This window comes from Grus americana, chromosome 3, assembly GCF_028858705.1.
Source record: "Grus americana isolate bGruAme1 chromosome 3, bGruAme1.mat, whole genome shotgun sequence".
Classification (NCBI taxonomy): Eukaryota; Metazoa; Chordata; class Aves; order Gruiformes; family Gruidae; genus Grus; species Grus americana.
This window is the reverse complement of record NC_072854.1, coordinates 65463493-65607671: the sequence shown is the minus strand read 5'-3', so window position 1 is coordinate 65607671 and position 144179 is coordinate 65463493. Positions and strand designations below refer to the sequence as shown.

At 39.1% G+C, this 144179-nt stretch overlaps 2 long non-coding RNA genes across 2 annotated transcripts; both read right to left on the bottom strand.

Annotated features, from left to right (window-relative positions):
* Nucleotides 1-24778: 24778 nt before the first annotated feature.
* Nucleotides 24779-39179, bottom strand: LOC129205141 (uncharacterized). Its single transcript, XR_008576631.1, has 5 exons — nt 38603-39179; nt 37253-37319; nt 34312-34451; nt 28596-28830; nt 24779-25529 (listed from the first exon to the last, which is right to left on the bottom strand). It is a non-coding gene; the product is annotated as an uncharacterized LOC129205141 (long non-coding RNA).
* A 2875-nt stretch (nt 39180-42054) lies between these two features.
* On the bottom strand, nt 42055-130991 carry LOC129205142 (uncharacterized). Its single transcript, XR_008576632.1, has 3 exons — nt 130886-130991; nt 44882-44966; nt 42055-43119 (listed from the first exon to the last, which is right to left on the bottom strand). It is a non-coding gene; the product is annotated as an uncharacterized LOC129205142 (long non-coding RNA).
* Between the last annotated feature and the right edge of the window lie 13188 nt (nt 130992-144179).

The window sequence follows — 144179 nt, the reverse complement described above, 5'->3', positions numbered from 1 at the left end:
CCTCTCTTCATGGCCTGATTGTTCCCAAGGGTTGCTGGCAATTGGATAGTGCTGTGGCATTGGTCGCTAAAGGCTATAAAGGACAAGGACACCATACCTCACTTCAAGGTCCTGAGCTGCAAATCACAGTATGGCAGAGGTAATCTGGAGGCAAATATGAACAAGGAGCTCCTGGGCAAAGTCAAACAAAAAAAGGAAGCCTACAGAGGGTGGAAGCAAGGGCAGGTAGCCTGGGAAGAATACAGAGAAACTGTCCGAGCAGCCAGGGATCAGGTTAGGAAAGCCAAAGCCCTGGTAGAAATTAGTCTGGCCAGGGATGTCAAGGACAACAAGAAAAGCTTCTATAGGTATGTTAGTGATAAAAGGAGGACGAGGGAAAATGTGGGTCCCCTCCGGAATGAAATGGGTGACCTGGTTACCCATGATATGGAGAACGCTGAGGTACTCAACGACTTCTTTACCTCAGTCTTCACTGGCAAGTGCTTGAGCCACACTGCCCAGGTCACAGGAGGCAGGGAGAATGCAGAACCGCCCACTGTAGGAGAAGATCAGGTTCGAGAATATCTAAGGCACCTGAAGGTGCACAGGTCCATGGGACCTGATGAGTTGCATCCGCAGGTCTTGAGGGAACTGATGCATGAAGTGACCAGGCCACTCTCCATTATATTTGAGAAGTCGTGGCAGTCCGGCAAAGTTCCACCGACTGGAAGAGGGGAAACATAACCCCCATTTTTAAGAAGGGAAAAAAGGAAGACCCAGGAAACTACAGGCCAGTCAGTCTCACTTCCATGCCTGGCACGATTATGGAGCAGACCCTCCCGGAGACTATGCTCAGGCACATGGAAAATAAGGAGGTGATTGGTGACAGCCAACACGGCTTCACTAAGGGCAAATCATGCCTGACAAATTTGGTGGTCTTCTATGATGGGGTTACAGCATTGATGGACAAAGGAAGAGCAACTGACATCATCTACCTGGACTTGTGCAAGGCATTTGACACTGTCCCACACAACATCCTTGTCTCTAAATTGGAGAGACATGGATTCAATGGATGGACCACTCAGTGGATAAGGAATTGGCTGGATGGTCGCACTCAAAGAGTTGTGGTCAACGGCTCAATGTCCAAGTGGAGAACAGTGACGAGTGGCATTCCTCAGGGGTCAGTTCTGGGACCGGCACTGTTTAACATCTTTGTCAGTGACGTGGACAATGGGATCGAGTGCACCCTCAGCAAGTTTGCTGACAACACCAAGCTGTGTGGTGTGGTCGACACGCTGGAGGGAAGGGATGCCATCCAGAGGGACCTTGACAGGCTGCAGAGGTGGGCCCGTGGGAACCGCATGAAGTTCAAGAAGGCCAAGTGCAAGGTCCTGCACGTGGGTTGGGACAATCCCAAGCACGACTATAGGCTGGGCAAGGAATGGATTGAAAGCAGCCCCGAGGAGAAGGACTTGGGAGTATTGATTGATAGGAAGCTCGACATGAGCCGGCAGTGTGCGCTTGCAGCCCAGAAAGCCAACTATGTCCTGGGCTGCATCAAAAGAGGTGTGACCAGCAGGCCAAGGGAGGTGATCCTGCCCCTCTACTCCACTCTTGTGAGACCCCACCTGGAGTACTGCTTCCAGCTCTGGGGGCCCCAGTACAAGAGAGACATGGAGCTGTTGGAGCGAGTCCAGAGGAGGCCACAAAGCTGATCAGAGGGCTGGAGCACCTCTCCTATGAGGACAGGCTGAGAGTTGGGATTGTTCAGCCTGGAGAAGAGAAGGCTTCAGGGAGATCTAATTGCGGCTTACCAGTATCTGAAGGGAGCCTACAGGAAAGCTGGAGAGGGACTGTTTATCAGGGAGTGTAGTGACAGGACAAGGGGTGATGGGTTTAAGCTGAAGGAGGGTCGATTTAGATTAGATGTTAAAAAGAAATTCTTTACTGTGAGGGTGGTGAGGCACTGGAGCAGGTTGCCCAGAGAGGTTGTGGATGCCCCCTCCCTGGCAGTGTTCAAGGCCAGGCTGGATGGGGCTCTGGGCAACGTGGTCTAGTGGAGGGTGTCCCTGCCCATGGCAGGGGGGTTGGAACTAGATGATCTTTAAGGTCCCTTCCAACCCTAACCATTCTATGCTTCTATGATTCTATGAAATATCACTGTGTGCTCCTCCTTGTTGAAGTCTTCTCCTATTAGCTGCCAAAAGATTGGAGATTGGGCCCAGCTGACCTTTGATCTGAGTTGATATCACTTTTCTGCCTCTCACTCCTTGCAAACCCTTCAGATACATCCTAACATCCTTCCTTCTGCACTGTCTTTTTTTGGAAGCCTGGCTTCATGGTACGTAGGGAAAGGGATCTACTAAATTATCCTCCCACTTTTGCACAGCTGCTCCATGTCTAGTTCCCAATGACCCCAAATGGGAGACAATGTGTGGCAAAAAATTCCCTTGAGGAATTTAGGTGGAGTCTAACATCAGTATAATACTTCGTCTTAAAACAAAAGACTCCATAACCTGAATGTTACAGATCATCCTCCTCACAGCTCCCCTTCACAGAGGGATTACAGTTTAGTGGCTATGAGATCACTATGTATCGCAGCACTGTTTTTAAGAAAAACCTGTCATCTACTGCTCCATCTAATAAAGACAAGAGATTCTGCAACGCTGCACATCAAAAGATACAGCCTGATGTTTCTTATGAGTCATGAGTCAATGAATTATGTAGCTTGCTTTCTCTTAAGCATGTAATTTGATCTCCAGGCATGAGCAACAGTTTTTGTATTTCAATCAGTAAACAATTGCTCTTTAAAAACATTCCAACTGATGTTTATTTGTACAATCTGTCCTTCAACAGAGCCTTAGTTTGATGAAGTAAAAGATGTAAGTCTAATAGCAAAGTGTCTAAAAACTGACAAAACATTACATTTGATCATGTGTGATGAGTGCACTAAGGAAGTATGTAGTTTGTAAAGCTGATGCAGCATCTCATTGAAACGACTGTGTCTTAAACATTGCTTCTTTCTGAACTAACCAGTTGCTATCACTGCAGTGAGAATTTTCTTTTTTTAAATTACAGGGATCAGATTTCCAACAAAAAACATGAGTAATGTATAGTCTGAATGAAATAAAAATGAAACATTTTTGTTCAGTTTAAGAGTGGTTACTGTGGATACCTCTTTCCCTCGGGAAGAATGCAATGGGGTGCTTGATTTCATTAGACATGTCAAACATGGAATCGATATCAGTGCTGAGACCTTGACTGGTGGGCAGGCTGGGTGGGCACTTTTAGAGTAAGCAAACAATATGTTCTTTCTTGATTAGAACAACTTTGTGGCAATTAAGTAGGGTACAAAATAAAATAAGTTGTTACTTAAAGGTAACAACTGCAGTGATGGACAACTTTGGACATCCATTTTTCAGATGAGAAAAACCAAGAGGTTCCCACTTACCCTTCCAGTGGACTAACACTGTCCTTTATAAAATAAGAATACCATTATAAACATAGGTATTTAAATAAACAATAGAAATTGTCTTATAATTTGTGAGGTAAGAAATTTTTTGAACTGTCTTCACAGAGCTGCACATCACTTGGCAGAATTCATCCAAACCACAGGAATATGCTATTGCAGTGTAGCTTTTTAGATGCTCTCTGCAGGAAACAGCACCTAAGGATTGCACTGGCCAGAAAGGTATCTCAAAGCAAACTATTTCAAAGCACCATGTCCTTCTGAAGATTTAGTTCCTTAAGTATAAATCAATGCAAAACCCTGGCTTTTTATAAAGGTTAAAAAAAAGAAGTGACCCCATCTCCATCTTCCATAATGAGAAAATAGTTTTTTGCCAACACCGCTATTTTTTTCTCCCAGTTCATGTTCATTTCTTTTACTGACTAAAACTGGAAGGAGTGTGCCTGGTTTTGTGCAAATATGGCAGGAATGCTTATTTTGGTAGTTTTTTTTTAATATTATCTCCTAGCTTATGGCTTTGTATATTATTATGATAGCTATTCCCAGTGACAGAACAGTGGTAGATTTAGTACATCTATATCTCGTTCTGGATGTCCACAGTACAGTACATTACCAATACCCTTATATATCATAGCTCCTTTAGTGCCACAGTCTTACAGACAAATCACTGCTATGACCATAGACCTTATGGATACAGCTGTGCAATTTTGACAGGTCCCTAAATCACTAACTAGATTCTGATACACAGTGACAAATATTTCATCCCCTAAAAAGTTTCTTTATAGTCAATTGGACAACTCATGAAAAAAAAAAAAAAAAGATACCCATGCTCCATATTTATTAGTCAGCTACCTGTTCATTTTGTTTTCTTGTTCTGGCCCATCTTTATGTTTGTTCTTATCTCTGATACTGATCTCTTTTGCTTTTCATGTGATCTTTCTCCCACAGTCATGATACCTCAATAAAATAATAATGTTTTATCATTGATTACTAAGGATGGGTTTTCAGGGATTTTTTAATTCCTTGGGTCAGACTGTGCTTTGAGACCTGTATGGTGCAAGAGACCCTTAAGCCAGCTACAAGACTCAGAGGCAAATTTCTTCTGTCAGCTGAGGAAGACAAACCAAGGTTTGTACAGCCTGCAGCAAAAGGGGTCCTAATCTGCCTCAGACCTTTAATGATTCTTTAAAACCAAGAATAATAGTAGAGAAAGTTTACAATAGACAGAGACTAGTCCAGTGGATGTGGATGTAGCTCAAATACGCAGTAACTCCATAAATAAGTAATCAAGGAAGAAGAGATACATTGCCTTTCATCTCTAAATTGCTGTTTCAAATCCGGACCCAGTGTCTAAAATGTTAATTTGAGCCTATGACATCTATTCTGCGGCCAATGTGAAGTGAATTCCTGGTCCCTGGCCAGTTTCTAATGGACAGGTGGCAACTACCCAAGAAAAGAGGACAACCACAATTGGCACCCCGGTGGGGAGTCATAGCAGTGGGACAAAGACTGAATTGGTTGAAAGAAAGAGTGATCTCCTCACCCCCTCCAGACAGCTCAGCTAAAGCAGGCCTGAAACAAATGGGCAAAGCACCGTGGGAGAAGATTGTATTATGATTGTCCTGCCTTCCTTTTTCTTTGTGAATAAAACAGGAGACTTGTTTTTCCAAGGCTGTCAATCTCACACCTTTCACAATTTGAGAAATAAAGAGAGAAATGTTGCTCTGTCCCCCCTTACCAAGTCTCCCCGCTGTGACAGTGAGTGTTGCCAGTCACACGCTTGAGCTCTAGATCAAAACCAGGTGGCACAGCAAACTGTATTTAAACTTTGACCCTCAGTTCCACTCTGTTGCACAGCTTTTGCTTGGAAAAAGAAAATAAAGAAAAAAAAAAAAGGTTTTGCTAGCAACAAATGCTTTTCACTTGCCAAAGAACTCATTAAATAGATATTCTACCCCAACCTCAAATATTTCTGTAGTGTGACCCTCCTCCCAGCGCACCAATTCTAAAAGGAATTCGATAACGAATTTGTCTTCCAGATTCCAATATTGCATTTTCTTTCCTCTTTCCTTTTAGAATAACAACAGAAAAAAAATCATAAAGGACAAGGAAAAAGAAATTGATAAATCTGTCTAGCTACTATGAGGAAACAAAATGACTGCTGTGCAATGTCACAGCTAGTAATGCCTCAGATTCAACTGAAACAGCATTGAAAAATAGCCAAACAGGAATGTTTCATGTCTGACTTCATAGGTCACCCACCCCATGCTATGTGTTCTTTCTGTGAATCTCTCAGCTAAGTACTTCCAGCTAAAGTAGTTCAAATACACAGAATGAGAAAAATCAACAAAGAACAAGACACAATGAGCAGTCTAGAAATACCACTTAGCTGGTGCATTGTAACAGGCACCACTGGATTAGTAGCAACATGGCAAACAACTCATTGCAATTTGAGAGTTTGTCTTACGACAGGAGTACCTTTCAGATTTATCATTCTAGTTTCAAATGTGCTATCAGATATGTACATGATCAGAGCACAGTTGATGTTCATTTGAGTTCAGAAAATCCCCGGACTCTGCGCTTCCGGCAAAATGCTACCTTGAAGTAGCTTAATAGCAACTAGAGGCCATGAATAAGCACAAGACATTGGAAAATATATTCAATGAAAGGAACCGTCTCAAGACTTTATTCTAAAATGTAGAAAACAGAGGCATGGAAATTGGAAAGTCTGCCTATCTTCCTCCACTAAAATAATAGCAACTGCTCAACTTGACACTATTTTGGATAACATATTTCCATTTAAAAATATATATATATATACTAAGAGTATCTACCACACCTAGAATTACCACTAGTGAAATGAGGTAAGGAAGAACTGCATTCTACATGTATGTTTGCATGCTTGTATACAGTTACATCTCCAAAACTGCAAAAGCTACACAGCAGGAATAATCAACCCTACAAAAGCTTTGCAATAGTTGGGACTTAAAAGGTTTTCTGCGTTAACTGAGGATTAGTTCTTTTTAAAACATGTGACAACAGAAAACTACTTCAAGTTGGTTAAGACATTCAGAACAAAGCAAAGGCTCTGATTTCATATTATTGTTGCACTATTTAATTAGTTATGTTGTTGGTAGACTTTTAATGTTTACCTGATTTCTGTCACCTTTCTGGTTTAAGAAAGCACAGTAAAATGCCAGTCTATAACTTTACAACAAGGATCAAGCACTTACACTGGTGTAAGTCCCCACACCGGATTCTTTTTTACCCTGCAAATCCAAATAACTCCATGACTTCAGGGAACTTACTTATCCATGACAATAGTGTAAAAACTATCAGAATCTAGGCCACCAGTTCTATTCGTTACAGTTGAGAGGCTGACCCAAGCACACTGGGATTTAAAAAACAGTATCACTTCAGTAAAGCAGTGAAGAGCTCAGAACAATTCCTTCAGATCACTGGCTTTATTGGTTTGTTTTTTTTTTTATACTTCCTTGCATTGCATCTGGTCTTATCTTTCTCATACTGCCTTTGCTCACAAAGGTTAGTCGGTGCTGGTTTACCTTGGCCTGGTTTACCCTACTTGTTTTCCCATGTTCAATTCCATGCCATTCAGTCTCTGACTCATTTGTACACGACTAAGGAATGTCTTAATAATTTTTTGCTCAGTAGTGTATATGGAAATAATTGTTTTCTGTTTTACTTCTCACTAGTTACTTTTTCATTTTTTAGCCTGGTTTTCTAACAAAATAAGGCTTGCTTGTCACACTTGCCTGTCCGCTGAGCCCCTTCTAATAACTTTGTAATCTATCAGATCTGAAAGAGAGGTTGGAATCTGAGAGATAAGTTAGTATGTAAATTGTGAGGAAAAGTCAAAAATCAGGTGCAGGAAAGCCCAGAATTATTGCCCCTGCCAAAGGGCGGGCAGGCAGGCAGGCAGGCAGGCAGACCCGCGCAGCAGCAGGGAGCACACCTGCAGCACCAGGTTACCCACCACAAATACAGTCGGTTGCTCAGGGGAGGGTACCACAGGGAAAAGAAGAGTAATTATGAAGCTGCCACTGTGTATTTAAAGAATTAGGGAACAAATCCACAGGAACCAGGGTCTCATTACTTCCTCTTCTCAGGAACTACGTGTTTTAGAGTTTCAAATCTTTATAAACATACGTCACCCAGAACCACACCATTCTGTCCCACCTGAGAAATCAAAACCCTGTTCTCCCTTTTATAAGCAATCTTCCCTTTACAACACAAGCACTCCAAAAGCATTCCTGTACAATTTCTGTAAATAACTTAATCAGAAAAGAACTTTATTTAAAAGTGCATATTTCAGGTTTTTCTTGTTCATACTGTTGGCTTGTTTTACAAACACAGCTCAAGTAATCTTACTTTTCAGTTTCCACATCAACACTGATTTGCAACCAAGAACATTATTTTTCAAAGGGGAGAATCAGATATTCTGAGACATTCCAGGCTGTATTTGTAAGTCCCTATCTCCAAAGATCTGAGTGAAGTTGAGCTGCATTACAAAGTATTTGTATTACAAAGAGAAAGATATCAGGCCTTCCTTTTTATTGAGACATCTCCAGAGTTAATTTTTTTCTCTTTTGAGCATCTGGTAATACATGGGAAGGCACAGCACTGGTTGTGTGCCACAGGTATGAGTCTCTGCTCCCTCTCACAGCTGTTGCTTGCTTTTGAAAATTTTCAAGCAGTTTTCCAGTCCTTCTCAGCCCTGAACCTTGGATACTCTAATAAACTCCAGATAGCAATTGATTATCTGGGGCAAGGCTACTGATTTGTGGTTAAAAAGTTCCCTAAAACCCTTTTGCTTCTCTTCCTGTTGACTTTTTTCCTGTTGATGTTTTCCCTGTATTTGGCCTATATAACTTTCTAGATGCAGAATTAAAATTCACATATCTCAGGCATTTTAAGTTAATGTGAATATAGATTATAAAACTCTCAAGCAGTAACCCCAAATTGTTAGCAAACATTTCAATTTTATTAAAGAAACTCAGAAGATACGTGATGTGCCATTTGACAACATTGAAAAAGTTTACTGTAAGTCAAATGCGTTTGTCAACTATGTGATTTCTGATACATGAAGCAGCATCGCATTATCAGAATAAATCCATTTTACCCACTCTTCTCTCTGAGATGTCTCATCGAAGCAAAACAATTTTTATGGCTCAATTTTCTCCACTGGACTATACTACTAAAAACCCAGATAGGGGTGTAGAAGGGGCAATATTAGTTTTCTTGTGCAGAAATGTGAGAATTTTGCCACTTATTTAGGGCTGGAAGTTTACATTTCAGAATACAGGAGATGTAGGAATGAGTATTATCCTTATGGTTGACCATATGTGAGTTTTCTGTTATATCTATCTATATCTAAATATATCTTATCAGCAATATACTGTTTTTGTTTTGAGTTACAACTACACACAAGAACATCTGTCGTACTGATGATGTTGTTACAAAGTCTTTAAAGACTATAAGGATCCAGACCCAAACAGAGTTATTTTGAGGATAGCTAGAGTGAGGGAATATGAAGAAACATGATATTAAATATAAAGGCTAGTATGCTCCATGTTTTTCCTCTTTTCTTTTGGGAAAATGATCAGGAAGCTTATGTCAGTATCATAATATTCCTGATAGCACAACACAACTGTGGCAGGTGGGCAATGCCATTTTTGAGACTCTTTGAACTTTTTAATAAAACACTAGTGAAAGACCTGCCCATTCATTAGAGAATAGCTAATAACTCACTAGTTTGGAAATTAAGCTGGGACTGGAAAGACTCTGTTCTCCATGTTCACAAGTGTTTCTACATCACTGACATCAGGATTACCCTGACCAGCAAAGGTGCCTCATCAAGAGGATTCCTCTTAAGCTTTCTTTGAAAGAATACACGTGATCTAGCAACCCCCAGCTGTAAATGTCTGGTTTAGATTTCAGTCTGTAGGGATAAGCTTATATAACTCCCTGAATGACTCACCAGCCCAGACGAAAGTACTCTGCACGATCACTTTAAAGTAGCATTTGGAACACTGTCTATTACCATAAGCATTTATCTGTTTTATTATTTATGTAAACTAGTGCTTTTGACAAATGAGTAAATTTGACACATGCTTGCAGGAAAAAATACCAAATCAACCTTTAAATTGTCTCATTTAGGAAAGCATTTATATTCTGGGAAATGCTCCTTATGTATCCTTAGTAGAGACTTTCCATCATATCTTTTAGCAATTTTGTCATTAATATGCTCACTAATACATTAATGGAAGTCTATTGTTCACTGTGTTTCATCTTTTCATATTAATTCCGTATTTTATCATTTGTATTCACTTTGGTGAACACTCCTTTTGATCTGCATCTTATCACATTAATGATTTCGCTACAAACAACATTGTATTATGAGACTTCAATATTCTGTTAGCATATTTAAATACTAATAATTCAAAGTTGATCAAACCACACGGCAAAAAGAAGGTCAATAAATGAGCAGTCATAATGCAGGGTTTGCAAAGCTATTAGAAAAATATGGAACTCATTAATGACCATCATATCAGATACCTTTAAAGATTAATAATGACATGAGAATCTAGAAGTAGATAGATAGTTAATTAACGATTAGTCCATAATTTGTGACTAAACATATTTCCAACAACAAATTATTAAATAGATAGGGAAATGGACACTGCTTTTTTGCCCTCATATTATTTATTTTCACCTATATCTCTTTCACCATCTCCGTTCTTTTAATTCACAGTGTGCCTGTATTAGTTAGTCCATATTTTTTAGGCTGTTCCTCACATTTCCGCTCTTGCACATCTTTTCATTTCAAACACAGACTCAGTTCTGCTGCTGTCTGTGGTAAATGTGCAAAATTGAGAAAGCTGAGGTGAATTTGAAACTAGGCAAAACGAGCTTTCTTTCATGCCTACTGTATGCAGTACTGGGATAATTATTTTTAGAAATGAGATTATACTGTTCAACTTAGAATATGTCCATGATAATCTACCTTTTTTTGTGCGTGGTGTATAAGATAAATGCAAGCCAAAGAGATTGTGCTTCAGTTGGGACTTTTTTAAAATGTGGGCAGCTAAGAATTCTGAAACTCTGCTTTATCCTGAGGCTGAGCTTTTAAATTCTATTTTATTTTATTTATTTAAATGCAGATTTTGAGGTAAAGGTTTTGTAGGGAAATGAACAGTGCAGCATTAACCGTTGTTCAAATTACACAGCACACAAACATGCTCTGGAGTTTTGGTGAGTAAATAATTGGAGAAACAGAAATAATTATATTTCTTAAGACAGTTAAAAGGGGGCTACAACCTTTCAAGGATCCAAACACAAATAAATGTTTCTGTTGGGAAAACAAAGTGGGGTTTTGGTTGTTAGATTCACATCTGTTCAGTTCAGAATTGTCTTCTCAAAGAGAAGGGTCAGTTTTTAGTGATAAAGCAAACACAGAGTGATCCTTTCAACTTTAAAGCTGCTCTTGCTAATGTCATAGACCAGAATTTCAAGACATTAGAGCCACTCTGATTAACGGCTGCTCAAGCCTCAGGCTACCTGATGTTAGACTACCCTGTACAAAACCTTTACCAGTTTTTGCTGGGTCTCATTTTAAATGCTTTTAAATGCCTCTTGCACTCTCAAGGCAATTTGGGTTTGTTCTACGGTAAGAGTGTTTGCAGCCAGGCCTCTGAACCTGCAAACTATTTTGTGTAGCTTGACCTTTCCATCTGCACTGAGCCCTTCTGACTCCGGCAGCAACCGCCTCCAGTGTCAGAGGCTGCCTACATGCAGCAGCTTGCAAGATCAGAACCATCATCATGCAGGAGATCCAAAAGTACATAAAAAGCACAAAAAATACACAGATGTGAAATCACCACTGGTTAGATGGATCCTCAGAAACAGAAGCACTACCTGCTCTGGTGTGTACTTACCTATAGCTCCAACTAAGGTTTCAACCCTGGAACCTGGCACTGACTGTAAATGGTCACAGAAGTATTTCTTCTGCAAGGGAAGAAACGACCGTTGCTCACAAAAAAAAAGTTTTCTGCAAGCATTCCTGAACATGTTCAAAATACTGCAGAATTTTCCATATTTTCACACACTTCATGATATGAGTGAAAATTCTTCCTGAGCGTGTTCCTGAGCTAATGGTCTTGGTCCAACACAATATCATGGACAATTACCGCTAATTCACAAGTGGCAGCTAATCTTCCACTTCACAAACACTATCTCTATTCAAGTCAACAGACTTGAAATACAACTGTGCTGGAAGAAAGTATTTCGAAGTTCCATAATTTCACCCTTGACACCCTTATATCTACACCCATCCAAAGGTTCCTGCTTCTCTATCCATCAGGTATAAGGTTCCCAACTTCACTGCTTCACTCTCAAGCACATTCATCATCAGCCTCCATCTGTCTTTCATCTCTCATTTGGTCTCAGGAGGTCAATTTAACATCTGTCTGCCCTACAATAGTATGTAATTATTGTATTTTCCAACAAGTATATTTGTATTTTCTTTGGTGCTAGCCTACCTGCTTTGCAGAGATCTTCCTCATCATCATCATCATCATCCATGAACCATCTCCTTGGTCTGTAAGTCATTGCTTAACATTCTTCTGCCACAACAGCTTTGAAACAAACAAACAAACAAACAAACAAATAAAACCCCTTTACAGTAGGTATGCAGGGGCTGTACTTAAACTCCCGACTGATTTTGTCCCACCAGATATGTTCAGAAGGGTGATTCGAGCCTGTGTAAACGTATTTAAGTTTGCTTTAAACTGGCTTTGCACATACCATTGGCTCCTTGGACGCCCGTTCCCTGTGTATCCCAGTTTAATCCTTTCTCATCCTTATTAGATGTGCTCAAGGAACACAGACTATGTTTTCGGTTTCGTGCTTGTACAGTAGATCCCACACGCTGGGGACACAAAGGGCTCCTCATTCCTGACACATTTCTAGACAATGTTCTCTTTTAAATTGAAAAACAAGAAAAAACAAAAAAAACCCCCAACAACAACCAAACAAACACTCCAGAAAAGTCAAAACTTAATAAACCAATTCTAAAATCTTCCCTGAGGTGTCAGAAATCCAAATCAATCCAGCCCATTGAGATTGCTGACTTGTTGCATACAAGCAGGACATGCCAGGCTAGTCCACTAGTCTTACTCCAGCAAAAAGTCCTGCAGATGTAATGTCCTGTTAGTAAAATGAATACGTAATCTAACCTCGATGCAATGTTGTAACGCGCTACTGTCAAGCACAGGGGGGTTTGGGGGTTTTTGTTTGTTTGTTTTTTCCCCATGGAAGACTGATGTTCGAAAGTGTTCTAATAATTATCCCGAGTTGTCCCAGTTCTTCGTCAGCAGTGTTGGGAAATAAATTACTTTTAATAACATGAAAAAACCATAATAGGACATGCAAGCATATATTTACGTTCTGCTCTCCAGTAAATTTTATGGAGAGCCTGGAGGCTGAATCATCAGCACTTTTTATTTTCTTTCCTTGCCTTACCTTTTTTGTCAAATGTCATAATGCTTTTAATGCTGGGAACAAATGTACAAACATGCAAGAAAATTAAATAAAGGATTAAAATTTCACTCAGGCCATTCTCTAATATATTTTATTTTGACAACTCACTTCCTTTATTCCTATTGCTTATTCAGTCACCTCAGTTCTCATTTTAGTTTGAATGCATTTTCAGCTTAGCGGGATACTAAATGTTTCTGCTTGCATGTTTTTTCTGCCTTTCCAAAGACTTAATTGAACTCTTATTTTCAGTACCACACACTTGCCAGGTTTCTCACATAGCACAAACATTTTTAAACTGTCCAATCAGGCTTACTTTTGACTTGAATCTAATTACTAATGTTGGACCTGGCCTTGCTTTGGTCCTTATTCACTCTTTGAAGTTACTCATTTCAGAGCATTTAAAATTCATACAATTAACTTGTTCAAGGAACTTAGACGCTTGGTTATTATTAGGCTTTTATTTCTTTTCTTTTTTTTTTTCCCCAGCAAATCCATGCAAGTAGTCCAGCCCCATCTATTTGTATAATCTATTGAGCTGGACGATCTATTTATGACATAATGGAAAAGCAGGCGAGAGTGATGGGAGCTGTGCACTTGGCAGTAGCTCTTGCAATCAATATTCCAGTCACGAACAAACTGTCAAAAATTAAGGATGCACAGAACTGTATTATTTTATCATGGGCTGGGTTATTTTCAAAGGAATCTGGGGGACTTACAGGCCCAGCTCTCATTAAATTCTAATGGGAACTGGGAGTCAAACTCTATTGAGCTGCCTTCAAAAAAATCACAGCAGTGGTGAATAATTTTATGAGGTCACCCAATCAAAATAAATTCCATCATGATCTCTACACACAATTAAACAACTTCTTGGGCTTAATACTTCTCTTTTAAAAGGATTAAGAAAACCAAAATAAATTGTATTTTTGTAGGATTTCAAATTATGTTTTCCTAGCAATAGCCTGGCTTCTTTTTTTCCTTTTAGAGGCAAATTATTTTTCATGTCATACTTTGTCTTCACTGTGCCTTAATCTCATGAGAAAGTGATGAAAAATGCAACTGCTGATACAGGCCCCAACACTTGCAGGGGGGTCGGGGGGGGGGTCAGGGGAGGAAGAAGATGTGCAGTACATATTCTGAGACTTTCACATTCTACAGGTAATCCTGGTAAAGCAAAGAAGTGTGATCAAATTTAGTTTTAGATTAAACAGCAGGGATCAATAGTTCTCCAGCATTAACAAACTTTCATCTCTTCATATCACCCACCAATGTTTTCTTCAATAATGTATTCATATATTTAATTTTGTGCAAATTTTTACCAGACCCCTGACTACATGCTGGGCTTCTGTATAATTTAAATGGTGAAATAAGGAAACCAGAAGCAGCAAATTGTCATGAAATGGAGCATTTTCCCTGCCCTTGCAGCTGTCCTGTGAGTGACTGTCATCAAGGTGGCCTGCTGGATCAGTGTTAATGTATTTCCTCACATAGGCAGGAGCACTTCTTCCCAGCTTCTTCCTCTTACCTCATGACTCTACAGTCATTACAGTCATTACAGAAATGTGGATCTTCACTCATGCCAAAAGGTCACTTTCACAGTGACTGTGGGCAAATTTGTAAATTACGTACATGGTGATGGGGGATTCTGTCTTTCTGGGTCAGATTTTTTTTAATAAGGTAAGTAAACTGCTCATTCATCCTAATCTGAAGGACCACCCTGTTCTTTTCTCATCCTTGCAAATACAGAATTCAGCAAATCCACAGGAGGGGACTGCAAATCCAAGTTCACTGATGAGTTCAGTAATGCTGTTCTTGCCAAAATCATGCGTCACTTGAGTTGATCCACCTTGTATTATCATACAACCCTTTTGGGAAAAACTGGGTGTGTTCACTGATCCACATTCCTGCATCATCCTTCATGTAATGTCATAAAATGTTCGCGTTTTTAAAATAAGTGACTTGCCTGTGGACCAGACTATGCAGCTGAGATTTTTCTCCTGTCATTTGCTTTATCTGACGTCAAGGTATGTAAAAGGGGGAAAAAAAAAAATCAATGAGAAGATGAGGACCATAATTACCAGTAAAAGTTGATTAATAACAGTCTCTATTTCCTCTCTCCTTTCCCCTTCTCCAAACATTCAATGGCGGTACCAGATACAGTAATTAGAAAACTCGGTGCAAGTGAGGCAATTTTCTTTTACAATGAAACCTTTGCTTTTACTGCTCCATGAAAGCAAGACAAGGTCTATTAAAATGACATTAAAAGATGAGCTGCCGGACTGAATTAGAAAATAGGTTTTAGACAATCCAAGGAAGAAAGTAGGGAATGAGTTATGATTAAAATATTGATATGATGAATAAGGACATAGAAAAATGGAATGAGGAGCCTTTTAGTCAAACTAAGTTTTTCTCCACTCCTTTCAATTTTTCACCACTTCAGAAGTTTTCAGAAAATATATGAACATATTTATAGACATACAGTTATGCATGTATGCATACATGCACAGACACACACACACACATGTCCTCAGCTGATGTGAAACAGCCTTTTTTCTAATATCTTTTTCCTGTGATAAAGTAATGGCTACTGTTTAGCTAAAAAACTTGTATACAATCCTTCACTCAGAACCCAGATTTCTCAGAACACGATTTTATTTGATGTTAATACAGACAGCAGTTCCAAGAAAATATATCTGTATTCCCTGTCTGACTACTCTATTGTCTTGTTAGATTTCACTTTTATTATCAATAATCATTCTACAATTTTCTTAATTTTATCACAAGGTATTTGTTTTCTTATGAGTGAATGTTTGTGAAGCTTATGATCTTATTACAATCAATACCAATAACATGCAGCAATAAAGGCAACTGAGTTCCAGAAAAAAGTCCACGGTAAAAAAATACATATTTTTAACCACTTAAAAAATTTCCTTTTTCTCGTATTTTCCCCTCCACTTAGAACATTTTTAAAGGTTACTGGAGCTACTGTTTTTCACACAGTCTTTGAAACTCCAGAGTACCTTCCATCAGCACCTATGAGGAAGGCCATACATTTTCAATCTGTTGAAAATAATTGTGTGGAAAAACCCATTCTGTTGCTTCCAGACACAATCCAATCAGTGTAATGGTTTTCAAGAAAGAAGGAACTATATTCACATTTCATTCATGTAAAGAATGAGATAATAGAAGACTTTCATGGTAGATGAGCACCCTGCAGGTACTGCAGTTTGCTACAGCATACATAAGGCCTTGTTGGGTTCATTGCATAAGGAAAAAAATCTCTCTTAAATTGTACTTTCCCCCCAGGCTTCAAATACATATTTTTTTAATGGACTGAAGCAGGAACTGGAGGGATTTTGTACCCCAGTATGACTTTTGCTTTTGAATGGCAGCTCTGATGTTCTGGGAGAACTTGCCATAATTCTTGTCTGTCTTTAATGAGGTAAAATTGACCCAAACAGCAGATACCAGATACCCTCACCATCCAACTTCTTAGATTATTATTTCCCAATCACACAAAGAAAAGCCCTAAAACAAAAACAGCCAAGGAAATGAACATCTTGTTTCTTTTTGGTATTCTCTGTGCCTGCTACCTTTGTGTGGTTTTCAGTTTTAATTGAAATTCAGCGACAGCAGAGTTCAAATGCGGAGTGGATGTCAGCCAGTGTACTGCAGCAGCAGCGCTGCCGGAGAGGTGCGGTTGTTTGACAAAGAAGAATGTTCCTCTGCTTTTCATAGCACACCATTGTTATCGGTTTCCTTTTTATTGTAGTGGGAAAGATAGCCGCCACTTTCGTGTTCAAACACTGTGCCCACGACAATCCTTCCTCAGCTGCTCGTACCTCTCCAAACCACGTTCCTCCTGAGCCGAGACTGCTCGCCTTCACTCCGCGCACAGATGTGACTGATTTGAGAAAGCAGGCTTTAACAAAGACATATCATTAAATTTAAAAATGGAGGGGAACTGTAGAGCTGGAGACGTTCAAACATGCCAGAGAAGTGAGTTTTGAACAGCGGTGACTAGAATTTGCTCTAATTTGACTTGTTTGACCTTACCTGTGTTAAGCAATTGATCTTAATTCAAGAGATGCTAATGTTTAACTGATATATAATCTATATACACATATAAATGAGCAATAGAAAAAGTATGCAGGAGAAAACAAGTTCTTGAGGAAAAGCCTTGCGTGGTTCACCATTATTAAAAAGCATGAAAGACCTCTTCTTAACAAGGTTTATTAGCTTTTACATGCAATTTGTGTATTTAATTTTAAACTGTCTAGTCTCATATTTTGGATCAGTTCTAAACAGTGCTCAAGACAGATTATAGATCTGTTGTATTTGCAAAGCACTGTTTTTATCACAGAAATAAAGAATTGTATTATTTATTTGCTTTATTAATATAACATTGTCACTGGCAGAGTTTATATTACTCTTCATCAAACCTTTCTAGAAAAATAAAGTTTGTGGTACAACTGCATCTGTAATACGGGATTTGTACGTCTACAGTTGGCAGTCAGCAATCATGCCTGTTCACATACCTGTGTGATATGACCCAGTTTAACACATATTTGCAATTTCATATGGGCCACATCAGTTCACTTAGAGATTTCTCGTGAAGAGGAAAATTCCTGCATGATTTAGCAAAGCTCGCAAGTTCACGCACCCCTCCTCAAATCTAAAAGATACTGAAAGAAACCAGAGAAATATTTATGTTGTAGGTAACTCTCCTAAGTTTACGTGACATATTACTAGTTCGTGAAAGCTCTTTAATTCATATAATGCTTATATTTTTTGCTAATGCTAGTCTTACAGAGGTAATTTGCACTAGGTTCGTTTTATTGCATTGGATACATTTTTGTGGAGGCTAGGTGCTAACTATGCAGTTGAATTTAGAATGGAAAACACAAAATTTCACACTGAGGATGAATAATTCAGTTTTTAAGTTGCTAGCAAGATAAGAATAAGTGGATTGCTGTCAAATGATCTTTATCTTATTTGCCAAGATAAAGCACAGTCCCAAAGCCATAAACAGATTGTAAAGGAGACATTTCCTTCTTACCCTTTCTTTCACACTTTCAAAGATCTTTGCAAATCTGTCCAACTAAATTAGAGCACTGTTTTCCTCTTTCTAAGCTGGTACTTCTTAAACAAGAAAAGTCTCAGTTAATGTATCAATATCTAGAAATGCTTACATGCCCTTCCTTTTAAAACTGTACATACATTTAATTAGTGCATGCATATATCTGCATGCCCCAACATCAATTTTACCACATATTTAAAAAAAAAAAAGTTACAACAGAAAAACAGCTGCACATTTTTACATTTCTGACATATAAAGGTCCATCCAAAATATTCTACCCCTTGGATTTATAAGCTGTTTAAGTTTAGGTAGCTTCACCTCTGACCATAGCTACTACAGTATTGTTCTCATTAATGACAAGAAGAAAGATAACGTCTTCACCCTTTTCTGTCTCCATTTACTTCCCAAAAGTCCCTCTTCCAGAAATGACATCCTGTTGAAATATAGGCCCATCAGCCTCTTCTTCCTCTCTACATATCTTTTTGAGCATCGCCCCAGAGGGCAAAAGAAAAAAGTGTTCTGACCAAATTGGGAACACATTTCCAAGCCGAACAGTAGTTCCCACTAGCAACAACTTTGGACTCATACCACACCTCAGCTCACATAAATCAACATAAAATGTCTTTGAAACTGCAATAATTTGCACTTGCAGAAGATTTGGCCCTCAGACCAGAAGCTCAGCATGAAAGAATTTATATGTCCCTTCTTAATTATGCCAGACAAATGGTGTGTTTCTTTAATAAGGAGAGAAAGGCAGCTTCCAGAAGTGACCTGCATTTGGTGTGATGAAGTCCTACTTATACACTGCCAGGATCATCTGACTAACTTTTTCTTTTCTCTCTCTTCTCTTCTCTTTTTTTCTTTTCTTTTCTCTTTTCTCTTCTGTTCTCTTAGCTGTTTGTTCTTAATCATGTATTTAAATCTAACTGTAAAGACTTAGCAGGTTCTAGTTGAGGTTTTCTGCTAAAGCTGTACTCGGACAATATGATTCTTCAGGGAAAAAATAAAGTCAAATCAAGCAAAAACAACCTAGATGATAGTATTTAGACTTAAGACCCTTCACTCATTTTCTTCATTTTGCCTTAAATCTATCCTTTTAATAATTTACTTAAAATTATCTGTATTTTAAGGAATAGTCTTCAACTTCTCTCTTTCAGATTTCCTTAAAAAAGGAAATAGGGAACTTGTCCAAATTTCTCCTGGAAAGTCTCATACTGATATAGGCAAAGCATATTAGAATAAGCAATGATTTTCTGAATGAAAAAAAAAATATTTAGGAGTCTAATACTAAATATACACAGGGAGTTTGTCAGCTATCTACAATTTTAAGTAATATTGCCTGACACTGAATTGTCCGACACAGAGATGTAATGTCCTGAACAGTAGTGCAGTCCCTTAACACCTCAGTAGCTGCCCATACAATTGTGTAGGCACCTCATTGTTCACTGGTGCCGGTGTGTTTCTTCTGGGCTTTTATCACACTCCCAGGTGCTCCTCAGTATACATCCAGCAGGATGTTGAGCTACCTTCGTTGATCCTCCTTGGGCTCCAGGGCAGCCTGGTATTCACAAAGGACATCTGCCTGGGCAGGACCTCCCAAAGTGAGACCCAGGCACGAGGCTGCCAGGTGATTGGATTAGGAATGAGCAAGAGGGGACTCAGGCCATGTCCCATCAGAGGGTGGGGACCCTGGGGAGTGCAATGGCACTTACCCACTGCCCATGCCAAGGATAGCCTTTCCAGCCTCTGATTTTTCATCTGAAGGTCTTACCTCGTCCACAGTACTGAGGGGCCTCTTTACTCCCCTCTTAGGAATTTCTTACCCTCTGAGGTAGCTGCTGGCCAAAGCCATTTGTTCCTGTGAATGCCATCTTTAGGTGTCCAATGTTTGCATTTACAGGGAACTTGGAGCTGACAGACTTCATATTCAAGAGGCCCTGGTATGACTCAGGACCAGCCGGGAGAAGCTTGTTTTACTATGGTACTTTGAGATAAGCCTTCAGGTATCTTGCCTCTGAGTGACTACTGAACCCATCTCTCAACATTCAAATGAAGAGTCACCAGGCAAAGAGGATAACTAACAATCAATTCCCATTACTTACTTTGTCTGTCTTTGGGGAATTTTTTTTTTTTTTTTTGAAAAAAATACCCAAATACAAGGCAGGACTTGTACATTTCCCAGGGAAATATATTCCATTCTCACAGTTCTGTTCTTCTTATGAAGTAATACATGTAGCAAAACAACTGTGACTGAGGAGCAAAACCAAAATGCCTCATTGTTTTTTCAATATTTTTTATGTTTTTATTTAAATAGTAAAATGGCTAAATCAGTACATCTTTTAGTGAATTTAAATTATCGTGTGCATAAAAGAATGGCACATATCTCTATCGTTACTGTTTCTGAGAGATAATCACTTATCATTGGATCACAAGTTCCTTTGGGGTTTGTGAGAGGGAGGGAAATGAATTTTCTTGGTATTCAGCAACTTAAACAGCATATAAAATGTCATCTGTCTTTCCCATTGCAGTCTAGTACCTGAAGAGGGGGTATGTTTATGAAGAAGTCACCCTGAATTTGTTGCCTCGCCCATCTGATAGACCCTAGATGTACTAAATTCCCAAGTATTGTCTGCTTACATAGTGTGAAACATGGCCCTGTCCCAGCGGGATACTTAGGGTAAACACCAGTGAGTGGCTGGGACGAGAAACAAGGATCTGCACAAAGAGCTGCATGAGCCCCAGCAGCCTGCTCCACAGACCGCACAGGAGTAAAGGCAAGCAGCACAAACTCCTGACTTCGGCGCCTCCTGCTAGAACATCCAAATGGTGACATTGAACTGACTTGTGTTTCTGCAAGGGTGAAATTCAAATTCTGGCTTGTCTGGAAGAGTTGTGAACTTTGTGTCAATTAATGCATAGGAGAGTTTATTGTGCCTAATTAATGCATTAATTAATATTTTGCCTGTGCTTAGAAACATGTTCCTAGAGTGGAAAACAGGAAAACTTCATAAGAGATGAGGGAAGTATTCTACAGGAAGATGAGAGGTTCTGAAAGGTACGGGTTTCAAAGAGCTATTGTTGCCTAAAAGAAAAAGTGAAAAATGTTGCATTTGGATGTGTTCCACTTACTCATTTCTTCCCCTTACTTTGTACTGTTTGGGCTATTTACATGAAAACATCATCTTTGTTCCTTAAGAGTTCATCTGCTGCTTGTTCCCTGCCTAAAGTCAAAATAATGTTATGTTTGTGAGATTTTAATCACCTCTACTGCAAACAATTATGAAATTATAAACAGAAGATTATGACTTCAAGTGGGAACTAAGTGGCAGGAGCTGATGAACTCTTAAAAGCAAAGATCCTGTTATCATGCAAATGCTTCCAGTAATGAAGAAAATGAAGCAAAAGTCACGTAAAAAGTCTAAATATGAGCATCTGAATCATAGACAGCAGTGGGTCTTTCAGACAGGATGATGGTAGTTGAAATGATTTCATAATAAACTTATAAAGCCATACTAGCAATTATTATTTCATTATATATCCATTTTTGCATCTGTAATATTTCTTTTTCATCAGCGGGATTTTGTTTTGAAAAGCAGAATCCTACTAGAACCTACCGTTTTATAAACAGAATCTCATCATTTTTTGTAGATAGCACATGTTTTCACACCTCTTATTTGTTAATGGCAGTTCCATCCGAGAAAAGCAAGGCATGCATGGTTTATACTACAGCTTCCCTCTCCTTCCAGTTGAACAGTGCTGAGGAAGTCAGGAGTAAGCCCAAAATATTCATCTTCAAGGATACCAACAGAAGAAGCCAGCAAGCCTACATGTGTGCCAATGCCCACAGAGCAGCAGCACAGGCGTTCTCCAAACAAGCCCTTCTCCTCAGGTGTGCGCATGGCCGGCAGAGGGAACGGCGCTCCCCCAGACTTGCTCTTTTATCTCCAAGGCAGGACGTATGGAGAAAACATTTGACACCAACCTGCCTTCTCAAAGAGTTACAGTGATGCACCGTCAAATGCGCAACCACTGCTCTGTATTTCACTGCTTGTCCTTCCCGGGAATAATTGCAAGTGTTCTGCTTAGCAGGTTTCATTGATATCACTTGCTCCTGATTGACGTTGGCTTAGCAATGCTGGTCAGCTGAGCAACGGCACTGCTCAGAGAGACCTGCTGTTCTCATGCAGGCTGTGGATTTGGATTGCCCTGAGAATCCCTGGCAAATCCTGACACATCCACTTAAGCAGCTGTTTGTTCCCAGTCTGCTCTTTGAACTGCACTCAGCCTTTGTAATAAGTAGCTGGATATTTCTGGCTGTCACTGAATTCTATGTACTGCTTAGGGACCTCTGCACAAGATTCCTCTAAACTTGCGTTATATATATTTTGTTTTATTTCTGACAGATAAGCAGGTGGCCTGAAAGACCATTTTAGATATTACAGTCACCGCTGGCACAAGAATGGGAGGACATTAATGGCTGGAGATACCTCCAAGGCCACTGGGTCTGGTAGAGGTGATCTGGTCCAGCAAAGGTGGTTCACCTGAGGACTGAGGTGTAGCCCAGTCTCCAGGGTGCAGAACTGGTCATAGCAAAGGTGAAGCCCCTGAGAAAAGCCTAAGTTAATATCAACTCTTTACGCAGTCAGATAGTGTTTTGACCACAGAAGCCCTGGTATATGTATAATTGCCTGAAAGTTAAAGTGCCTGTAAAGCAGGATGGAGGTGAGATTAAGGATATGGTAGACATTACTCACATCATGATTTTTTATGATGGCATGGTAATCGGGTGAAAATGGAGGTTTCTGCAGAATTGCACTTTGAGAAAATGGCTGTTATTTGTTCGATGATGGGGTTTCAATACATTTTCTTTGCCAACTGAAGCTTCAGTTACTCTAAAAATGTAATTGCATGCCATGCTGTTGTGGTTTAACCCCAGCCAGCAACTAAGCACCATGCAGCCACCGGTTTATTCAAGTTATATTTTTTTAAGTAAATTTCTAGCTTTGTGGTGCAAAGAAAATCTTGAATATATTACTCAGGTCCACTTTGAAAGTGCCTAAATCAGAAATCTAATAGAATAAAATTACATTTCAAAATCTCGTGGAAAGGAAGGAGGACATTTATCTCCAAAGTTTATTTCAGTGCTAGGTTGCTGAGACTGAAAGCTGTGGAACTTCAGTCACATTTACACAATAATTTGAAGGTTTTTGTGGAATTTCACCATACTCTTTCCTATATAGAGTGTTGAATATCATATTCAATGCCTTCAATTTGATACATTTAATAGATTTTAACTAATCCAAACCAAGATCTTCAAAGGGCATGTATTTGCAAGCACATGCAATTATGTCACGTAAAGCCTTAGTTCAGCTATAGAAGCATTTTGATATCTGTATCTTATTGTGCTTTCTCAGAAGACTACATGCCAACAAGAAATTTCATGCCATCATTTACATCTTATATATTCTTTGTGTAAAGCTTCTTTGCAAAACTCACAGAGCTAAATGAAGAAACCATTCCAGTTTTGGTCATAATCAGGACAATGCTTTTGATATTCTTGTTGCTCAACCTTGTAATTTAATGGTAAGTCTCACAGGTTTAGATTAAGTCAATAGATCATATTAGAAAATCAGCTTTAAAAGAAAAAAACTTTCCTGACCACCATTGCTCGATACAAAAAATTGTACTCTGAGGGTACAGAAATCAGAAAGTTAAATAAAATGTATTATTATTTAATAGCCTAACCATTTCTAAGTCAGCAGCACAAATTTAGGGACCAATCTCAATGTGATGCATTAATTTTACACTTAACAATACTTACTAAAGACATGGTTTTTTTCTGTTTAAATGTAGTGTTAGGGTTTTTTAAAGATCAGCAAAATTCCTCTTATTTTTCCTGAAATATGGCAGTGTAAAACACACACACACACATTTTACCTGCTCTCAAAGTTTCTTTTCCTAGTGCTCTCTGTAGAAATAATTGAAGGTAGAATGTATATACCTTTTGTATAAAGACATTTATACTTTCAATGAGTTTCCTATTTAAGATTCTAAAAGAGATAACACATAGACAACTGCTTCTAAATACAGTGATTGTGGCACCTTTGGGATGCTAGCATTTCCTACCCACTCCTGGCCTTTTTTACCATTACTGCTTCATTTTCTCTTCTAAGGCCATACAGTGTACCAGCTGTGTTTTTAATAATTTTGCTAGGTTTGCAATACCAGCGTGATATTTTAATGAAGATTCAAGGAGTAAAGAGGCAGCAGGCCAACCATTTTCACTGATACACTTAGCAAAGTGAGATATACAACAATGGAATTGTTTTTTTGTTTTCATCTCAGTCTTTGTTGGATGCTGTTGCAACCTGCAAATGCTACATTCTAATTGTACAGCGATAGACTTCTATCATTCTCTTCTACAGGAAACAACCAGTGTGCTGTAACAGACATACTTCTCTATTATCCCTGTTTAGTGTCTCCAGCCAAAAAGCAACAACAGCAGTTCATCCTTGGTCAGGTCCCAGTTGGGACTATGTAATTACCATTGTGGTGGATCAGAGGCAATTAATTTTATTCCTCTTGCTTTAAAAAGCAGCAATCAAAAGAGGGGGATGGCGAGGCTTTTAATGCCAGAATACAGTCCAACGCAGAGGTTACACAATTAAAATACGAAAATGTCAAGCAACAGAAAAGTTAAAATAGCACTACCTCAGCTGGCTTACAGCAGCAGAGCACTATGGGGAACTATGCCAGTTTATACTTTCTAAAGATCTGTTGCAGGTTTCCAGCAGTTCAGACATTGCTATTACTAAACCATATTTTGTATTAAAGTCATCACAAAGTGCAGTCTTTTCTACTACAACGAGCTTTGTTGCTTGATTGTTCTTATTCAAATCTCAGACTGGGAGATGATGATGTAGCATTCTTGGATAAGTGTGAGTCACCATGGCTATCGCTCCTCAAGGTGCTTATTTACACAGGTCCCCAATAACAATGATTTCACTCTAAAAAAAGCCAAAGACGACTTTTGAGTAGCAAGATCAACCTGTAAGAGGTTTGTCCAACTTGTTTCCAGGCTCATATTGCATTTCATTTTCAAAAGAAGATATCAACCACAGTAATAAATGCTGTCTGACACCACACCCCTCATTCGCCATATGTATTAGCCATAAAATAATTTGGACAATATGTAAGCTACATCCTTTCAAATGTCCACTGAACTTCATACAGCAAAAACATGCTGCTCATGAAGAGGAGGTAATAGTCATAGAGGGCATCTGTTGCTTGTGATGCACATTAAGATGGTTGAGTAAGCTGTCAGCAATAACCATCAAATTTTTGTCTGTCCTCAGTGAATTCCCAGCAGAGAAATAAAGCTTCCTTGAAAGCCAGTCAACAGGTTTCCTTGTTCTCTTTCAAAAACAATGTCCAGAAAAGAATGTTCTGTATGGGTAAGAGAATGGTAGGTTTGTCAGATGCGTTTCAAAGGAAGAGACATTCTAAAATATGTAACAGAAGCTATCTTAGAACTCATAAACTGTGTTCTAACATCCTTTCAAACAATGAACTCTTTAATCTGACAGGAAAAGTATATGCTAGTTCTGACCCACTATGGTGCTCTTGAAAAAAAGACTGCAATAAAAATGATGTACGTGCTTTGCTAAATGATCCATTTCTATTCAGATAACAAACATCTTAACATCTAAAAATGTTATCTCTTTTGAAACTGAATGGCCTTGTCAATAGGCTCTTGCACGGGTGAATTGACTCAGGCTATTTCAGAGAAGGTTTATGGGGGGACTCCAGATAAATATATAGAAAATATGAGACAGGATTAGATTACATTCTGTCTGCTATATCACACAGCTAATCCATTTATTTATTTTTTCCTAATTTTTATTTTAAGTCTTTGCTTTTTTTTTTTTTTTTTTTTAAATTGAATGTGGTTTTTAATATTACCAGAAAGCCTGCCAGGTGAAAACATGGATACTTATTCTCTAGTATTTCAGACTTCAGGGTTTTTTAACCTCTGGTGTTGGGAGTCATGCACTTGCCTTAGTACCAGATATCACCTAGACAAGGAAAATAATTAAATGCATATCGGTCAGCTATCCTTCAGTGATTCACTTGAAGGCCCTTACTTCATGTCTTCCCCTGTAATGGAGGCCACAGCAAGCCACGTTAGTAGGGGTAGCACAGAATTGTCATTGTCTCATTTTGGGAAGCGAAGTGCCACACTGGCAGCAGAAGGCTGGAATAAGAGAGGAGTTACACCTGCCCTGTTGTGGTCAGGGAATGTGTCCCCCAGCCAGGGTCAGCAGGAGGAACAAGACACCCTCCACACTCATAATCTTGTGTCCATTTGCTGTGCAATCCAGCACTCACCTGTCATATGGTCCAGGACCAGGGCTAGCCCCAGTAGATGACACTGCATGTGGGGAAGGCCTTTTCTTAAACCCCAGCATGTAGTCTTATTTCATGAGGCAGTGCATCAACTCAGACATCAAGACTTCAGAAAATCAGGAGCACTGTAAGAACAGTTGTGCTCACAATCTTAGGTTTAAGTTATGAGGTGTAATATTAGACGTGCAATATAAGTGGAAAGGTTAAGTTGGATGGAAAATCAAGGCCTTAAATTCATTAGTGGTACTCCACTCACTACATCTGTTTTACATTGGCATAACACCACTAGACTTTTTCATTAGAGCATTTTCCTATACATCAGAGCAGAGAGGAACATATTCTAAGTACACTTTCAGACCCAGGGCCAAGGGCAGGGGGAAGGGTTTAGGAGCCACGCAGCGTACAAGAACAACCATCAGAAAGTGCTGCCTGGTATGAATGCTAACTTTTCAATGCTTTTGTCAGGAAAGGCTAATACACGTTTAAAACAAACACACTGGATTACAGAAAACAGAGGTTAAACTTATAGCTCTTACACACACAAATCCATTATCAAAGCACACATTAACCTGAGCAATTGTTTGCTTAATAAGCAGGAATGAAATGGAGGTGGATTGAGGTAGATTGTTTTGCCCTGCATTACTCATGTATCTCTGGGTAAACAACTTTATTTTTCAGGAATAACCTCAGTTTAGATTCTGTTTTCTGTGGTACACCAAGAGTTTGCACTCCAACCTGTTTGTGTCATTTGTGCAGTATACCTCTAAGGATCTCGGTGGAAATATCGAGGAACCAAAGGCACAAATGCATTTGTAATAATATGCAATCTCAATTCCTAGCTATTTGTTTAATTTTTTTCTCAAGAAAATGCTTCAGGTGTTCTGTCCATCACAGTCTGCCTCTCTGTTCCTAGAGCAGCATAGTCAGTACTGACAGTCTGGCTAAATACCAGCCTACCAGGAGGGGAACCTGCTTAATTGCCTGGATTCAGGCTTCATAAAACAGCTTTCACACCTTAAGCTGGACTACTTCGCATCTGTGGCTGTCAGGTTTCTGGCTTGCAAATGAAGAAATCAGCTGCTCCTGTTCCTTAAAGAATACCCAAGGGTACCAAACCTCATGCATAAAGTCAAAACATACAATCTGATTTCCATACAGAATAACATTTTGTTAATAAGAACTTCTCTAAATTACTGTACCTACCTTTTTTCTATTTTTTTTTTCCTTACACAGAAGATACCATAATATGGTGCTGAGCCGGAATTAAACCAGACTTCTAGTTAAAATTTAGATCATGCCACTTTTGTACCCAACCTGACTGTAATCTCAACTGTGTCATCTGGGTCCATTCAGATGTTTTATTAACTCCATTTTGAGTGACATGTTTGAGTCATTTTATTTTTTTTAATAAACAAAAGGTATTATGAAAAGCCTGCCTCATGACAACATATACTCCAAAACCAATGAACCAACCAAAAATCCTGCCTTCCTAACCTAAGCATCAGCTCAGTTGAGAGGTGTGGGAAAGGGCAGTATTGTTGCCTTATAAGGAACAGATCATTTTATCCGCACACAACTCCCCTCTTAAAACGCAGACTTGAGTCAAGGTAAACCAATTTCTTTACAGTAAACATGAATGTTAAATAACTACAAAGCTCCGGTTTTTAGAAAGGAAAGTGGATGCTCATAAATGCCTCATAAAAGAAGTTTGTTGGCATCAGATGTTCTATTAAAAAAAACCCAAACCTGCATGGCCTACTTTACCTTTCCCCATACAAATTATTTTTTGAATAAAGGACTGTGTACACTCTTCTGCATTTAGAAGATACTACTGTATTAAAGGAACATTAAGGATGGCAAGTTAATCCCTTAAATAATAAAAAATGCTAGAAATCAGGTTTTTTCTACTTTAGATTGTAAATCAAAGTCCATCACTGTGGGAGCTGAATATCTCCCATACAAAATCAATATCAATAGCAAAATCCTCACAGATTTTATAGCATTTTCATACTTATCTGCTTTGACATCAGAATTTTCCCTGTACATTATTAATTCAACTGTGCTGTTTATGTGTATTAGTGATACAATCTTTAATTAGGTAATTACCCAGTATTTTTCAACACGATGCACAAAATGACTGGTTCTTTCTTCATAAGCAGCTAATCAATATTTCTTCTTATCCTCCCATTTATTGTGTAGTTCTGACCTTATTTATTCCAGAGTCTCTTCACTCAGCAGAATAATATTTATTTATCAATAGGCTTCTTTGTGATACTGCTGTCACCACAGTAGGACTCAAAGGTAAATAATTCATCTTTGCAGTATCCTCAGTAGATAAAACCTTTGGAGAATTAAGACATAGGGAACAATTGATCTCTGACAGGATCTGAAAGTCTTTTTCTCCTGACCATCCTTCTAGCCCATGCTTTTGGACTTCGATCAAAACCACAGAATGGGAAAGAAGAAGCTGAGGAGTGGCACATGTCTAGGTCCCATTCAACGTGGAAGCCATGCCTCTGGACCTGGCAGCTGGAAAGGTGTTTTGGGGGTTCCACAGTGCAAACTTGATCAGAGACAAAAGGTCTGGCATTTGCCCTGATTTTATGTGCACAAATGGAGGAACAGATTTCTGTAGCTTTTCCTAATTTTTTAGCATTTCACCAAAGCAGCTCAGCAGGACAATAGCTCAGATTAAAAGGGAAAGATAAAAAGTGTAAAGGGATTCACTCTCTTGGAAGACGGAAAATGCAGCTTGAGCCTGTGCAGATCTTCCTCTTGTAGGCAACAGATCGAGCCCCTTGATTATCACATAAAAGAAATACAACATAACCATCATCGCTGTTTGAAGAGAAGAAGTTCTGTCCTCCGAAACCAAAGGCAATTTAAGGAAACCACAGTAAAATAAATAGTAGATAAGTACATGCCAAACTGAGCTCCAGAATATCAAAAGTGGAAGCTATGAGGAAACCTGTGGTGCTATATAACCTTAAGTTGCTATGTTTTAAAATGTTCAATTGTTTATGAAATTGAAGGACAGAAATTAATAAAATTAGTAAAAAGACATTTAATTGGTTTTCTATTCAGCGGAGCCCCTTGTGAAACAGATGAGACCCAAGTATGTATGTATGTCCTTCTTTCTACTGTTGACATGAAAAGCAGAATGCCTTGAGATAAGAGCAACAGGTAGTGGGAGCATACATTTTCCTCGTCTGCCTCTATAAAGTTCCAGATTGTCTTCACATCCTTTCACACAGCTTTGGGAAGATAGAGTTCTTGGTCTCATGTCCTGAATACTAGGCATTTCTTTGTCACTCAAAGCAACAGGAAAAATAAAAGGTATTAATTAGACCTTCACAGAGAATTTCAATACCTTCCTGACATTGAGTTTGAAAATTTGAAATGTACATGGAAAGAAGTTTGAAATGTTTTCTAAAATATGTACTGTCTCCTACTACTCATATTTCACGTTGCTTTTTTTAATTTGGAAGTTTAAGCACAGACATTTCAGTAGGTGAAGGTCAGTTTTTTATGTGCCTCATTTACTTTGCAGTGCCAATTCTAAATGGTCAGCAATAACTTTTATTCAATAGGCAACAACTAAAAACCTGGGGGAAGTAAAATACCCACTAAAGTTCACAGAGGAATCTAGACCTTACTTTAACAGCTCTAGCCACTGTGTCATTCTTCTAGTATGAAAAACTTAGCTTCCCACTTACACACCAAGAAGTGCATCTTATTGATTTTCCACAGGAGAAGTAGAAGGAAATGAAGGTCTAGAAGGAAAATAAATTCTATATGACCATGTATGCTGCACATGGTACCTCCAGTTTTCAGACAATTGGCTTCTATAGATCACCGTCTCCACAGCATGTTAAGCATGCAGCTTTCAGCTACAGGTATAAATAGAGGGGTTAGAAGCAATGAAGCTACAGTTTATGCACAAGTTATCTTTAGATTAGTGGGAAATCAACAAACTGTACATTTCAATTCTTCTGCCCTGAATATACTTTGGTCCAAAAACAAACCATTAGAAGTCAGGTTTCTTTTTCTTTATTCTCACAACTTGACAGACTGAAGAAAATGAAAGACAGAAAATGTCTGTCTTTTTTCCCTTCCTCTTTTTCTTTTTCAATTTCTTCTATAAAAGGAAAAAATGAAAGCCCAATAAATATAGCTGAGGGAATGATGCCCGAGTTGTTGCTACACTGCACATATTCTTATAGCCTTCTAAATCGTAAAATGTTAACAGCAAAACTAAATCTTGACATGTTGATAGCTAAAACCATACTGCAATATGGCACATCAATTGCCTGTTATGTTTTTGAGGACCAAAAAATATTCTCTTCTGTACCATTAACATAAATCAAACTGGTTAAATCACTTTAATACTCCAGGTGCCTTTTTTTTTTCCTCAGATGGCACAATGGTTGATGTCAGTGCTAGTGGCAGAGGGGGGAGCAAAGAAGAGGGGGAAGGGAAATCAGATAGACTGTAGATTTGCAGAAGGGTTCTGTACACAAATCAAGCTCAATAAGCTTGTCAAATGAACATTTCACATTAAACAAAATAATAACCTGTCATATGATTTTAAACAGCTTTTTTTTCCCTTTTTTTTTTTCCCCCAGGTTTCAGAAGAGCAATGCAGGGCTGTAAGTACAGTACCACAGCTGCATTTCTCAAACTCAGAGCAAACATTTGAAAGCTTCCATACCCTTGGTTCTTGCCAGATGTTGATTCTGACAGGAGAAAAAGCACCAAGTTTTTCCAAAACTTCAGCATGGGTGATTACTGCTAGTGCAAAACAATCAATTAAATATAAATAAAATCTCTAGTTCTACAGCTCTGGAAAATTACTGTGCGCAAGTAACATTTCCTAACCCAGCAGAAAGATATCAATTAAAATAAAATAAATAGAAAAAACCCACAACACACCCAATTGACATTTGACTGCTTTGGATGTTTGGAGGGCTAAATCTCATGCCTTAAGTAACCAAGTTAGGACCTCAGCATCCTCTCTGCTAACCACCAGTAACTGATTTCTCTCAAAGCAGCTCTATCCAATCTCTAATAAATATTTAAGTTTATGATGATGGCAAAAGCTCATACTGGAATTCCTCTACTCAGAGAAGGAATGGGGCTCATAAAATCTCAGGGTTCATTCAAGGTAATCTGTCTATGAACTTGTTTTTTCATAAGAAGTTCTGTTTCATGAGCTGCCTCAATTTCAGACCACTAAACTGTAATTAATGGTAATGGAGTGACTAGACCTCATTTGCCTGATGAGTGCACAGTCCACCTGATGCCCATTCTTATACTAGGGTTTGCTGCTGTGTTCAAACATGATTATACGGGTTAGTGGCTGAGAGATCTGGGTTCATTTCTGCCTTTGTTTATATATAATCTTGAATTTTGCTTTAGCATCTGTGCCTCACTTACTCCTGACTGTACAGAAAAGGTGAAAAAAAAAAGAAAAAAACCCACCTCAAACCCCGAACTACTCAAATCACTTCAAGTTTTGTGCATAGGGGAGTCCTAGCTATATGTACAGTGCATTAGCCAATTCATTCTCCGGTATAATTAGGTTGCTTGTAGCTAATTCTCTTTGTATCATGATGTATTACAAAACTGTTATTAAAGACCATATTTCTGAATGCCTTTAAGAAATTAGGTTCTGGTTCTGTTCATACTGAATTTGATGGCAAATTTCCCATTAAATTCATTGGTTCAGGATCACAGCTTAATGAGCGTAATTCTTTGAGTCTGCTCTTGGTATAACAAAGAGTTTTCATTATACCGTAGTCTTTGTTCATTGCAATATTCAGGATATAGTCAATATATCATTAAAGGAAACTCATTAAATGTGTAACTACATTCAGAGTGACTCAGATTATGATTTTAGTATAAGAGATACTATAACAGAAACAGTGTATATTTATACATGAAGGAGAACTCAGATACAGAACTAGTTGTTGAAAGAGTACCTCGAGTCCTCAATCTCTCTTGTCTATAAATTGCATTCATAATTGACAGCTCATTAACAACTCATTATGGATACTGAATATTGCACAAACAGACGCAGTGCAGCAAAGGAGACAAAAACTGAATTCATGAAAGGGAAAACAGGGGGATATTTTTCAATTGAAGAGTATGACTTCATTAATGGCATTTGGGTTCTTTTTTCTGCATTTGAATTGCCACAAACAGATCTAGTGATAACTACCACTTCTCAGTACCTGAAGAAAAATGCGTATGCTATATGTAGACAATAGACCAGCTGTATAACCATGCAGTGCCTGCTTTCCACAGACTACAAGATTTAGGAATTACAAATTAGTAAAATTCTACTGAAATGGATATAAAGCAAATAATAGGAATTCAGTAACTCTTTCTGTATCATCTGTGGAATGAGCACAGCAGCCTTCATAGTGCAGCCTAGGAAATACTACCGCTTCCTTACACCGACAGTCCTCAGAAAGTTACAGTGACACTCAACACATTGGCATTTGACCTGCATCTTTATTCAATCACCTATCATCAACTGCATTTTAATTATTCTGTTTCATGGGAAGGTCAGTGCCAAAGGAAAATTGTTATTTTTCATGTCCATGAGATTACATATAGACTGATAGCTCCAGGGAAGGAGGCTAACACATCTTCCCCATGTTCTAGCATCGTTTCAAAGGTGTTGGTACTGCAGATACACCGGCAGCCTTGGATTACACAGCTCCACAGTCATTTATCAGTACAATAGGATCAATGACTCCTGCCAGACAGTAGCACCGATACTTCAGATTATTTAAGTTAAGAAATCTATCATTCTTCTCAGTAATATAAGTAACAGGAAAGTATGAAGCAGTCAAAGCAGGCCCCTCTAAAAAAATCCAAACATCAGCACAGAAAATACTGTGAAGACTAAGGGTTCTATTCCTATCTACAAGCAAAGGAATTAGAAATTTATAAGAATTCTGCATGTTCAGTGTCTTAGAGATTATGACAACATCTATACTGTACAAGGAAAATGGAGAGCTGATACATTTCTTTTTTCCTTCCTTCAAGGGAAAGCCCAAAGCTCAGTTGTGTTATACTCTGTGTGTGGAGGTTCTGTCCACACACGGCTCTGCAGGAAGTACTGCCTGAAGACATCTGGGCATGCAGAAATGACAATCTTGAGTGTCAGTTTTGCTCTGTGAATTTCTGATTGAATTTATCCTCTTGAAAGAAGATTCTCCTAGATTGAAGAACTTCCTTGATTTTCCCTCTGCCAGAACCCTTTGTTGACTGCAGGAAAGAGCAAAAAGTCATAACTGAACACTGTCGAACCAAAACTGGAACAACGAATACCTGTCCACAGGCTTCTAAAAGGCTTTTTTGCCTCTTAAGTAAAAGATGTAATGTGCATTCTCTAAAGCATGTGCCAAGACAAGTGAAAGAGGATCCTAGGAGAACTTGACAGACCTAAATTTGTCAGGAAAGCATTTAAATCATTACTTTCAGCATTGTTACGTAGAAAGACAAGTGAAGCTGAAGATCCCTCTGCACAGCTATCTGTTCAAATCCATTTAATTTCAAGAACGAAATATTTGTTTAAATGCGTAAATATTGTTTCACACCGAGACTTTGAGATCTTTCAGATAAGAAGGAAGATTTCACTTTATACTTTTACCAATCTTATATCCATGAATTGTGCATGTAGTGACAAAATTAACTTAAGGATTAACATAGTAAAAGACAGAGAGACTCAGAGCTGCAAGACAGGAAGATGAGCTAAAGGTGATGTCATCTGTATTTCATTTATTTAAAATTATGTAATAACATTACTTACAATGTCAGTCTTCAGATGTGTGACTGGCACTCAGACAATGGGAGTTAGACAGCCAGCATCACTGAAAGCGTCCTCTGGTGATGACTCAGGTACCTTTATGACAGCTCCAAAACAATGAATGGTTGTACGTGTTTATATGCCTATTACAACAAAACTCACATTACATTGCAGTCCCATGTCATAGCATTAACAGATAATGAATCACAGGTGGAAAACTGTGGAAGACCATATATGGTATGATTTTGTTGATGATAGGATGCACATGAACAAACATTTTTTTTTAAATGTGGGGAAGGCAAAAAAAAAACCCTACCAAGCAACTTTATGTACAATGCTTAAAGTTCATTTTTTTAATGAACCCTGCGTGTCACATTCTAATTGGTGTGAAAATGGAGAACAGTCAGTGGGAACTAAAGCTTTGATGAATGTGTCAGTCTGGCCATACAGTGAATTGGAAAAGTTTTGATTTTTCCCTGCCAAGGTTTTCAACAGTAGATATTTATGAAAAATGTGGATATGGATCTGGAATTGTCAATTGAACATCATTTAAAATTTTGAATCACCCCAAAAGACCATGAGAATGTGTGCACTTCTTGCTGGAAATATTTATTGGTGAGATTCCCTGAAAAGTGAAACAGCAAAAACTGGTGTTGATATTTTTTAATAAAATGAGACCATTCATTTCCTTTACCTTAACACCCCAAAATTCCTCTGCTCACTCTAAAAACTCTTTGCAAGCAGATCACTGCACAGACATTCATATTTTTTCCAGCTAAGATTAGGTCAGCATTTCTGTTCTAAATTGCTATCTTCAGTGATAACCAAAGCTAATAAGTCATTCTTATATATGCATTCCAGGCTGAAGTTTAGAAAAATAATTTCAGTCTAAAATTAAAACAGGTCTTTTATCAAGTTTGTTTAAGTATTTTGTATTTTCAATGGGTAGTTTTTTGTTTGTTTTTTTTTGCCAATGCCTGCTGCAATGTACATGAAATCAACAGGGACAGACAAGACAACCCAGGTACTGTGTATTCTGAATGGAAATTGCCCATTTGTCTCTGCCTTTCCAAAGCTTTGCCAGTCAAGAATACCCAAAGATAATCCTTTTTGATCAGTGGTAAAACAAGTATCTCTTCAAAGTCTTTACATCTAGTGTAGTGGCTTTTTCTGGAAGACAGGTTATTGAAAATTGTGTAGTCATTACCAGGTGACATTAAATGGCCTTGTTACACACTAGGTCAGATTAATTATTCCTTCTGGCTTTAGAAATCTAATCAACACAGGAATGAGGGGTGAATGTTAAGTATGTATTTTGATTTATGATTTCTATGTTTATAGAGTGTTCATAGCCCTATATTACAGTAGAAACTGAAATTCCTTCATATTTTGGATAAGTTGTGGACCTTGAGAGACCAAATATCAGAAGTTCTACCTCTGCCTCTAACTGTCACACTGTTTTGTAATAATATAAAAAACCACACTATCTTATGGGGAAAACAAGAAAATATTGTCCAGACACTTGTTCTAGATTTTGTTTTAAACACGCGTAACTTTTTTTTTTAATTACAAAAGAAAAGTCAACTTCTGATTCAGTTAGATTCAGTTCAACAGTGTGTTGGGTTTGTGTGGCAAGGTTTTGGTAGTGGGGGGGCTACAGGGGTGGCTTCTCTGAGAAGTTGCTAGAAGCTCCCCCTGTGTCTGATAGAGCCAATGCCAGCCGGCTCTAAGACAGGCCCGCCGCTGGCCAAGGCCAAGCCAATCAGCGCCTCTGTGATAACATATTTGAGAAGAAGAAAAACACTTAGAGAGAGCTTTTGCAGCCGGAGAGAGGAGTGAGAAGATGTGAGAAACTCTGCAGACACCAAGGTCAGTGAAGAAGGAGGGGGAGGAGGTGCTCCAGGCGCCGGAGCAGAGATCCCCCTGCAGCCCGTGGTGAAGACCATGGTGAAGCAGGCCGTCCCCCTGCAGCCCATGGAGGAAGGATGAGGGGGTGTAGTAGAGATTCCACCTGCAGCCCGTGGAGGACCCCACGCCGGAGCAGGTGGAGGCACCTGAAGGAGGCTGTGGCCCCGTGGGAAGCCCACGCTGGAGCAAGTTCCTGGCCGGACCGGTGGACCCGTGCAGAGGGAAGCCCACGCCAGGGCAGGTTTGCTGGCAGGACTTGTGACCCCGTGGGGGACCCCACACTGGAGCAGTTTGCTCCTGAAGGTCTGCACCCCGTGAGAGGGACTCCATGCTGGAGCAGGGGAACGATGAGAGGAGTCCTCCCCCTGAGGATGAAGAAGCAGCAGAAACACCATGTGATGAACTGACCATAACCCCCATTCCCCGTCCCCCTGTGCCGCTGAGGGGGGAGGAGGTTGAAGCCGGGAGTGAAGTCGAGCCCGGGAAGATGAGAGGGGTGGTGGGAGGTGTTTTAAGAGTTGATTTTATTTTCTCATTCCTCTACTCTGTTTTGCCTAGTAATAAATTAGATGAATTCCCTCTCCAAGTTCGGTCTGTTTTGCTCATGACAACAATTAGTGAGTGATCTCTCCCTGTCCTTATCTCGACCTACAAGCATTTCGTTATGCCTTTTCTCCCCTGTCTAGTGAATGAGGGGAGTGAGAGAGTGGCTCTGGTGGGCACCTGGCCCCCAGCCAGGGTAACCCACCACAAATAGTTGTATCTTTAGGTTTAAGACTCTACTCTGAACTCTCTTAGATCAGTAGAACGCTTTTCTGTTGGTGATTTAAAAAAAAGTTCAGGTTTCAACTGGTGTATCAAAAAGCAGAACGTGACACACTATTTCATGGGGCACTTTTTGTGACAGAGGGAGAGTGTCCAAGCAGAGGGAGTGTCTCCAAAACACCCTGTGTCTGACCAGTGATCTTGTAAATTAGCAGAGTGCAGCTCAGTCATCACAACTGCATCAAGACACACAGATAGTATCACACCATACCTTATAACATGTCAGAAGAAAATTTTTTAAAGATGATCTGCTTCATCCCAAGAAATAGTCAATTAAACTGCAGAAATGAGATATGAAACTAAGTCAATGATGTATCAAAACCTATAAGGAAATATGACACTATGCATCAAAATGTGAAGCTGTGATTACTTTCTGCAGCTATGCTCTTTGATAAAACTGCAGGTAAGTAATTCACTGTTGACTGTTAAAATACTTTATCATATTTACTAGCACAGCTGGGCAGATATATGTAGCAGGCATGTGGGAATGGAAAAGAAGGAGAAAAGAATACTGTTCAGAATATTTTAACTGTTCAAGTCATTTATTGAAAAAAAAATGGTTTCAGAATTCAAAAAAAGCCCCTTCTCTTCCCCCACCGCTGAAGGAGGAAGAGGTTTGGCCTCTCTCACTTCTGTATCACTGCAAAATTGACATGTCCATTCAGCTGAGTTTAAGCCACAAGACCTACACTCTGACAATATCTGTCCTCACAGGCAGATTTACCTGCTCTGAACAAGCCATCACTTTGACGACCACCTCTCCCACAAGCCCCTGCTGACAAGCATATCCTTTACTAGCCTACAGAAAGAGGTATTTTTTTAATTAACCACCCTACAACTACCAGAAAACTACATTCCTTCAAGGACTGAATTGATTTGGTAGATCATCCCTTCTCTACCTTGTGGTACTACAAATAGACAAATCAGTGAAATTACCAAAGGTATCCAATTGAAAATACAAATGAAACGGGGCGGGGGGAAAGTAGAAAACTCAACATTCAGCCTTTCTGATCTCATCAGTGGAAGTAACTCCACAGAAAACAGTTCATATATTATTTACCTTGCATGTCTCTTCATTCCACCTCCCTCAGATACAAACACACCACAAAGAGATGTGATAATTTTAGAAATATTCTGATTTTTTTTTAAATCAATCATTTCTTTATTTGGTAAGAGGAATCAGAAGTTTCCTTGGCAGTAATTATTTGACAGGATGCCCTTCTACTGGCAAATAAAAATGGAGAGAGACATTCCTTCCAAAACACAGAATGTCTACTAGATATTTTTAAGGAAATTACTTTTGATCATCAGCCTATACAATGACAGAAGAGCTTTATACGATTACTTTTATAAATTTATGAAGGCCTCTATTCTAAAATAACATAATTGTTGCATTTTATTACTATATTGCAATGAAGAGTCAGTGGTCTTTATAGGAACACATTAACAGAAAAGCAGGTGATGACATTTGTTAAAACGCACTTAGAATAGTTAGAGGATTTCCTCTGAATCAGTTTTGATTCACTTGAGGAAATCAGCTCTTCAGGATACAAATAAGTACCTGTATTAGGAGTCTTGCAGAAGACAGTGTATTCAGGGAGTTAGAGATCTTCAGCCAGCCACATCTGCTATAGGCCAGGTTCTTTTCAGTGGTGCCCAGCGACAGGACAAGGGGCAAGGGGCACAAACTGGAACACGGGAAGTTCCATCTCAACATGAGGAAAAACTTGCTATCTATATTTCTTTTCCTACTGTCTACCTTATTCAACTTGCTGTTCTGCCTTTCTTACTGATACCCGGAAAGAACTCTGCTCTTCCTCATCCTGAAAGAACAGTACCTCCAGAGTTTCAAAATAAGATTATAAAACCCAAAACTAGCAAATTAACAGCCAGTTCTCAAATCTTTGTGATAAGCCTCCAAGTTTGCAAGAAGACATTCAGAAACATCTTTGATGACCTTTCTAGGCAGCCTAGAAAGCGTATGAGTTAACTACAAGATGCTAACTGGTCCCTTGGAAAAGACTATGATTAAACATTGAAAGAAAAGAGGAAGAAAAAAGGGTTGTCTTGAATTCATTATTTCAACTCATGACATAGGCTAAATGAGGGAGAGCACAGGCAGGTAACTTCCCAGATGATATCTTCTAGCACTGCAGTTAAAGGACAAAAAAAATAAAACAATGTCAGAGGAACACTGGACAGAAAATGTCTTCTTTCAACATATTTATTTCACAATGTCATGCCATGACTGAGATTTACCACAACAAGGAAGCGTCAAATGTGAGGTGTGCAAAGATCCTTTCTTTGCTATTCTAAAGTAGTTTTAGAATGGAAAAGCCCAAGGATAGACTAATACATCAGCAGCAGAGTTTGATGATGAAAAAAAGGGGAGAGGGGAAGAGAAACTGTACTTTTCCAATTATTTATTTGCCATTGAATTTTTTGAAATTGTCCAAATTCAGGTTAATTGCAAAAACGAGGGGGGGGGGGGGGGGGAGCTACTATATTTATTTTGTCTAATCCAGAAGCAAAAAACGGCAAGTTCAGATAAAATATTGGACTCACTAGATTATCTCTGTATGAGGACAAATGAAATGAGCAGAGCCCTGTATTGTGGCAAATGTGTAGATTAGTGATACAGGAAGAGAGTAGCCACACATTGTGACCCAGGACTGCAAAGCTTCAAGTTCAAAGGTATTAGCTGCCTAACTCCTATTTAAAGCAAGGTTAAGTGATTAAACACTTCAAGGATTTCAGCTTGAGAGTCCAAAAGGAAAGCAACATCTATTTGAGGGGATAATAGATACATTTACTTCTGAAAGCAGTCCCACTTATTTTGACTCAGCCAAGTCTCAGACATGTGGGTCTAAATAACGATTGGGCTTCTCAATTCAGGACTAAACCAACAATTTTCATGCTGCAGGAGTGTGAGCTGCTTGATAGCTACAGACAGGTATACTAAATGTTCATCAGGCCTTACACCTTCCTTTGAGATGAACATGGGCCAAAGTTTTTGCAGTAAGCTGAGGCCTAACTTTGCTAATATGCTTTTTTTCTAACATATATTATTGTATGCTAGGAAAAAAAAAAAAAGAAAAAAAAGGCAGATTTTGCATTTAGCTGCAAATTTTCCAAACTTTCAGAGTATAAAGGTTCAAGACCCTTGTTCCAAAATCACAGTTATGTTTAGGAAAGTGTCTTTTGCTCCCTGACAGAGAGCTATGAGTCTCAGGAATTCATGATGATGGACAGTACTTCACAGTCTTCAGAAAAGGATGTTCAAACAGCTAGCTTTGTATGGGCTCTGGCATCAGATCAGAACTCGGACCTGCCCCAGGTGCCACAGATGGTTTCCAGAGAAACCTCCATGTGTTCTTTTGTCTGAAGAAACACTGAACACCAGTGAGATGTCTGGAAAAGAGTCTTCAATTCCTATGCCCGTACACAGCCAGGTGCATAATACAAGACACCATTACAGATCTTTTAATTTAGTGAAGGATCACCCTAGAAATACCTGCATGCACATGCATGTGAGCTTGTCTTGAATTCCCTCCATCTCCAGTGGCTTTTGGATTTAGTAGATGATTTGTTACTCCCAGAACTACTTACTTTTTTTTGGCTCTTCCATGGCATTGTTTGTATTGCAAAGTCTGTGGCCCTTGTGGCCCTTCCTCTGTTGAGGTGGTAGGATGTTAATTCTAGACAGATCATAGATCATTTCCCTTCTGAAGCTGTTAAATATTTTTTCAGATTAAACATTAATCATGAACTCTGAAACTTATTTCAAGGGAAAAATATTTTTCCTGTTTTTCACACCTCACTTGCTCCCTTCAATGGAAAGGAAAATCTGCTATCTGGCATATCAGTCCTGGAATAAGAGATACACTGATGAATCTGCAACATTAAATATGAATTTCTATCCCTGTAGGTTCCAGTTTAAACATTTACTTACAGTGCATTTATCAAGAAAATAGTCCATTTCTAGTTTCAGTGGAACAAACTGTATAACCCAAAGTTAACAAAATAAGATCAAATTTTCATTCTATAATAGTAAAAAAATAGAGGTCCCTTTGAACTACAAATATGAAAGTAAGACTGGGGTGAAGCAGTTTGCCTTTTCTTTCCCATAATATTCTGTCTGTGGCCTTCCAGCAGACAACTAATGATAACCTGAAACAATTTTGCTGCTAGATTTTCTAATGCCTCATACATGTTAATGAGGGCTCAGCATACCTTCTTGTTCTTTCTGTTTATTGACACAAAAAAGATTCCCCTACCTCTCATTTCAAATGATGGCATCTATCTCGATCTGTTAAAAAAGGTGATTTGAAACCTTTCTGGGCCACACACCCACCCCTGCCTTCAGGGCCGGTGTCTGATTTCAGGAGCGTTCCATTAATTGGGAACATGTAATCGATACTGGCTAGTAGGTGTTTACAGGTCATGCTTCAGAGAAAATTGCAAGGAAGATAATATCCTTAAACAAATATAAAAATTTCATTTTTTAAGGCCATTGCAAATTACATTTCTTCAAATATTTTTAAACCATGTGAGCAGAAATCCAGCTATTCAGAACAAAACTTAACCCCATACAGTAACATATCTACCAAATATTCCTTTTCAAGCACGGAGCTGAGATGTGCTAGCTCTGGATCATTTGCTGTGCACATCAACTGTTGGCAGGAAGCCAAAGATGCTAGCGTTTTACACTTTTTTAAGTAAATGTTTGTTCTTTTTTAGATTGCTTAAATTAGAGGAAAGGATTTCCAGTAGAGAATATTCTGCTTTCTTAAACTGAAAGAATTGTAAGATTAGTTGCAACGACAGATAAGCTATACTGAAGTGCCTTTTCATACCTCTCAAGTACACTTTCCTGAGAAGAGGTTTGTTACCTTCAACTTTCTGTGGATAGAGCCATATGGTCCCACCACTCTCAGACTGGAAATCCTGGCGGCAATATCTCATTTACTACTCATGTTCAACTGACAGACCCAACTGTGTTTGTCATCAATATGCCTTTTCTTCCAAGAGCCTATGACAGCAGATGAATTGAAGTGACCCCAAGCCAGCTTCTCCAAAACAAAGCATTATTCACTCAAACACAGAGAGAAGGGCTTAAACAAACAAAAGACCCTTACCTCAGCTTTCATCTTTCCATCTGAGCCTCAGTAAATTCAGCTTTATCCTGCTACTTCCATCTCTAGCCTAGGTGGGGGTAGGTGAGACAGTTTGTTTTGTTTCAGCGCGCTTACGTGCCCCTCAGACTCAGTCATCATCTCCCCCCTGTGCAGCTGCTGACAGCCCACTTAACCTCCCTTTCCCTTGAATCAGCATCTGAAAAGTTTTAGTGTCCTGCTTGGGCCTGGAAAGGGTAAACTTGCCCACCAATTTGGTACCTAGCAGAGGTGATTTCCTATTCAGAGCTTTCCTATTAGTTCCCACAAGGACCTTGGACATTTTCCTCAGACTCTGTCATTATTTTCTTTCATGTGGGTTTCCCCTTGCAGTCAGGCAAGACAGTAACAATTAGGGAAAGTGAGGTGCATATGGTATTTGTTAAAAATATGCATAGCTCCCATGTGATCCAAAGCAGTAGAAAGCAGACTTTAGTAGAGGTGACAGCCTCATTCTTTGTCACAGTTTCAGGGTTTAATTGGTCACAAGAAAATTTTATTTCTTGCTCTTCAATGTCTTAAAATATATCTATTTAGTAGGTTATTTGATATACTGACACTACTGATTCACCCTACAATATAGATACGTTTTCTGTTAATTCAGCAGTAATAACTGTAACTAATAGATTTTAAGTAAGCAAATTTTCCATAAAGTAAACAGCAAAATGTTTCTAAAAGTAAGTAGAGCTGGACTGCTTTTGAGATACATGGTACCTTGACTCTCTCCAGGGCAAGTAGAGATGGAACTCATCCCTACGTACCCACGTCTCTGAACTTCAGGACCTCTCCACTCTCCTTCATGCTGTAAGCATTATACACAATAAGCTTCACCTGCAGTAGTTTCCTGAGAGAAGTACCAGGATCCTCATGTGAGCACTGTTTTACAATGTGCTGGGGAAGGTACCTGGAAATGCAATATGGAGAATGAAGTCTATTAAGTGGATGATGGACAAGACTATCAATTATAGTATGATCCATTTTATACCCAGCATTTCTTACTCTGTTCAGAGAAATAAGGGTAGGTGGCTTAACACAGTGAGCTTTGGTGTTACTTACATTACAGGTTTTTGCTATTCAGACAAGGAGGGGGGACCTTGTTATCTTCCCAGATCTAAAATATCATCCCTTTCTGTACATTTGCTGGCCTGTGTGGAAGTGCTAAATTAAAGTGGGTCACAGCTAGCAAAGGCCTAGAACTGTCCAGTTGTGCAAGCTTTCCATTTCCTTGCTTTTGTGCAGTTTTATCAGATATGCGGTGACTTTGGCTTCTATAAAGCCAATCTGAGCACGTAGTAAACTGTTTAGAAAATACACATCATTCAAAGAATTTGAAAAGCAACTAATTACTTAATGCATGGCAAGCTGCAGTTACTTTTATCATATACACATAGTTACTAAATTCAGTCGTGAAATGTGTTCAAAAGCTAATTTGAAGCAGACCTTTCTCACTGCACTGTATTGTTAGGTTACCACATGCCACTACACAAGCTTTCTCCCACTCTAGAACCGCTTTCAGATACAAAAGAGATCACAGCTCCTGGGAGCACAGTGGCCTTCCGGAGAGGAGCCTTAGTGACTCATTAAGATCCCGTCCACATGTCCTGTGAGAGAAGGGGGCAGAGCAGCAGGAACCACCCCTGCAAGCCCCAGAGCTGGCTGACAAGGAATCTTGTTTGCAGGTATTCAGTTAGGAATGTGGCTGCCTTAAAGAGATATATTCTGTCCAAAACTCCCATCAGAGACTGATGCACTGAAAGCTGCTCAGGAATTCAATAACGAGTACATTATAGCTGCCCTCCTTTGTAATACTTTGGCACAATCTGCAGATATGACTGGTGCTGACATGCAGTGCACCATCCTCATCTGAGCAGCTTACTCCGTTGAAGATGGAGCGCTGCATGATAACAGCAGTCTCCCCCAATAATGCTTCTGAATGAAAGCGACCACAGGGCATATTATTACATTATTTGGGCAGCTTTGGTGTCATGCTTTGGTCATTTTGTTCTATCTCCAATTATTAAGCAGAAAGGTTCCTGATGTTTGATGTTCAGTGAGAGGAAGGAAAAGCATTCCACAAGCTTACATTCGTTAATTCTACTTTATAATGGATAAAGCTTAGCTGTATGATTGCAAAATTAGGTAAATTCCAAACATTTAACAACAACAAAAAAACGTTCTTAGCACTGTAGTTTAACATCCAGGCACTTGCATTGGGACAGTAGGCTAAACTAATTTGTGCCATTTGATGTAAGGTTTTTCAAAACCCGTATGTAGTATTTGTTTAATTTTCCAATCAGTCTTTGCCAGGAGAAACAGACAATCTGGTAACTGGAAGCAGATCTGACAGTGACTCAAAGCCTAAACTGTGAAGGCAAAAATACTTCCTACGGTTAAACAAAATATTATTGCTGTTACTATACAATGCACATCAATTAGTGACAGTCCCTATCCCAGTGCAGTAAGAACTGTCGTGGCTATTGCACCCAGGCTAAAACCCGATTCCTAGAGATTGAATAAAAATAAAAACTAAAACCTGCTAATTTTTTATTAGAATTTGGATGTCTGCTTTTAAAGTATTTGGAAATAGTATGGTGTTATAAGCATTATGAGTATGAAGAAGGTGATGTGGAATAGATCATTCAACTGAAAATCAGATCAAGACTTACTGCAGTTTGCAAGCAGTTACTACCCCTTCCATTTAAGGCCAGACATTCCAAGCAAGCTATTCAGATGTATTTTTCTGCATAAATTCTGGAAGACAAAACAAAAAAAAAAATCACAAAAAACCTATTTATACTGTATTTTCATCTTGCCAAACCTGAAAGACTGAGAAATTTCACAACAGTCTGTTCAAACCTGTCCATGAGATAATGTTTATTTTCTAAACATACTTGAATTTCCTTAAGTGTCTTGACTTATAGATTGTTATCCCGAGGCTATATCTACACCATTAAATCGAACAGTGCCAGAGCCCATTCCCTGGCCCTGCGGTCAATGGCATAGTCTGGACCCTTCCATTCTGTAGCTTCCTACCAGGAATGGTCCACGCTCTCTGCTAATTCCCAACACTGTCCCCAGAAGTTACTTCAGAGAGTACAAGCTGGCTGAACTCCGAATCCAAACGGGTTTTTCGTAGCAATGTCTCTGTGCAGAATATTTTCTTCCAGTGCCTGGTCCCAAGTCCTAATACCTTTTAGTGTAATGCAATAAGCCTAGCCTGAAAGTCTGGGGTTTGTTTTGTTTTGCTGCTGGTTGCACATTTAACCCAATCTCTTGTTCTTTAAATAGGAAAAAGACTCATTAACCCTGTTAGATGTTTTCCTTTATGAAGACTATGAGTTTGGTGTAACAGCTGGGTCTGAGCTGATCTGTAAGAGGACACTTTGGTACATCATGAGCATTAAATTCCTCAGCTATCCATATTAATTAGCTTGAAGGGACACTGATCCTTTCCCTAAAGAGCCAGTGGAAAAATTTAAAACACAATCCCTCTCCTGGGGAATTTGCCAGTGCCTGAGCTGTGCATAAAGCATGCACGACACCACCATCATCACGACCATGTTACAGCTCAGCAGCAGTAGCTATCTAAGCTGGTGTTCAGAAATCCCCAGCCACATGTGACCCCATTTCCTGGGCTGCACTGCTGCCATGATAGCACCTGCACACATCACAGAAGAGATGCCAGTCTCAGCAAAGTGGAAACCCTCACTAATGCAGTGTGCCCCCATGAGCACACTCACAGTCTTGGGTAGAGATCAGCCCGGACAGGTCAGTGCAGCAGCTTAATCCATCTCCCACTCTTAGGGATCGGGTGTTGGGTTCCAGCTCAGTCACTGCCAGGTGAACACCAACGGGCATGATCAAAGATCGGGCCTGAGATAACAGCAAACAATGACAGAACATTTCTTATCAGGTGTACCTGCCCGTCTGTCTCTGCTGTAACCAGCTTTTGTCAGCATAGCCTGCTCTGCCTCACCCTTCACAACTATGGGACCGACAAGCCTCCAGCTCAGGTTCAAATAGTCACCACTTCTGCTCTGCCAGTCTGCACCAGCACCTGAAAGACAGTGTTAGTGAGGATACAAAACAGCTCCTGAGCAGCATGAAACAGACTGTTCTCACACTTTTATGTCTTCCTGCTTCCTCTACGGTCCAGCCATTATCCTCTACAAAATCCCAGGCCAATTTAAACCAACCCACCTCTCTTCCACAAGCCTTCCTAAGCTCCTCCATAGCTTCTGTCAAGTATTGCACTTGAAGTCTGCTTCCCAGAATGGACCAGCAGGAAAACTCAGGTACTGGGCTCTTAGACATCTTACAGAGTTGTGTTGGAAGCAGATGGAGGGAAATATCTGGCATAGGTCACAGGACAAGAATTTCTGTCTTTATACTCTCTTTATACATAATCATCTTTACATGTTGAGATTTGGTGAAGCCCTTGCTTTCAGCTTCCTGAAAAGCCCATTAAGAGTCACAGTGCTGCAAGGGTGCTTATTGCTTTGTGAGCTGGTATATCAAAGAGCTCATGAAGTGGTCTCAATCATCTAGCACTGACACTTCGTCATGGCATGTCCAGCTTCAGCAGAGATGGACTTGCCTGGGGTTAACATCTTCTAAAGAAATGTGACATCTTTGCATTGCTAGTTCACTGTAGAGGATTAGCAGGTCAAACTGCCGGTGGTAAATCAGTATGGGTGAAAAGCAGTGAAAATACACATACATATGGATTTGCAATTAAGTTTTTCTGCCCACCATGTAACCAATATAACTAAAGGGAAATGGAGACTGTAACAATGTAATCATAGTCATAAATTGGAGTGTCAGTCTTAAGATGTCAGTGATAAGATATGAATGCAGTAACGCAAACTTTAGCAGAGCTCAAGTAAATGACACAATAGTCTCTTCTGGATTTAAAATCTATGACTATTAATGAAAACGAACATATCTGCTGTTTCATCATCTATCTTCTAAAACGTATAAACAACATGTAATAACTAATGGCCAAGTTCATTCTGGAAAGTTTATGCAGCTCACATGAAAACAGAAATAAGGCCATCCATTCAAAAGCAGAACTTGCATTTGTTCACCCATATCAACAATGCATTGGTAACTTATAATGTTTTTTAATATGTAATAACCACGTATTTGCTTTTGGAAAAAAAAAAAAGTGAAAGAAGCTTAAAAGTGATAAAATAATTGTAAGAGATTTCCTTAGTAAGCGAGGAAACAAGCATAGCTAAGACCTTGCAAGGGAGCATCAAGAGAGGGAAGGGAAGGGAAGGGAAGGGAAGGGAAGGGAAGGGAAGGGAAGGGAAGGGAAGGGAAGGGAAGGGAAGGGAAGGGAAGGGAAGGGAAGGGAAGGGAAGGGAAGGGAAGGGAAGGGAAGGGAAGGGAAGGGAAGGGAAGGGAAGGGAAGGGAAGGGAAGGGAAGGGAAGGGAAGGGAAGGGAAGGGAAGGGAAGGGAAGGGAGCAGCCCCTGCACAGGGAGGGCCAAGCCCTCGCCAGCCAGGCACAGTCCCACAGCAGCAAAGCAAGGCAAGCAGGGCAGGGTGGTGGCAGCAGCAGCTCATGCTGACTGTCCAGTGATCTTCTGGCAAAAGCAAGTAACACCTTGAGTCCAAGGTTAATCCAGGAAATGCAAACAACAGTGCTGAGCACAAGCAGAGCCACATCAGCCTTACAAGTGCTCTCAGGGCCCTGGCAGGGAGACATTTTATGTTAAAATATTCTAATTTTAATCTAATGCAATCTGAAATGGGAAAGGCTTTGACTTCCCTAAGTGTTTGTGATAAAGATTTCAGTTTGGTTTCATGATTGTAACAATTTGTTAGGATTAAGGAACTGTGATTTCCACATTGGTTGTTCCTCACATGGACCAATGGATTCCGTGCATGTGTTTTGCAGCTGACTAACAGCTGACTGAGACCAAAATATTGTAAAGCTTTCCCTAGATAGCAGTGAGTCCAGACTGACTTGTATTTTGCATATATTTGCAGTGTTCCTGCCAATTGCGAACAAGATACTTTGAAACACCCATGATAAAGTATGTCACAATGCACTACTTGTTATCATTGATTAAATGCTCCCGGTGCCGTCCAATATGGCCCTTATATGGCTCATTCAGTTGCTTATCCAGGATACGAGCAAGATGGAATCATAACTATTTGCCAAATGAAATGTGAAGAAGAGAATGTCAGCGGTTTTAAAGGTGCACAAATATGTCAATATCAATAATAATAATAATACTTTTTCAAAAAGACTATGCATGGTGAATAAAAGAGAGAGTTCAAGTTTATTGCTGAGCTGAACTGTCACCTGATAACTGTAAACTTTCATCATAACTGGCCTAAATATGGTACCTCTTTGAAACACATCACAAGCCTGGTTGGAGATATTTCTAGTTTATTTCCTTTTTAACTGTCAGTCTGCAGCAAAAGCTGAAAGAACCATCCCCTAAAGTCTTTTTCTTTTACTACTAGATACATAAAGGACAAGTAGCCTGAGGCTTAATATTTTTCAAGCTTTTAAATATTTTTTTTTCTCAGTTTAGAATGAGTGTGTGTCATTTCTGTGGCAATTCAGAAGCAAATGGTCCTGAATTCAAACTGTGACTTTCCAGATTAAATCTGCCGGTTAAAAATTTGTTGGGATGAAATGGAATTCATTTGCAGTAGACGACAACCCAAATTGACAGAAGTAAGGATTCATTGACACGGGAAAAACAAATTCCAGGGATCCAAAAATCCCAAACATGGCAATGTGTCAAATGAAATATCTTTATTCACAGCCCATACACCTGACTGTTTTGTTCAGTGACAAAGTATCGAAGGGATTATCCAAAAAGCAATCAGACAGCTGGGCCGTTCCATTTCTAAATGCTAGTTTCCCTTTTTAAAAAACACCATCGGTCAGCAGACAGAGAACAGAAACACGGTGCCAAGAACCGAACAATCAGTAAGGGCCAGCTATAATGCATGGCCAGTTCCTTCTCAAATTCATGGCTTTATTTCTGCGGTCAGTGTTTCGAGCACCAGTCATGAATTAATAAATATCAACGGCTCCAGCTTCCTCACAACACAGATCTTCCTGCAGTATTTAATTGAGTAAGAAGACATGGTAGGGAACACATAATGGTTTCCTGTAACTGGACATGAGCAAGGACAACTGTCTTCATCTGTTAATTAAATGTTAGAGCACAGTGAATAATTCAACATGAAGTATTTGTTTGACAGGTCTATTCTTTCACTGATTACCTTCTTGAGAACAGTTATGTCCTCCTCAAATTCATTTTGTTTCAAAAGGTGGAATGACCATGAATAATTCAGCCCGGTCATTCATTACTTTGCTACTGAAATATGGATTATCTTTTTTTCAGGTTTATTTGTTGGCTTAAGGCGAATGGAATAAGTATGCAAACTCTTCCCATATAAAGGTTTTTAAGCATGAAAATTTTAGATACAAATGTCATGAGACATATCAAGCATAGGAATTTAAGATCATCTCTGCCATTAAATGCATCTCTCTGGAACTGAAAACTTGGAAATCAGGGAGGCTACTAAAAATTTACCATCAACTTAGAAAAATCACCCATATATCACAAGAATTATACCTTACAGTATACAAAATTCTGAAAATTGCCAAAATTATTAAGTATTTTCTCATTTTTTAGAGCCTGTGTACCTGCTCATTTGACATCCCCTGCTGGATATGCGGTTTTCCCTTGCTGTTTTGATGGAACTGACACCATGCAGTGCCACGGGAGGAAAGTAAATAGCATGTTTTAAAAATGGGTTTTTGCGAATGTAATAAAAAAAAAAAAAAAAGTCAGGACAGGTCAAGTACTTCTTAATTTGCTCAGTTAAGCATATCGCTGTGAGGATAGCTATTCTAATAATATCATAGCTACTGTTGTAACCCACACCACTTCAGGCTAAATTACATGGCTGAACCTCAGAAAAACATAATACAGCTAAAAGTTATCAGTGGTTTATCACGCTGATCCTACCAGCTGAAAGTATATTGAGATATGTGCTCATGAAATCTTAAAGCAAAGTGTTATTTGTATTTCCATATTGACCAGTGTGATGCTCACTGATACACACTAATTGTGCTGCTGAAGGTTAAAAATTACGTATAAGCAGCCAATCTGCTTCTGTCAGCACTTACCTTAAACTGTAAGGTTCATAAAAGTCTAAGGTCATTAAATCAGATGTAGGGTAATGAAGGAGGGGACCATAGTCTATTCTGCAGTGACAAATCAAGAGAGAATATTTGAATAAGACTGCATCCAAAGGCTTCAAGAAAAGATATAATTAGAAGTGGTGAAATGAACGTAAATATTGTATACAATCTCCTGGCTGACAACAGCAGGAGCCAGCAGGAAACATCTTAATCTAATAGAGTCCTACCCCTCTGCTTGAAAAGCAGATGGGGGCTAATAAAAAGATTTCTCAAAACTTCAACATGGACTGCTATTACGCATTTCAAGGTATTTATTACAGCAGCACCTGCTAGTGCCATCAGAGTTAGAAGGAATGTCAGCCTTTCCTAGCTTAAGGCCCTGCTCACAGGGCTTTTATAATGACAATAAAAACAGGTTGAAGGCTCAAACTTGGCAAACAAGGATGTCAGAGAGAGATTTTCTAAAGCACAAAGGGCATTCAGACATGGGTAGGTTTTGGTCAGAGTTGCACACATAACTGCCCTCTTTACATTTTCAGATTTCTGTCTCAGCTGCTTTTCTCTCATGCATTTCTAGGATACTTTGGTTCACTGAGAGCAGAATATTAATTAAAAAAAAAACCCTCACAAGTAAGCAAGCAAGAAGAAATAAATTTTTTTCACCTTCTTGTTTCTTCCATAACCTCACATTGTTTGTATTTTTAAGTCTTAGTGTTTTCTTCACCTTCCCGTTTCTAGAATGAGAGTTGAAGAAAGATGTGAGCAAAGATCAGTTTGAAAAATGGGGAAAAGGTGTTGGCTAAAAAGTGCTCTGGTGACTTAGAAATCAGTCAGTAGATGGGCAGTGACTCATAGTGAGTAAATGGTACTTGCATTAATTGCATGGGCACACACAGCATAGCAATGAAAGTACTGTAAAGGCTGATGTTTAAAGCAGAACCAAAAATCTGTGAGGAAAGAAACATGTGATCTGTGAAGGTAGAAGCTAGGAGCTGGTGCAAACTGGAGTGCTCTGTGACTCTGCTCTATATTTCCTTAGCACAGAAATGTGCAATGGAACATGGATGCAGGTGCAAACCTGGGAACTGGAAAACACTCTCCTGTCCCACAACACAGATTTAATCTTAATTTTCTGTTGATATATATAAGCAAGAACAATTCTAATATTTAAATATAATACTGAAAGTATTTCACTTTCTTTGCTGACATAGATTTATAGCTTCAAATAAAACAGAGTGAAATTTCATACAAAGGGACAACTTTGAGGGTCTTTTATATGTAAAACTACTTCTTGGTACATGTTCATCATCCTAAAAGATAGTTTTAGTCTCTCTCCATTTGTGAAATACTAATATTTACATACGTCAATGATATTTTTCATGCAGAACCAGTGATCAGCTTCACCAGAGCCCAGATACAATTTGGAAGCTTTGTTGGGAACTGGTTTGTGGCCAATACCTACTCTTGTCTTCCACAAAAGAATTTAGAGAAAAGAAAGATGTGATTAGAGCTCAGTGCTTTGGGGCATTTTGCCATATATATGGCATTAAAGGAGTTCAGTAACAACTAAATGAGACTATTCAGATATTTCTTTCTTGATGTAAGAAGCATACTCATATATTTACTACTGGTAAAATATGAATGCTTAGAGGCTTTCTAGTGTGGGGACTGAGATACACAGCAGTATAAGATTTTACGACCTAAATAAAGTAGACAGATAATGGGTGAAAAAGACTGGAGAGGGACAAAAAGGTGTCTCCTGGAGAGGGATTTTGAATGTGCAGGTCTTTACAAGCAGGTTTGTAGCTTCCCCTAGGTACTTGCTTGACTGTCACCGGCTGGAGCAGCTGCTCAGTGCCTGGCCTGATGTCTCTGAAAAGTGCCTAGGCATGAGCCTCCCTGCTTCTTCTGTGTGATCCAGAAAAGGACACCTGGGAGAAAGCTTTGACAGGCAGTAGCCTTCCCACAGAATTACACAAGGGAATGACAGCAGAGACAGTACTATCAGCTGAGCTGTCTCCGGTCCTCCTATTTAAAAGCAACTAGAAGAAAAGAGCATCTTGCAACTGAAGAAGACCTAAGTGTAATAGGTATTTCTGAAACAGAGCTGTCTGTCCCAAGTCAGAAGAAATAAAAGTAGCTTATTTCTACTATGTGCAAATGAGAAATTATATTTGAGACAGGCTGAGAATTGGATTGAATGTGGATTTAAAAGTAGTCTGGGAACAGGAATGGGGAGCAGATAGTGTTCGAACAGATAAGGATTGGAATGACGGGACAGAATAATTCATGTTTAGAAAGCACTGACAAGCTAGTCCGTTCTTGCTGGAGCAGCTCTCATCTCGGTCTGTATGCAGCAGGAGGGGTCTATGTCTCCTCATTCCTCTACTGTCAGACAATATGACAGTAGAAACCTGCCAGAAAAAGAAAAAAAAAAAAAAAAAAAAGGAAAAAAAAGCACAACTTATCTTTTAGTTTGGGGGATGAACTGAAGCTATATATTGGACAGACCCTCTCCTTGTTCATCAACAATGTCAAAGACAAAGATGTCAAATGCCAGTACAAAAGCTAATAGGATTATAAAACCTTTCTTCTATATCAGGAGAAAAGAAGCAGAAGTTGAGATAAAAGAGAATAAACCCTTTAAAACTGTAACAATGGGTGACCATAACTACTTTTATATAAACCGTCCATACACCATGTCATAAATGAGGTATGGAAAAGCACTTTTTTGGTTTTATATGAGTTGAATAGTTCTGGCAGCTTTAGCAAATGCAAGCAGAAAACCTCATCCTAAGTAACACCTAAGGAATTTGATTAAAATCTGAATTGAACATTAAGTACAGAGACCAAGCTGTAACTTGCTACACTGTAGTACAGAGTGGGTGCTACCAAATCAGGAAAGGTGCATATACTTTCCCCCTTTTCCATCTTCATTAAATATGTTTTCTTAGCCCTGAAGTCAATTTCTGGGTCTCTCTAAATAATTCAGCCTGTGTGTATGCCCATGTTTCTCCTTCACAAGTAGGATTTCATTTTGTAGATCCCATGGTAATTACTCACAGGAAGAGATTTGAAGGATAAATTTCCAGTTGAGGTTACCAAGTGTCTTCCCAAAATGACAGCATGAAATAGAAAACAATTTTGCTCAACAAAACAGACTAACAGATGACTCCTGAATGGCAGCAGAGCAAGCTTCAGGGACATTTAAGAGGCAAGAGCAAGCAAGTAGAGGGAACTGATTTCTGATGGGGATGGTGGAAGAGGTTTCACAATCATGTGGGTTTTTGAGAAAATGAAAATCCATAGCCAGAACTAGTGCTGGACCTCTCCAGAGATCTGAGCGGAAGTAAATTCTATGGGTACAAAAGGCTGTTTCTTTTGTCTGCACTGGCAATTTGTTTTTCTGCAACCATGTGTCTTCAACCAGGGACCATTCCTGCTGGAGAGGAGACCTTTGATAATTTGTGTCTGGTCTAATTCAGGTGGGAGGATGTAACTGTGGTGTGCTAGTAGCTAAGACACCTGCAAAAAAGTCTTTGTTCTCCATGGCTGCATCCTGCTTAAGCTCTTGAAGGCTATTAAGAGTGCTTGAAAACAATGATTTATGAGTCATACAGATATGACCACCTAGCACAGTGAAGTTCAAAAAACTCCCTCCCAGCTCAGAAACTAAAACTGTCTCAGTCTGTATTGTCTTCTTTTCTTTTCTTTTTTGCTTTTTTTAAACTTGCACAGGAATGTCTTCTCATGTCACAACTGCTAAGAGGAAAACAAAATCTTCAAAGTCAATGAAGCTAAAACTGATATCCAAATTATATTTAATATAGTGGGACTCAAAACAAATGAAGAATGCCTTCAGCCCTGAACAAAGGCCAGTGCAAAATGAAAATCACCCGATGAAAGAATAAAGTTATCCATTCTTAATGCAGCAAAAGTTGGTGATTCAACCGCCGGAATAGCACAAAGCAAAATAGAAAGCATTTGTAGATAAGAGAACAGAACCTAATGGATATTTTCAGTAAGCCTAAAAGCTCTGTTACCACTATAGTGCAAAGATAATGGTTTCTACCTCTACAATTCCTTGCAATGATTGTTTTGCCAATATATAGTATAAAAGAAACAAAGACTAATAATTGCTTGTCAGCACTGACGAAGCATGACAGGCATCAACCATGGGAAGGGGGAATGCCACTTCACTGCTGTATCCAATAGTAACAGACCGCATACAGTTCATACTGTTCACCTATGAAATTGGCTCAGGACTGTAAAGGAAAGGACATCTGAAGGTCAGCTTAAACAAGCTGTTTATGTCTCTCTAGTTAAAATACATTCAGGGACTCTCAATCACTGAGATAATTTAAAATTGCACAGAATGGTGTTGCAAATCATACAATAGATAGATCTAGGCTCTGTTCACAGATCAGGTCCAAATAAAGTTCAGAGAAGCTGCAACAGAAATATTTTTTCCAGGAAAAACGTTCCACCACAGAGAGGTATCTAAATATAGGCTAATTACATAAAATGATATGCAGCATACAGATTCAAATTGTGGAGCGGAGGCATAGAAGGAAGAAGTCGCCAGATGAAACCTCATTATAAAAAAGCGTGCACAGTGAAAGATAAATCATAGTTTATGAAGATCCTTTGTTAACTAAATGAAATCATAGCAAAGTCGAAAAAGAAATGCTGATAATGTTATTACCCATTTTCCTAGATATCATTTGAATCAAGACTCTCAAGTATAGTTTCTTAAGGATCAATTTCTTTTGGAATTCACAAAGGCCTGTTTCTGGAGGTTTTTTTAGTATGTTTGTATTTCCATAATAATAAGGTTCTTAACCTTTTCAAATCTGTTTGAGTAAAACTTCCAAAAGGCATCAGTGGTCTTAGGAACCCCACCTGGAGTACCTTACAAAAGTTAGATTGTGACAGTCTGAGGCTTAGTTAGATTCTGAAATTCAGGAGTCAATTAGTACCCTAGTCCTCAAGATCCTCTCACTTTTTCAATAATGGTCCACCCTAAGAAGGGGCAAAGCAACCTCTCATACATTAAACCATATAGGAGACCAGTAATCCAAGTTCTAACTGGATGCTTAGGCCATAATGTTAATTACCAGTTTGATTTATGTATGAAAAAAAATACATATCAAATTTAAAAGCTGGTTTAAAAATATATACAAACACATTGATTTTGGGAGAATTAAAAACATTCTTGTTGTTCGTCACAATTTTTTTGAGGTTAATTGTCTTGTCACTCATTTGACTCTGCAGACTCATTTTACTGCAAAAATTCTGGGTTTTTCTCCTGCAATAAGAGCAAATATTTCCTTGAGGAAATATGACAAAAGTTCAATAAATTTATCAGAGGTAGGACTCCTCCACTTTTTTATTGCAAAAAATGTGTTTACCGATGGAAATAGTAGAACGTACTGCTGAATACAATTCATAATAAGGTTACAGAAAACAAACAGAGGTTTTACATAGCACTGTTTCTGGGAAGAAAGAGAAAAAGCCACACAACTTTATATTTAAATTCCACAGCAAGGAAGTCTGCAGCTAATCAGCTTTATTCCCCTGGTAAGTATTTTACTACAGACCATGGAATTGCTCTAGAGAGGTTCACAGATGCAGAGACTAGATATGTCAGGGGAACAACACTAGACTACCAAGCCTTCCACCTCTAAATCGACAGCAGAATGCAACACAAGGAAGAACTAGATGATATTCTGAAAGCACTGTAATGTTTTCTTTACTTCACCACTAGACTCCATAAAAATATTTTGAAAGGAATCTTTTAATCTGGGTTAGTGTTAGTGATGCTTGAATACTTTTCTGTGTATCAAAAGACCAGTCATCTCTAGTACTTCATGACAGCTTCAGACTCACAGATGTAAGAGACATAGAAGATGAAATATCACCCCAGAAAATTTCCCTCCCATCAAGATTTGAGACAAATTAATGGATTAGTGTAGAGAAATTTACATCAGGTTTTGTTAAACAACAGAGCATCAATAGATGTCTTCAGTCCCCAAGGCTATCAAGTCAACAGCTTTCATCATTTTAATACCTTCCAAAAAAACTCCTAGGACAGAGTACATCCTCAGGAAATCTAGATTCATACAAATCAATGAAAAATAAATCAATGAGCCAAAAATCATCATAAGCTACCAAGAGAGCAGCACTATCTGAACGCATACAAGAATAAATCTTCAATACTTTATGTCATACAAACCTTCTGGTGAGTAGAGCTCTTTAACTGCTATCTAACTAGAAAGGTTTCTTTTAAGATGTACATATATTTGTTTTCTGACACGGGGTAGTCTGCTTATAATCAATGTTTAACTTCTCTGGGATTTTCCTCTTAGAATAGTACTTTGAAAATATGTGTCCTTCACTATAAAGTGTTATATCCAACAAGCAGTAGTTTGGATTCATTTAATTAGGTGATTCTGCCAAACAGAGATGTAGGTATGCCTTTCAGTTTTTTCTTACTTATTCCTGTGTACTACCTCATTTTGTGGATAAGGATGAGTGGATGTTAACATTAAAGGAAAAGAAAATAGTAACACTATATTCCCATTCTTACTGCCGGTCACAATGTCCTTCTAAAATGCAGATTTTTTTTCTTTGTTGCCATAATCTCCATAACAGATATAATGCAGACAGAATAATTACAGTGTAAGATGAGGAAAGTGTGTCCTTTTTGGTTAACATCTTGATGGGGCACATTTCCTTCCTCTTATTTTTGAGCAATATATGTAGCTCTATCACATTCACTGCAGGCAGTTCCCGGAGGATTTTCAAGAGAATTCCTCCTCCTGTAAATAGGCCAATTCTCTTGCGAGTATGTATTCTAGAGAAGAGTGAATATATAAAACTTGAAGGTGGCTGTTACCGTGCTCTGGCGGCACCTTGCACTTCACACCTTGTCTACAGTAAGGATGTTTTAGGGGAAATTTCACACCTAGACTAGAAAACCTATTTTGACTTCTGTCAGCATTTTAGCACCATATTGATTAGACCTGCATACACAGTTCTCGAAACACTGACAGAATATGGTGGTACAGATACCTTCTACATCCAATCAGTGAAATCAAATTAACATTAGGAAGAAGAAATTCCTGTTTCCAAAATATCCTAACTGAAAAAAGATTACCAGAACTCCTCTGTAATTGTGGACTATATACCTATACAGTCATTTGTGCAGTTTAATATTACTGAAGGATGTAACCCTTTGCTGTGATTCTAATGTAAAGGTAGTGCATTATAAAGCAATTCAGTGAGCACTGACCTCGGTATTTTTTCTGAAGTTAGGATCAGTTTGGGGGATTGTGCAGTGCAATGAGGAAGAAGACGACTACAAGGGGAATTAAAAAAAAAAAAAAAGCAGATAAGAATGGATGACATTTTTACATTTTTGGTAGAATATTTTAGTGGACAATTTACAACTTCTTACCATTCCTGCATGCATTTATTAATATGATTCCATATCATTTTGTTTGTATCACCACTCTCAAAAGTACTACCAGGAATGAAAAGGTTTCAGTGAGATGCCACAGTCATATGGATTTGACTTACGCCCTTCGTTTTTCAGGAGGCTCAGATGCTCATCTGAAGCACTCCTGCTGTGGTCCACAGGCTTTGCTATCTTCTATGGTCATGGCTCAAATTATCCACTGATTCTGCAGGTGTCTTGTCAGTATGAATCAACACTATTATAAGGAAAGGTTGTTGCTGTCCATAAGTCTTAAAATGCTTTATCTGGTTATATCAAACATTAGCACCATTGCAGTTATTGCAGCACAAACTCCAGGCTTGTCCAGTACTGTGGGAAATTACTGAAGCAGAGAGAAATCCTGTGCTGCTATGATTAAATTCCTATCAATCAGGTATACCTACATATAGTTTAGTCATACCTCGCGTTGCAGTCTACAATCCAGTTTCAATGTTACTTGTTGAGGGTACTCTGAAAACATCCTCTCCAATGGCTTTGGCCCCTTGAGACACCCTTCCTGACACCTTCTCACAAATGGGCAGAAAGCAAGCATTAGTGATATGACATGTACTTGCTAAATCTTCCCATTAGAGGACAGCAACCAGTACTTCAAGCTGCATCATAAGATGCTGCAGTAGATTTGAACTCTAGAGGGTAAATAAGCTTCCCGCTATGCCAAGCGTTCACAGCAGTGGCAGCAGCAGGGGTATCCTGGAGGCAGAAGCAGAGTCCCAAGGGTTACTCTTCTGAACGGCGCACCACGAGCCCAGAGGCAGCCACAGCAACTCCATCCCACCCATGGGAGTCCACAGTAGATGGCTTCACATGATCCTCTTTTTGAGGTTTATACCTGCATAAGGCAAGATGTTTTTTGAACAACTTTGAATGTGGATGAGCCCAGAGACTGAATCCAGTCAGTATGTAAAAGGACACTTTTTAATGGAACTTTTATAGCAAGGCACAAATCAAGGCCTGTGATACTGAAGATTTGCGGGATATTATTGTCAGCAATATTATTGATAGGCTTTGGGAGGACACGCTAAGGGTTCAAGGTTAGATTTCTATCAGGCAAAGTCGTCACCAATATAAATTGCATTCAAGTCAGGATTAATATCTGACATTCTTTATCTAAAAAAGCCACTCACTAGCTGTATATTTACACTGCATGCTGCACATCAGTGGGAGCTTATTGTGGGCACAAATGAGCTGATTCTGTCTGTGTCCAGAACTGGGGGAGGAGAGAGAGGAGAAAGAAAAAAAAAAAAAGAAACCCAACCCTTAAGTGACCCATGTCAGTGCATTACCCATCACGTGCTAATAATCTCAGCTCCTCAACAGCTTTCATTAGCTCAGCACCTTATTAATTACCTCATGTATCCTTTTTCCTTTCAACTCAGAGCACAGATAGGTTAACTTTGCACCTAACCACATTGTATATAGTGTAAGCACTGTGTAGGAGGACCCTATAGCAAAGATTATCTGCCATCCCCCATGTGGAACAGATTGTGCTCATGAAAAAACAAAGGGTTTAAGGACACGAGCATCCCCTAACTCAAGTGGTGGAAGGGAAATAAGAATGTGCTGGGAGGGACGGAGGGCAGCAGCTGTAGAGTCATTGATTGATTGGTGTGGGAGGGGCTCCCATACAAAACTGACATTGATCTATCTTTTAATCTAACAGCACAACAACAAATCTTAAAGCAATCAATTTTAATGGTATTAATAGTCCCATTCAAATTATTCACTTTCTACCTTAATTTAGGAGGCTGGCTTCATATTTCCTTGGCAGATTTGTCAAAGAAGTATTGCTCTTTCTTTGAGAGCAGCTTTCCTTATTGCTGCATTTCTTTAGCATGCTTGCTTCTTTAAAGAGTGTTACAATTTCCTCCCAGGACTGAATAATTAATAATTCATTCATTTGCTGCTTGTTGTGATAATCTTTCTTCCTTGTATAAATCATTTCCATTTTGGCTTGTTTTTCCTTTTGGCAAACCACAACCAGCCTCAACATATCTTAATCCAACACAAGCTCTGATCAGTTTAGATAATCTTTGTCATTCTTGAGTCAAGGCTGGGCACAGGTCAGGACTCTTCATTCTAGTAATTGCCCTCGCTTCATCTATAATTTGTTCTCTTGAATAAACCATCAGCTCAGCATAAGTCTCTTTTTTTTTTTTTTTTTTTTTTTATTCATTTCAGGGCTCATCCAGTGGCTGTGGGAATCAATGGAAGATTTTAGTCTGGGAACAATAAGCACTGAGCAAAATTTTTATCACTTTCCAGTGTATTGAACTGGGTGAGAGGAGCAAATGGAGCAGGGCTAGGATGAACCGCTTCAAGACAGAAAGCAATAACTTGAGCAGCAAGCTCACAGAGCTCATAGCCCTGCAAGCATATGATCATCTTCCACGGCTGCTTAAGTCTCTGGAATAAGTAAATAAATAATAAATAGATGAACAGAAGCCAAATTGCAGTATTCCTGTAACCAATAGCCATGGAGTGATGCAGTAATATTATTTTCCATTTTAATTTGTTTCTAAGTAAAATACGAACATAAATACATGTAAACACCATATGTAAAAACCATACATCCCTACTATTAAGGGACTACATTTTCATTTAAGGGAATATGGTTAAGGGAATGCAATTAAGTAAATACATCTTCAGTTTCAAAGAAACTCCTAATTTCAGAAAATTCAAACACTTTGAGAATAGACATCTCTGCTGGAGTTGGAAGACTGAGTTTTCTTTCTCTCTTTATTCGCATAGTCTTCCATAAGGATTTGCTACTGACCACAAGACCTTCTGGAGTACCCTGCTGAAGCCAGGTGTGATTGTCTAGGGTACACCATTAAGTGCTCATGCAGTGTCCTGAATCATATCCTTAAAACCAGATTAAATTAATCTTACCCTTACAGACTGGACCTGAATAGAGTGAACTGCAGTAGTCATGAAATGAGGAAGTAACTAATTTCCCTAAAACCAGTATAAGATCTCTGCTCTGTGTGTCCTTCAGTTTTTCAAAAGACATCCCTTACTCATATTGATAAGGAGATTTCAACCACAGATGTCATATACATGTCCTGTCATTACTTATGTGTAATTTGGTAGCACAAGGAAGCTCTCATCATGATCCTGGATTCTTGTGTTACACTTAGTAAAACAAGACAAAGGGAGCATTTCCCAAAGACCTTAAAATGTAAACACAAGTTCCTCCCAGCAGTCTGTTGGATCAGCAGTGTTTTTCTTTTATCAGTTTTTGTTCAGAAAAGACAAGGAGAGAGAGCTGAGACAGCTCATATTAAGCTGGGAGAGAAACAGAACATGGACGAGGTAAAAAAATGCAAGGAGAAGAGGGACAGAAGAGAAAAGCTTAGGAGGAGATAAAAAGGGTAAATGAAAAGGGAAATATAGACACCCATCCCCTGATAGGAAAGAACAGAAGAAATCATTTTATAATGAAGCCATCCCCAAGGAAAACAGAAGAGAAGATTTTCCTTGAGACTGCCAGGAAAGAAAAAAAAAAATAAAATTCTTTCTCCCTTTAAGATGTTGTGGTGAGAGAAGTGCCTCTGCCATAATTTAGTTAATGTATGAGAATGGAAATAAGCCTATCAGAAAATCATCAGTAGCACAGAGATCTTATGGAAAATCATTGCAGAACTCACTCTGAAAGAAGATGCACTTCATGGTAGAGCGTAATTATATGACAGTTTCATTGCAAATTATATGACAGTTGCCATTAATAAAAATGAAACACAACATAGAATATCTTAGCATTTATCCCACAGTCTGATATTTTTAATGTTTGCTTTTGAAATCCAGGTATAGTGTATCCGACTGCACACTTAACACCATAGTAAAAAAACCTGTAACAAAAGTTTACTATACCAGTGATGAATTAGCCATGCATAATCACAGTGCTGAGTAATTAATGCATTTTTAGAGCCCAGATTACAGTGTACAACTATATATCACACAAATGTGAGATACAAAGACAAATTACAGTGCCATTGCAGTGTATCTATAGGATATTGAATGTGACTGTAAAGTATCAGCCAGCCAAAAAGAGGTACGTGTTGTGACTCCCCAACACTGTGTTGGAGAGTGCAGTGTTCAAATCCACCTCATTAGTCCCAAGAAATTGAAAAATAAGTGCATAACAAACTTATCTCGAAGAAGAAACGAGGATACTTAGAGGAACAAAACTCAGTCCATCGAGTCTTGGAGAAAGAGTCAAAGATGTCAAGACAACTGTGAAGTATTGACTATGACCCTCTTATGCAATACCTCGAAGGCAGCATGTGCCCTTGGAGATGGTAAAGAAGAAGATGAGAATTGTCTTGCTGATGGTTTATGGAGGGATGTTATAGGAAAGAGTCAAATAATTCAAAGGAAGACAACCCAAAAGAGTAAACCCAGACCTGGCTGTGGTCTGCACCTCTGTGTCTGGAAAGCAACATCAGTTGTGTGTGAAAGGCAATGAGTGGCAGTGCCATCCATTTGTGCGAGGCATTGTGCTCTCACCATCTCTTAGTCTTTTTCCCCGATTCTTTCTCTTTTTTAATGTTGGAAGCCAGATTGATTGGGATATTAATATATTACTCTTTCCTCTGTAGGGATCTCTTCAGTGTGTAACATCATTGCCAAAACTTCAGAAGTGCTAAAAAAATCAACAAATATGAACAATCCTAGCAGAGGTCCTCATAAACCCCAACTATATATCCTTCAGATTTATAATCTTCAAATTCTCATACTCATTAATTCAGACAAAATACAGAACATGGCTTCACATCCTCTCCATGCTGCTAGTCCCATCCGGCCAGAGACTGAGACTACTTGGAATCAGGAACACTACAGAAGCAAATGTATGTGGTGGCCACAAACCTTCATGCTGCTCAGTAGTTATATCATGTCAGTCATTGTTTCCCAAGATAAGGATTTTTCATTAATTTGTCTTGAAAATTAAAGTGTGAACTGTCATTGTATGACTTTCCTGACTATATAAGAAAACAAACCTGAGCACCAAAAAGGCTGTATGATAACAGCTCTACAATGACACAACAAGCAGAGAGAGAGAGAGAGAGAGAGACTTGGTCATCAAATGGAAAGGCTGTGCTTTCTTAGATACCATGGAATCACAGAATCATAGAATGGTTTGGGTTGGAAGGGACCTTAAAGACCATCTAGTTCCAACCCCCCTGCCATGGGCTGGGACACCTTCCACTAGACCAGGTTACCCAAAGCCCCATCCAACCTGGCCTTGAACACTTCCCGGGACAGGGCAGCCACAACTTCTCTGGGCAACCTGTTCCAGTGCCTCACTACCCTCGTAGTGAAGAATTTCTTCCTAATATCTAATCTAAATCTACCCTCCTTCAGGTTAAAGCCATTACACCTTGTCCTATCACTCCATGTCCTTGTAAACAGTCCCTCTCCAGATTTCTAGTAGGGCCCCTTCAGGTACTGGAAGGCTGCTATAAATAGGTTGCATGAACCATGTTAAAATGTCTAACCTTGCAATCTCTCCCTCTTTCTCTTCCCCTCCTCTTCCAGCTAAAGGTAAGTGTCTTTTCCATTAATTTCCATCAATATCTGATAATTATGCCTTCTTATTCATGTGTTATTAATACCTGTGAGTCCCGGACATGGACTAAGAACTTGTGGTTACAGGCAATGCACACATAGATCAGAAAGGTACTCCTACTCTACCTTTTATTCTACACAACTTTGGCAAGCAATTTACTAGACAATAAACTAAAGTCAGCTTTTCTATGAGTGCAGTGATTGGTATATTTTGGCTGAGAAACTGGAATTGTTGTAGGCTGAGTCTGAAAATCATTTCTATAATATTGATTCAAGTGGGCAGTTAAGTCCATCAGGGCAAGACAGAAGAATGCTTTATGACCCTTTTCTTAATAGGGAGAAAAAGATAGCTGCAAATTTTCAAAATACTTCGCCTGACATCTCCTACATTTCCATTCTGCCTAGTGCTAGGGATGCAGTCCTGGAAACAATGAGCCGTTCGCAAGAGCCATCCTTTCCCATGAGAGCAAACAAATGGCTCCAGGAACAGGAAGTGGATGGGAAGAACTATGTAAGTGGTAGGGTCTGCAGCCCTTACATCCTGCTAGCGGAAGTCCAGATTTTTCAGATACAAGACAAAATTTTCAAGTTTTCATGCACAATAGGCTGTTTTCCTTTGAAATTCAGAATTAGTTAACAAGCAGGGCATTATATAAGAGAAGGACTGTTAATTTTTCCCCTAGAAATCTGGTAATGCTGGGAAAACATACCCTCTTAACAAAGCCTGCAGAGCTGTGGGCAGCTATGGTAGACCATGAACACTCTAAAGTAAGATATGACCTTACCCCTCCTCACCCTCTGCCTGCACCGAGGACAGCCATCACTCTCAGATCACTCTGCTTCTGCATGTCTCTTGCAGCCTTTGACATTTTATTTGGACACTGAGATAAGTCTGTAACAGGAGACCAGTGGAAGCAGCAGCACCACAGAGCCATTTCCCTCCCTCCACCTCCAGTTTCTCATCCTCTCCCAGCAGTGCACAAACAAGTAACGTGGCTGCAGCCTTTTAACAGCTTGGGATCGGGTTCACGCTGTCATTCAGGACACTGCACTAGGTTGATTTGTGTTTATCTGAGCCACTGAAGCAGTCAAATCTGAGACCAATATTCTCTTGGTATAACAGAAGTTAATTGGAGCATTTCAGGCTTTTTCTGGGGCTATCTTTAGACTGATCTGCCATAGGAGGGAGTCCAGTGAAAAATATAAATGTTAAAATAGAACAAGCAAGACTTATGCCCATCTGATGCTGCAAACCCTCCATTAGTGGTATTTAAGATCTAGCCAGTCTTAGAGTTCAGAAGGTGAAAACTTCCTCAAGAAGGATCAAGCTGCTATTTTCTGAGGGTAGAACAAAAATTGTAAACCACAGTGGAAAGACATGGAAAAGTAGAGGTATCTCTTTTTGTAAGGTTACAATAATTCAGATGTTTCCTAACAACAGGCATTATGAGTTTCTTCATTATTTGAAAATGGGGTATTTGGTCATTTTCCTTTAAAAAACAAAGAAAGAAGATCACATCAAAATGTCAAACAAAAAATAAGTTCAAATATTTTCAGACGCCTCAACTTATTTCTTTTACCTGGAATCCAAGTTTCTTTTCAAGTATTCAACAAACCCTTAATGTCGACAACATTTTCATATGATTTTAAACATTAATTTGTCTTTCTTACTCTTTGTCTTTTGGTTTCTGAGACTTTGAGATATACTGAGTCACGTTTGTAGTTTCCTCTCCAGCCAAAAGGCTGGAATCCTATGGTTTTTTGAAGATTTTGTTCTGAAGCTGGGTTTCTGACATAATTTCATAGCTCCAGGAGGCCATCCTCTATACTAATAAATGAAATACATAATGCAGTTGCAATATTGTCTATTTTTTCTTAATCTGAATATAACAGCTGGTGAAAGAAAATCTAAACAACTGTAAACAAAAAAAGTTTCACAGATGAAAGATTCTGCTTTCATCAAAAAACACACATATGTTTCCAGACAAAGATTTTCTTTTGAAAATTTGTTTTTCATTTCATCTGAAAATGCTACGGAAACCTTTAATTGATGGGAAAGTTAAGAATTCTTCTGATATGTTTTTCCCCCACTGCTTAATCACCTTCTCTGCATAAAGATTCTTACTCTATTTCTCATTTGCAATTATCTGACTTCAGCTTCCAGCTATTATACTTTGTAATGCCTTTGTCTTCTAGATTAAAGAACACTTCAGTAGCCAGGGTTTTCTCCCTGTGAAGTTACTCCTATCCACACTATAATCAAGTCACCTCTCAATCTTCTTTTACTTTAACGGAGTGTGAGGGATGAAAGACCTGACAGACTATGAACTCTGGAGGGGTACTGGAATGGGAAACCCAGTTTTCATTATGGGACCTGTCGTTCACCCGCAGGCAAAACAGCTTATCTACCCCCATGTTTTCTTTCTTACAGATTTTTCTTGGTTGTTTAAATTGCACAGTCTTTGGGTGTGTCTGTAGTGTAACAGATTAGCAACCTTTTTCAGATCTTTATTAGTGCAATAAAAAGCAGCTAAACCACAGTACAAAAGGGTCTGTCCATTGTAGCTCATTTACATTTATTTAGCTGGTAACTGTTCTTACACTGTTCTCTAAAGTTTTTCTTTGCTTGTTTGTTTTCTAGTTGAAACATTGATTGACTTAGAAGACATGAGGATCCCTCTTTAGATCACTGCTGACCTGATTTCAGAAAATTTACGATCTAGTTAATATAAGAATATGAAGTTTTTCCAACCTATCAATTCCAAATTCCAAGAGAAAATCAATGGAAAAACAGTTTCAAATATATCTTTGTGTGCGTTTTGTGAATGCCCAGATTACTAATGTAGAAAGTTCTGTTCTTTTGGAATATTAGTAGCTCCATTTTAATTAAGCATAGGCAAGAGGTCTCTATCCTATAAGAAAAAGCATAATTATAATATTAGCAAAAATGTGTATTTTATACATTGCTCTTGTACATATTTCTGCAGTAGTTAAAGGCCTTAGATGACCGACAGAAAAGTAAGAGGCATCATTTAATGATATCTGAATTCTGCTCCATAATGCTTATTGGTTTTGATGTAGGTTCAGTTAATTAAACTTGGAGTAAAGGGTAAAGAGTTAATCAAACCCAGGGCAAAGTGAAAGATTTTTGAAGGTATGTGTGTCCAGAGGCATAACTGCAATCAAGACAGAACAATTCTGAGAATACTTCAAAAAAACAAAATAGCATGGTAGGCTGCAATAGGTAACTCATGATAGATGATTTGTGGTAGATAACATCTCCCTCTGGCCACACAATTCTGCCTGCATACTATGGACATCATCAGTGCCAGCTGAACTTTGCTTTAGCAAAGAGACCAAACCAATGGAATAAGAACACAGTCTACTAGTTTCATCAAAGTGTTTACTTCTTATTGGGTTCTGCTAACATGACTGAAAGGAATACTAAAAAGTCCCTGCTTGTGCACACCAAAGAAAGACTGATGAGGCATAATAAATAATTAATTCATATTGTTATTTTCTTGACTGACTTCACATGGAAACATTGGAGGAAAAAAAAAATGAAATTCAAAATTCAGGGACCTTTGAAACACCACAAAGGTTCTTTATCTTCATGCTAGACCACCTTAGATATGACAGCAATTAATTTTAGTATAAGCTATAATGTTGAAATGTACCTTTTTAAAGCAAAAGCCATTTATGAAAACTGTGGAATCAGAATGAAATCAATGTTTAGAGAATTACATGAATGTACTAAGCTATACACTTCCATGATCTTCGGTAAATTACTTTTCACTCATCCCAAGAAAAAATAGGACTAGGGGTTATTCTATGTTCCAGTCCACTCTGGGGACTCCTCTGAAATTAATGAAACTGAATATTAAGACTTAGTCCGGGGAAAGAGCAAGATGAAGTGCTGTAGATGAGAGAAACAGGCTGATCAGGACATCGTGAGGAAGTTTGCTTTCAGTAGTTGTGTAAGCCGAGTTTACTTCCCACCTTTGTATAGCTAATTCCACTCCAACCTAACAAATATAGAGAAAGACAAGGAAAAAGATCTGAGATGAAGGTGGTGACATGTTCATTAAAGTGACACTGCATCTCATTTTAAAATAAGTGTTGGGGTCGTCATGGGTCACCTTAATGCTAGCAACTTATTTACACTGTCAGTCTGACCCTCTGGGCAAAGTAAAGCAGGTGGGCTGAGATTTCCTCACTAAACCCATCCCGAAGTCAAACTCCTGTAACTATGTAAGACATGAGCTGATTCCTTAATGCAGATCAAAGACTGCCAGGTCTTATGATAAAACTGAAAAGATGGCCCATGTTGGTACCTGCCCGAGACTGTTGACTCTGCCATACCCAGGGATAACTCCTGGTGGCATAAGCCCAACATCCCTGTTAGTCTCTGGGCTAAGCTCTGCCCTTATATTTTATGCTGGCATATTATGTACAAGCCTCAACCTTCTCTGGCCTTAATTTCAATATGGAGGCCATTTCCATAGCCAGAGATCATAAAGTGGCCACAGGTCATGCTGGCTGATCCTGCTGGTTGATCCTGCTCTAGCCCGCGTCCCAATTTGGCCCAGCATCTTCTTGCACCATCTGTTGTGTATGTATATGTCATATAGATAGGTATAGGAATAAGTACACAAATTCACACCCACTATATATATATTTTTATAGGTGCATACACATCGTATACGTGCATACAAGTACACACCAGTATACACACGAAATATATAAATACATACATACATATATATACACACACATATATGTTTAGTTAGGCCAGTAACAAATACCATTGTTAAACTATGTTCTATAAAAACAGGTGATATCTGCCTATGTCAATGCTAATTTCTGCTACATTCATGGCTCAGACAGATAAACTCCTAGCCCACCACCCAAAACAGTCTTATAGTGGTCCCTCCTGGTACAGTAATCTGTGCAGGTTTCTCCTGCACACTAGATTTCTACAAGAGGAAAAAAATTACATGTGCAAGGGCTCCTGGCAGGTTGGTTTGAGTTTTGTTTTTACAATCAGCAAATCTGATGTGATTTTGAAAGTAACTAAAATGTTCATTATGTATCAAGGACATAGAAAGGCTCTTTAACTGGTGCCCTGGATGGCTTAAAATTGTACTGGCGCCTTCCTGCCTGCTTCAGTATCTTAAACTAGGCATGAATCACAAGTAAATTGCCCAGTCTAATCAAATTCTACCTGAATATATGTTACATAGAGTTGCAGAAGATGTGCTATATCTTGAAAAATGGAAATATTTCAAGGTCTAATCAGATCACTATAAGTGGAAAAGCAGTGATCACTAACACCAAATGAAATTATATTGTGGAAAGTACAGAACGGGTTATTAGATAAAGGCCGAGTGATCACTAGTATAAATTATTGATCACTACTTCCAAATTCCACTGTATGACTGACATCTCCTCCAGTGTTTCTAAGCATGGGTCAATTGTTATGTGACTAACATCTCCTAACCTTATACTTTCAAAGTACATGCCAAGATTTCTAAGAAAGAATCAGTGTAATAGATAAAGCCTGATTCATCACTGTTTAACTCCAGTTTTGCCAATGTATGGAATATAATTGAGCTCAATGGCAAATAAGAAGGGTAAGTGCATAAAGTTATAATGATCATTAATACAAATGACAGATAACTACCTTAAATTCCAGTACGACTGTTCCTGAGCTGCAGGATCAAGCTGAAGGCGATGGCTGCAGAAGCAGCAGATAGAGAAAGCGCGATGTGATTTCAAAGAGCATCTGTAGTCAGGAACTGAGAGATCAGACTCCTTAATGGAGTCTAAATCTTCGTTCACTGTCATAGGTACCCGGAGAGCTAAAACAGGAGGGTAAAGGGTGTGCATGTCTGTGTTAGTGTATAGGGAAGACAGGGATAAGAAATGAGGATATTAGCAACAGTGGGATGAGAAATCCCCTTGTTATGAAGGGTAACATCCTTCCTGTTTCTTGGAAGGCTTTCAGAGGCAGTCAAGAAAGACACAGTTTACTCAGAGCAGAGAAAAACCCAAAGCACACAATTTCCAGATATTTGGAAATACAGAATCCAAGCCCAGCAGCCGGTGGAGGTTTACCAGTGCCACAGAAATAAGTACTGACATCGCCGAGCAGATACGTAAAAGGAAGAGAAAAACCACAGACTGACTCACAGTCACTGGACTGATTTGCCTTCAGAGAATCACTGAAAATCTGTATATTTCACTTACACTGCAATTTATACTTCATGCTGCCTACTCTTCTGAGCCAGGTGCACACACCAGGGTTTTGGCTCACTTAACACTTCTCTTCATTGTGATTTTGAAGACTCTCCTCCTGACTAATTCATCATATTTCTGTGAAACATTTAAAAAAAAAATGCAAATTTCTTATGCAGCAAATTTGGTCTCTCTCTGGGGTGTATGGGCTTGACCATTTTTGTATGGAAAGTAGAAAGGGAGTGGAAAGGAATATGGGCAAAAAGAGGGGAAAAGCCAGTTACTCTGAACAGCTTAGTTTCGGTCAAAACTAAGTTCAAGTACCGTGAACAGCACAGAGGATGTCTTTTGGTTTTCATACAGAAGTGTGCTCCTCAAAGATATCCAGCTCAATTTTCAAATAAAAAAGCTTTCAATAGAACTGTAATATTTGGAGTTCATTTTCTGCTGAACATCATGGAGTGTATGTCACACATGTTATTTAGGACAAAAGTATAATTTTCATTTGAGCCCTTAGTCTGAATGTTCATATCTGTTATATTTGATTTGGGATTTTTGGAGTGAAACAAAAATTGACATTGAAACAGGAGTTATTGCACACTAACAGCACACATTTTTCACAATATTTTTGCCAAACCAAGTTGCTGGATCAATTGAAACCAACAGCACTGGTCTGGGAACTTGCTACCAATTCAGATTTGATAGGAAGGAAATCAATAGTGCTGTTGAAATTAATAGTGCCATTCAAAAGAATACGACCTGTTAACTAACCAACATTTAAATAATCACTCCTGGGCTCAATATAAAATTTCCATGGCTTTAAACAGTAGTTTGAGCAAATCCTTCTTCATTAGCAGGTCAGATTTGTTAGATATGGTTTATTGATTTCCAAATCAATGAAGGATGGTTTTGAAAATGCAGCAGGGACTATTTATTAAAAGCTCTAGCTTAAACTCACAGAAGAGGGAACCAAGGTAGCTAAAGATAAAACCTCTAGTATATAAAACACTCAGGTCAGTAAGGAAGGGCAGCAATTTTGTAAGTACATTTTGCTTCCCTGCACCCAACTGATCATCCTACTACATGAGCAAGAGTCCTGCTATGTAGCAGGAAGTCAGAAGGAACATATGAGAGCATATCTACAGACGCAGCCAAGAATGCTTTTAAAATTCTTTAAAATCAAGAGCAAAGAATTAAGCCTGTAGAAATCTAATTGATCCCATGAGAAGAAATAATAATGTCGAGAAAAATACACTTCAAAACAGTTCATCACCACTCAAAAGTAAACAGATTTATATTTATTATTCTTAAAATTCTTTTTGCAGTGTTGGTTCTAGATCAAGGCAAAGAGCTTCACTCAATTTTTAAATGAATTTCCCATTGTGTTCACCTTCTCAGCAATCCGATTCTTCTGGCACAAATGTGGAAGTGAATTTCAAGTAAGCATACACAGAAATGGGATTTTCAATTCACCCATGCAAATATTCACCCTGGCAGAGCATGCATGGTCATTCAATCCAGAAATAGAAATTATATGTGAGTTTCCGACCAGCTACAACTAAGCAACACAATATAAACTTTGGCTGTTTGCATATCAACTACTCACAGAAAATGGTTTATGATTAATGCCTTCAGGCAATAAATATTGAAAAATGGCAAACGGAGTCCACTCAAAGAAACAAGGAGTCCTGACCTGAACACAGCTATTTCAGAGAACACAAAAAAAATATGCAGTTATGTAAATGATTGACTTCAAATCATTTCTGTGAGGAAGACAATTTGTTTCTGTTTCAGATATGGTGATTCCAAGTGCAAAATTAAATCTGTCCAGTTATCCAAAAAATAAAACCAAGTTAGCTTTGTGTTTAGTGACTGTTCATTTACTTATTAAACTGTACATGGGAATGTTTTGTGGTACTTAGCCACAGCATAATAAACTATAGAGAAGCAATGGAGCATGAATTTCCAGACATACATAAATGCTAAGTGCTACACTGTCTTTAAGGTATATATTGTCTGTTCTTTTGCATTTGATCTTAATTTCAATATTTTTTTTAATGTATATATATGCTCTACTGTAACACAATAACATTGTGCATTTTTTTCATGTGTTTCTTTAAATTTTACAGTAAGGAGAAAACTACAGTGTATATGGACTCTAAGAAGATTGGCTGTACTGCCTTTCAGGAAGTCAGGCCATACAGACGTATTATCGGCAGGTTATTTTCTGCTGTTTGACAGTAACAGCCACATTGTGGGATTTTTTTTTTCTTTTTATTCAGACATTTGGAATTGTTTGTTTCTGTTGGTAATGAGTCAGTGTTCCTAACTCATAAGTGCTTGAAATTTTCTTATTTCAGAAAAATGACAGAATAACATGAAAGATGCTGTCACTTACTGTATTTTTCTGCAACCTCTGTGACATATCTCAAGTAAAGTAAAGAAACAGAACATTTATTTTCCCCCCATCACTGGGAAGAGAGACTGCAGTGGATTCAAACAGTTTTAACTCTTTAGTATCCGACAGCAGAAGCAAAGCAAATAGACGAGTGCTAAAAAAAGAAGTATGGGAGCATGAGTCAGGCAGGCAGGAAGAACAAATCAGAAATCCACAACCCTCTCTACAACTAAGGGATAAAAAGGAGGACTAACCACCTCAGGGACTTGATAAAGATGTCCAGAGTGCTTGGGAAGGAAGGACCGCTGGACTCAGCCCAAACCATCGTGCTCTGTATGAACACAGCAGGCCAGCTCTCTAAACTCATTAAACAGGATTTTCTTTTTAACAAATAAACTCCAGGAAAAAACGGCCCCTCTCTCAGCACTAAGCTAAAGAGATCTGGTTTGGTTCCTCTATGAGCCTTAGCTACAGGATCACAGAGCTTCAGCTTAGTTGCTTATTACCACGAGCACTCCTTCAATGAATATAAAACTGGCTTAACAAGTTTCAAGTCAACAAAACTGGGACTGCAATGGCTAATACCTACTGTCTCCTCTCAGGAGTGAGTGACACAATAGCAGTGGTCTTTTGTGACTGACTGAGCATGAATGTTATTTTCCCCAACGTGGCCTAATCTACCCTGTCAGACTCGCAGGGGGTAAACTAACATCAGTGGGAAACCTTCAGTTAAATCCCTGTGAACCGTTCTTTAAATATCCCCCGACATGTCACCTTTTAGAAAGGCAATTGTGCTGCATAACAACACTCTCTGAAGCTCTGGCGTCTCATTGCCAGAGGAACACAGTTTCAAAATATCAGGGCATGTGGGAGTAACGCAGCCCATCCCTGGTAAGGAAATCCCTTCTAAGTGCAATGAGGTGCAGAGAGGCATTTCTAATGATAAACAGGACATGCTAATAGCAAGAGATCCTACCTTGTCTCTACCCTATACTCAGAAAAAGTTTTCAGTATCATCCACAGTGTCCAGACTTGGCCCATCGACTGAGGAAGAAAATATTTGATTTCAGGACCAGGACTATTCAGTCAGATGGGCCTACCAGACTTTCTCCTGCTTTACCTTCACTCTTGGGATTTCCATTAGGAAAGTAAAGGAAGCCTCAGCTGGCAAAAATTAAGATACTTGTGGGCTGAAGTATGTAAAACCTCATTTACCTTTCAATTTTTTAAAACTTTACCTTTGAATTATTATGCCCTTTTTCCTTGCAAACTCACTACATGACCCAACGTGTGTCATGCCTAGTGCTCTAATTAGTTACAGCAATCATAACCACTCCCAGCTCTCATCCCTTCCCACAATTCACTTTGTGAGATGAATTAACGAACTGAAGGGTTAAGAAATCTTAATCCAGATTTCATTGCTCTTCTCCATCGGTAGCACGAGTGGCCAGCTAGCTGCTTGCAGCAACATAGTGCATTATTTTCTGTCCACTATTGTATGCTCTACCCTCCAAAGGGAGTCCAGGCACTGCAAACCCAGACAAAGATCTCTTTGACTTTCTATGTTTCTCACTTCTTAGAGGATTTTTACTAACCAGTATTATTCTCTTTTGCCATGGAGAAAACTTTAAGTTCAAGAAACTGGTAAGTGATTTCTTCTTCTTTCCGAAGTCTGATTATTCCCACAACAACAATTCATCGCTATTTTCCTGTAAGTAGGTTTGTATTCAAGGATACTTAATATTTCATTTTAAAGGGGACATACAGAAATAAATACTTCTTTCCCCATTACAACTCTTTTTCCCACACTCTAATTCCCCCTCTCTCTTTCTTCAAAGTAAGGAAAATAGCTTTTTTTTTTTTTAAATCTGATTTTTCAGGGATTAAGAATATATGAAGTAAATTAAGATTAGACAGCTTTGCCTTTTTTCTCTACCTATTTGTGGCTTTTTTTTATCAATTTTCCTGAAATTCTCATCAGCTTCTCCCATTCCAAGCTCTACACTCTTTTTTTTCTTTGTAAACATCCTGTGAATACAGACTTTAATTAGTACACAGTATTCCCTAAGGGTGGATTTCATCAAGGGCCCTCCCAGGCCCTCTGGAACTCTTCAGCTTTAAGTGAAGCTGAGTGATACTGGTGGAATGAAAACTGGGAGAACAAAGTGTCTCTAACCCCGTTATATACCGCAGAGGAACGTACTTAGGTTAGTACCAAGTAGGTGGCATCGAGATTATCTCCCCTCTTTTATGGCATTGAGTCACTGGTACTGGCTTCACCAAGTTCAGCCTCTCTGGACAACTTAGATGTGGAAGGGGTAAAATGTTTCCACTCAAAAATGTGAAACATAGTGTGCTGAAATTTGGATACAGGCATGCCCATTGTCATAAATAGAAAACATGCAGAAAGGAAAGTACTTCGAGTCCTCTAGGAGATCTTTCACTGGTCTGAAACTTTAGCTCACTGTGCAACGTTTACTCATGTTATAAACAACTATTCCCTAATAAGCAATTTGGAGTTTCACTTAATTTGCTTTAGTATTCAGTACTGGTTTGTACTTTGTATTTCACATATTATTTTTGCACTATATACACGAAATACAATCCTCTTCAGACTGAAAGGGAAAACATGACACCTGTAAGTAAGGGGCTGAGAAGCTTCTCAGTAACGCTCTGCTCTGAGCGCAACAGAGCCTGGAAGGACGGCACGTTGAAATCTCGCCTCTGTTTCCCTCCCTCAACTGAGAAGTCCATGCTTGAAGACTGACAACTGTGCAACCTTTTCCTGCACTGCCATGCGATGAGTATCGCGTGGATGCCATCTGAGGAACAGGGGTGAACAGCAGCTAAGTAATGATGCAAAGCGCTCTCCAGAAATAATACAGGTACTCAAACTGCTGTACTTTCCAATCATCAGCACTGCAAACATTTATCCTTTTTAATTCTACTTCCATAGCATTGCAGCCCTTCAGAGGGAAACACTGGGTTTAGGTGGGTCAGCCCACCTTCTTCTTACTTCCAAGGAAGTGTAATTATTTCACTCATCTTCCAGGTTAAGAGCCACTGTTTCTTTTATTACCCCCAACACTTTCTGAGATCCCAAATAAGATATTTCTTCAGTGCAAACAACCTCTGCCCTCCAGGCCAGCACAGGCTTTCTTAGATAAACAGCTCCATATATGCTAATGAAGATGCCTGCCTGGAAGTAGGGTTATAAAACTCAGAACCTCCCCTAGCTGCTTTTTTCCACCATAAAAAAAACAGGTCAAAACATGCCCCTGGGGCTTCAAGAACAGCTTATGTTACCAAAGAAAAACTCACTGTCACATGACAGCATAAAACCCCTGCATGTTATTCCACAGGGAAAGTTAAGTTGTGTTAAAAGTAATGGCTGCAAAGTAAAGCCTAAAAGAGTGCAGAATCCATCTTGGCATTTGCTGATGCATGTTGCTCTCAGGTGCAGCTCAATGTAATTCCTCTTACTAATTGACTAACCTATGCGTGACAGAAAACAGTCAATTATGCCTTTTGCCAAGTCCTGCTCCTCCTTTCTTCTCTCACACTATCAGGTGAGATCTTTCAGTGCGGCTGGACCCTTGTCAGAAAAGGAGGAAGGATGCCACAGCAGTGACTCAGACTAACAGAGGGGGGGTTTACAGCTGAGAATACTTCTAGGACTCTGGAGCATCTAAGTTACACTTGTGCATTTTGAGGTCCTACCTCAATGTTCTCCTCACACGTGTTCATCCTAATTACCACCATCAGGAAGGCAAGACAGAGCTGTAACACCCAGTATTTTCCCCTCATCTGAGCTGACCTCTTTCTGTAACCTCCTTTTTTTTTTCTCCCGAAGCAGCACAAAATTGTAGGTGGCGGGAGGGATGCAAGGATCTAAGCCCCATGCCTTTTTAGGGATGCTCTATTAAAGTGACAGTTTGGATTGGAAACCTGTAAGTGCCTTTACATTAAGGTTGTTAACACCCTACGCAGTGTTTCTTTAAAACAAAACAAAAGCATCTTTTCCCTGCTACGACTTATGACTGAATAATGTGGCAAACTATATAGCAGACCTTCCAATACTATACTCTTAGCTACGCTGATTCTCAGCTGAAAAGTCAACCATCAGTAGCTGACTGATGGAGTAGAGCAGACACTCCCCCTGAAAAGATGCAACAGCAAAGTATGTCAGGAAACAGGGAGGAAGGTGGGGGTGGGGCTGTTTATGAGACATATGTGAACCAAATGCCCAGACAAGCCTAGCCCACACAGAAAAAAAAAACCCCTAGCTGTTCAGGTTTTCTCCCAGAGACTAAGACATGAAGCTAACCAAGAAAAATTCTCATCAAATTTTTCTCAGGACAGATGGATATAACACTATTAAAAATAAAATAAAAAATAAATAAATAAATAGGAATATCTGGCTCATTATATACCAGTTGGGATGTCTGCTTATGTTACGCCACACTTAGTCTGTTATATACGTTTACAGTTCTCGCCAAGAAAATTAAACCACTGGGTTTGTTTTTTTGGTTTTTTTTTTTTTTCTTTTCAGCATTTTAGAATGACATTGCAAAGGCATGAAAGAAATCTCATTCCAAATACAAACCCTCCGCAAATGCACTAGTTTGATGGTTGTTTGCAAACTTCCCTTTGAGAGGAATAGATCCCCAGTAACCAGATCAGAGACCCTCCTGCCTGGTCAGCTTAGCATTTGCTCCTGTTTAGGAGTGTGAGGGGAGCACCCAAGGAGTCCGGCTGGCAAGATGCCCTGGAGACATGGTACCGCTTAGCACTGGTGTTTTAAAAGTAGTTTCATAGACAGAAGATGAATCAAACAGAAACAGTGTCACAGAACAGCAGGAGAGTAAAGTCCTTGCATTGCATGCATTTAGCCCTCAAAGAACAGCTAAGCGAAGTACAAAGGAGCTTATGTGCTCAAACACTTCTGCTTTTTCAACGATATGAGCTGTTCTCACAGAAAATAGTGCCTCTTTCCACAAACCTGGCTGATGAACAGGAGAAGTCTGCTTCAACTGAATCAGCAAAAAGGAAGGAGGCAAAAGGAAGGAAAAACAAAACTGAACCAAACCTCAGCAACCATACTACAAAGGCTTTTGTTAGTTTAGTAGATTGCCTATTTTAGTTTTGGTTTTAATGTGCACAGATAATTTTCTGGTTCATATTAAGAAGTAGGAAACAAGTTTCATTGTCAACAAACAGCCACCTCCAACCAGGATGTGACAGCATCTTGAAATTAGACTCATTCTTGGTCCAAAATAAGTTTCACAGAAGGAAGCAATTTTCTTGCATTTTTATCATTATGGAGGTTTTTTGCAGTATATTGACAACAAAGTGGCCATTTAGACTTATTCTACCAGTCTGGAATTTAGATGATGCTTAAATGGTTATTTTTGCTTACACAAGCTCTTGAAATACTGTCTTTGGTGTTTATGGGCCTGATTATCAAAAGAGCTGAGCAGATTCTGAAAATCTGGTCACCACATTTTACTTGGAGGCAGAAGGAGATTGATTGTGTGACTGAAAACATTTGCCTTTTTTTTTTTTTTTAATTGATACCAAACATTCATCATCACTAGGCACTGTACTTCAGACCTTTGGCATCAAACTGCTGACCTCTCTACCTTTTGAAATAAGGAACAAAGCTGATGGCTTCTAACTTTGTATCAACAGCCTTTAGAAGAGGAAGAGTTTGTACGTGTTGTTCACCTACATGGCATATATGTCACCTGAAACTCCTAAAATTCTGACACATGCCCTTTGGACAAGAAAAATTGAGAACCATGTGCATAGCCAAGTGGGTCACAGCCAGCCCCCCTCTCTGAAAATACTCCTGGATACCAACATCCCATTGAGTCCTCAGTAAGGACTGCCTGTGTCTATTGGGACCTGCACATGCTTTAGAAAATACTGGCCTCAGTGTTCCTTAGAGTGCTCCTTAGCCACTCCACTTTTCTTCCGCTTTCATGCACGCGTATAAAGGCGTGAGCCTCACTAGAGCCCTACGTGTTGTCATTCTGCAACACAATGTACTCTCTCTCCACCAGAACAGTTATTTCTCATCGCAGCTTTGCTCCCCAGTACAGGATAGAAGAAATCTGTTTTAACATCAACAGCAAACTTTCCCACCCCAGGAGTGAGCTACTCTCCTCAGGTACTGGTGAGGTCACTGGGCTGCATCATCAGGAAATAGCTGCCTCATGAGAGGACTGCTGAACTGTTTGGATCGACCTTGGAGTGGACCTGGAGGCAGCTGTGGTACTCAGAAACAGCAAGGACAACAGTACCTGTAGACTATAGCATCATGTTGCAGTAACAAACTGTTCTTGCAAGCAATCAGCTTCCAACTGAGACTAATGCTAGGACTGTGAGACAGTAACTGAAATAGACAATAAATACACTTTACTTACATGTTTCCATGTGGTAAGAAGAAACCAGTTTTCCCAAGAGCACAGAATATCGTTCAGCTCCATCCTCCAGTGACTCCTGAGAGTTCAAAGTTCATCTGATATGAAACATTTGTGATTAAAAGCAGGATGAACCATCTTCAGGTACAAAGACTGCTAAGCTAGGAAATATGGTTATACAGGGAAGGCATCCTTTATTGATTATACAAGGAACCCTAGGGGATGATTCTGGGTGAAATAAAATGGAATTAGGACCTCACAAACATTGCCCAAATAGAAAAAAAAAAATGTTCAATGGGTAAACAAAGAGTGCTTTTACAGTGAAACATCTTTATTACAATAGGTATATTAGAGCGGACTTGTGCTGAGATGCCTTTTGGGCATTACAGAAATGAGTAGGTAAGGGCAATATTGATTACAGAGCAAGTGAGTCTGCTCATAGCATAGATCTTTATGGCCTAAAACTAAAGTAGATTAACAGTAGACCTTGTCTTCTATTTCATAGCTTTCACTACAATTGCAGCAGGAGACATCCACAGGTTGGCCCACCAGAGCAATAAAACTTGCCCTTGTTTTGTAAGAAAATATGCCACCACCCAGCTTCACAAAAATGAACTTAATTCACTGCACCTTTTTATAGGACAGTGTCAATAGGGTTTACCAGTCACAGAGAAATGGTTGGGTAATAAACAACTGTTAACATACTGATGTGCCACTCGTTTGCCCCTGCAATAGCAAAGATGATTTTTGCCATAAAGGCTGCTAGCTCTACTATGTTTCAACTGTTCAGATCCTTGGGAGTCTCATCTTGATATAAATGCTACTAACTAGCAGTTCTTCTTGAGAAAGGTTTGCTGCCTAGGAACTATTTTTATTGAAAAAATATGGCAAATGACACACACATTCATGGGAATACACTACTTCCCTCTCTCCATCATAATTCATTAGGGTCAATTACCACTCTTGACATAAAACATGCATGTTATCATCACTACAATCTTGAAATGTAGGCTAACCCATGGGAACACAGTAAATCATTTCTTAAAGAAATAATACAGCATATTGTTTGTATGGTACAAACCTTTCAATAGAATTATAACCTAGACCGTCTGTATTTTAGCACAGTGTTTGTGTTACTCCATAATCCTGGAGTGTGACATTCTGTGTCATGTATTAAATATTTACTTTTGACTTATTGGTCTCTCAATTTAATATAAAACACCTTTTGGGTCCACTTATCCTGTAATATAAAACAATATTATTTGCTAGGGAAAAGTATTCCATATTCCCAGGACGATCTTAACGGCTGGTTGGCTTAAATCCAAAATCAAAATGAACAACAAATAAAAAAATATTTTTTTCAGTGACCATTTTATTTCTGAGGGGGCTAGTATCATAGAGGGTATTGTCTAGTATGGCAAACAATCTTCTTGTATTGAGTTACACACAAACTCTCAGCCACATGACTCGCCGTTCTTCACATTATGCAAGAGAGTAACTACATCCTTCATTTGGCATCTAAATCACTAATTTCCCCAGACCATTTCAGCATCAAGAAACTTTCATTCCAAACTGTTTCAAAGTTGTCAAGGCATAATCTGACTCAAAAAGAGTATTTGCAAGGTATTTCAACATATAATGCAGAAACCTTTATTAAGACAATCCTTTCCCTAATAATTTTTCCCACCTCTCAGGCATGGCAGATAGGCTTGGAATGTATCTGCAGACACATGGGAAATGGAGCATGTTTCCATGACTATTAGAGTGCTTGTTTTAATATGACTATGGAACCAGCTGAACACACTTACATACACATTAGTGAATGACTAGCAGTCAAACAAAATGTATAAAAAGCACACAAAGTAATTCTGACCTACAAGACCATTGTCATCAGAGACTTATTTTTTCATCTCTTGGCCACAGGAAAGAGGATAACCTCTTCTATAATTCATAAGAATAGAAGAGCAGTGTGTTCTGGAAAGGTCTGCCCAGTTCAGTGTCTTGTGTTTGTGGATGGCCAAATGATACCTCTGCTTTCTTGAACTTCCCATTCCTCCCCGGTACCCTTACAAACCCACTCCAGTTATCACCTTTCCCCCTGTAAAGAGTCCTCAGCCATTTTATAGGAGCTGTTTCATGCCTTTGATCCCTTAGCCTGAAATCTTCATCTCTCTTTTATTATTATATCCTTCTTGAGATGATGGGACCAGAACTATATAATCTATGTGAGATGCTGTCACATCTTGAATTTTTACATAGGAGTGTCTTTGATTATGTTTTCAATTATTTCCTTTATAATTTTTAACCTTTTTCTGCTACTGAGAAATGAGCTGAAGTTTCTGAGAGGCTAACACCCAAATACTTTTCAGAGTGATAAAGTCTATTTCGATGCCTATCATTTCCATTTGCATAATTTGATATTTATTTAGATTTAAATTTATTTGTTGATTTTTTTATTTTTCAATGTTATTTGTTGTTTCGTAAATTTCAGGTTTTTCTTTCATCTTTCTGGAGGCCCTCTGCCACATCTTTGCAGAAGTATTGAATATTATCAAATAACTGTCATCACAGTATATGATCGGTCTTTCTAGATCTTTCATTAATCTTTACTGTGGCATAACTCCTCACACAGATCCCTGTGGCACACACCGGTGACCTGCAATGAGAAAACTGATTGTTATTTTGTTGTATATTTTTTGTTTCCAGTCTTTAACCAGATATTGATCTTTCTGAGGCCCCTTCCTCTTATACCATGTTGGCTTGCTTAAGAACCTTTGGTGAGAAGGTTTCACCTTTTGGAAATCCAGCTAAATTATATCAACCAGGTATTCCTTGATCTTCATGCTTGGTGGTTCCTGGGATATCAGCTAGGACAATCTTTTGTTCTCAAGATTGTTAATTCCTTCAAAGAACTCTACTGGTTTTGAGAGGAATGGTTTCCATTCACACCAGCAATGTCAATTGTCCCTTGATAAAACTATATTTATCCATTTTCTAGCAATTCTGTTCTTTAGTATAGTTTTATCAGTCTGCCTACTATGAACAGCAGGCTCAAGACAATTTTCATCAACGTCTTAGACAGCATGTTAATTGTTCATTCATTTCATTCTTAAACTGGTTTAGAACTCTTGGTTAAATACCACCAGGTCCTGATGACATCTGTCAGTTTATTTTGTCCAGCTTGTTCTATAATGTCTTCTGCTGACCCTTTGTTTTGAGACAGATCACCCAGTGTTTCTCCCATAAAGATTATGGAATGGAATCCTTCCTAAGTTTACCTGTGGTGCATGCAGAGACAAAAACCCCCATATTTAGTTCTTCTGATATAGCGTTATCTTCTCTGAATGTTACTTTATTCCAATAGATGAGGTCCTACAGATTCTTTGGCAGGTTTCCTGCTACTGATGTGTTTGAAAAAGGATTTATTGTTAGCTTGTGTGCATTTTCCAAACGTTTTCTAAAAATGTTATCTATTCTCAACTGCCTCAGTGTTTTTACATTTTACATACCAGAGTGTGTGGGTTTTTTTCTTTTTTTGTTTTGTTTTGTTGGTTGTTGTGGGTTTTTTCATTGAACAGAACTTGACACTCTCAAGGTCATTCTCTTACTTCTGGTAGCATGTCACTTCCTGCTATATAGCTTTCTTTAGCTTCTACCTAAAGTCTTTTAACAGTCAGTGTCTTCTGCAAGCTATCAGTGTTACATCTTCAAAAGTTCCCCTCATTTGCAAATATTTTCTCCTTATTACTGCTCCTTTTAATTTACTTCCAGTAAGACTCCTCATTTGCAAGCTTTTTTCCTTTTTATAATTAAGCATTACAGAAATTAATTTCTTGGCCTCATGTGTGCTGTATCTATGGTCATACCATGTTATGTCATAGCTCTGACACGTGTCATGCAGCATGTACTCATTGCATAGCCCTTTAGCCTTTATTTTATCGTGTCCTATTGGGCTTACTGTTCAGTGGAAAAAAGACATCCCTACAAACAACCTGTAGAAATAAAAACCTGTCTAAATGGAAATGGAAATCGGTATATTACTTTACTGCAGTAACAAGGAACGTGAGCAGCTATGACCAGATCCTGACACAAAATCGTCTTCATCAAGGATCAGGCTGTCTCTACATACGATCTCATTTGTGCAGTTATTAGGAGAAGAGATTTCGAAAGGTTGTGGGTGGAAGGAGGCACTGAACTCCCTTGCCATCATAACTGAGAAATGAGATCTGGGAAACAGCAGTTTTCTGAGAAGAAAAGGCAGGGAGTTGCAGAACTAATGCAGCTCTCTGAAATATGAAAAAGAGAAAGGGTGATGTAGAGAAAGCTCTATCAACAAGCTCTGAAAAGGATATTCTGTAAATCAAATTACCAAAAACACATTTCTGGTAAAAAAACCCTAGAATTCATATCAGCATGGGGCAAGGAAGGCAACACAGTGGCAAACCTGAGAAGTGGGTACACATGTCAACGAGAAGCCCCGGGGGCTTGGAAGACTGAGGAGGAAAAGCAAAAGTAATACCGACTCTGCTTTGGGAGATCAGGATAGCTCCAGGACCTGCCCATGTGGAAAAGGCATGAGTGCTTCATACACACAGATAGTCTGACATATGTTTTTTATATATAACATATGGTATGTGTGTGGACTGTAATTAAAGGGAACCACTCTTATGAGTCAATATATGATCTCACATAAGTTCAATATGTAAAACATATGCTGTTTAGGTATATATAGCACTTGCATATAGCTTACATACATTTTTATGATGCATCGTGGGCAAGCATAATAGGAGACATTTGGATGACTGTGGATGCAAGGGGGAGGGGTTTTTAAGCCAGGAGAAGACAATATCCTGATGGAGTATACAAGAGTGGGAATGATGGAAAAGGCAGAAAGAAAAATCAGTGAGATGGCTTAGAGATAGTAAAACCACAGGGTCAGAGGAGGAGGAGAAAAAGGAGTACTCCTGTTTCCTAGCTTGGAGTACAAAAAGCCAATAGAGAGAAAAAGGCAGCTTATAGAAGAATTTGCTGTGACAGATGGAAAAGAAGAAGCATAAAGCAAATACAAAAAAAAATGGGCACAGGATAATAAATTAAAAAAAAACAGTAGCAGAAAGCAAAACAAGAAAAAAAAAAGAAAATACAGTGGGGAAGAAAGAAAACTGTTAAAAACAGGGAAGTAAAAGAAAATATACTTTAAAAAAACACAATAAGAAAGAAACAAGGAGTACTGAAAAAGAAACAAAAAGCACTTGATTATTTTATTGATAGCAATTAAATACATTAATACAGCTTGAAAAATAAAGTATCATTTTCTGTGTATTAACAAAGTAATATTAGACATTTTTTCTCAGCCTTTGTCACATCATGCCTCCTCCGGATGTTGAGATTATACATCATTAGGATCCATTCGGATGAAAGGCACTATGTAAATTTAAACTTATTAGCATAGTAATTGTGACATTTTCACAAATGCATCATGATTCACTCTAATTTATTTGTTATTTGAAATGATTTGCCAACTAATTTCTATAATTTTTGGTCTGCAGCTCATCCATAGTTCATTGTGAAGAACTGAAATTCATAATCCAAGCTATTTTGGTTGAAGAAATAATCACATGGTGATTTTTTTGTTTGCTGATTGGAGAGCTATGACTCTTACAATATGCATTTTTGTCCATATATCTTCTTGATTACCAATTTAAAATCTGCTTGTAGCTAACAGTCTATATTTTTCATATAAAACCCTGTGCTCTAGAAAACACTCTTGCCAGGAAACTTGTTTGTAAGAGTGGATATTGATGGAAAGTGAATAAAATAGTTATATCTACAAAGTCAATGAAATTCATTTAAAATTGCAAATGAATGTTCACAGTATGTTTCTTCCAGCATTTGCCAGCTCTGGAAATAATCATGGCCTAGGTTACACCCAGAAACATGTGTGTACACCATATTTAAGCCAGATTTAAAATTCTTACTAATTTATGTGTGAAAAATGGAGTTGCTAACACTTCTAATGAGATTGTTTTACAAAAGAGCAACATACTATTGTTCTTCTAAAGAGAATAAATTGATAAGCACTAGAACATAAGCAGCAAATGTAGTTGGATCTGTCACTGTGAGTCTTCTTCTAAAATGTTGATTTGTTTGGATAAATTCAAGGTTTGATACAAGAGATGATTCATTAAACCTGAATTCTCAGCATTCCCCAAGCAATTTTATTTATTCTTACAGAAAGGTTGTGTCAAATGCTGGGATGAAAACATTGCTTGTGTTTTCATCTCACTTAGAAATATTGTGTGTATTTACATTTGTATTGAAGAACTGTCTTTCCATCATACAGACCTTAATTTGAACCTATAATCAATCTCTAGTTCCTATAATGGCTAATCTCTCGTTCATATGGCACTCTGCCACATCAACTTATGTTTCACCTAGAGAGAGATGAATCACAGCACAGATACAGTAAAATGCATCCAGATGCAGACTTAGCTGGTATTTCTTAATTACATTCATGTAATGAATTATTGGTGCTGCACATCACATGTCAACTTTTTGGTCCCCATAGCCATGGTCTCATGTTCATTTGAAGATACAGGCTCTTTTACTACCCTTTCTTAATACCTTCTGTCGATAAGTGCCATTTTTGTCAGGCGGGGAGTTTTTGTATAGTCAAAGATCTGAGATACCCAGATTTTGCTGAGAATTTGAAATGAAACTGAAGCTGTCAGCAACCATTGACAATTGTTCATTTAAGCAAAATATCCACACCACTTATATGTTTGTTGTTGCTCTCTGTCCCTGCAAAACTATAGGATAAAGTGGCAGGCTTTCTTGCAAGGAGAATACGGTGCTTTCCAAAGGTGGGGCATGATAGGCTTAAGTTTGCTCCAAGAATAATGAAGACAGGATAATTTCTAATTCCATTATTTCATTTCACGTTAACTTGATGCTTGTAGAAAGTGATAGAATAATTGTCTATGGGAATTAGTTACTGTCTTCATCAGCTGTAAAGTTAGAGCAGCAGCAAGAGGAGTTTCTAACAATTTCCCTGAAAAATGCCTCAATCCTCATTTTGAAGATCAGCAAGATCAACAAGAAAAATAATTTGTCCACTCTTCTGTTTCTCTGTTAGATTCCTAACAAGTAATAACTGTCATGATTTTACTTAGGTAACACACTGAAGGCTTGGGTACACTGTCAGTCAATCTAGATATGTAAGATAATGTTTAGACTGAGCAGATGAGCAGATGTTCTAGACACCCATACTATAGCGGTGCAGGATATTTCTGTATTGCCTGTCTATTCTGTAGCACATATAAACATTTTTCTATTGTTCCCTGCACATTAGGGAATTACATTCCACTGGAATGATAATCAATTAATGAAGCAAGTAAACTCGTGCAAAATACACCATATACTGGATGTTCAATAACAAAATGATTAAAATAAGAAAGGATTAAAGCTGTGAATGTAATTATATTCTGTCTAAATCACTGCTATTAATTCTCACTGAAAATGGAAGTTGTAATGAGATATCTTCAACAACAACTACTTAATTTGTGATGAGAATAGGACTGGACTCTGAGGTATACGAAAAATAACGATTTTTTTCTGCTAAAAAGGTTTTCAGTTTTTAGGTCTAATTATATTCTTCTAGGAATATTAAATTGAGCAGTTTGAAGCACTTAGAGGTTCTCCATAGAACATCAATAAACTTCAATAAACTTCAGCTAAATTTCAAGAAAATCAAGCTATGCTTTGAGTAAACTTGATTCAAGTTATGGAAACCATTCAAATTGTACAGTTTAAATTTATTCTAGTCACTAAACATTACAAAAATACTGTTGCCAGTTTGATTCCATTTTAAGAAGCTGGTAATCTTCAATTTTACATTGAAGCATAACTCGCTGCGTGAAACAAAACCAGAAACAAAATTATTGATGTGAAGGCAATCTGTTGAGAAGAGGAAGAAGAAACAGCACAGTTGTAGTTTACTACTATAAAAGCTTTTCTTATTGTTTTCCTTTCAAAGCTATCACTTGTTCTAAGATTTAATTGGTTAGATATAAAAAATGTTGAACATCTATTATAGAACTCAACATGGTGCTTAAGCATATATATTTAGACCTTTGCATCTGTTCCTAAGCCCCCACACACTCTTAGATGCAAAGAGAAAGGTGGAAAACCTTGAGTGTCAGCTCATGTGACTGATTCAAAACACATTTAAAATAGATAAAGAGTGGGCAGAACTAAGAATCCAAATACATCCAAAAAAGTGCAAAAAAAAAATACATGGGCAACTTCCACTTGTGGTGGACAATACAATTTTCAAAGACTATACTTACTATGCAGTAAATTGCTTATTAAATTACAAATTAAACCAATCAGGTTTTATGTAGAAGAAATTATCAAATAAAACATTAAGTACGTACCACCTTACAAAGGGGACACTGAAGCATAGAACGGGGTTATTACTCCTGTTTGAACCAGGAGTATCCTTCTTTGTGTGCAATATGCATTTTATTAATTGGCAGTGTAAAATATTATCACATATTTGTGAAAGAAATAGATTATAATGTTTCCTCACCGTAAGAGAGTGACATCACATCACTGACTATCTGGTTGAACTCAGGGGAAGAAGTATCTTTGCAACTTACATATATCTCTTAATTACATAATACAAGTGAGTAGTGAATCATTTTTTTTTTCCCTACTCTGTCACCTGAAATATTTTTCTTTGCCACTAGGGCAAGGAGGAGATACTTTGGAAAGATCAATGTCACAGCATGTTCCTGTCTATTTTTCAACTGCAGTGCTCTTGAGACTCTCTGACTACATATGTTTAGAGATCAGATGGGATAGTTTGTATTATGAGATTTGGTAGCAATACAGGTATCATCTCAGGCACACAATAATGGGCAGTCCAACAAATAGTTCAGTATTTGTGCAAGGCATCTAGACACCAAATTACAGGATTGAGAGTATTAGCCACTTGAATGAGCCGATTGGCTGAACATTGCTAAGTGCTCTTTAATAAGTGCTCTCTTTATCCTTCTCAAGTGAAAGGCTGAGCTACAAAGCTGATGGGCTTTGTAGGTGGGAGCAGGCAATTAAAGTCTTTTTCACAAATGAAAACCTCTGTAAACTGAACATACTCTTCAGTGGGGTATTTTGTTTATTGAATTTTATTTTAGTTGCTTTGAACTTTAACTTTGGTGTTAAATTGTTTTCTTCTGTTTTTATTGGCATGATTTGTATGCAGACCTCCCACACACATCTAATACAATATACTTCATGTTGCACTGTGCTTTTCTGTTCTTTTAGGCAAAATTTTCATTCAGATTTGTGGCTTTTTCTAGGTTCCATGAAATTCCAGTGCTCCTGAAAGATCAGCTAACTGCACTAAGGGGAAGCATGCTTCCACGTGGAGGCAGTAGGCATGTGCCATCCTCTCATGGGCTCATCCCTGCATCTCCCACACTGGCCCGCAACATTTCCAGGTAGGACCTATTTCTTTGCAGAGTTCCCATACATGGGCAATTTGGTCATTGCTTTTGATCCAAGCAAATATCTACCAGGACAGAAAAGTTTGCAGATGTATTTCAGCTGATCAACACTCAGCTGAGGTGCAAAATTCTTCTACTCAAAATTAAGTAGCTGCCATGAAGATACCTCCATCTGAGGTAGCCATCCTGGATTCTCTCTATACTTAATAGAGAGGGTAAAGTCACTTTGAGATTCATCAGATCTACCTGAAGTGTCCACATTAGGATAAGTTAAACCTTATGCTGGAAATGCCTAAGAGGTATGAAAGAGAGAAATTTGAGCAGGATGGAAGAACTATTGGGAAAGTTTTTTCTGGCAGGCAGAGACTTTTCAGCTGTCAGCATGTGAGAAAGTGGGAAGCTGGCAACAAAGGAAGGAAATGTAAAAACAAAGAAGGAAATCTACTATTCAAAGGATGCTAGTCAAAATACATGAAGGTATGTACTACATTGAAATTCCTGGACTCCTGAATGACCCAAAATATTCAAGTGTGTTAAGAAAACTGATGTATTCCCCTGTTTTGTCTAGTTCTTTTTCTTTCTGGATTTTTCTCTTCGCTAACTAAAATGCAGGTGGCTGTACAAAGCTAGTAGGTCTGACTGTTTTCACCATCAAATGTCACAGAAGCAGTGAGCTGTAAGCCAGAGCTGTGACAGGGTGACTCTTCAGGGAAATTTTTCCTGGGAACTTTTAGATACCAGCTAGTCTTGGAGAGCTGAAGCTCCGAATTCCTATTTCTATAAGCTGGGAAAACAGTCTTTGCCTAGAAAGTGTGCAAGAGACCATGAAAAGCAGTGATCTTGGAATGTCCTTGAAAGATAAAGGTATATGAACTCAGAAAAGAATGTTCAAACCCAGTGCCTAAACCTCCTGACTATTTAGCTGAAGTGCTTGGCCAAATTACTTCGCAGAGTGTTTGATCTTGTGCCAAAGTAACCCTCATTCTCCTACAAGCGCTCTTTCACAAATTTAAGTGAGAGGATTTAGATTATGGCAACATGATCTGATAAGCAAAAATTCCCATTTCACTAACAGTACTATTGCATTCCTCTGCCTTGAAACATTTATTCTAATTTTAATAAGCCAGAACTCAAATGTAGTGACCCACCCAGCCAATATGAGAGAATTTTGCTTAGTGGAACAAAGTATTTAGCTGTCTATGGGGACAAAAAAAAAAGAAAAAAAAATAGGGAAAGGAAAGGAAGCTAAGAAATGTTTTTGCACCTCAAGGAAATATGCGATTGCGAGCATAATTGAAGTCTGGAATTAACAGTTTTCCCTAGGAAGTAAGAGAAATCTCATTATTTTAATAATCTGAATTGGGCAATATGCTGTAGGTAATAATCTCGCCAAGGCAGAAAAATGGACAAAATGGCCTTATGCTGTTGTTAATATCTAATTTACATAACACTAAGAGCCAGATGCTTGGTCAATGTGAATTTGCATAGCTCCATTGAACTCAATGGACCCTTGAAGATCTACAGGCAAAGAAGTGCCCTCATATGTACAGCAATTGGAGATTTACTAATTATGGAACAAGTGTTTACATCTCCACTTGAATGGGATACCATCGTATTTCTTTTGCATCTCTTGAGCTCTTCAAAGATATTTGAAGCTGGCCTTAATTCGATTCCGAAGCTCTAACAACTTTTTTTCAGAAATGCTAATTCAGTTCTTGAATTCTCAGTCTATAATGAATTGGAATATGTGCTCTTGATACACCGTAACTACATGATTACATATGTAAGTAAGTATTCAGGATCTTAACTCTTGTGTCAAAATATACAAAATGCAAGTGCTAGATTAAGAGCATGTGTGAATACCATCACAGAAGCTGATCACACATTTTCCTTTCAACACTTCTTTTTATGTGTATTTAGCATTTAGCAATAGTAACATACATTAAATGATTCTGAGCCTTTGCAGGTGCAATTAAGTGAATAAACACAAAAAGAATGGAGAACATTTACCTCTCTAGCAACAACATAATTATTTACCTTGAGCAAATGTATATTTGTGTTGATCAGTACACTTGATTATTTTTTTTCTTATGTTTCAAGGTTAGCAAGCAACCACAAAAATAGGCTTAGTCAAAATCTTAGCTAATGTGTAATTTTCACAAACTGAGCCAAAAATTGTGTTTAATAGAAAAGCAGCTTCAGAGGAATTTTGTAAAAATATTTCTAAAAAAAAAAAACCAAAACAAAAAAACCCACAATTAAATTTTAAACAGGGGAAAAGAAAGAAAGTATGTGTGTGAAGGGAGACTGTTGTTCCAGGCAGATTCCTATAGAAAGTTTAAGGGTTTAAATTAACCATGATATTATAGAAAGAGAAGGAGAGGGGTGGAATGTAAAAGTCCAGAGTTGCATTTAGCACCAAATCAGAAGAATCGCTTAAAAGGTAAGAAAGCAATCCTCATATAATTCAACAAACCTTAGTATTTAGTTTTAAAACCAAAACCCGATGCGTTCTTAGCACTCCCTTATCTGAAAATATTAATTGCAACTGTAAATAGTTATCAGCTGATCATTGAGTCTGAAAGTTTGCTAGTGATTTCTCCAAAGAATCAAAGATTAGTCACATTCCCCTCACTTCTGGCAGTACTGTCCTTTACTGCCCTTTGGCTAGCAGCAGCTGCTCCTAAGCCTCTAGCTTCAGCAAGTTCCTGCCTCAGAGCTATCTGATCTTCCAAAGCTTGTCCTGCTGAAAAGCTGTGCTACCCTCCAAACCTCTAAAACAAGCACATGCCAGCACAGTGCAAAGGCTGAGTTGATTAATGCTTGTAAGGGCTTGTAAACATTAAATGTTTACATTCAGTAAAATACATACGGAGCTATCTGGGCCTTGGAAGCCAAAAGGCCCTCTGCCCCCCAGCTTGCTTGGACGGTTGTTATAACATACCTCCAAGGCCCAATTTTGCAAGGCTGCCCATGCGAACTGGTGACACTTGCGGGCAGAGTTTGCATGGCCAAGTGTTGCTCATCTCGGAAACAAGCAATTTATGGTTCCCGGAGAAGGGATGAAAAAAAGAGGTGCAATACTTAAGTTGCTGATTGACGTCATCACATTGTAATTCCTTTAACTGTGCAATATATTTTCCTACATGATGTGCTTGATTGATTTGAGGTATTTTATTTCAAATTTATTCAACACTATTATTTTGACACTGTGCTATCCTTGACTTTTTGCCACTCCAGAGCATAAGGTGTTACAACACTTTTTTTTTTTGTTGCTTTGTGGCTTTGCCTAGAATATCCCCACCATTATGGGAAATGGACTATGACTTTCTGTAGCTAGATCAATCTTCATATGATCAAAAGACTTGCGTCAAAAGCCTCTTTAAATGAAAAGCATTAAAATTTGCTTTAATTTGACACTGAAAAAATCTTGACAGTTTTCTCTCTAAAGAAAGGATATATTCCTTGGCCTTGTTTTCAGGAAAAAAAAGGGCTGAAAACTATAGATATTAAATAATTATAAATGCATATATTTCAAACCTTACATCGATTTTCCATAGCAGAAAAACCGCAGAATACATCTCCACATGATAGACGTCAGTCATGCTGCTCAAAGCAGATCTGCAAAGTGCTTGTATAATATGATGGCGGCAGCAGAACTTGGTTAAGGCAACCTCTGTGGGTGTGATTAATTAGACCCAGGCGTCAAATTGATTCCACGACGATTGCCTGCCCATGTGGCATTTACCACATGGCTAGTATGGGAAATGGGGAGCTTTGTACCAGGCCTGAAACAGCACATGACTCAGATGCTAATTGTCCAGAAACTTGTTGTCCCTTTTTATCCCTTTGCTCAAGTCAACCACAACTAGAAGGCAGTTCTGAAAACACCTAAGCCTAAATGGGGGACCCAGGGACTGACAGATCCAGCCTTCAGTAATTGAACGTCATTGCTCCTTGCACTCTTTGGCCTCATATTTGTTCAAAGCAATTGCTCCTCATTGCTTCTCTACATAGACAGTCCTATTGAGTACGAAAGCCATACTGTGGAGTTTAGGATTGCTCTATTGTGTGTGAAAGGGGATGAATAACAGCCCTCTCCTCTTTTTTGTCACAAACCCAGGTTTCCACACAAGGACACCTGAGTCCAAGCAGGAAGGAAGCTGTGGTACACTTTAGTGCATCCAAGTTGAGACAACAGAGGGAATCAGAATTTCAGCACTACATAGAATATCTAACACACAATATACACACACCTGACCTGTGACTTTGCGAATGGATGAAATTAATCTGCTAAGCAGAATAAAGGAGTCTTAAAGGAAGGTGGTGTGGAACCAGTATTGTGCTCTAAAATCTAAAATCCCACTTCTCAGAGTTGTTCCCTCGTGCCATATACTTGCACTCTTCATTCATTAAAACATGGCTTCATTGGTCATACTGGACAGGCACAGAGCAGTTCATGCGTGGAGGTGCATGCAACTCAAGTTGTGCTGAAATGGACTGCTTGTGGTTGATCAAGGTGAAAAAAGTGGCCTATCTTCTCTCCCCATCACACATAGTTTCTTGCTCAAACACATTAAAAAAAATGAGAGCTGACAATCTGAGCAAAGCATCCATGCTTTCCTATTTTAAACATCAGTGGAATACCATGACTCAAAATAGGAGATGACCTGAAAAGTTCAGAATATTTCTCAGTACTTCAAAGTTAAGATAGCACATTTCAAGAACTTGATACAATTCCCTTAAAGAGCACAAGTCAGAAAACATGAAAGCGGCTCCCACACCCAAGTGCCTACTTTCCAACTGAAGAAGTCTTTTTCTAGGAGATTCTTTGAGTTGGAGGTCTGTTTCTGAACTATATATAGAGATCACATCCCACCGCAATATTTGGAATCACATGTGGAAACCAGCTGAAACAGCTGTCTCATATTTTAAAGCCAGGCTATTAATATTTGTTAAGTGCCCATCAGCATGTAGGCATTCATCCCTTTCACAAATCTGTATCTTCAGAGCTTTATAATACAAGCAAAAATAAATATTCTATGAAACATCTTGGCATGGAGCATTTTTTCCAAAGACCGTATTCTGTACAACCTTAGGCATGTCTGCACAGGGAAATTACCCATTACGACTACAGCAGAATAAGCTCTCCTTATAAGCTCTACCAGAAAAGCTATTCAGTCAATACTGCACTCCAGAATAAAAGTGATTTAATATCAAAATAATTATTCCACAGAGATCTATTTTGCCATTGGTAACCTGGACAATTTCCCATTTCAAATTTTTCTGTTTCAACAGGAATATCTACCTGGAGGTTTTAATCATGTAATAAAATAGAAAAAAAAATCAAATATTGTCTGTGTTGTCATTACACTTCTGTTAAAATGAATATTATTTATTCGTTAAAATATATTCCAATTCATCTGATATTATTAATTATTTCTACAGTAACAGAGATCTTGCAATTTAGCAATCAGTTACTGCACATCTGTACAAATATTGCAGATTAATTTGGTGGAAGGATTTCGTTCACAACATTGCTCCACTTTCTAATAAAGCGGAACTAGCTTTTAGTCTCTGGCTTCAATAAAATTATTTCCTATGTATATATAAATATGACATTTTATTCAGAAAACTACAAAGCCTTTAGGTTGCTCCAGTCAGACAAGATAAAGTTTGTTTCACTTTAAAGACTTTATTTGCTGAAGAGACCACGTATTGGAATTCACTAGATAACATTCTTACATTTAAAAAACCTTTTGTGTGGAATATTTTTACAGACCAAACAAATGTGACTGTTTCGTTCACATACTTATACTAGAAGTGCTAAAATTCAAAGGGAGTTCAAGGTTTGGGTCACATCATATTTTTGCTCTTATTTTTCCCTTTTCCCATCCTGGCCTTCTCACCCTACTGTAGGATAATGCAAGTTAAATGAGGACTGTTGAGTTTCCATTGTAGTTCCTGCCTTTTTTCAGCTTCATATCAGACACTTATCGTAATTCAAACATTTAGTATGGACCTTAGTCATTTCAGTCATGTAAATATCTCTGATTGACACTTTTCGTATACCTATAATCTGAAGTAGTTTATGCAGCATAAGTTTAAACAACTGAAGAGCTTTTGTCTTCCACCACTTCCTTTATGGCATCTGTCAGATATGCTCACACAATGGGGATCAGACCCATGCCGAACTAATATTGGCCCTAAGTGGTGACTTGAGGCCAAACTGACTAAAGGAGAAGAGGAAGAAAAATTTCTCAGGAAAGTTCAGTTTCCATCAAGTTCATTTCAGTGTTCCTTGTTTGAAAAGTAAAAGAGAGAGAGTTTGATTAGACGATGTATGTACAGATCCTTCATGTGTAACATTGAAAAGATTTTAACAAGCACTGTCATACCCTTATACCTGAACACCCCCAAAAATATTGGTTGCATTTAATCAGCCTAAAGACTTTTTTTATTCACATTGAAAAGATTTGAGGGGGAAAACCCAACCCTAGAAAAGGGGCAGAGGGTTAGATAAGAAAGAGATTGAGCAATGGCAGCCTTATTTCAGAAAAAGTATATCAGAAGATAGTATAAATTCCATATTTGACCTAAAGTTTTTCTATATTTGTGGGCTCAAGCAGCACCCAAAAAGAGAGAGAGAAGATCAGTCCTGAGCTACCATGAAGTACCAATCTCCTTTTGCAGGCCATAGCCATTAATCCTCTTTTAAACCTGGGAACTGGAGACTTCTCTCCAATAACTGAGGAAGTCAAGTTGTTCCCAACACAGCTGCCAGAGGATTACTGCTCACCCTGGAGGAGAGACATGAGGTCCCAGCCTTCTTGCTCCTAGTGGAGCTTAAGCCACATCTAAAATGATCTAGAGGGAATCAATAATCACCATGCTATTAGCCAGCACTCCCTGCAAACCAAGCGGATGTACCAAGCTCAGGATTAAAGCTCAGAAAAGCGATCAGAATTGTGTTATTATAAAATCATCATATAGTCATAAAATTAACATTTTTTGTATTGATGTTATAGATATTCTAGCAAACTGCAATTAATTTCTCTTCTTGAGGCTCAGTTTGTGTGTGTGTGTGTGTGTGTTTGTGTAGGATCTAAATATTTATCAGACCACTGACATTGGAGGCTGACTCGGCACCTTATGTTAGCACTCAGGTAGGAGTACAGGAACTCAGCTTCCAGGCTTTAAGCTAATGCTACAATATTTTAGTGAAACAGATTCAGCATGTATCTTTTGTAAGTTGAAAAATGGGATACCAGAAGTGCGATAAGAGAGAGAATTACTGTGTGCACTTTGACATGGAAAAGCAATAAAACTGGTATCTGCTAACTCCTTGCTGCTAAAATTTTGGAAGTTGTTCTGATGCCTTTCAACAGAAACTTGAGTATGTATGCAGTTTTAAGCACCTATGAAAAGGTGGGAGGGGGGGAGGGGGGTGTTGAGTACCACTAGCATTTAAATGTCAACCCTGGCTGCCTGAAGAGGTATTTATGTGCCTAAATTCTCCTTGTGAATCTAGGTCTTTAATGTTTAATGTGGATGTTACTGATTGCTAGAGTGAGATGAATAATTCACAATTAGCAATGTATTCATCCAGCCTAGCTTTTTCTGCTTGCAGAATGTGCAAAAGTAAATCTAGATTTCCCTGAATTTATTTGCTTTATTCCTTTAGATGGATTGCAAACAGCTTCTGTCAGAGATTTGTCCATCACAATAGAATTCTGAGCTTCCTGAATTAAAGTGTAGAGTTCAGATTATTCAGCGCATTTTTCTGATGTCTGATCATGGTTTCTAATAGGTTTTGAACCTCTTGGGGAGTTGCAGTAGATAAAGAAGATTAAGAAATTTTAGAACACTTTAATTCTTGTCCTCTTTAACCACATAGCTTTTCAAGGATTCATAGCCACCAAAATTAGCTTGCTATTGAATATATTTCCTGAAAAGTGAGCTGAAGTTAATTTTTCTTTCACTGTGTTGTAAAGTCTTTGCACATAAGACTTCTATGAACTTGAGAAGGGGAAAAAACCAAAACAACAACTATAAAAAACCCCACAGAAGCCTGGTATATCACTTTCAGTTGCCCGTGTTTTGTTACATACAATGTCTTCATTCTCTTAGAGTGCAAATTTTCCACATATCCACAGCCACCACGACACTGAAAAAAATGTGTGAAGCCATTGTTAACGGTCAATGCATGACATTGCTACCTTCTTGTCTAGAGAAGTCACCCATTTTCAGTGAGAAGGCTGGATGCAGCTGTTGTCCATCTCTGGGAGTGATGTGCATCTCTGAAGCTGCTCTTGTATCTTGAGACGTCAAACCTGCACCATAGCAGGCAGTGTTTATCCAGTTGGAGAAGAGATTGCAGTCTCTCACGTACTTACAGTAAATCCCTAATAATGCAAAAGCTATTTTTGAATCAGTTTTGCACTCAGGTGTGCTGCTTCTGTGTTTCCTGTGTGCAGGAATAAATGTCACCTATTGTGTACAATGGTGCAAATAAAGCCTGTTTGCTCAAGCCTTTGTGGAAAGCAAGTGCAAAAGGAATAGGAAATGGATGTAGAACCCAATCAAAAATGCACAAAAGATATTTTACAGTATTTGTCTACCTTTTGATGATTAAACAACCAACATGTCAAGCAGTTGCCATGCAGAATACGTTCACTGTTTGTTTGGCAGTTTAAGGCACCTAATGTACTTCAGTGCAGAATGTCGATGTTTTATTAACATATCAAGCTTTTTTAATGTGTCGTTAATTAAACATTAAAAAGATTCCCCAGGATAAATGTTTTGATAAAATTCCAGTTTTTGTCACTGCTTTCCAACCATGTACTCTATCCACTAAATCTCTACAGTACCAACTGCACTGTAGCAGTGGGAATCCTCTAAATGTCCATTTTGGGTTTATAATTATTATTATTTTGCTTTAATTTCCTCTTTGAACAGCTTCATTAGGTTAATATGTTTTTCCTTTGGAAGTGGAGAGGTTCATATTGCCTGGGGTTTCAAACAGGAAACCCATTTACAATCAGAAATCAGGTGACTGCTTCTTTTAACACATCTTGTTGGCCTAACCTTCTGGGTTAATTCAACCTGGATATGCCATGGCAGAAAGAGCAGTGTCCTCTATAAATGTCTGTGCAAGGACCCTCTTCACTCTGTGAAGTTTATAGAAACCCTGAAAATATTAGGCAATGTTTCTTATACACATATTTTGCATTTATTATAGCAGTATATTTTGATGTTAAACCACTGGAAGATAAGATAGAGGTCAGTATCATGTAATAAGTGATCCAAAAAATATAGTGACTAAATTGCTGCCACAACAAGCTGGAACCAAATGAATGTTAAAATCTCTTTTGATGTTGAGTTTTTAATAGCACTTACATTTCATGTATTATTCAGCTTGGATAATAATAATATCAGTGCTAAATTTCTGTTTTCTGTTAGCTTTAATTTCTTAAGTCTTCAAGTTTTCATATAATTCCTTATGTTCTAACATAGTACATTAATATTTAAGTTTCCTCCAACCTGAAATAATGTTTAAAAGCCTCTAAAATACTTTTCTGTATTCTAAAAAAAAAAAACAAAAAAAACCAAACCACCCGGAATATTCCTATATATGGCTATTTCTGCAAAATTGAGTTCATGGGTAAAGAAAAGTTTAGTTAATAGAGTTCTTTAACTTGTATCCTCTTATAACTTGAGCATAAGAGTAATTAATACCCATAAGAGGAGAACTTAACTTACACTCTTGCTGGCAACATCATTGCATTGACAATGTATCTCAAGAGGGCATATCCAAGGGAATCCCAAAGTCAATTGCAATTCTTTTCATTTCCGTTTATAGAAATACTCTCATGTGGTGCTTATACAAAGTGGCTATGTTTTTAATCCACTTCATAGCCTAATATAAATAAGATATATTCATGCCTTTGAGCACATAACATTTGGAAAACTATGGTTGCTACAACAGGTAATCAAACACAAGAAAAATAATCTCTCTACAAAAATCTCAGAAGAATGACGTTTTCCCAAAGTTTGTGGCAAAATAGTACAAAAAGAGGATGTTTAAAGGAATGTTCTTGCCACAAAAATGCATATTCATAAAATCTAGACTGGTCCACATGGGACAAATACAAAATAGAGTGCTAGAGCTACAGTAACTCCCCCTCGTGAAAAACAGTATCTGATAACAAACTCAACTGGCCTTTCTTTCATCGGCAAAAATTTCTTGAACTCCACATATTGTTGAAAGTTTTTGCATGTCTTTTCATCAAAGAAGATCTACTTTCATCAAATAAGATCTACTGTAGCTCCATAAAACTTAACATCAGAAACTGTTTTATTTCTATAAGACTCAAAACCTTATCTTCCTGTCTTCTTAAAAGACAGGCTTTCATTTGTAATGTTCATTGCTGCTAGGTAATATGTGCCAATAGTTTTAGACTTCCTGCCAATAATATATCAAGTGATAAATCCCCATTGTATATCTCTTAATTTTAAAAAAGCGTGACAACTCTAGTATATCAAGATGAAATTTCTACCCAGTTCAATTTCTCAACATCCCATGGGTGAATCTGGTGACCTCAGGGTTTTATCTTCTTTGGACGGTTGAGATGAGATGTGTTGATATAATGATGAGCTTGTTTCCAAGGAAAAAGGGAAAAGAATCACTCTTTCTCAGCATCCTTCTCTAATCTTGGCCTAGAGATGTCATTGAAGAGAATCAGACAAGTGTGCATTCCACTCTGCTTGCTTTCCCATCAGCTTTCCTGATTTACTTCAGTGTCTCCTGATTGTAGTGTGTCATGAAACTTGAAGTCAGTAAACATTCTAGATATCTAAATATGTACTTCTTTTTCGCTTTTAATGTAGGAGTTCTGGGGCAGGGGTAGCCCTGTATTCCAGGGTTGGACAGACAGAGCCTTTCTACATGGCCTCAGCACTGTGCATCTATGCTGCAGATTTACATTCCTGTGTTCAGTACCGGAAAATAATTAAGTAGCCCCACCTCCCTCAGTATTTAGATATTTCCCATCTAGTTGTACTCATTCTAATGGTGTTTATGTACAGCCGGCACTGGTGAACAAATCTAGGAGGGAACTCTGGACAAGCACTGAATTGAAAATTTAAGTTTCTAAGGGGTTGATCTGGGTCTCCAAGGTACTAGCTGAGGCAAACAAAATGGATGGCAATTAAGATCTCTAGACATCCCAGGTTGCTTTCTGAAATTATGACCTCCAAAGGAAGGTCATGTGAGTACTTGAAATTCATCACTCTGCTGATTGCATTTAATATCTTTGCCTTGCTACTGAGCATCCTGGAACCAGTGCTGTGAATATGGACTCTGACAAAAGTAATTTCTTTCTAGCATACCTACCAGCTCTAGTGGCATCACTTGTTTATTAAGCATTCATCCCAAGAGCAGGAAATTGCCAGATCAGTCCAAAATGGCAGCAGTGTCTCCATAACACAACACTAATTTTAACCTAGCAAGTTAAATATTTCCAGAGAAGACAAACAGTACAGAAACACAAAACGGGGTCAGGAGGTTAAAATAACAATGCCAACACAAGTACATGAAAGCCAGGACGTCAGTGAATGGCTAGCTTCTGATTTTTTTTTTCTAGTACAAACTTCAGAGTAGCCACAATTCCTTTGAGTTCAGTTTATTCTTTGGGCTACTATATCCTGTTTACATTTACGATCAGCTGAAATACAAGCAGTAATACCCACCATTTATCTCTCTCAGTATTTGTGGGAGACTTCACTCTTGTGGGCACAAACCACTACACTCTCACATTCACCCTATTTGTCTCCCAGAGCTATAGGGTGAGCAGGCAGGCAGGCACACTCTCCTCATCTCTGCTACATCTCTGGTACCTTGTGTCTGCTGAGGAAAAGGAGGGACACCATGTAGAAAGGCAGTGCAAATAGAGAGCCAGTCTGCTCACTTGTCTGCATTGCTTCAGGTCACGAGTCATGTGTTGTTCTGGCTTATTCAGGTGGAAAAGGTTAATAAAGAAGGGCCTTGTGCTGCCCGGATACACAGGAGGAAAAACAGAGGGATAGAGAGAAAGGAGGCACCAACTCAGTGTTGACAATGTACCAATACTCAAGCACATACAGGGTAGAGAATGAGGTGTCCAATTGTAGATAGAAGATGTTGCTGGAGGGGCTGCAGGTAATTAATAATGGGAGTAGGAAGGTAAATCTGAAATTTCATTCAGCCACAAAACATGATTTCTGATATTCTGCTTCGCACATCCTCAGTCTGTCCTGCACAGAAGGAAAAGTGCTGCAGGGGAATCCCTTTAATATTTCCTAGAGGCTCTAACAGACAGCAATTTACTCTGCATTCATCCTTTACACGGGAAAGAGAGAAAACCTAGAAACCATTATTATTGTTGGGTTTTTATATACTAATGGATCAAGGACTGTTAATACTCACAGGCAGTTGGAAAGGGACTATCATTGCTCAGAAGGGCTTACAACCTAGCAATATAATCTCTACAGTATGTTTGCATAGACCTGGATACTCTTTATTCCTTCAGCCTGACACTTTCAATTTCACTCCCTCAAACATCCATTTGTCCCAATCTGCTTCCAAAATGGCTGGTTGTTATACAGCTGCCAATCAATTGTCATACCGCTGCCAATTGTAACCAAGCAATTAGTCAGGTCCGAAACAGAACTTCATCATATCACTTGTACCAAGGTTGAAGAAGAGGCTCCTGCCTTTAATGAACAGATAATGACTCCAACTAGTCTGTTTTTTTCTCAAATCAAGATCTGTTTTACTGAAATTTATTTTAACTGTATTTCATTACTGAATATCATAAAAAGAAGTAATAAAAAGATACAATGTGTTATTTTCCCCTGAAGTGATGTGAAAACACATCTTATTGTATTTATAAGTTTTTTAGGCTATAACTTTGTGATCAAACAGCTGTTGCAACAATGAATTTTATCTTTATAATCTCAGCTGGTGATTTCTCTTTAAAAAATCTATATTATCTTTTGTAATACTAAATAATTTAATCTGCAAATAGTTACACAATATAGATGTACTATTAAAACAAAAGGACAGTGCTGGCACAAGGACAAATTAATATAAACTGATTATGAATAAATTTAGGCTGGAAATCGGAAGAAGGTTTCTGACCATCTGGGGACTGTGGTTCAAAAATAACCTTCCAAGAAAAAAAAAAAAAAATCAAACCTGTAGTGGGGGCAAAGAAGCATTTAATTTCTGGAAGAATTTGATTCCTGCTGTCTCAGCAAATGTTGCTTTTGAAGGCATATGCTCTTCAGTGTTCTTGCTCAGTTTGGGAGGGTCTTTGAATCAACTTCTTTTTTGATCGTCTTCTGCAGTTACTCTGTCCTTGACATTGCATATCGACAAATAAGAACAGCCTCCTCTAATGTCTATTTTAACACTTTCAGAAGACTTTTGGGGTTTGAACATTTTGCCGTAAAGAACAGGGTATCTCTTCCAAACCCCCAGGGCATGTTTTTAAGAACTCCATGAGGGAAAAAACATGTTCATACCTGACATAGGTTTGTTCTCAGAGCTCTTGCTCTTCATTACCTGTTCTAGATCATTCCCAGAATTTTATATGTCTTTTCATCTCAGTGAAAGCTCCTATAATTACGAGAGGGGATTTTGTTCCTGAGTAGATGATCTTGAAAGTCTTTGACTTTTCTCATTCTCTCTTCTGTGTGGACTACTCTAGCCAGAGATAAAAATGCTGAGATAGAATGCTGTAAATTATTTCCATGTAATTTTTTTTAACTACTCTTTTAAATGAGCAACTTCTGCATGTAAGCAAGTCTTCTCTTCAACCCATTGTTTCCCTTTGTCAGGCTTACTTGCAAAGCATTTGAATTTGTTACGTCTTCCTGTTTGCTCTAATAACAGGAAAAGCCTGTATTCATGCTACCTGTCACATTACTGATATTCCTCCTCATTTTCCTTGCTTTTTTTTTAATTTTACCTTTTATTTTGTGTATTTTTCCTTGTTTTAATTGTGCTCTATGTCTCCTTCAAGGACCACAGCATGTTTTCCTGGTTGTTATTCAGCATGTGTCAGGTCTCTGAATGCATTTCCTATTTACCTTCTATTGCTGCACCAAAAGATATTTAATTTTTAATGAGAAAGTCTTTGAACAAGACTTTTTATCATTATGAAAAATGACTGTACTTTTTTCTCTTCTTTCTCAGTCTGTACCTTTTGAAATATATATTCCTAGAAAATGTATTAAGCTTTTCTGACTGTAGGTCAGTCTGCCTGCCTGTTGCCCCTACTGCAGTCAGAAAATCAAACAGCTCACGCTTTCACAAGACATCTGAATGGGAGAGGCTATAACTTCCACTTTTAGGAGGCTACAGACCTACTGAAGATGCACTAACACTCTTGCTGGCCAAGTGCTATGTTACAGTTCCTTTGAAGCCACTCAGCTCAGTCTTCTCTGGGAAGATTTGAAAATATTGTACGCACTTGGAGTTTGTACTTTCCCTTCCCCTCTCCCCTTATTGAAGGCTTACCACAACGTCCTCCTGTACAGGCACACATGTGTGCACATACCAGTCCTCACATAAATTCTACAGGCATATATCTGTTACTGTAGTATCCTGGTTTTGGCAGGGATAGAGTTAATTTTCTTCCTAGCAGCTGGTGCAGTGCTGTGGTTTGGATTGAGGATGAGAATAATGTTGATAGCACACTGATGTTTTTAGTTGTTGCCAAGCAGTCAAGGACTTTTCAGCTTCTCGTACTGCCCTGCCAGCGAGAAGGCAGAGGGTGCACAAGAAGCTGGGAGGGGACACAGCCAGGACAGCTGATCCATACTGGCCAAAGGGATATTCCATACCATATGACGTCATGCTCTGTATATAGCTGGGGAACTTGGCAAGGAGGGAGTGTGGCTCAGGAACTAGATAACCATTGGTTCTGGCTGGTGAGGAATTGTGCTGTGCATCAGTTGTTTTGTATATTCTTTTACCACTATTACTATTCGCTTCCTTTTCTGTCCTATTAAACTGTCTTTATCTCAACCCACAAGTTTTACCTTTTTTTTTTTTCTCTTTTTTGATTCTCTCCCCCATCCCAATGGGTGGGGGGAGTGAGCAAGCAGACGGCTGTGTGGTTGTTTTAGCTGCCTCTCAGGTTAAACCATGACATGTAGCCTTGTCACCTTGCTCACTTTGAGCACATTATTTCAGGAATAATGAGATACTGTGAACAAGAGTTTCATACATAGAATTACAGACCTCTGGTGATGATATTAAAATATCAGCAAAACCCACTTCTCCCTGTTCTGCTACAGACTTCCTTGCGACCCTGGATAAGCCAGCACTTCAGTTCTCCCAATAAAAGGTCCTTCACAAGGTATGAGAAGAAAAAATTCACCACTGATTGGTTGATGCTCAGGTGTTGTGCAGACAGGGGAGCAAAAATCTACTAATATAGAGTATTTTCTCTGAAACAGAAAGTTCTGCTATTTATTTTCCTTGATGATATCTTTCCTAGATTTCCTAGACAACTAGCAGAGTTTTTTCAATGTTCACTTCCAATTATTTGAATGTTTCTTCTTTCCTGGCTCTGACTAATATTATGGGGAAAAACAACATAATTTTTATTTTTTTTAAATCTGAAAATTGAACTTTTTGAAAAGACAAAAAATGCATTAGGAGTTGTCATTACCTCTGTAGCCATTCTGAATTCAAACTTCCTATAGTCCATGGCATCCAAGGCCAGTTATCTGACTATATCTGTTTGAATAAATTTGGCTATTGTTTGGAGAGAGATTGGCAGGTTTTGCCCTTCCTTCAGACAAAACCAACTTCATTTGTAAATAGAAAAATTTGCAGATCTTTAATACATAAAGAAACCAGGAAGGACATTTTCTGGGTTTTCTGAAACAGCAAAAAGTTAAAGTTATTTATTTTACAAAAAAATTGCTCTTCACACATGCTGGAGAAGATATTCTACTTCAAAATAATACTGCTGCATTCATTAGAAAGACATTGCAACATCAATATTCAGAGGCTTTCTAGACTCTATGATAGTGTACCTAGTTCAGCATTATCAGAGCACCACCAGATGTAATGCATAGTAATCTTATTACGCATTGACAGCTTACACCCTAATGGCTCTGATGGAGCTGTTATGATGTATTGTGTCATATCCTAATAGGGATATAGTGCTAAAAACAGCTATATCTTGACAAGCTCCACACAAACTAGGTCTGAAGAATCTATGACTCTGCATGCTGACAGTGTATATAAGCTAAAAAAGTTTATGTAAAATGAAAAATTAAGTGCTCAGGAGAGGTCCACTTTAGAAATAATAATACTTTGCTCTTATCTAGACTCTTCTGCGTGAAGATCTTGAAAGACTTTGATTAATTGAACCTTACCAATACCTCTGTGAGCTAGGAAATATTTTAATATCCCCCATCTCACACTGAGGCACAGATATGTTCTGTGACTTGTCAAGGTCACCTTGCAAGTCTGTGACAGGGAACTCGGTGCTCCTTGCTTCAGCCATAAGCCTTAGGCAGAGAGTTCATCTTCTGCTATTGTTTAGAAATATTAACAAACTTGAATTGCACCCAGTTATCATGTCATTCAAAGACAATTTAGTAATGCAAATTCATACTAATTCTAGTGCTAATTCTTCAGCACTAGTAGAGGATAAAACTGATGCCTTTGCCCTTGCCTTTCCTTGATTCCATTCATTAAACTTAGACTGGTGATATTATTTGCATATAATTTTTGGAATTTAATTTTGAGTCAGGGTGAGAGCAAAAGAGAGATTTTGTATTCTCTTGCAGGTTGGTTCGGAGGTGTCACAAGACTGTGCTTTTACATAATTTAATGCAGTCAGTGTGACTGTAGAAAGAACTGCAGGACTATAAAATATAAAAAGAGAGAGACAGTTCAGGTGCAGAGTAAAATGAGATTCTTGTACTGGTACAATCTTTTGCTTTTCCCATGGGGAGGTGAAGTTTTGAGCCTTCGAGAAAAAAAAAGAAGAAAAAAAACCCGCAATATTTTAGTACAAATGAATATTAAGCCTGGGTGGAAGCTTCTGGATGGAGACATTTAAGCCAAACAGGAAAGCGAATAGGAGATACATTGTACTTGCTGCTCTGCTGGTGCTGTTATACAGGAGCAGGGTACAAACAGGCAAAATATATTCAGTATAATTGGTGGCGAATGCAATTGAGATATCTGTGCAATAGGCTTAATTTCCTTCTCACCATGCTACCTCTCATGCTATCTTTCAGCAAACAATTTGATGTACTAACTCAAATAATGAACGTGCCAACATTCTTCAGAAGCATGCCTGGACATGAAGTGTGCTCTTAATTTTCCCACTCAAAGCACAAGCCACCAAATATTGCCTTCCACCAACACAAGTCAGCTGGAGGAAAAAGATTCCACATGGTTTCCTCCAAGGCTCTGGGCAGGCAGTCCTACTTTGTCCTTAATCATACGTAACTACAACAGAAAGAAGAGTGAAAGACAGATACCCGAGAGATGACTGATAACATTTTAAAAGACATATTGGCACACACTTAGAGCAAAGAACCAATAGCCTGTCATTTTCACGTCATTATACTAAAACATAATTGATACTGAAACTTATATGAGGCTTACAAAGTCATGTAATACCAAAACCTAATGAGCAGTTTAATACATGTGCTCTAGAAGATATAAATACAACAATTTCCAGATCACATCCACAAGAGCTGCTTAATGGTCAGTACAGTAGCAGGAAAAAAGCCACAGCCTAAGGGGATCAGAGACTTAATGTCAGTTAATAACATTTCATGCAGCATATACATGTACACTCCCCCAAGAGAACTGCAAGAGGATAAAAGGATGAAGAGATAATAGATATCCCAGTGGCTGTTTTATACTGGGTTCTCAATTTAATCTAGTCTGCTTATTAGAGAAGAGAAATAATTCAGAAAATATAATTTATTCAACAAATTTCTTCTCTAATCCAAAGGAAAATTTTCTCTAATTTGTTTAGTATTCAAAATGATTTACAAAATATTTTCTGCACACAGTGCTAGGTCTGAAATGACTTCTGAGATTTGCTGTGTAAGTATTCAAACTATATGGATTACAGAGAAAGAGAGAGAACAAGAGAGAGAGATCTGTGCTTCAATGAATGTCAACTGAAAAATCAGGTACCTGATTTAAATTTAGCAATCCATTCAGTTATACTGAAGTTCAATATTACTACCTTCTGATTATTCAAGAGTGTGAGATAACAAAATGAATTTACCTCCATATTACTATTAATACAGTGAGTGCTTTGTCTCTATAAGCCTAATTATTGCTGTGCTTTATGTAAGCATTATTTTCTCTCAAATTTAAATAAATAGATAATACATTTTATAAAACTATTAATTCATATTTTTTTTTCAAGTGTTCCCTTAGGAGAATGCAGGACAGCACTGTAACATGTTCCTAATTTTATTTCTATTCCAAACAGCACAAAAGCACTTGCTCTTTTCTAAGAACGTATAAGATCCATTCATTTCATTGCATTATGTAAGTGTCCCAAATAAAAATTATTTTCTCAGGAAAAAGAAAATTATATTTAGTCATTTTTCCATGTAATTGCACTGTAAATCAGAATATTTGACTATTTTTAAATCTTCATGTAGAATCCCTTTCACAGGTTATCCAGCTGAGTGTAACCATAGCCACTGAGTAATCTAGAAGTTATCATTATCAAAGGTATTTATTAAAGGTAATATCAGAATAATGCAACAGTCTCTAATTAAACAACCTGATCACATATCCACACCTAAATACTTTAAATTCCTTGCAAGACTATTTCTGAATGTAAAACCCTTACTTGGATTTCTCCAACCAAGACCTTTTGGAAACCACTAATGGTATGTAATTCTTGAATGGCTCAAAATCAATAGAGTCTCACTTTATCATTTGTTGCAATGTTTAGTTGATAAGATTTGTATTCTCCACTCACAACAGCATCCACCTTAAAGATTTAAATCTCTCCTGTACAGCACAGGCTTCCTGTGCCTGGATATCTAAAACCTTCACGCTGTGCTTGATCCTTTGAAACCATCCAAAATGAAGGAGAAACTACTATGCCTAGCAGGTAGAAGAAATTCAAGTATGCTCCTTCTGTTTGACACATGGTCATTATTTTTCCCCATAACCTCTTTGAAAAAAAGAGTTTAGGTTTTGCTATGCCCTGATGTTTGTTCTCTAACTCAATTAGATATATGCAAGAAGCACTACCATATTTTGAAATATGTAACCTGGTGCCAAGGCACATAAACTTGGCTGTTTCTTTCAGAGGCCTGTGGCCACGTAACCTGCCAGTTAGGTAAATGATGTAAAATGTGACATTGGACTCCATTCATTCCACTTCTACTTGCCTATGATACTTATTCTTGTACATTCAGAAGCATATTGACTTGTTACTTTCCCCTTAATTTGCTATACTTAGTTGTGATGTTAGTCCATATTTGTTACTTATTTCATTGGCTGGGGAAAAAAATTGCATAAGAAGCTTTTTCTCTTTTCAGTCAAGAGATCACTGCTTTTGCCATTTGTGTGTACTGTATTCCTAGCGTTGCCTAGAATTTTCAGGATTTATCTTTTACCTGTCGATTTATCAGATTAAGCAGAACCTATACACTATTTTGATCTCTGCATAGAAATCATTATCTAATAGCAATCCTTCCACGGTGGCTGAGACAACCTGGGTGCTGCGGAGGCCATAAAACCGTGAATCTTGTTTAAAGAGCAGACTGGACATTCACTGAAAGGAACCACATACAAAACTCTGGCCAAATAAAAGCAATGATAAGTAAGAAATGCCCTTCAGGGGCAGGTCAGCGCTCATCCAACCCACTATGCTGCCTCCAGTAATGGACACACAAAAAGAGCGCATAAGCTTGGCCATTTTCTGTAGTCCATTCCCCTCATACATGTCCTCGATGTCCAGAATGGTTTTAATAATATTGTCAGTGAGTACATGCCTGCCCAGCATTAAAAGGGGTAAAGGGCGCCTTTGTGAGACTGTTATCTGCAACTTCGTTTAACCCTTTTCTGAACCCGCCAGTACTGTCTTCCTCCCCTCCCTCCTGTTACCCTCAGTTCCAGAAGTTTACTAGGTTAAGAAGTACATTCACCAGCTTATACAAAACCTCTACTGGTTCCCATAGGTCTAATATTCTGGGGTTTTGTGAGCAACTGTTGTGTATTCAGTTTATCTATTGCCTAAATGATTTCATGAACCTCAGTCATATCCTCCCTCAGCCTCATCCCCTCAAAACCAAAGGATCCCAGCCTTTTAGTGTCTCTGCACAAGGCAGCTGCTCCATCATCTTGAACATTTTACTTGTTTTTCTCCATACTTTTTCCAATTCTGCTACAGCCTTCCTAAGATTTGGAGACCAAACTGCACATGATGCTCAGGATATGGACACACCAATTTTTAGAATGATACCCTGTTGTCCTCTCATCTCAGGTGCTCTCTGTTCCTAAGGATAATCTCACTAACTTTTCTAAACATGTCAAACATTCTGGTGGCTTTTAAGTGGCAGTTCTGAGTTCAGCACCATATCGACATGGTTTTATTATTTTTTCCTAGATGCATTATTTGACACAGCATTACTGACTTTCGGTCTGCTCAGCTTTATGATGTACTTTTGGAGATCCTTGCCATTGAAGGAAATGGCATTGATCATGAATAGAAAATTAATATTATCCACAGACTTGCAGATTTCATTGTTCTTTGCCCTCTCCAGACTACAGATGAAAATGCTGACTAAAACTGGTCCCAGTAACAATCTCTGTCCTGAAATACTGCAATTAAGACCTATCCATTGATTCATCTCCTTTAAAAAGCTTTCCTCCAATCTCATGGCAATATAATTTCTTTAACAAACCTTTAGTGTGGAACCTGATAAAAGACATTTTAAAAAACAAACTATATTATGTCTATTTGATCCCATTTATCCATATTATTACTGAAAACTTCACTGAACTCCAGAAGCCACGTGACTTCTTCCAAACAGGCTGTGTTTATTCATACACATATACACCATCTTAATAGAAATGGTAATCAGGCTCACTAGTTTGTAGTCCCCAAGATGATCTCTAAAGCCCTTCTGACAGATGGCAGATACAGCAGCTGTCCTAGGCCTCTAGTTCAGTGACCATTTGCAATGACATTTCACACCCCTTAGCCAGAAGTTTGAAAAATTCATATTCAGAACTCTTGGTTTTATGCCATCTGGTCCTGGTGACCTCCCTAACCTGCCTGGCTGCTCTAATACTTCCTGTGTATTTACTTCAAATCGATCTATATTGTCTAGACAATCTGTTACAGAAATTCATCGGGTGCTGGAGTCTCAGCACTAAAAGCCAGTGCAAAGATTTTCCTGAGTTTCTCTGTTGTGTCTTCATCATGCCTGCATGTCCCTTCTTCATCCTTGCCTTGAAGCAGTAAAGGTAAAGTCATCAACAATCCTCACTTCGTGAATTATCCGTCTTTTTCAAGCCCAGGTATGAAAACTTTTGTCCCTGCTGTTAAGGGAAAGGAGTAAGTTTTAGTTTTTGCTAAACTTTATATATAAGCATGATGTGATCTTAGCCCTAAACACAAGTGTAGTGTTCAAGGGTATGTCCATAGCTTGCTACTAGGTACTGTTTTCACAATCTGCATACCTTGCAAGTATTTAAATAAATTAACATCCTTCAGAAAAGCATGAGGCACAGGCAGAGATCACACACTGCAAAACATGAAAAGTTCACTTACATAAAATGTTTATCCAAGAGAACCAAAATACAAAGATGTAATAGTATAATGCCATACCACTTCAACCAAGACAGCAGCTTCATCCTCTTCTTAAGAGCTTTGGAAAAATTAAGTCCTTACTTTTGGAAAGTAAGCTTTCCAAAAAGGTCAGCAACAGTCACACTACACAGCAAAGTTTGTGTGCCCCTACACATGTGCTGTTCCTATGAAGCAAAGGTTTTGCAGTTTCTATACTTTTATGAAAACAATGGGATATACAGAAGTGTAAATCAAAAGCACTCACTACCCAAAGGAGAGAGAGATTATCAATTGCCTTTGGTAATTAAAGTGATAAGAGAAAAATCTATGTTATTGTACTAGAACTACTTAAGCTATAAAAAGAAGATTTAGCTTTTACACAATGCTTTTCAGTTTTAAAACATTTACAAACACAAAGCTATAAAAATTCTGAATGATATCTAACCCTGTACAGGGAGTCGTATAAGGTTTATATGCCTCTTACTCTCTACTTCAGACTATATTTTGGAGACATGAGCATTTTGAGAGTGGGGAGAGAGTCAGAAATTCCTTACCTCAAAAGGTGTTTGAATTAGAATTTGGGAGCCCTAGTTCCCACAGCTGCACTCTGATCAGAACAACCTTTTATAAGTTTGGCTCAAAAGTCTGCAGGTCTGGGTTATTTTGTTCAGGGAAGAAAAATATTTCTTTCTAAGAATGACCACTTTTTTGTATATGAAAAAGAAGTTATTATTGATTTATTCACTATGAAGGCACATCAGTCCTGCTAATTTTTAAAACAGAATTTTCAGTTAAATGTTCAAATTTGGGACACATATCGAGGAAGAAACATCCATGGCTGCATGATACCCAGTGAGAGCGAGATCAACCTTCAGAATTATGTCATAGAAAGAAAACAGATGACTAGTGGCAGTCAGAAATCTTTTCTTCCGCAAAATATTTTTATATAGTTTCAGTTAGAGCAGTTTTGTGGTCGGTTGACCCTGGCTGGAGGCCAGGTGCCTGCCAGAGCCACTCTATCAATCCCCTTTCTCAACTGGACAGGGGAGAGAAAATATAACGAGAGGCTCGTGGGTCAAGATAAGGACAGGGAGAGATCACTCAACAATTCCCATCACAGGCAAAACAGACTCGGCTTAGAAAAAAAAAAAAATCATCTAATTTATTACCGAGTAAAACAGAGTAAAGCAATGAGAAATAAAACCAAATCTTAAAACACCTCCCCTACCCCTCCCTTCTTCCCAGGCTCAACTTTACTCCCGAATTCTCTACCTCCTCTCCACCAGTGGCACAGGGGGAGGGGGAATGGGGGTTGTGGTCAGTTCATCACACATTGTCTCTGCCGGTCCTTCCTCCTCAGGGGGAGGACTCCTCACACTCTTCCCCTGCTCCAGCCTGGGGTCCCTCCCATAGGAGACAGTCCTCCACTAACTTCTCCAATGTGAATCCTTCCCACGGGCTGCAGTTCTTCACGAACTGCTCCAGCATGGGCCCCTTCCACAGGGTGCAGACCTTCAGGAGCAAACTGCTCCAGTGTGGGTCCCCCACGGGGTCACAAGTCCTGCCAGCAAACCTGCCCTGGCGTGGGCTCCTCTCTCCATGGGTCCACCGGTCCTGCCAGGAACTTGCTCCAGCATGGGCTTCCCATGGGCCACAGCCTCCTTCAGGTGCCTCCACCTGCTCTGACATGGGGTTCTCCACAGGCTGCAGGTGGAATGTCTACACCCCCTCATCCTTCCTCCATGGGCTGCAGGGGGACAGCCTGCCTCACCACGGTCTTTACCATGGGCTGCAGGGGGATCTCTGCTCCGGCGCCTGGAGCACCTCCTCCCCCTCCTTCTGCACTGACCTTGGTGTCTGCAGAGTTTCTTACATCTTCTCAACTCCTCTCTCTGGCTGCAAAAGCTGCTGCACTTTTTTTTTCCTTCCCAACTCTGTTATCCCAGAGGTGCTACCACTGTTGCTGATGGGCTCAGCCTTGGCCAGTGGCGGAGCCATCTTGGAGCCGGCTGGCATTGGCTCTATTGGAAAAAGCAAAGCTTCCAGTAGCTTCTCACAGAAGCCACCCCTGTAGCCCTGCCCACTACCAAAACTTTGCCATGCAAAAACGATACAAGTATGCAGTAGAAAATGCTTGTAAGCAAACAATTAGATTTTTCTGACTTTATGTATGGTATCACTTCTAGTAGCTTCAACATTTCCAGTCATTAGTCTTTCTGATATAAGCAGTTCTAGTAGATTCAGATGATGTCTGAGGAACACCAAGGGCAGCTCTGCTTCTCAAAGGGCATAAAGTTCCACCCTTCCTAATATTATTTTTTTTCTTAAAAGATATGCAGAGATTTTTTATTAGTACACTGGTATTACTTAATGGTAACATACTAAAAGAAACCTTGGCCATCATCACTCTTTAACTGAAAAGACAGAAATCACACTACCTTCATAACAGTCCATTAATTCACATCTGCACAACTAACTGGCTGGGATGGAATACAGAGGTAATATTTTGTATAGCTCTATTAAATTCCCTTCTTGAAGTTTGGGTTAATTCTTTGCTGGAGCAGAGAGCACTCTCGTCTTTTTTGAGACATTAAACATAATTAAGCTTTCTGCAGCAACTTAAACCCTGAAAATAGGTACTAACTACATTTCACACACCCAAGTGCAATTTCTATACCAAGAATAGTCATAAAACATTCTAAATAGTGTCTGGAATACTGACAGAAATCTTGAACAAAGATATTAAATATTGCTCCTCAGTTTTCACATTGTTATACATATATTTCCATGTGAGGTTTTTACATAACACTTTCACATTTAGTCTTTAGCAAACATATCAATACGTTGACCTTTGAATTCCATTCAAAGACAATTTCACGTTCTTTGTAGTACACCTAGACTTTTTAAAGATTTGAGAAAACTGCAGCATCAGTTCTTTCTGAAGAGTTAGATATGAACTCTGCAAACAAGACAAACTTGAGGTCTTTGCCCTGAACAGTCTTTGAATACACAGCTCCCATCCCAACAGAGTATAGATGGAGTTTTTAGCCAGATATGAATACCATTGCCCTTATCCAAAATGGTACAGACATAGTCTCAGCATATAAAATAGTCATCCCTGGAATTCTCTAAGACTATCACTCTGCATGTCATTTTTCACCACTAGCCTATTTAAATATAAAAAAAAAAAACCCAACAAAACTATATAAGAGCTTACCTCAGTCTTTCTGCTACCCATATCTGAGACAAAATGACAGCTTGAAGTTAATTAGTAGGTCTGTTAAGTTCTTTAACCTCTGGAAGTAGTGGAAGTTTACCCCCTGACCTACCAATTGAGTCCATAAAATGTACTGAGAATAAGTTTCCCTGAAAAACAAAGTTGAAATAATATACGAAGCTGAGGAACATGTGTGGAAGAACTCATTAATAGATGGGACTCAGTTCTTGCTTATGTCTTTCAGATATCCTTGACCTCAACGCCAACATTTGAAGGAGTCCCAGCTTGAACTCTTACCATTAGATTTCTAATATTTGTCAATATACTGCACATTAATTGTAACCATGAAAAATGTGGTTGTATGTGGGGTGAATTATATCATGTATCACACAAACCACAAGTAGCGGAAGTATGCTAAACAAAGATGAATCCCACTTGAATGGGAGGACTCTGGTATAATGTGTTGATTCTACCAAGGTGAAATCAGTTTTGTTTAACTTGTCTTTATGAATGAGAAGGAAAAAAAAGTCACATTTGGAGAATGGGAAATAGAGAGAGTAAAATAAAATCAGTTAATCCTGTGTTTAGAACAGAATTACAGTAATTTAAGCAGAATTCAAAGGAATACCCATAAAACCAAAGAGAACAGAGCAGGAGAACAGAACAGAAAGAGGTGGAATTTATTTTTGCCTGAGAATAATGAGGAAAAAATAAACTGATTTCACAGGGTACAAAAAGAGTATCTGTGGTTCAGAGGAGAAACTAAAGGGACAGGGAAGATCCTGGAACATAAAAATGGCCATTTTGATGTAAACCAAGCACCCATCCAACCCAGAATCTTGTCAGCAACAATGACCATAGACAGATGCAAAGGGAAGCTGAACAACATGATGAATTATACTTTCCCAGCTATTTTCAGCTCAGGGGATTTCCCGATTCTGATGTGATTTGTCTATTTAATGACACTCAATACATCTCTCTTTCAATTACTTGTTCAGTCTCTCCTGTGACACGTAAAATTTCTGTATCCCCAACACCTTTTGGAAATTAATTACAATAGCGCTGTTTGCTTTTGCTTGTTGTACTCCTGTCCCCTACCAGCTTCATTTTATGGTCCTTTTTTTTCTTAAATTGGAAGAGGTGGAGATGCAGAAGGTTAGGGACCTCAAAATTTGTTTCTCTTCTACTCTGTTCTTGTCACCAGCCTTAAAAAATAGAATGCTGCTATAGAAAGTGCAGAAGTGAACCACAGAACTGAAAAGTTTCCACAACATTAGTATTTCTCTTGCAGATGGGAAAAGCACAGTGTCAGATTTGGACCCCAATGTGGTATAAGTAGCATATGTCCTGTACAACTCTAACAACGTGGCTATAAACCTAAGTCCTAGTACATTTACAGCACCAGCTGACAAAAAGGCAACTTAGAAAGTGACTAGTACTTTTCACCACCACAACTACCAGTCAGAGGTCAACAGATAGTAGTATGGAAAGGGGTGTCAGGCGGTCATCTTCAACATTTTCAGTGACAGTGTGAAATTAATTTATAAATTAATACCTTTTTAAAGTTAAAAGGTAGGAAGAAATTATCTGGGTCTGAAAGATAATGGTATTTGCTCAGACTAAAGAGGGCATGCAGAGAACAGAGACATGATATTCACCATTATCATCATCATTGTTATTATTACTATATCATCCCACCCATAATTCAGTCTGAAAGTGTCCTTGATAAAGCAGCTGTGGCCTGAAGGATAAACAACAGTACAAGTAGTCACCATCAGGGAAAGAAGGAACTCAACAAACAAAGCCTCATGATTTGCTATCAAGGTTGTCTCATTTTCAGATGACCTCCCTTTTTCTGAATTCCCCTTGGTAAAGGTTATTTGCAAATGCTTCATAGACACAGCTTCTTAACTTTCTTTGCCTTGTCATTGTAACATGAAACAAATAAATAAACCTTTGAGCTGATTGTTTTATTTCATCTTTTTCCAGATTTCATAGTGATATCACAAAAACTTGACACTCTTATTGAACTCTTCACCTCAGAATCTGACATGTGCTGTATTTCATATATCCCCTTGGGATTCACATCCTCTAATTAATCTTCAGCATACAAGAAAGCTAAATGGAAGGAGCATTTTCAGCTAAGAAATCTTTCTGAAAACAAAACTATATGGTTTCTACCAGTTTTAGTTTATATGTATTAACATTTCTTTTCTGTAGCTTGTTCCAGTTATGATATTCATTACGCTATTGGTCCAATCACTAATTTAGCATGCTTTACACAGTGCCCTACATGATGGTGCTTTACAAAACATCAGTCCCATTACAAATATTTGGTAATAGTTGAAATTCATCCATAAAAAAATGTGACTAACATTGCTGTGAAGTGTGGTATAAATGGCATACAACAGAAAAAAGTCAACAGGTGGGTAAACCTGAAGACATTGTATGATGAAGTAACAGCTCCTGCTGGATAGAGATGGTAAAGACTGACCGTAACAGAACAGGGTAAAAAGTGTGGGATGTTCCTGGCTAGAAAACTCCAGGTGGAATCAGCACAACAAAAAATATCTCTAAAACCAGAAATAACCAGTGGAAATTTCAAAAACCTGTTTAACACAGCACCATCAAATATTTTTGAGATGTATGCCCTGCTTCCTCTGTATTCATCCTGCTTTCATATCACTATTCTTGTTAAAATAAAGGAAAATGTAGGGGAAGAAAGAGTTTTATATCTTAGATGTTCTATATGGACTATTGCATTCACTGGACGTTCTTCAAAATGATTTAAAGTTCAGTGCTTATAATTACCTACATTTCCATTGTAAAGTAAGCTTTCTGCTGTACAAAACTTTCTCCCTGTTACAAGTTGAATGCTTTGCTTGCACTACACCCTTTGCACATTTGATCAACAAATGTAAGACTTTATTAAATCTTAAAGAGCTTAAGATAATACAGAAGGAGTTTGTTTTTCTAGGCATGGTTTGTGTTATAACTACCTGAAGTTCCTTTTAGAACTGGAGAGTTTTATTTGCCAGGAAAAGAAAGGAATATACTTATCTTTAATATATGATCATTAAATAAACATCTTTCATGCAAGAGATTTGTTATATTAAAGAGTATTAAAATTATATCAGCCAGCTCTTTTATTTTGAAAGGCTGCATACAAGTGAGGAAATACAGTAATACTGATGTAGAAAGGTGTAAATAGTAGGAAAAGCTTCTCACTCTCTCCAAAGAAAAACTATGTTATCTAACTTGCTATCCTGCCAGTCCTCCCTAGCAGATAAAATTATCCCAATTCATAGCTGACTTTGGGTAAGATTTGCTAAGTTTCTACCATGGGTATGCAACTCCATCTAGTTTTCCATGACACCTGAGTATCAAGCTCTCTTTTCAATCCTAGATCAATTAAGGAGCCCCAAATGTCCAATTTTTCCGGTGATGCTCACATTGTTAATGAAGGGATGAAATGTAACTGAGCTTCTCTGATGGTTAGTAACAACCAGATGCATGAACCAGATTTGTTAGCCAACAAATCTATTGTTCACTAAGGACTGTAAAAGTTCGCCTTGAGTCCAACAATGCTTGAATTTTGCAAAAATGTAAAGTATTTCTCTTGGACCTTCAGAAGAAATCTTCCAGAAAAGTGTATCAAATTGGTGATGGAGGTTTAGGACTATTAATTCAAAGCAAACTGGAAATGCTAATTAACTGTACTCTCCATTTACCCTACCCCATGCCCTGACCATCCTTGACCAGTCTAACTCTTCCCATTCAGAAATGGGAAAACAATTATCACCTGGCATGATCTGTTATGTTAGTGAAGACAGGCAGGGACAGACTTCTGTGTAAGTTTTCCTTCCAAACAGCAAGAAACTAAGGTAACCACACAAAGAAGTAACCTCAGAAAAGTAAGTATCATTGTTAATAACCCCACAGTGAAAGCATGGAAAGCATCAGTCCAAGTACCCTGCACCAGATCTGACAACAGACTGGTACGTACTTCTTTTTTTAATCTTTGTAGGTCTTCCTAAGGCACTTGATCACTATTAACGGAGCATTTGTTCTACATCAATGTTATCTGCAATTATTATTGAAAAAGTATTACCCTAGGTCCAATGCTGGGAAATATCTGAAGAACCACATTTCATCTGTGTGCAAAAGAATGTGTTAATGGTCATATAGTTTTCTGAAGCTCAGATAAGGTACTGCTTCTGGTTGTTGGGTTTGGGGTTTTTTAAAGATTTCAGAAAAAGTGAAATCATGTGAGTTGTATGAAATCTCTTGTACACAATTCTCACAGTTTTGTTAAATAAGAACAAGCAAGTTTTAGTTCATATCCTGTTCCTGCCTAAAGTTCATTTTCAGGCACAGTTTCTCCCTTTGCACTAGTTTTGTTCCATGGAAGCCCTGGGCTCTACTGGTTTCAGTCGAGCAACTCTGGATTACCCAGACCGAGAAACAGGTTTGCAACAGCTCTATAAATCTCAGATGCTCCCTTGAAACTGCTGCCAACAGGTGGTAAACTGCCACCATTCACTGCGAACAATTTTGCGGCATCGGCATCAAGATGCTACAGTAACGGATGGTGCAAAACAAATGGACTTGCAAAGTTCCTGGGACCACACAGTAGGTTCATTCAGGCTGTGAAGCAGCCATCAGATGGCAACAATTTTGTCACCACTAGTACAGAACATAATGGAATATGTGTCCTGGAGCTGAAAAGCTGCATATCTCATTAACTATCCCCTGAGTCATGCTTGTCACCACTAGCTTTAAGTTTTAATTTCCTTGCTTTCACTGGTTGTCAAGGCTGTTCAACTATATCTCTTTTGTGTTTAATCAGCAGTACCAATGCTTTTGATGAGATTATGTTGCTAACCTGGTGCTCCAGGAAGTCACAAACATAGAATTGTTTATACAGGAACAAATTAAGTACAGCTCTTTACTTTGAGGTAGAAAAATAACTAGTCCTATGAAACATAACATCTTTAGCAAAAATGCTTTGGAAAGCTAGATTATCAAATGTAACAGTTCAGTGGTTCAATTCATACCTGACAGGCTTCAAAGAATATATATGCAAATTGATCTCCCAGCTGCAAGGGTAATTAACATGGCCTGCTGCAGGGGGCTGTTCTTCCACCCATTCTGTTTCATTATTATTTTAGTGACTTTACATTTTTCTCAACCCACTGTCTTTTGGTACGGAAATAAATTTAACTTCCTGCTTTATGTAAACTTCATTACACTACAATCAGCAGGGAATCTAGCCTGCTGGAAGTGCGAACGTTTGAAAACCAATACAGCCTGACATAAAGCTTAGCACTATACAAACACTTTTGTTGTTGATATTATTATGCGTATTTTCCTGGTTTTGCCCAATACACTTCTTGTACTGTTTTAAGGGACTACAGTAAGCCTGATTCTTCCCTCATACTTAAACCAGTTTAACAACATTGAGACAGAGCTAGCAAAGGACCAGAATCTCAGAACGTGCTGTTTAATCCATTTTTTTGTTAGGGTATTCAAGTAATATTTGCACTCAAGCCAGTGGAGTTTTTTGGTTTTGTTTTTTTTTTCCAAAGCAGGAAGGATACAGCCCTAAGTGTATAGCATTTCATGCAGTATTGGACCCATTGGCCATATACTGGGTCATGAACTGAAGTATGTGGTTCTATTTCCACAGAGAGATGTGCCCTCTGTATTACATATTGTAAAATGTTCCCCATATGATTATGAGGGAACACCAAAACTATTTTCCCATTATATAGTAAGAGTGCAACTTACAGGGAAGCAATCATATTACAATGCCTGGGAAAACTATAGACATAAAAACATTACTGCATTTGGATACCTTTCATAACCAGAAACCTCTGTATGAAGCCATTTCTACAAATTATAAAGCAAAATCATATGTTAAATCATTTTAAGCAAATGTTTATGAGTAGATATAAAGTAACAGGTATATCTATAATTCATAAGTGGCTAAACTTTCCCTTACAGAGGGTCACTGAAGTCAAGTGATTTACTACAGGGATAAATGTAATCCGGCCCACTGCATGTTTCCATGTTATATATTTTTACATCAAAGTTTGATATTGCTTTTATTCACAAAAGCCTTTACAAGCTTCAAACAACATATAATACATTGTGTATGTGAATGTGTACATGTGCACAACCACGCATCCATGTGAAATAACATTGGGAAAATCCTACCAGTGGTTGTACTATTTTTTTTTTAATCATTCAGGCAGTTTCCTCATCAAATCAGTGTCAGCTACAAATGCAGAAAAACTCCAAGTCTATATGTTACTAGATTTAGGCCAGTGCCCTAGAGGGTCAGGTCATGCCCTGTATTTATCTTCATCTGATGCTAGAGTGCTAAACAACTAGAGGAGGTCTTCTGCTGCCTACACACTATTGCGTACCCAATACTTAACCGAGGTTAATTGAATGTATGCTAAAAGTACTCTGGTGGGAGTGGGAACAGAATCTCTACTGCATGGGTGGGTAAGGCCAGTCCTGACCTCAGATATCAACCCCATGTCTTTCCAGAAAGTAAGTAAATGGACTATGAAAGGGGAAAAAGAAAAATATGACAGAGAGAGAGAACTAGCTATTTGAATCCATTTTACATTTAGAAAGATATATTGTTTTAAGCATTAACAGATGGGATTTTTCAGTGGTGCCTTATAGAATTAGGTGCCTATTTCCCTTTGAATTGTATTGCTGGTTGAGTGTTTATCTTTCTTAGCCTCCTTAGAATAAGCCAACCTGCATTTTGGTCTGAAAAGGAGACTTCATAAATTACATGTTGCTGGTATGGCAGATTGCACCTTCATGAGGCAACTTCTGGCAGATTAGCTGATGTGTATCACCACAGCTTCACATTCAAGTGATTTGGATGTGGCCCATAATGAATAAGACATTCCCAGCAACAGAACACCGATTCGGCATTATTATAAACCAGGGGTTGACAACAGAATACCGATTTTGCATTATTATAAACTGGGGACTGAAAGTTATTGCTGTCTGGCAGGTGTTCAGCAATCATTTGTTGGCAGTCTCAGCTGAAAGGCCAAGGACTGGGAAAGCAGGGAGCCTGAACATATCTTTCTGTGAGAGAGTCTCTCAGGTCAGTGTTGAGAAATATTTCAGTGCCCAGGGAAGGGGCTGAGAGCTAAGCTTGCAATTGCCACTCATGCATCATGAAAGAACAAAGTTTGAACTTTCAGAGTGGGCAAACCTCCACCTTCCACATCGCACAAAACTCAGGCTTTAAAATAATTACAGAGAAAATGGCAGACCTGTAATACGAGCCCGAAATGCTGACAGGATAAGAGAACAGTCACAAGCAGGGACTGATTTTTTCACCTCTTTCCAGTTTTGCTGTGGAGCTGAAAAGGATGAAGTGGCCAACAAAAATTCTGCTTCTGTAATTTTCCACTGCGTCTGCAAAATGGCTCTTTAAATGCCACTTGACCTTGAATGCAAAAATAATCTGTACTTTATCAGCTGTGTCTTTTCATGGCCTGGCTTACAGCATCAAATTTACATCCCTCCTTACTGTGGAGCTTCTTGCAATAACAAATTCAAGCAAGTACCTGTGCTCCAGAATTGCATTCCTCTCCACTGTATAGAAGAGCACAGATGCTGTTTGTCTGTCACTTGTCATTTGACTCTGACCTATGGCACCAGGACCACATATTAGCTCTGGCTCAGAAACCCCCGCCTTCCACTCAAGGCCTATGCACTTTACAGGAATGCAGTGCTCAAGCTTTTGAAAACTAAAGACCTCAAGTCATTCTTATGTAATAAGAAACATTTCTCCTTTGTTACCCTGCACATCTTTTTCACCATCTCCTCCTTCTATTATTCTGTCTTACTACACTTAGTGAGGTTGCTCACGTGAAAAAAAAATACCCACCTGAATAAGAGCTGGCAAAGCCAAGCATTTAGATTATACCACTGTGGATTCAGCTGAGTCCTTCCCTTCATACCGCATAGTGCCTGGTGCTAGTTCAGGTGATGGATGACAGCGAGGATGGGATATGTGCCAGGGGTGGTCTTCTGCAAGACTGCAAGGCAGGCAGTGGAGTGGGATGTGGCACACAGACACAGCCTTGACTCCTGCTTAGCACATAGAAGCAAGAGGCAAATGAATAGAAAGAAAATTTAACTGGGGGGAAAGGAAAGCTCCTCTACACCTTCCCACCCACTCCCATTCACATGGGAGTATGTGTTTTCCTGGGCAGAGGCAGTAGCTGTGTGCTTGGGAGTAGCTGGCATCTGGTGGGCCTGTTTCTGATTCTTTTGGAGCATACCCTGACACAAACTGCAACAAGAGGCAAATCCAAGAAAGAGTAGGGTAACATGGACAAAATGACATCTCTTCACAGGTTAATTAATGTACAGCTAAGTTATGATGCATTGAGTTAAGAGTGCAAGTACTTTACTCCCCTGGTTCTCTCCACTGAATGCAACACACTGACTATAGAGCCTGGAATAAAGATGTTTGTCTGACAAAAAAAAACTAACTCAGGGATCTGCAAGGCTCCTGGTAGGACTTTTTAACAGATTAGAGAAATTATGGGGCTGTGGGGGAAAAAAAAAAAAAAAACAAACCACACAACTGCCCTCCTACATCCCCACCAGCAGTAGTTTAAATGAAAACACCCCAAGACTAGTTCTTTTGCCCCTCTTCAAAAGACCTTCCAAGCAATATGCAGGGTGCACTGCCTGTCCCTATTGAACACTGAGTGTGCAAAACTGATGGCAGGTGTCCTATGCTCTGTCTACAGCATATAACCTGAATGGCACTGCTGCACAGTAGAAGATGTGGAAGAATTGCTATTCTGAGATTCTCTTTGTCTAACCAGGAAGGCAGGAGGAACAAATGTCCTTGACATCTACGAAGGGCCACCTAACCGCAGACCTAAAGAAAAACCTGATTATACACCCTCTAGCTCATGCTGGGCCAGTGTCGGCAGCAAGAACAGCAAGCTGCGCTGTGCCCAGCACGTACAGAATGGAGACAAATATGTTGGAGAAATTGCAACTTACCAAGGAAGAAAAACTGATGAACTCCACTCTCTTATTTTGATTCACAGTCTCAGGGGCTGTTAAAGATATCAAGACATTAGACCCACATCCTTGTTGTGCTTCTGGAAGGAACCGTTCTGCAGTAAGGAGGCCACTGTCAGAGTGCTCCCAGCTAATATGGTCAATAACCATTTCACCGTATGCCAACTGTTGAACTGCACATCCCCTGCTACAGGTGCTGCTGGTAGAGAAAAGTAGACCTCCTCAGCAGGACTGAAAGTATCATTCTGCCTCCGCCCTGTCCCCAGTTTAGCCACCTATTCAAGCAAGAAGTTTATTTATCCCTTAGCAAAGCCAGGTTTTTAAGAAAATATTTCACTTAATCTACTGTGCTATGAAGTATGTCTGGGCATGCTTGAGTGCCCTGATGAACTAGCACCCCTATGGCCAAAATAAAGGTCAAAGGGATATCTTGCAATGCCCTCACTGACTTGAAAGGTATCAGGTGCAGGCCACTGTAGATCAGTATTTTACTGACTCATTTCACATGTTTTGAATGAAAAAGTTCTCAGCAACACCCACCATCTGAACAGTTACAGGTTAGTCTGTCTGCAAGGTAGGAATGTGCCTTAAATAGCACTATCACATCGTCAAGTGGGGGAAAAAAAAGTACAGGCATTTGAACTGCACGCACAATCATTGTATTAATTTTTTTGTAAATTAAAAAGGAACAGCTGTCTAACTCAGAAATGTGTTGGGCATTTAATTAGTTTCATCAACAGATGAATCTTCACCTGGAAAGTGATGCAGGATGATGATTCTGAATCAGGTTGATCTAAACATGAGACAAAGTGCTAAGGAAACCTACTATTGCTCTTGTGACTCAGTATTTCCTCCAAGGACCTCAAAAATTCCTGCAGTGCTAGCAAGATGCTGCTGATCTTTCCCACCAAGCTAGTTTCAGCAAAGTCAAGTAAGAATTTCACAGACACAGTGTCCTCCATGGGGCGGGGCGGGGGGGGAGGGAAAGGCAGGGCTGGTAATCCTACACAGAGCTGCCAAGCTTCAAAAGTCATGGGGACCCTTCACCTAAGTGTTTGTAAGGGCTGATACAAAATATGAAAGGATCTTGACATCACTAAAAAACGCTTTACACCTTATAGCACATAGTCATATGTGCTGGGAGTAGTAAGTGAGGAAGTTTGCAGTTACCAGCAGTATGATGTCTGCGGGTTCAAAAATCTCATTACAGTCCTCTCCCTCTCCAGCGAAGGTCCTCTTCACTGTCCAGCCTATACACAGAGCACAGGGCGTCTTCAGGGGTCTGCTTGTAAAGTACCATGGGACAAAGCCCTGGAGGGAAGAGGGGCCCAAGAAAGCTGGTGAGTATTCAAGGATCACCTTCTCCAAGCTCAAGAGCGATGCATCCCAACAAGGAGGAAATCAGACAAAAACGCCAGGAGGCCTGCATGGATGAACAAGCTGCTCCTGGGCAACAGATGAAGTTGCTAAGCCACTATCCATCACATTTGAGAAGCTGTGGCAGTGCGGTGAAGTTCCCACTGACTCAAAAAGGGAAACATAACCCGCCTTTTTAAAAAGTGAAAAAAGGAAGACCCAGGGAACTATAGGCTGGTCAGTCTCACCTCTGTGCCCAACCCAGCAAGATCATGGAGCAGATCCTCCTGGAAACGATGTTAAGGCACATGGAAAATAAGGAAGTGATTGGTGATAGCCAACATGACTTCACTAAGGGCAAATAGTGCCTGACAAATTTGGTGGCCTTCTATGACGGGGTTACAGTGTTGGTGGATAAGGGAAGAGCAGCTGATGTCATCTTGTGCAAGGCATTTGACACTGTCCTGCACAACATCCTTGTCTCTGAATTGGAGAGACATGGATTTGACAGATGGACCACTCGGTAGATGTGGAGGAAGGAATTGGCTGGATGGTCACACTCAAACAGTTGCGGTCAACAGCTCAATGCCCAAGTGGAGACCAATGACAAGTGGCATTCCTCAGGCGTTGGTATTGGGACTAGCACTGTCTAACATCTGCATTGGCGACATGGACAGTGGGATTGAGTGCAACCTCAGCAAGTTTGCTGATGACACCAAGCTGAGTGGTGCAGTTGACATGCTGGAGGGAAGGGATCCCATCCAGAGGGACCTTGCCAGGCTGGAGAGGTGGGCCTGTGCGAATCTCACCAAGTTCAACAAGGCCAAATGCAAGGTCCTGAACATGGGTTGGGGCAATGCAAAACACAAGTACAGTCTGGGTGGAGGATGGATTGAGAGCAGCCCTGAGGAGAAGGACTTGGGGGGTCCTGGTGGATGAGAAGCTCAATGTGAACTGGCAATGTCCACTTGCAGCCCAGAAATCCAACCGTATCCTGGGCTGCATCAAAAAAGGCATGACCAGCAGGTCAGTGGAGGTGATTCTGCCCCTCTACTCTGCTCTCATGAGACCCTACCTGCAGTACTGTATACAGCTCTGGGGACCCCAACATAAGAAGGACATGGAGCTGTTGAAGTGGATTCAGAGGAGGGCCACGAAGGTGATCAGAGGGCTGGAGCAACTCTCCTGTGAAGACAGGCTGAGAGAGTTGGGCTTGTTCAGCCTGGAGAAGGAAAGGCTCTGGGGAGACCTATAGCAACCTTCCAGTACCTGAAGGAAGCCTACAAGAAAGCTGGAGAGGGACTGTTTACAAGGGCATGTAGTGACAGGACAAGGGGAAATGGCCTTAAGATGAAAGAGGGTAGATTTAGATTAGATATTAGGAAAAAATTCTTCACTGTGAGGGTGGTGAGGCGCTGGTACAGGTTTCCCAGAGAGGTTGTGGACGCCCCCTTCCTGGAAGTGTTCAAGGCCATGTTGGATGGGGCTTTGGGCAACCTGGTCTAGCGGAGGGTGTCCCTGCCCATGGCAGGGGGGTTGGAGCTAGATGATCTTTAAGGTCCCTTCCAATCCAAACCATTCTATGATTGTATGATAAGGTGGTATTATGGAAAAGGATGGATTAGACAGACCTTTAGAAGCATTCTTAATCCCTGACATGTAGAGCAGCCAGTGCAACACTAAAAAAAGTACACACCTTTGGCCTTTCTCAGATCACCTATCCCCAGCTTTAGGCATGACAATAGCTGTCTATCACCTAGTGGTAGGCACCAGAGCTGATACTGTAAGCATACAGCAGGTGAGTTGGTTCAGTCTTTTCTGGGGTCCCTGGTGAACCAGTGTGGTGACATTTCCACAGATGACTACTGCAAGCTGTGTCACCTGCCTAGGAATAAAAAGTCTTGAAGAATCTCCACTTTTCCAAAACCACAAAGTTAGGGTTTCTTTGGGTGTTAGCTTTCTCCCTGCAAAGTACAGCTGGGAAAACTGAGCTGCGAAACTGCAGAAAAAACAAGAAGCAAGAAAAACAGCCAGGTCGTGACGAGAGTTCTGGATATCCTGTAAAAAGACAGACATTTGCAAGTTTGGGTCACGTGAATAGCTTCGAAAAGCTCTGGGGAGAGGGGAGAGGGAAAGAGAGAAGGAGAAGTTGAATGCAAGAGTGTGTTAGTAATCAGAGTCCGATAAGTCTATTAAACTGTCGTTTATTTGCTTTACTTGCTATATCAGTTCCCTGGATAGGAGCTTAGGAGCATGAAGGTACAGCAGCTGTGGCATCATTTTCAGGACAATTCCTGGGAAGCTGCCTGAAACACATATGGCCAAGCAACGTTAGGGGACACAAAAGCGTCCTCCCACAGGCAAGGTCCTCATTGCTTACAATCATTAAACAGAGACTACATTTCTTGAGAGCTCAGGGCTAATTCCAGACTCCTGGCTGAAACAATAAGAAGTCATTGCATTCTACTTATCAGGTATTCCCTATCAAGTTCAAATATGCACATTACTTCTTCCTTACTTCCTACTTTTTGCTTGGAGGTGTCTGCAGTTCAGTGATGGGAGTTTGTAAAGCTCTCTGATTCCAGGTATAGTTTTTAATTCCCAAGTTTTTGCATGAAGGATTAGATACACCAGGTTCTGTATATATGCATACTGTGACATAGAAAAATACCACAAAAAAGTCTCTAAACTATGTGATCATGTAAACTTTGGATGGGTGCTTTTACTTTTCATTTTCAGTACTTGAACTCTTCAAAAGAAAGCCCATATTGACATCTTCTACAGTCTGACTTTTTTTTTTCCCTATTTCTCTTTCCTACACCAGTTTTTCTACCTTGACACCACATTTGTCTGGCTCTGCTCACTCACTTAGAGAAATGTAGAGTGAGTAGTTTAAGCAGAGTGCTCACACCAAGACCCAATTTCAAGTGACTTACAGCTATAGGGCCAGGGTCAGAAAGGCTGTTAGATTAACAGCACGACTGGCAGCACCCCTTTCCCCAAGTTAACCATCTCTAGTCTGCTGCTGGAACTCATGCTTTTTTCTGTGTCAAACAAAATGACGTGTTATTTCAGACAGTGCAAATACTGGTTCTTCAGTAACCTCACTCCTTTTGACTGAGGCAGGTGAATTCAGCTGAAAGATCAATTGATAGTCTCTTTTGGCAGAGTAAAGGGCTGGAGGTGATAACTTCTTGATCCAACACAACTGGAAGAGGACATGGGGCATGAAATTATCACTGATAACTTTGGTGACAGAATCCAAATTTCAAATAAGCAAAAATTTTCCCCTTTCCTGGAAACACTTACTTTATCTAAGTGCTTAAACAGTAGCTAAGTGCACATAGATCTATGCATATTTGTAGAAATGGCTTTTTGAATGACAATATTATGAGAAATTGAAAGCAAAAGCATTATTATATACATCTATGTTTTCTGTATAACTCAATTATCCCGTTCAGTTTCTATTAACATCTTACAGCGTCTGGCTTTTGGGATTTTCACATTACATACATGCACAATCGCACACATTTAAAGATAATTGAATGTTCTGGTTAATATAGGGGGTTTTCTCTCTTTCTGAAGAGGAAAAATTTTAAACAGTTTTATATCAGGATTTTTTTTTTATTTTTGAAGGATTAAATTAGAAGACTATTTTCCCAAAAAATTTTCTGCAGGATATAACTAACTTTTTCAAACCAGTTCCACTAGAGAGACAGAATACTAGCCCTACCCTCCTGCTTTTATTACTTATAAAAATTGCAGGTAGTTCTAGAAATCACAGGGAAGCATTAATAGCTTCTGTCATGGCTAAATTTTGTCACCAATCCATGCAATTTTGCAGAAGCAGGAAGTAATGGGCTTAATGTTAAAGATTCTCTGGTATTCAAGAACTGATATTTCTCCTCAAACCCTTTAAAAAATGTTATATGAAGTTAGGTCTTCCCCATGCAGTGATAGAATGTCCTTACAGACCCACAACAGTCTCCAGGAGATTCTTCCCACAGTTAATTTACTCCTGTAAATTCTGTGCTGGAAGAATCTTGCACACATCTCCAAGGTTCCTGTGCTAGCAAACGGTATCAGCTGCAGGACTGGTAGATGCAGACAGTGTAGACATGGAGCCTAGATCCTAAAACCCAAAATCTTGATTTAGCTGGGAGATCTACGTTTAGAAATAACGCCTACTTACAATGGAGGCCCAGCAGCTACATGCAGAAATTATATCTGACAGTGTAATGGGCTCATAGGTGAGAGGAGAAGTACTTTCAGGACCCGCAATTCAGCCGACACCAATTCCTACTACTGTTTCCCAATTAGCCAAAAGAGGGGGCTAGTTCATTCCTTTTTTCATGTTTTTCAAAAACACGTTTCTGTTTCCTGACCTTGGGTTATTGGAATATTCCTGACGGAAAATGAGGTGGAATCTTCTCCAGCGGCACCTTTATTACTAGCAGATTGACTCACAGTGAGGATCTTTGCTTTCCATTTTGTTCACAACACTTCCATCTGCATGACTGTACTTCATATTAAAAGGCCTCCACCTAGCCACAGTACCCCGCAATTTTGTTGGACCACTTTGTGGCATCAAATTAACTGCAGCGAGCAAAGAAGACCTGTTGGACAGCGCGTTTTCAGCCATCGGAACATGCATTAAACTGTTCTTTCCATATAGCCCAGCAGAGAACCAGGAAAAGAAAGGTTGTTACGCAAGGTTCAGCATTAAGTATCTTTAACTTATTGCTGTGATTATACTAATTGCTCATCTTCCTAGTGGGAGGTTGCAGGAAGCTGTTTGAAGTAATCAAGCTGAGACGTGGCCTTCTATTTATAAGAGACCTAGAAATCTTACTCTCCCAAAAAGAGTACCCAATTGAATCTTAAAAAAACAGCAGATACGATCTCTCTTTCCTCCCTCGGAATCTCACACAAGAGTTTATGATTCAGTTCCTCCTCGCTATGAATGTCTGTGAACTTTGAACGATGCTGCCGGAGAGTACTGCGGACGGCACTTGTTCTCCTGTTTGCCCAGGCCTTGAACGCACAGCAAAACCTCTGCAGCTCTGTATTAACTCCAGGATCATCTCATAGAGCTATATGGTGCCATATGAATGTAGGTATTACCCAACTCCTAGGCAGCTTAAATACAAAAATTAATAATGGTTCATGTGTCCATGAAGGATTTTGGCCCAAAGCAGTTCAATCTTGTGACATATGTATACAGTATCATTTAAAACCAGTAAATACTGGCTGCCATACAATCGTAGCCCCAAGGAAACCACTTCACCTGATGGGAAGGGGTAATTTGGGTCAAGAACACTTTGATCTATGCTGATCACAACAAGGACCACTGAACATTTTTCCTCCATGCAAGACCTTTTAAAGTAAAAAAAAGAAGAAAAAAAAGCCCAAAAGTATTTACCTCAGACAAATGCAGGCAGAGCCCAGCACCAGCAGGATTTGAACCAATATTTCTAACTGATCTATTGAGAGCCTTTGTGTGATAAAGCCAGGGCAGCCTTCCTCAGAGCAACATGATCATTCTGCTAAGATGAGGTTAAATTTCATCATAGATCACTGGCAGGATTTTGCTGCTGTAGATGTTGTTGTTCTGGGTTTTTTCCTAGTTTATGACTACAGTTTCTTGGTAAAACTGGGCACGTATTCTTAATAAGTTGTTCCAGGAAAGCCAAAATGACTTGATAGCAAAGGTTATATTTTGCCCAATACTTTCAACCTAAGAAAAAGAAAATGGAAAGTCTAAGCAAACTGTTCTAACATTTCTGAAGCACTTCATTTAGAGGCACATGCAATAAACACAAGGGAAGTAAAGAGCTAAATCCACACTGGTACTGAAGGAAGCAGCAGAAGTGACTTTTTTTTTTTTCACAGTAGACTCGCTACTAGGGATTTTATGGAGACTGAACAAAACTCAGGTTAAAATCCCTCCTCAGCACAAGGGGATTTGAAGGCATGTGTTTAATCTCCCAAGGAAACGTCTTACCCACTGACTGTTCTCTAAGGTATCCTGGGGTAGAGGAGATGTAAGAAAGACAAGACGTTCCTCCAGGCTATATGTGCCTTGAATATGAATATGGATTTATAGGAGTGGCTTTAAATATGAATTACGCTGGCTTAAGTACTTGGTCCTTCAAATTCTATCTAAGGGCTTTCTTACCGGAACACTGGTATTGCTGGACATAGCCCCAGCTCAGTCAATGTCTCCCAAAAATTGTACAACAATGTCAACAAGCCTATGGAAAAAACCACATCCCAGACTAGCATGCATGTCAAGGCACTTTCCTGGCAGATGAGATATCATTTCAAATCACCTTTGGCAAAAGGATCTCAGCTGAGGTCTCCTACACTGTGTATGAATGCCCCACAGCTGAACTTTTCAGGGAAAGAAGTTGATGGCTGTGTAAGGTCTATTTTTAGATAGCTTGTATCCACAGATACCGGATGCTGAGACACAAGAAAAGAGGGGTTTAGAGAGAAGAACTTAGCATGGTAAATTGGAAGGATTAGGGAGTACCATTTGATTGCTTTATTAGACAGGCTTATCGGAGTCAGAGGCCAGGGAGAAAAGATCACTCTTGAAATGGGATTTGAAGACAGTCAGGAGATCACCAAAGCAAACAGCAGGGTATCTGTTACAGAAGCTGAGATTCACGGGAGAAGGACTAGGAGAAAAAGGTCCAAAATTAAAAGTACTCATCTCCCTCTATACACCATCACACATCAATACAAACCAAGTAATTCACAGAAAGAGACAATTTTGTGTGTTTGTTTGCAAGGCCTGATGGATCTATTGGCTGGCACGCCTATTGTTCCTATCCTTGACGTGACATACACAGCACAGGTATCATGATGTATATAAGCCATGAAAAACTCCAGTGTGTTTCATTACCATGAGAAATGCAGGGGCTGGCTGCTTTTGACAGCCAGTGATGCTATTAGCTAGCCTTTTGCGTTGGTAGCTGAAGAAAATTCAGTCAACATATTTTAACCTTCTGAGCAATCCCAGCACATTGTGATCTTACCAAAGCAGCTGATAACAACTGAAGTACAAGCTCTGCGTCAGACAAACAGCAGCTGGGGGAAGGGAGCTCTGCCCTCCTTCCTCCCCCACGCCAGCCCAGCTTGTAGATCAAGCTCGTCATCCCTTTCAAGGCAAAAGGCATTGACAACATCTTTCTTCCTCAAATAACAGAGTAAGAAGGGAGCTTACCACCACACTGGAGTTTTGTAGAGCGGCGAAAATACACGAAAGCACTTGACGGCTCTAAGAGAGCACAGGGAGGACAGGCCAAACCTACCTGATGCTGGGACTCCAGCGCTGACATTGCATTATAAACTGAATTAGGCTCTGGTCCAAGACAAATCGTGAACTCTGCTGACTTAATTTCAGCTCCTCTCTGCAGCCTTTCATTAGGAGTTGTAAAGGTTCCTTCTGAGCTTTTTCAAAGTAAGGAAACCCAAGTAGTTTCCAATTTCATTTGTGCACTGTGATGAAAGTAGGCTGTCTGGGAGGAAAAGGGGGGTAAACTGGCCAGCTCTTTGAGTTCAGTCTGGGTCTCACATATGTAGGAGTGCAGGAATTCCTCAGCTTCGCATTTGGAAATGGGCCGGGGTCAGAAAGTAAAAATAGAAAAGTGTGTATGCGATTCTAAGAAGCTCAGCTGCAAGGGGGAAAAAAGTTTCCTGTAGACCTTGATTCAAGCTCTTCAGAAGTTTCAGGGATGAAGATGAAGCAGCTTCAGGGCTCCATTTCATTTTGGAAGTTGTAATACATTATTCTGCACAGTGGAAACTATTCCCAACAAAATTAATTTTTTTTTTAAATCTTTTTTAATAGTTTGCTTAAAAAAAAAAAAAACACTTGGGCAAAATATATATATATATATATAGTCTCCATGGTTCTTTTACAGCAGGACCATATTTTAACCATTATTCTTTTAACACTAGAAAAGGAGAAAATATCTGGCAAATGGAGATAATTAACGGTAGATAACACTGTTTCTTTAAGCTCCAGCCTTAGTAGAGAGCAGCTGTATCATTTCCCTCAGGGAATACAGTTCTGCTTCCTTGCTCAAATATCCCCAGAATGGGTGAAACAGGTTTGAATGAGTACATGTATCAAAGAGAACTGACCTTAGAGTGGGATGCCCAAATTATCTCTGCATGTAAAGCTCATGTATGCATCTATAGCTACACACAAAGGAGGCAGCTGCAGGTGGAGCCACAAAGGGCAGGGCACCACTGTCTATTATTTTTTTTCCACAAAAAATAGTCTGGTTGCTACTGCTGCTGCTAGAGGAAGAAGCGGGGAGTGGGAGGAAGTGGCAGCATGCCCCAGACGTACCACTATTGCTCCTTCCCTTCCCATTTCCCATGAAGCTTGACCTTCTAAAGTTTTCCCTGCCACTCCCTGGCTGTGTCCTTACACCTCCCATGACAGAGGTTACCCCGGGTGGTGTCACTGAATTTTGCCTACCAAAAGTAGCCTCTGCAGTGAGGCCCCAGTGGACGCCCCCATGCCAGTCTCCATGGGACAAGCTGGTTTGCCCCTTTGGCTTCTGGGGACTCCCATTACCCCACATCCCCCAGGCTGGCACTGTGGGCCCCACAGCATGGGACCAGTGTGAGGACAGGGCAGGCTGCAGAGCCACAGCAGGTCCCTCTGCCAGGCTCCTTCCCATATGATGAGATCATCTTGGGTCTTTTCTTTTTTACATCAACACAAAAAAGAGGAGGAGACATAACTGCTGGTCCTCGGAGGAAGGATACTTGTGTGGGTAAACACACACGCTTTCAATTTTAAAAAATTAACAGTACTGTCAATCTCACTGGTATCCATTTTGATCCAAGATTGCATTTTATTCCTACTTCACCACAATCATTTTTTCTTTTCTTTTTCTTTTTTTTTTTTTTTTGAGGGGGGAAGGAGAGGGTAACAGTAATAAAAAAATTTTATGTGAAACAAGAACACTCAAAACTTCAAACAATCAATCATGATACAGCAGAAAAAAGCAGCTTTCAGCAGTTCTACTTGCAGAATCAGAGCACACTATAGCTTAAATGAATAAATAAAATGACTAGTAATTTTATTGAATTATATTGTTCAGTTTCAATTGTGTCCCCCAATATAAACAGCCCAGTGATTGATGTGTTATTGTGAATTTGTGATTGTGTCTGTAATGAATGTGTTCTGGAATGACCCTCTGAGAGTAAATCAATACTGGAAAGAAGAGACCTCTGCTGATTTGGATTTCTGACTCTTCTAAATCAGTTTTCAAATGGTCAGAATTTCTATCAACCACAAAAATCACCCCAAAATATGAAGAATAGTGACAGTTTTTGCAGTACAGGTCCTCTCAGCATCCTTGAATGTTCTTACAAGGCACTTCATGCCTTTCAGACTCCTGAGAAGGTAGGCAGATAGGGGAAAGAATCAGCTGCACATTTTCCAAAACAGTAGTTTCCAACCTGTGATCACCACAAACCCGCAGGCTAAATGGCCTACAAAGAGAATCTAGGAAGAACAAGCCGGTCATGAATACTCTTGGTTTGGGAAAGAGTCCACAGATCAAAACTGGTGAAACTGTTCTTTTACAATAGAGCAAGATAAACTCCGCAAAGTTCACCTTTCATCATTCAAAGAGCAGAAAGCTGAAGCAACGTGGTGCTTTCTCCTCACTTTCAGAACGGTCCACGTAGCCAAGTCCTTTGATTTCAGAGTATGGCTGGATGGTAAATCTCTTTGTCAGGTGTTATACCCTTGAAAATTTCTCAATTTCAAGTACCACTGAGGGTTGTGCTGCTAAAGTAATGCAGCTGCTGGAGGCATCCCTGAATGTCCCCATCACCATGTCTGTATCCCAGGGCAGCAGCACGTCAATAAAGTCATGTCCTTGGCTGTCACATTGCGTGTCAAATCCAAATGGAAACCCAAAACTAGATCTCCTCAAATCTAGTGGAGAAATTGTTAGCTGTGTAGCCAAAGTTTTCTAATCACTCTTTATTTTATTAACTTAAAAGTCTCAAGCTGGCATTAATTCATTCACTTCATTCATCTGTGATGCAACCAAAAAGATGGGGTTTAAATTTGCACCAGAATTTAGTCCTGCTGAGTCACAGTTACTGAGCTTCACTTTTGTTTTGCTGCTTTCAAACTTCTTTTCCTGTTTGTTATGAAATCAATATTGCTCTGCTGTGAGTTTAAGCAAGGCAGGGCAGCCTAAGTTTGGCTGATGAGCAACTTCAGTGTTTTGGAGGTAAAGAAGAACAAATTACTTCAGCTGCAAAAAAAAAAAAAAAAAAAAAAAAAGAATATACATACTGTAAGGAGAAATTACTCAAATACAGACGGGTGACCATCAAAGTCACAAGTATCATTGCAAAAGATCTGCTGAAGTTGAATAATATTTAAGCATTGCAAACAGATTTGTGCTCCTGAGCAAATCTGACTCCTCCCAGGAGTACACCTCAGAAATGTGTTCCTTTGCAGGCAACACAGTGGGCAAACAAACACTTTATTGTCAAATAAAATTAAATATAAAACAATATAGCAGTGCTCAAATGGAAAAGTAAGAGGTGGATATTCTATATTATCACTTCTCGGGCCTCTTGTTTGAGAAAGAGTGACTGGGAAGAATATTTACTACTATTTGATACTATTGTTATAACCTCAGTGCCCTAGATGATGGAAAGTGGGGATACCAAACATAAAGAAGCTGGTAGGAGGAGAGCTTAGAGTCACACTCATGTCCTCCTCTGACTGCTAGTCAGCAACACCCACTTCCAAAACCATATCACTTTACTATTTCCGGTACCGAAGCTGCATTAATGGCAGACTAACTGTGGCAGAAGGCGTTGGTGTTCTCTGTACAATGATGTGACAGCTCTCAATAGCAACGCATTCAAGTGTGGATCAATAATGAGGAATGGTTCAAAAAATGGTTCAGCCAATTCTGCGTTCCCTCCTAGGGAGAGTGCGGTATTTAGACACACAGGAAGACACAGAAATCACGTAAACCACACTAAAAACTGCACTGTGTGTTATTTATTGAGTTCCAATGATGCGTTCAGCAACTTGCATGGGAATCTTCCAATGCAATTATTTAGGTCATTCCAAATTATAGCATCTCATTTTTCCACCCCAATAGTTAGAGATTAGATTCCTTATGCAGACTCCAGCTCTTACAGACTGTGGGGAAATTTTACCAGCAGGATGTATGGGATTGTTCATCTTAAGTATCTGTAGCCAAGTGTCCACGACCTGCCCTATGGATATACAGTTTTCCCAGTTCTTTTGAGTTTCCAAGGCCAAATTGTTCTGCTTCAACATAGCTCAGAGACTCCCCTGCCTCCACTGGTCTTATTCCCAAGATCACTAGGAGGTGAAGGGGAAGAACAAACAGGACAAATGTATTCCTGATGTAAGCAGATGAAACCTTATAACCTCATTTTTCCTCTGCCCCCATTTTAGGACTTGTCAGTTGAGTAGCAGCTGTTTACACCAATTATGAAATTGGCCTAAGATATAGAAATAAAACAGCGGATTATATTCCATGGAGAGTACATTAAAAATAAACAATGCATGCGTGTGTGTGGCAAAACTGAGTCTTGAGTCCTTAATTATAGGAAACAGGAAATACTTTGGTTGCCCTCCTTCCCAAGATCAAAATTAGTTAATAATTGCACCACTTCTTAAAGGTTCCTTCTCCCTTTGGCTTTACTGCCACTGGGGAGGGGGAGGGAAGGGCGGAGGAGGGGGGAGGAAACCAGGGATCACCATAACAATATGTAGGTGGAAAAAAAGAGACATTACATGTTCTCAGATAAGAGCAAGGAAAGCATCGAGTGATAAAATCAGCCAGTCCTTCCCTTGTGCAGCACAGTAGGTCATTCAGGAGAATTCTTTTTCTTTGTTATTTTTTTCACAGCCATATTTAGGAAGCTGCAGAGCATTATCAAAAGACATTCAGGAGCTGGGGTGGGGGGCAGTCTTAGCAAAGATTTCAACAATCTTTAAACCGTCTGGCAATTTTCTGCACAGAGATCCAGCTGGAGGTGAAGATGAGGGGACAGAAGTTTTTCTTAAATAAGACTAACCTGGCATTCTTCTATACTTTAAGGCATTGTCTCCTCCGTGTTTGCATTTCTTTCTTTTTAAACTAAATAAATTTAGAATTAACAACTCTTTAGGTAATCTGAACCAGATTCCCAAAAATGTTGTATAAAACAACTCAGTGGCATCATTTAGTCTGTTGTAAGCAGTCTGCAAAGGCTCAACCCTGTTAAAACTCCTTTATTAACATTTTGTAGACCAGTATAATGACAGACTTTGTACAATAGCATAGGTGAAGAGTGAGAATCCAGGCCTGCAGTTTCATTGTAGAAAGAAAATTCACATCTTGTCAATATTGGGCAAAAAAGGCTTCAAATGAAGATGTAAAATCAGGTTCATGTTTAAAACATCTAAACTAATGTTGCTTTAGGAAAGAAACAACACATTAAGAACAATGTGTGAATATCCACTGACAGCCCTGAGTGCAGAATATTGTTTCAATAGTGCAGTTTGCTCATATACACAAAATAAGTAAGAATTGGTTAATAATTTATATCTGGTGACTTCTTAATCTTGAACCAAAAATATCCTTGAATGTTTCCAGAGAAGCTGATATCAGGCATCCACAGCAACTGTAAAATCTGCCCTTTTTCTGCTTTACACTGGCTGACAGTTCATCATAGTCTTGGCTCTGCAAAAGACATACATATGTGATTAATTTAATGCGCAGCAAGTAGTGCCATTAGCATCATGTGCCTATGTCTTCCCAAACTCAAGGGCTTACATTTGCCTAGTGTCCTCTCAACATAGACAGACCTCTTGGGAGGGGCTTTGAGCAATTCTTATTTCAAAGTACCAAGGAGAGGGGGAAAAAAGGGTTTTTCTCCATAAAGGAAATATCTCTGCTAGCAGTACAAAGCTAGGGCTGTCCACAGAGAGAGGCTTGCAGGATCCCTTCTCCTGCCCGGCACCAGCAGGGCACTACCCAGCCGCAGTGGCCACCACCAGCTCTCCAATTGTTAGCCCTGACCATTGAGCAGCATGATCAAGAGGGCTGGAATCATGAATAAAAGTTCCCCAAACAATGTAAATGAATACACAGTTGCTTTTGCCACGCTGGCAAAAGAAACCTCTGTGTTTGAACCTTTTGGCTTCCCTCAAAGAGTCCTGGCCTTGTTTTCCTGAAATCCCTCAGAGAAAGGCCCCAGGGCTGAGGCAGTGAGCATTCAACTGCTGCCAGTCTTCCAGCAGATACTATTAACTCTTTGGCTGCTAATTCCCCTCCGCTGAAAAATGGGTGTCTGCTCTTGGACTACTCAGTATTTATCTGCTATCCCGATGTCCTTGAAAGTTCAGGGTTCAACAGCAGCTGAGCACTTAAGCAAGCACTTACTGCAGTTTGGTGGTCAAATGGATAAGAGCGATTACCTCTGAGGGCTCCTTGAGTGTTTTCAGCCCTGCTGCTGACTCACTGGCTATCCCCAAGCAGCTCCCCCAACCTGGCTGCATGACATGCATTAATACTGAATCTGTGAGTCTTACTTGACCAAATAGTGTAAAAGGCTTTGTATATACTGAATAAGAGGAAGCAATGTGAGAAAAACCAATTAATATTATACTGGATTTTAAACTATGAACCTAATCATGGAATCATAGAATTATAGAATCATAGAATCATAGAATGGTTTGGGTTGAAAGGGACCTTAAAGATAATCTAGTTCCAACCCCCCTGCCATGGGCAGGGACACCCTCCACTAGACCAAGCTGCCCAAAGCCCCATCCAACCCGACCTTGAACACTTCCAGGGATGGGGCCTCCACAGCCTCTCTGGGCAACCTGTTCCAGTGCCTCACCACCCTCATAGTGAAGAATGTCTTCCTAACGGATAATCTAAATCTACTCTCTTTCAGCTTAAGGCCATTTCCCCTTGTTCTGTCACTGCATGCCTTGGTAAACAGTTCCTCTCCAGATTTCTTGTAGGCCCCCTCCTTTAGGTACTGGCAGGCTGCTATAAGGTGTCCCTGGAGCCTTCCCTCTCCAGGCTGAACAATCCCAACTCTTTCAGCCTGTCTTCACAGGAGAGTTGCTCCAGCCCTCTGATCATCTTCATGGTCCTCCTCTGGACTTGCTCCACCAGCTTCATATCCTTCTTATGTTGGGGTCCCCAGAGCTGGACACAGTACTGCAGGTGGGGTCTCACAAGAGCCAAGTAGAGGGGCAGAATCACCTCCCCTGACCTGCTGGTCACGCTACTTTTGATGCAGCCCAGGACATGGTTGGCTTTCTGGGCTGCAAGCGCACACTGCCGGTTCACACTGAGCTTTTCATCAATCAATACCTCCTAGGTCCTTCTCCTCAGGGCTGCTCTCAACCCAGTCTCCACCCAGCCTGTAGTTGAGCTTGGGACTGCCCCCACCCATGTGCAGGACCTTGCATTTGGCCTTGTTGAACCTCATGCAGTTCGCACAGGCCCACCTCTCCAGCCTGGCAAGGTTCCTCTGGATGGCATCCCTTCCTTCCAGCATGTCGACCACACCACACAGCTTGGTGATGTCAGCAAACTTGCTGAGGTTGCACTCAATCCCACTATGCGTGTCAGTGACAAAGACGTTAAACAGCGCTGGTCCTAATACCAACCCCTGAGGAACGCCACTGGTCATTGGTCTGCACTTGGGCATTGAGCCGTTGACCGCAACTGTTTGAGTGTCACCATCCAGCCAATTCTTTATCTACCAAGTGATCCATCCATCAAATCCATGTCTCTCCAATTTAGAGACAAGGATGTCATGTAGGACAGTGTCAAATGCTTTGCCCAAGTCCAGGTGGATGACATCAGCTGCTCTTCCCTTATCCACCAACACTGTAACCCCGTCATAGAAGGCCACCAAATTTGTCAGGCACTATTTGCCCTTAGTGAAGCCATGTTGGCTGTCACTAATCACCTCCTTATTTTCCATGTGCCTTAACATTGCTTCCAGGAGGATCTGCCCCATGATCTTGCTGGGCTGGGCACAGAGGTGAGACTGACCAGCCTGTAGTTCCCTGGGTCTTCCTTTTTTCCCTTTTTAAAAAGTTTCCCCTTTTTGAGTCAGTGGGAACTTCACTGCACTGCCATGACTTCAGCAGATTTCGGAGCACAGCTATGCTGAACACACACATTCATCAGGAGGAAGCATTGATACTTCATCTCTCTAGTCAGACAACAAGAGTGAAAATTTCTTATATCAATCTCACAAAGAATGTGCTCCCTTGTTGCAACAAAACAAAGCAAAATACATTCACACAGCTTGGAACAGCTCCCCTTAATCCATGTGCTTACAAATACAGTGGGCATAGGTATTTGGAAGTTAAATAGATTTGTAACACAGTGCTGTAAAAAATAATATCACTCTTGGTATTAAGTGGTAATTTCACAATGTTGAGGAGAGGCTCTTAATGAGTTTACTGTTGGCTACCATGGAGAAGATGATAGGACTGGGATGCCAGATCATTAAACGCTTGGAGTTATTATTCCTTTTAATATTGCAGTGGCCATAAAGGCCAACTCAGTCTCTGCTACAAAGGATCTTACAACTGAGTCTTGATTTTTCCCAAGTATATTTGTTTCTTTTGTTTTTCTAAGTTTGAGAACATCCAGCTATATTTCTGCTCTCACAGACTCCATAAAAAGCTTTCAAGACTATATTTGGTGAGAAGATAGTGTGGATATTAAAGACACAGAATAGCCACTCACTGCATCGTATTATCTTCTGCTACAAACCACCACAAAAGTAATTACCATGCTAGAAATCCAGCTTGGCTTTACTGAATGGTTATCATCAGATTCATCTAGCATAATTCTCACAGAAGAAAAAATGACTTATGGTAAAAGAAATAGATTGCCAGTGTGCTCTGAAATATGCCCTCCCCCCCCCCATTCCCATTACTCTGGAAGAACTCCTAAGTGTTAAACATGGCCACTAGACAAGCTGTACAAAGCCGAATGAAGCCTGAATTTCTGCTTAATGAGTCGTCACATGCTCTCTTAGCAATTCTTTTATGCAAGAACTTCCTTAAAATGTGATCATTAATAACATGCTATTCAGATGTCTCAGATGAGTCTCAGGTTTCCACTATAAACACGCTTGCTTGTGATTAATGCTGGAATAGCAGGATTTGAGTGTTAGTGCCCTGCTTATCCATGAACAGGTAACACTTAGGATTCAACCCCTGGAAAGCTGTTTTACAGCCTGACCTGCTTTGAACCAAGACAGCTAACGCAAGCACACTTCCACTCACACACAGACAACAGTGACTCCTTGGCAAACTCTCTCTGAAGTCTAGCACTGGTCTCAATTTTTTGCAGCCAATTTTTTTGTTTGTTTCTGTAAATCTATTTGCACTGCTCAGAAGGTAAAAAAAAAAAAAAAAAAAAAAAAGTTTTTTGACAGAAATTACACTTACCGCAAGTGGTCTAGAGGTTTGAGACATGGAACAGGGCTGTGTGGAGGATGCTGTGATCCTGAGGTCCAAAAATCAGTGTTCACATCCTAAATATCCTTATACTGTTGTGTCCTCAGCATTACTGCTGCAGCTCTTCACAATGTTTTGGACTGAAATAAATTCCTTCCCTCTTATATATTTTATTTTTACATATCACGGACACAAGAAATTTATACCGGCTTAGATAAGCAGGCCACAAAAAGGTAAGGGAAAAACGTCAGAACAGGAGAATGTTAAGTTGCTTTGGAATACAGTGGATTCTTTCAAAGAGAGCAAACTGGCTTGATTGCACTTGGATGCAATATATTGATTATTTTGTTATTTTTTTAAACAAGTAATACAACATTCTTCTATATTATTTGGGATTTTTTTTCTGCATTGTTGCCTAGTGCAAGTCTCATAAATTGTAAAATCAAAACAATGCAGCATAAAAATCCCCAGGCAGATACATGATCACACATACAGCTTTAATCCATTTGCATTTCCTGTGGTCACATCAGGTGTTGGCTAAGACTTCAATTTCTGCTTTTTCCAGCAATGACAACACTGCTAGCTCCTGCATGAAATATAGGTCATTTGGAGAGATAGATAATAGGTATAGAGATATACACTTACCTACATATATATTCAGGGAGAAAAAGGAAGAGGATCATAATATATATATTCTTGTCTAGAAAATAAATGATGTTTGCATTTGTATGTAAGGCTCCTGATTCTCATGAGGCAGTTATTAGAAGTTTCCTTCTCATATTTAGTCATGTTTGGAATTGTTTTCAGGATGTTTAGACTCTTTTCTTCACGTTGTCACCAGTTTATTACCACAGAATTACATTTTACAAACAAGAGCTGGCTAGAGCCAACTTGTCTTGGCTACTGCTGCCTGAGGGAATTTGAAAAAATGATAATTTCGCTGCCTTTGGAAATAGACAGGCATGGACCCAACTGCAGGCAATCTCACCTCTTTACTCCCTTTCGGAGCTGAAGCAAGCAGCTTTTATTTTCTTGGAGGAGCTCTCCTGTTATTTGAAAAGAGAACATGCATACAGAATATTTTTGCCCCCAAAACACAGTACATTTGAGCAGACATGAATTTTCATGTTAATGACTCTCAAAATGCAGTACTGCACAATAAGGTCCCCACTGCCTTCCCCTAGAAAGAATTACTGAAGGTGGGTGGCAGAAAAGTTTCTTTCAATGCAGTGGCGAATCACGCCATTGCAACCAGTGCTCAGAGCGGGACTCCGCAGAAGGTTCAAAGCAGCCCAACTCGTCTTTTCCAAAAGAGGCAAAGTTGATGATGGCACTGACTGCAGCCAGAGCCCTTTTCCTTAAGGGTCCCTGGGACTTAAACCTTGTTACATTTATGATTGGCCCATCTGCACCTCGCTCGACAACAATTTACCCACCACTACCCCTTACACACACACACACCCCCCTGCTCTGTGATAATGTCATAATTAGCAATTGATCTTTTTTGTCTGACAAAACTGTCTTGCTGCTGCCTTTGATCCTTCTGGAAGTGTCCCTCCTCAGCTTCAGCTTCACAATCCACCTTCAAAACTGCAGCCTCCACTTCCCTGTAATTCTTCTTTTTGCAAAGGGTTTGCAAAGATCTCCTCAGAGAAGGAAATTCTAGGTTTATAGAAAATTAGAGGCAAACTTTAAGGGATGGTCTGCCCACATGATTGCTCAAAGGTCAAAATTATGTGCTTTTTCTTATAATTATGGTTAGATAGTAACTGCTGGTTAGTGATAAATTAAGTCAGCACATCTTAAGTTGACTTGGCATGAGAACAAGATATTAATCACCAAATAGCCATCATTTACCTTCAGTTAAAGCATAAATTGCAATTGTGAATAGATCAAGCCAAATATAAGCTTGTTCCAAAAGCAATCTATAGGACAGATTCTCAGGCAATGAGAGCTTCCAAAGTTTAATTAAATTCAGAGCTACATCAATTAACACTAGGTCCAAAGGATGATCTGTGGAGTAAATTGAACACAATTTACCTTAATATCAGTAAGAATATTCACAATTTTTGTGCTGATGGTGTAGTAAATCTGTCCTGAGCTCACAGGCCCATATTCTGATGCTTCTTCCAGATGGAACTGTGTAAGCAGCTTCGCTGCAGTCTGCAGAATAATGCCCTCACAATCATGCTCTAAGTTTAAGTGGCAACCTGTACGTGTTGGGATCATCAAGTTAATTCCAAGTTAGTGGTTCTCATTGCTAAGACCTCCTGCAAGAGAAAGTCAAATTATCTAAAAGGTAAGCCTTCACTCAGATTGCATGAGCAAAAACAATGTCGCCCGTAACTTCAAGTGTTCAGGTCTTCAAACAGAGGAACTGCATTGCCTGACTGCTAGCCCAAGCTTGTGAAAACCAGAAAAGAGCGGCTGTGCCCTTGAATAATCTTCAAAATGCAATGCAAAATTCCGTGTTTGGTGGAACTTTCTTGGAAAAGAGAGTAACAATTAAGAATAAAAGACGATAAATGTTTTAGAAGATTTCTAGTGAGGTACATTTGTTATTTCCTAGCCCATACTCATTCTTTTGGGGATGATTTCAGACAGCATAGTGCCTGTGAAAGCAAGAAATCCCACTTTTCAATTTTTGCTGTCATTTTCTTATAAGATTCTGGTCAGAAAATGAGACTAACATTTTACAAAAATGCTTGCAACATTTTTGTCACTGTCTCAAAATGGATAAAAATGTGTCAGGAAGTTTGACAAACATCAAGAATGTGCCTCTATGCTGTCAAGAGTATCCCCCTTCTTGATGAGCCAAGACATGTATTACTCCCACATTCACACTTCTGCCTAAAGCTCTGTAACTTTTTCCTAAACCTTGAGCTGGGAGACTTTCCTTCTGTTTACCTCAGGTAGAGCACAGCCTTTTGCCACGTTAACAGAAATGCTACTTATCTTGGAAACAGGCTGGCCATCTGAGCACTGCATCATCTGAGTACTTTTAGATGTTCAGCAGCTGAAGTGTCCTATTGTGGATCATTCCCTTGCAGAACAAATGTTGCTGTCTGAGACTGTTCCAAACATTTGTTTGGCACACGAGCGTTCCCTCTCCTTTTGAAGCAGTATTAAAAGCACTGTCAGCTCATTAATGGATTTTTTTAACTTTTCTTTTGGCAGAAATGAAACTATCACTGAAGGAAATATCTTGTAAACATTGAAACAACCACAACAGCATTCCATGCGTACACACGCTGGAAAACAAAAACAAAATAAAAGCAGCCTTTTGCAATGAAACGTGTCTTTCCTGAATCAGCAAAGACTCCCATGACCTTGCAGCCATTCTTTGGAATAGCCACTGAGAGCTGCATGAATCAAATAACAAAATAAAAGCACTATAGTGCAAAGGACAAATCTTTCAGGGTTAGAGGAGAGCCACTGCTCTGAAAACACCAAGCACTGAAATCTTACCCGTAGATTGACTTGTGCACAAATGTCACCATGCCTACGTCAAAGGCCAGATTTCCCAGAGGACTCAGCTTCCCTTAGAGAAATTCAGTAAAGATCAGAGCTTTAAAGACCTCAGCAAGCCAGATTTTCAGAAGAGCTTATTCCAGCGGGCTAGGATTGATATTTAAATGAGACCTGGGTACCACAAAAAGTTTATACATAAAGAAGTCCTCCTGATAGACAGCATGATGAGCACTCTATGTAGAAATGTAGGAATGTGCTTTTTACCTTTACTCTACCTCCTCCTCTTCTTTTCCCCATTCTTTTTTTTTTTTTTTTTTTTTAAACTAATGACATTTTAATTCAGCTTGATACACTCTAGGTATGAAAGGAAATAGATTTCATCTGAACTCTGTAGCCTCTACATAGACACTGTCTGTAAATAATTCCGTATCTTTCCTTCCATTACTGCTTATCTCTGACTGATTTTTTTACAGGCATTTTTGAAGAAAAATGTGTTATGAAAATCTAAGTGTTTTTTTCCAGAACATGGCTGATTTGGATGAAAGATTTTAAAAAATAAAAATAAAATTAAAAAATAAAAATAAAAAAATTAAAAATTAAAAAAAACCCAAACACAA